Source organism: Oncorhynchus gorbuscha, linkage group LG16 (assembly GCF_021184085.1).
Source record: "Oncorhynchus gorbuscha isolate QuinsamMale2020 ecotype Even-year linkage group LG16, OgorEven_v1.0, whole genome shotgun sequence".
NCBI lineage: Eukaryota > Metazoa > Chordata > Actinopteri > Salmoniformes > Salmonidae > Oncorhynchus > Oncorhynchus gorbuscha.
This window is the reverse complement of record NC_060188.1, coordinates 77920532-78031969: the sequence shown is the minus strand read 5'-3', so window position 1 is coordinate 78031969 and position 111438 is coordinate 77920532. Positions and strand designations below refer to the sequence as shown.

The following is a 111438-nucleotide window of genomic DNA, read 5'->3' as shown; positions in this document are numbered from 1 at the left end:
GGGGGTGAGAAGGATTACTTTATCCTATCCTAGGTATTCCTTAAAGAGTTGGGGTTTCAGGTGTCTCCGGAAGGTGGTGATTGACTCCGCTGTCCTGGCGTCGTGAGGGAGTTTGTTCCACCATTGGGGGGCCAGAGCAGCGAACAGTTTTGACTGGGCTGAGCGGGAACTGTACTTCCTCAGTGGTAGGGAGGCGAGCAGGCCAGAGGTGGATGAACGCAGTGCCCTTGTTTGGGTGTAGGGCCTGATCAGAGCCTGGAGGTACTGAGGTGCCGTTCCCCTCACAGCTCTGAAGGCAAGCACCATGGTCTTGTAGCGGATGCGAGCTTCAACTGGAAGCCAGTGGAGAGAGCGGAGGAGCGGGGTGACGTGAGAGAACTTGGGAAGGTTGAACACCAGACGGGCTGCGGCGTTCTGGATGAGTTGTAGGGGTTTAATGGCACAGGCAGGGAGCCCAGCCAACAGCGAGTTGCAGTAATCCAGACGGGAGATGACAAGTGCCTGGATTAGGACCTGCGCCGCTTCCTGTATGAGGCAGGGTCGTACTCTGCGGATGTTGTAGAGCATGAACCTACAGGAACGGGCCACCGCCTTGATGTTAGTTGAGAACGACAGGGTGTTGTCCAGGATCACGCCAAGGTTCTTAGCGCTCTGGGAGGAGGACACAATGGAGTTGTCAACCGTGATGGCGAGATCATGGAACGGGCAGTCCTTCCCCGGGAGGAAGAGCAGCTCCGTCTTGCCGAGGTTCAGCTTGAGGTGGTGATCCGTCATCCACACTGATATGTCTGCCAGACATGCAGAGATGCGATTCGCCACCTGGTCATCAGAAGGGGGAAAGGAGAAGATTAATTGTGTGTCGTCTGCATAGCAATGATAGGAGAGACCATGTGAGGTTATGACAGAGCCAAGTGTCTTGGTGTATAGCGAGAATAGGAGAGGGTCTAGAACAGAGCCCTGGGGGACACCAGTGGTGAGAGCGCGTGGTGAGGAGACAGATTCTCGCCACGCCACCTGGTAGGAGCGACCTGTCAGGTAGGACGCAATCCAAGCGTGGGCCACGCCGGAGATGCCCAACTCGGAGAGGGTGGAGAGGAGGATCTGATGGTTCACAGTATCGAAGGCAGCCGATAGGTCTAGAAGGATGAGAGCAGAGGAGAGAGAGTTAGCTTTAGCAGTGCGGAGCGCCTCCGTGATACAGAGAAGAGCAGTCTCAGTTGAATTACTAGTCTTGAAACCTGACTGATTTGGATCAAGAAGGTCATTCTGAGAGAGATAGCGGGAGAGCTGGCCAAGGACGGCACGTTCAAGAGTTTTGGAGAGAAAAGAAAGAAGGGATACTGGTCTGTAGTTGTTGACATCGGAGGGATCGAGTGTAGGTTTTTTCAGAAGGGGTACAACTCTCGCTCTCTTGAAGACGGAAGGGACGTAGCCAGCGGTCAGGGATGAGTTGATGAGCGAGGTGAGAAGGTCTCCGGAAATGGTCTGGAGAAGAGAGGAGGGGATAGGGTCAAGCGGGCAGGTTGTTGGGCGGCCGGCCGTCACAAGACGCGAGATTTCATCTGGATAGAGAGGGGAGAAAGAGGTCAGAGCACAGGGTAGGGCAGTGTGAGCAGAACCAGCGGTGTCGTTTGACTTAGCAAACGAGGATCGGATGTCGTCGACCTTCTTTTCAAAATGGTTGACGAAGTCATCTGCAGAGAGGGAGGAGGGGGGGGAGGATTCAGGAGGGAGGAGAAGGTGGCAAAGAGCTTCCTAGGGTTAGAGGCAGATGCTTGGAATTTAGAGTGGTAGAAAGTGGCTTTAGCAGCAGAGACAGAAGAGGAAAATGTAGAGAGGAGGGAGTGAAAGGATGCCAGGTCCGCAGGGAGGCGAGTTTTCCTCCATTTCCGCTCGGCTGCCCGGAGCCCTGTTCTGTGAGCTCGCAATGAGTCGTCGAGCCACGGAGCAGGAGGGGAGGACCGAGCCGGCCTGGAGGATAGGGGGCATAGAGTCAAATGATGCAGAAAGGGAGGAGAGGAGGGTTGAGGAGGCAGAATCAGGAGATAGGTTGGAGAAGGTTTGAGCAGAGGGAAGAGATGATAGGATGGAAGAGGAGAGAGTAGCGGGGGAGAGAGAGCGAAGGTTGGGACGGCGCGATACCATCCTAGTAGGGGCAGTGTGGGAAGTGTTGGATGAGAGCGAGAGGGAAAAGGATACAAGGTAGTGGTCGGAGACTTGGAGGGGAGTTGCAATGAGGTTAGTGGAAGAACAGCATCTAGTAAAGATGAGGTCGAGCGTATTGCCTGCCTTGTGAGTAGGGGGGAAGGTGAGAGGGTGAGGTCAAAAGAGGAGAGGAGAGGAGTGGAAAGAAGGAGGCAGAGAGGAATGAGTCAAAGGTAGACGTGGGGAGGTTAAAGTCGCCCAGAACTGTGAGAGGTGAGCCGTCCTCAGGAAAGGAGCTTATCAAGGCATCAAGCTCATTGATGAACTCCCCAAGGGAACCTGGAGGGCGATAAATGATAAGGATGTTAAGCTTGAAAGGGTTGGTAACTGTGACAGCATGGCATTCAAAGGAGGCGATAGACAGATGGGTAAGGGGAGAAAGAGAGAATAACCACTTGGGAGAGATGAGGATCCCGGTGCCACCACCCCGCTGACCAGAAGCCCTCGGGGTGTGCGAGAACACGTGGGCGGACGAAGAGAGAGCAGTAGGAGTAGCAGTGTTGTCTGTGGTGATCCATGTTTCCGTCAGTGCCAAGAAGTCGAGGGACTGGAGGGAGGCATAGGCTGAGATGAACTCTGCCTTGTTGGCCGCAGATCGGCAGTTCCAGAGGCTACCGGAGACCTGGAACTCCACGTGGGTCGTGCGCGCTGGGACCACCAGATTAGGGTGGCCGCGGTCACGCGGTGTGGAGTGTTTGTAAGGTCTGTGCAGAGAGGAGAGAACAGGGATAGACAGACACATAGTTGACAGGCTACAGAAGAGGCTACACTAATGCAAAGGAGATTGGAATGACAAGTGGACTACACGTCTCGAATGTTCAGAAAGTTAAGCTTACGTAGCAAGAATCTTATTGACTAAAATGATTAAAATGATACAGTACTGCTGAAGTAGGCTAGCTGGCAGTGGCTGCGTTGTTGACTTTGTAGGCTAGCTGCCAGTGGCTGCGTTGTTGACACTACACTAATCAAGTTGTTCCATTGAGTGTAATAGTTTCTACAGTGCTGCTATTCGGGGGCTAGCTGGCTAGCTAGCAGTGTTGATTACGTTACGTTGCGTTAAAAGAACGACAATAGCTGGTTAGCTAACCTAGAAAATCGCTCTAGACTACACAATTATCTTTGATACAAAGACGGCTATGTAGCTAGCTATGTAGCTAGCTACGATCAAACAAATCAAACCGTTGTACTGTAATGAAATGAAATGAAAATGTGATACTACCTGTGGAGCAAAGCGGAATGCGACCGGGTGGTTGAGTGCGGAAGTTCTATTCGGTAGACGTTGGCTAGCTGTTGGCTAGCTAGCAGTGTGTCCTACGTTAAGGACGACAAATAGCTGGCTAGCTAACCTCGGTAAATTAAGATAATCACTCTAAGACTACACACTCTAAACTACACAATTATCTTGAATACGAAGACAGCAAAGACAACTATGTAGCTAGCTAACACTACACTAATCAAGTCGTTCAGTTGAGTGTAATAGTGTCTACAGTGCTGCTATTCGGTAAACGGTGGACGTTTGCTAGCTGGCTAGCTGCTGGGCAGATAGCAGTGTAGACTACGTTAGGACGACGAAAATACGATAATTACGCAATTATCTTTGATACAAAGACGGCTATGTAGCTAGCTAAGAAGAAATTGCTAAGATTAGACAAATCAAACCGTTGTACTATAATGAAATGTAATGAAAAAGTTATACTACCTGCGGAGCGAAGTGCGGATGCGATCACTCGCTCCAACCCGGAAGTAAACAAGGACTGCCAAAGCATTGTGTGTGACTGGCAAACTAATGACACTCTTCAGCTATTGGCAGCCCCACTTTCCATTTTAACAGTGCAAAGGTATTTAGGCCTGGACTTGATATTGTCTGGACTGGAACTTTGAAGAATAAACAATGAATGCAAGGCTCCCTTGCAGATTCAATAGCAATTGGTGGTGGTGGTGATGGGGGGCAGGGCCCCGTGAAAAGTGCCCCTCATTGAATTCTACAGGACTGGCTACAGGCATTTTACCTCTACTGTTATCGTGCAGGTCATGAAACGTAAATGAACACTTGAATTTGATACATGAAAGATATGTGTCAGCATTGTGCAGATTTTGACATCCCACAGAATGATTTGTGCATTTTTGGATCACTAAAAAACATATTCTCAATTGGAGTAAATTTCCATTCATTCATTTATCTGCCAGTTTGCTGCCAGTTTTACTTCTAAGTGGTTACGTGGCCTGATTTCAGGGGTATTATTCACTAATTATACTCTACTTCACAGGGGAATACATTTTCCTTGCAGTGAGGTCACCCACTACTGCACAAGTTACAGTTTTTTCAACTAACTATAATTGGCTTTCTTGTGTCAGTTACTCTGTGGATTTACTTTGAACTATAATAATAGTTCTCAATGAGCTGTTTTGCATCATATTAAAAGCAGGGGTTTTCAACATAGGGTGGTCACAGAGGTACTGCAGGGGGTCTGCAAAAATGTATTTTTTTAAAGTGTTTTTTTATGACTATAGCTAGCAACAACATAATACACACATTTTGAACTACATACCTACAGTAGAAAAGAGGATAATATCTTCATTCATAATATCAACTCCTAATATTGAGGAAAATTACACTCACTGGAGTATCTGACATAGACCCTGGCCATGACCCCACTGTCCGAGGGTTTCTCAGGGAGAGTTGGGATATGCAAAAAAACACATTCCAATTCACACATGCGTATTAATACATACGTTTCATGGTATACCCAAAACACTGCATGCATAGGCGCGGTAGATGAGCTGGAATCCTGGTGAGACTGAGACGAAGAGAAAATCAACCGGCATTCCTCTCCATTCCATTGGCAAATGTCCAGTCACTGAGAATCAGATGGATGAGCCTCGATCGAGAGTCTCCTACATGAGAGACTTGAAAAGCTGCAATATTGTATGCCTTCCAGAGACGTGGCTGGATGGCTCTCTGGGCTCAATTTTCGGCTGGCGTTAAGGCGGCGCTAGTATAAAATGCACGTTAATTTGCAATTTCGTTATGTAAAAACTGGCGCAGTGGCATTTTCCAGCCGTAACGCCAGGTTCGGCAATTTACCTGTTTTATATCTGCTCGCTTGCGCTCAGATGCGCGGGGTGGAAATATTTTAGGCGTGTCCTTAAAAATATGATCCAAAGTGCTAACTTCAGGCAGCGCTGATAGGGTCAAGACCAATCAAAAGCAGGTTTTAGCGGTAATGCAGTTGGTTATGGCATTAATTTCCACAGCGTAAAAGCAGCCTATCCAGCAGTGATGCACACTGCCCATATGCCCATGGAATAAGAATAGCCTCATGTGCTATTGGTGCCTGTATACTTTGTATTTAGAAGCATAAAAAACGAAACGTTTTTTTTCACATTTAATTGTATTTAATTAAAAACCAAGCATAGCCTCCCTTCCTCTCAATTAAGGCTTATTTTGTCTGCCCAATGCAATGGCGAAGTAGTCAAGACTGTCGATAAAGGGTTTGGCTCCTGAGGCCGCTTGAAAATAAATCTTAATCACCAAAGCTTTTTTAAAATTTAATGTTTGAGAGAAGTGACACAGAGCTGACATTACCTTTTTATCTATGCATTGTAGGCTGGCCCATATGATTTTTTTGCGGGTCCCGTTTTGGGCGTGCGTAAACCCTCTTCCATAATGTAGGCTACGTGTCCATGCCCATCATGAAACGAGAGATGAGAACCTATGTGAATAAGGTGAACCTCATATTTAGAAGTTATCTGTAACCTGTAAAAAGTGCTTGTTTTCCGTTCCATATGTTTAAAACCCAAGCCCTCCCTTAGGCCTAATATAGCGAAGGCTGGTTCAATAGCAATGCGCGTCTTTTTTATCCTGCTGTTTTCATGATATCATTTCATTTTACATATATTTAGTGTTGTTGTAGTTTTTATAAACTGATAGCTTTTTTTTCGTAAAATGTTATTACACGTTCTTGGTGTTACGGTGTCAACGTCTGTAGCACACTTGCAATGCAACTTCAGGCGATTATGCTCTTCTGATTATGTTCATAAAACATAGGCCTATTTGGGAGCTGTATAAAGGTGAGTTGGCCTTCTCTCTTTCTATTTATATTGAATCTTTGTCCAGATACTGTGACAAGTTTGGATGTGGTAAAAACCTCCATAGTCTGCATTGTTTTAATATTATATGCCCATGGGGAGAAATGATGGTGCCTGTAAGTGTGACATAGCCTATTTAAAATAAGTTGTTGTTTTGTTTTGTTTAGAATGTTATTAGAACTATTCATTCTCTTTTTTAGGCCTTATCAATAATGAATTTAATCTTGCTTATTGACAATGTTTGTGTGAGGATCGACGCTGGAGACGAGAAGCAGGTACAGGGAGAACATTTAATAAACAACGGACATGAAACAGAACAGGAACAGCATGTGGATAGGGGGAAAATAACTATATCAATGCTGACACGGGGAACAAACTGAGGAGCAGACAGATATAGAGGGGGTAATCAACAAGGTAATGGAGTCCAGGTGAGTCGAATATTACGCAGCTGCATGTAATGATGGTGACAGGTGTGCGTAATGAAGGGCAGCCTGGCGCCCTTGAGCGCCAGAGAGGGGGAGAGGAGCAGGTGTGACAGTTTGTCATGTCCATGCTCAGTCATAATGCAATTTACAGTAGGCCTAGCCCCTATATCAGTGTGAATGCTATTGAAGCCATGCAATTAGAACAATGTGGACTGCAAATTGGTTGAAGTTAACGTATTTCGCAAAAATAGGTCTACATTTTGTTATTTCATTTCTGTAAGCCATTAAACAAACTATAGTGGACTAATTTTGGAATTGGAGTTGATTCCAAGGTAATACATAAAAGACCGTAAGTACACAACTTGAAGCAGAAACCACTTATTTCGCCATTGAACACGTTCTGATTGGCCAGTGAGGGGCCAAGCCTCGACACCCACAACTTGTTTATTCATCAAAATCCAGCCCTTTCACGGCAACGCCAGCAAGTGTGCCGATAATTGTGATAGTGAAAATTGCAAAAATATTTCTCACACACCCCTGAACTTATGCGCCTCCTGGGCTTAGATTTACCATTGCATTAGGTTTGTTAAAATAGAGCCCTATGTATATAGAACTCAGTGGTTTCTCCATGCAGCGGCACAATCGAATGAAGGCGGCCTCAGGCAAGTTCAAAGGGAGAGGGGTCTGCCTCTTCATAAACAACTGGTGTGCTGCTTCTAGTGAAGGAGTTCTCATCTGTAATTATCATGGCTGTCTACATCCCTCCACAAGCCAACACCACTTTGCCACTCAACAAACAGTATAGGGCCATAAACAAACAATAAACCACTCACCAAGAAGAAGCGTTTATGATGGGCGGAGATTTTAATATGGGGAGACTTAAAACCATTCTACCTCACTTTTACCAACATGTCTCCAGCACCACTAGGGGTGCTAAAACTCTAGACCACTTTTTTTCTAACCACAGAAACGTATACATGGCCCTCCCTTGTCCTCCCTTCGGCAAATCTGACCACGAGTCTATTCACCTGCTTCCAGTATAAAAACAAAATCTCAAACAGGAAGTACCAGTGACACGCTCAATACGGAAATGGTCCGATGAAGCATACGCGAGGCTACAAGACGGTTTTGCTAGTACATACTGGGATATGTTCCAGGATTCCTCTGACAGCTTTGAGGAGTTTACCACATCAGTCACAGGCTTCATCAATAAGTGCATAGACAACGTCCCCCCCACAGTGACTATACGAACGTATGCAAATCAAAAAACACATTTACAGGCAATATCCTCACTGGGCTAAAGGCTAGCGCTACCGCTTACAAGAAACAGGACACGGACGCATACAAGAAAGCCTGCTACGACCTCCAATGAGACATCAAACATGCAAAAGGACAATATACCAGGAAAGTGGAATCCTATTACACCGGCTTCAATGCTCGTCCTATGTGGCAGGGCTTGCAAATGATAATGGATTACAAATGGAAACGGAAGTGTGAAATGCCCGGTGATGCAGAACTCCCAAATGAGCTAAATACCTTTTATGCTTGCTTTCGAGGAAAACAACACTTGCATGAAAGCCCCTGTTGTTCCGGATGACTGTGTGACCTTGCTCTGAATGGCCGATGTGAGTAAAACGTTTAAACAAGCAGCATACCACCCTGAATCCCACTGCTGGCTTGCTTCTGAAGCTAAGCAGGGTTGGTCCCTGGATGGGAGAACAGATGCTGCTGGAGGTGGTGTTGGAGGGTCAGTAGAAGGCATCCTTTCCTCTGGTCTAAATACCCCAGGGGAATGATTGGGGACGTTGCCCTGTGTAGGGTACCATGTTTTGGATGGGACGTTAAATGGGTGTCCTGACTCTCTGTGGTCACTAAAGATCCCATGGCACTTATCGTAAAAGTAGGGGTGTTAACCCCAGTGTTCTGGCTAAATTCCCTATCTGTCCCTCATACCGTCGCGGTCACCTAATCATCCCCAGCTTACAATTGGCTCATTCATCCTCTCCCCTGTAACTATTCCCAAGGTCGTTGCTGTAAATGAGAATGTGTTCTCAGTCAACTAACCTGGTTAAATAAACACATTTAAAATAAAAACACTCACTGGGCCAGATGGAATACCAGGGTGCGTTCTCAAATAATGTGCAGACCAGCTGGAAAGTGTCTTCACTGACATTTTTAATCTCTACTTGTCCCAGTCTGTAATCCCAATATGTTTCAAGTTAACCCCCATTGTCTCTGTTCTCCAAAGTAACCTGCCTAAATGACTATCGCCCTGTAGCACTCACACCTGTAATTATGAAATGCTTTGATAGGCTGGGCTCTCACACATACTGCACTACCCCCCCCCCCCCTATAGTTTTGGCAAGTCGGTTAGGACATCTACTGTGTGCATTACACAAGTAATTTTTTCCAACAATTGTTTACAGACAGATTATTTCACTTATAATTCACTGTATCACAATTCCAGTGGGTCAGAAGTTCACATACACTAAGTTGACTGTGCCTTTAAACAGCTTGGAAAATTCTAGAAAAAGATGTCATTGCTTTAGAAGCTTCTGATAGGCTAATTGACATTATTTGACTCAATTGGTGGTGTACCTGTGGATGTATTTCAAGGCCAACCTTCAAACTCAGTGCCTCTTTGCTTTACATCATGGGAAAATCAAAAGAAATCAGCCAAGACCTCAGAATTTTATTTTGTAGACCTCCACAAGTCTGGTTCATCCTTCGGAGCAATTTCCAAACGCCTGAAGGTACCACGTTCATCTGTACAAACAATAGTATGCAAGTATAAACACCATGGGACTACGCAGCCGTCATACCACTCAGGAAGGAGATGTGTTCTGTCTCCTAGAGATGAACATACTTTGGTGCGAAAAGTACAAAACAATCCCAGAACAGCAAAGGACCTTGTGAAGATGCTGGAGGAAACAGGTACAAAAGTATCTATATCCACAGTAAAAATGAGTCCTATATCGACATAACCTGAAAGGCCGCTCAGCAAGGAAGAAGCCACTGCTCCAAAACCGCCATAAAAATAGCCAGACTACGGTTTGCAACTGCACATGGGGACAAAGATTGTACTTTTGGAGAAATGTCCTCTGGTCTGATGAAACAAAAATAGAACTGTTTGACCATAATGACCATCGTTATGTTTGGAGGAAAAAGGGGGACGCTTGCAAGCCGAAGAACACCATCCCAACCGTGAAGCACGGGGGTGGCAGCATCGTGTTGTGGGGGTGCTTTGCTGCAGGAGGGACTGGTGTACTTCACAAAATGGATGGCATCGTGAGGAAGTAAAATGGTGTGGATATATTGAAGCATTCACCCAAATTCACCCAACTTATTTTGGGAAGCTTGTGGAAGGCTACCCAAAACATTTGACCCAAATTAAACAATTTAAAGGCAATGCTACCAAATAGTAATTGAGTGTATGTAAACTTCTGACCCACTGGGAATGTAATGAAAGAAATAAAAGCTGAAATAAATAATTATCTTGTCACGTTCTGACCTTTATTTCCTTTGTTTTGTCGTTATTTAGTATGGTCAGGGCGTGAGTTGGGGTGGGCAGTCTGTTTGTTTTTCTATGATTTTGGGATTTCTATGTTTCGGCCTAGTATGGTTCTCAATCAGAGGCAGGTGTCATTAGTTGTCTCTGATTGAGAATCATACTTAGGTAGCCTGGGTTTCACTGTTTGTTTGTGGGTGATTGTCTATGTTAGTTGCTTGTGTCAGCACCGTTCTCAGTATAGCTTCATGGTCGTTATTTAATTTATTGTTTTGTATTAGTTTGTATTCAGTGTTCAGTGCTGTCTTTTAATAAAAAATCATCATGAACACAAACCACGCTGCATTTTGGTCCGCTTCATACGACGATCGTGAAATCTCTCTACTATTAATCTGACATTTCACATTCTTAAAATAAAGTGATGATCCTAACTGACCTAAAACAGGGAAGTTTTACTAGGATTAAATGTCAATAATTGTGAAAAACTTACTTTAAATGTATTTGGCTAAGGTGTACGTAAACTTCCGACTTCAACTGTATTTACCTCAAATACCCCGTACCACTTAAGGTTTTCTGGGATACCAAAATTAAGATCTGAACCAAATCGGATATGTGAAATTCCCATCTGACACCCAAGGGTCCTGTAAATAAAATAAAAAATCAATACCGATCTGATTCGGTTCCGAGGTGGATCAGATCATGAACCAGATTGGACCCAAAATATAGAAGAGATGAGGGAGAATCTGGAATGGATCTGAAAGATTAAAAATGCAGCTTTATTGCTGTGTAAGCCATCAGAATTGTTTTGACTTGTCTGGCAGGCAGTGAACCTTTTCACATGCATTTTCTGTTGTAGGCCATTTTCAAATAATTGAGTTGTGGTCTACACTACAGCTTTGAATTTTCATAAATGACATGCCTAATTTAAAATGTCGGCACCATACGGGAAGGGGTGTGTCACGAAGATGGCACCTCTGCCAACAATGAGCTTTCTGTCTCCCGCTAATTCATTCATGCACATTCATTGTGTCAATTGTTTGCCCTTTGTTAATGTTAATGCTTATTTTGATTGCGCAAGCATAGAAGTACCTGGCCTGAGCGCAAATGTAGGTCTATAAAAGTTCACATTTGGGGATGTCTAATAGTATTTCTGATTGCTGACTCAAAGTTTTTTTTTCATCACCTCACACAGAAAGTCAACAGTGTTTCCATCCACTGCGAATAACACTAGTTATTCACTGTATTTGAAAAATCTTTCCAACACTTTCCTTCTTTTTAGGCCTAACTAACCACCATGCCTCAGTGTGAAATAGAAAAATGCTGATCCCATATCTCCAGTGGAAATGTTAGAAAATGGGCTACCTGAACCCTTCTCCCTTGTGCAAATACAGCTGTGTCAATTCCAAGCTCATTTGCGTGGAAAAGGGTGAGGACCCAGTTGAAATAATGTTGCAAGTTCGCTATAGCTAGACAGAGAGAGAGGCAGACAGGCGGAAGATATATTTTAATGCTATTGCCTGAACCAACTGCGATGCTTAGCAAATGTGATGCAGAAGATATTTATTTTCGTCAGGATATTTTATTCTTCAAATGTAATTTCGGATCTGGATGGTATTTCACACATTTTCAGACATATCCCAGGTCCATGGCTACAAAGCGTGATTCGACCCAGGATCTGAGGGTCAACTACAGAATTTTGGATCCAACCTGTTCAGATACTGAGTTGGATCTCGGGTAATCGGGTTCAGGTATATCAGTGAAGACATTTACACTGCGCATTGATCTGGTACTGGTATGCCCTGTAAATATTCGACGCATGTGACAAATAAAATGTGATTTGATTTGACAGAAACACAGAACCAAGCATAGTCTTGTTTAGACTGTGTTGGGAGCCATGTTCGTGTATGTACCCCATCAGCCTTTAACCCAAACCAGCAGCATACCACCTTGCATCCCACTGCTGGCTTACCTCTGAAGTTAAGCAGGGTTAGTTCTGGATGAGAGACCAGATACTGCTGGATGTGGTGTAGGAGGCACTCTTTCCTAAGGTGTAAAATATGTCATAGGGCAGTGATTGGGAACATTTCCCTGTGTAGGGTGCTGTCTTTAGGATGGGATGTTGAACGTGTGTCCTGACTCTCCGTGGTCACTAAAGATCCCATGGCACTTATTGTAAGAATAGGGCTGTTAACCCTGGTGTCCTGGCAGAATTCCAAATCTGGCCACCTAATCACCCCCAGCTTCCAATTGGCTCATTCATCCTCCCTCTGACCTGTAACTATTCCCTACGTTGTTGCTATAAATGAGAATGTGTTCTCAGTCAATTTACCTGGTTACATAAAAAACATGTGTATGGAGTTGTTAGATCCTCATTGAGTTTTCCTTGTGGACTGCCAGTGCGTGTCCCAGAGAAGGCCACTACCACAGTAACGACACATTCTGCTTGACCAACTTAGCTCTGTGTGTTTCATGAATTCTAGAGAGTTGTAAAGGTTATTTTACTATTGATCTCAATATTTGATAAAGATTTACTGGGCATTTGAAATGGTGCACTGTTGTCAAACATCAAACATATTTTTTGTGAAACACAGAATGATCTTTCAATTTTTCAAAGTATCTTGGAACTAATGCTGATCTTACAGCACCAGACACTGACAGTCAGATCCAGGGCTTCCTTCACCAGCAACATCACTGCTGCTGATGATGAAAGGTCCTGTTTGTCAGGACTGTGGGAGAGGTTACACTGAAGCAGAGGGTGACAGCCCTACCACCTTGGGTTGCGGTTACACTGAAGCAGAGAGAGAGAGAGTCCTACCACCTTGGGCTGAAGTTACACTGAAGCAGAGGGAAACAGCCCTACCACCTTGGGCTGTTACACTGAAGCAGCGGGAGAGAGTTCTACCACCTTGGGTAGTTACACTGAAGCAGAGTGAGAGAGTCCTACCACCTTGGGCTGTTACACTGAAGCAGAGGGAGAGAGTCCTACCACCTTGGGTAGTTACACTGAAGCAGAGGGAGAGAGTGCTACCACCTTGGGCTGAGGTTACACTGAAGCAGAGGGAGAGAGCCTTACCACATTGGGCTGGAGCAGAGCTCGCCTACGGGTCCACAGGCTTTATCTGAAGCACCCCAGTGAGGGATGAATAGCCCAGCAGAGAGGGGAAGAGGATGGAGGAGAGGATGGGGAGGAGGGAAGATGGGAAAGGAAATGATAAGTGGGAGGAGGAGAGCAGGGGAGAGCGAGAAGAGGAGTAGTGAGAGGTAAGTGGAGATGAAAGATGCGTTCTGAGTAAAATGCAGCAGTTTGCATGAGAAAGCAACCCTTTTGAGTTCTAGATAGCACCTTTTTTTCTTCTAAGAGTGTATAAGGAATAGCCTACTGTCCACTCTTACTCACTTCTGCTTTCTGAGCATCACTGAGGGCAGTCTCATTGGAATGAGTTAGGTACATAACATTCCCCAAATCATAGAGAGACTCTGTCAACTGAAACAGTGTAAAATTAATAGAAAAACAATAAATAGGAAGGGCTATCATCTCCCCTCACTGCCTCCTCCTCTCTTTCTCTCTGAGTTTTAAAGTCTCCTCCCTCTTCAGAGAATGGGAGTATGAGGGATTGCTTCAGTCGTCTTAAGAGAACATATACGCACATCTACCATTCTCTGTGTGCCCGTCTCTCTCACTCCATCTCTCCTCCCTTCTCTGCCTTCTTGACGGACTCACTGCTGCTCCCTGCCTGCCTGACCTGCCTGCCTGCCTGACCAGGCTGAGGATAACCCTGAGCATCGTCAGGAATAGGAGTTTGTCTAAAGAAGGAACATCTACACTGGTGAAGGTCAGTGTTCTGTTTTGCTTTTCCCTTTTTAGGTTTTCTTGAAGTTCCTAACAACTGAGAGTTGTTGGTGGTGTTGAGCAAGGGAATGGCCAGGTCTGTGTGGACCTTGTGTTGTTGTATCTGTATATCAGGGGTACATACTGTTGATGTGGCCACTCATGAAAGGTCTCATCCTTTGTTCTGATTTTCATGACATTTTACACTATCCATAGTAACATGTCCACATCATGTACATTAATTGAAATGCAAACAGAATCTTTGTATATAAATGTGCAGTTTGTTCAGAGTGTTGCCAACTGGCATTTTCAATCAAACAACTGATTGACAAATTGTGCCTTTCCAACATACATAGCTGTAAGGTGCTTTCTGTTAAGTTTCTTTAATGCATGACGGGGCATCTATTAAATGTATGAGGGCACAAACACATTTCCTCTAAGAGTAATGTTTTTTTTTAAGAAAGCACAAAAATATTGTTTTTGTTATTGCATTATTCTGGTGTGCATGAGTTTTTGTATTTATAATCCTCCAGGATAGACTAATGATTTGCCATGATGTATTATGGATGCAGATCTGCACCTGCAGGGTTCCATGCTTCCTGTGTTCAGGGTCTTCGATGCTTGTCATGGATGGATTCATAATGGAAAAAAATGCTGGCTTTTTTGTTACACTAAAATTACTTGCTCTCTTCTCAAGTTCTGTGATTCTTTTATCATATCAATTTATGTACATCTGGATAAGAGTGTCTGCTAAATGACTTAAATGTAATGTAATGTTATTTTGATTACACACCATATGATCAAGATTTGCGATAAGAAAAAGAAGCTATCCTTTTTTTCTCTTATCAACTGCATTGCAATATCAATGTGAACGTCTGCATGTGTCATTTCAACTGCATGTGTATTGCCATGTGCCATTTCATCTATCTCCAGTAGCTATCACCAAGGTAAGGTCCAGTCCGACCCATTGGTTCAGGTTCTCTGGGTGTTTAAGAGGTGTGTGAGACACCCCTAGTCCCGTCTGCAGTCATGACCAGTAATGAGGAAACTCTCCCGGCTTTGTATTTCCCCACTAGGATGCAGCGGATCCGGGAGGGCATCCACATAAGGACCATGAAGGCCAAAAGGAAAGTGGAGGACATCTCTAAAGAAGATGTCCAGGCATTCTTCAAGAAGCACGCCTTCGTGCTCTTTACTGTAGCTGCCGTCATTGTAGGTGAGTGAAACCCCCCCCCCCCGGAGGGGCCTGCATACACAATACACACAAACAGGCCTACATTCTCACGGGCACACACACACACTTTGAAACCCATGCTCCTCTATTGCAATCCAAAATCCAATAGGGAGACTCACCTACAAACCTCATTCTAGAGGTGATTGAGAGACGGAGCCTCTCATTGTCCTCTGTTCTACATGCAGTTTCATGTTCATGTTTCAAGCCCACTAATCAGCCCTTCTGATTCTCCAGGTATAATCCTAGGCTTTGCACTGCGTCCCTATAAAATGACCTACCGAGAGGTGAAGTACTTCTCTTTCCCCGGAGAGCTGCTGATGAGGATGCTTCAGATGCTGGTGCTTCCCCTGCTAGTATCCAGTCTAATCACAGGTACACCAATTCACTATACGGATGCCCTCCACCAGAGGCAAGTTTAGGATGTTTTGAGCATGCAGATGAGGGGTTGATTTAGTGGTGTATGAAAGACAGGTGTGGAGGCCCAAAGGAAAAAGGAGAATGCCAAAGGGGCTTGAGGCACAAGCACAGGTACTGTAACTTGTGCTTGATCCGTGTGAAATGTATTTTTCTCCAGATTCCCATTGGTCTCTAGGCTCTGGTATGGAGACAGTCACTTCATTGTACTCCTTTTCTATTAAAATGCGGTGTAGAGAATGAGGGAAGAGGGATGGAGGGAGTGGGGTTAGCTTCAGTAGAAAAGACACCCACTGCATGTGGGTCTGAGAGGGTAGCTTTGGGATGGGTACCCCCTTTGAACCTCTTCCTCCTGCTTCACTTCACAAGGATAAAAGCACACAATGTGCCACTCCGCCACTTTCTACACAGCTGTATTGTTTTGTGGCATTCCATGACACCCAGCACCAAAATACAGAAAGTGGTTTGGAGGGTGGTGGGATAAGAGGTTACGACCTAGAAAAAAGAGGCCACTGCCCAGGTACACAAGCAGACATGTAACTACACCATCTAGTATCTTCCTGAGTCCTCAACAAGGTTAGGATTCATATGACCTAGCTTGGTATGACGTATAGTATAAATGACATCACTATGCTAACGCTGAGTGATTTACTGTGACCTTGAAACTAGACCTACAGCAGCAAGCTCTAGTCATTTCTCAAAGTAAGATTGAACTGATCTGTATCTAATTTTCTTTTCAAACTAACCTCTTTTTAAACTAACCTAATTTGTGAATGTTCACACTGGCTTGAAAAAAGCAGTGAATGTTTACCAAGAATCCTTTCTCTGATCACATTTTAAACACTAAAAAACAGTAGAACTGTGGAGAGCGGCAGAAAAGGAGATGTGTGGGGTCAATTTTTGTTTCATCCTTCGTCTTTGTAGTAACCCCTGAAAAGAACCCACATAAGTCATTTCTTTAGTCCTGTGAAAGTGGTCACACAGGCTTGTTTGCAGTTTCCATGGCAATGTGGAGATGCAAAGTCGTTATGGGCGCATGGCAAGTGGACAAGTTTCTGAGGACTCAGAGAGAGGATGGAGGGAAAAGACAGAAAAAGAGAAAGGGAGAAACAGGGAGAGATAGTGAAATAAAGAGGCACAGAACAGAGAGAGACACAGAAAGGAGCGGAGGGGTGATTGTGGGAGAGGGAAGCGGGATGAAGGAGATTGAGAGTTGAACGAGGGTTAAATGGAGGGTGAGGAGGTTTAGTCTAATGGCAGTGCCCCTAACAGAATTAAAGCACAGACATCTCACTTACACAAAAAATGCTTACTCCATCAGCACACCAGAACGGCCCCTGACACCTTGGAGAATCCAAAGCAAACTTTATTGCAACGCTTTTTCAGGTAGAGGTCTTTCTCTATAATGGCTCTCTTACCCTTGGCCTTTTCGAAAGATTGAGAGATGTCAGTCGGGAGAAGCAAACCATAATCCTTATCTAATTTCAGATGGAGAACCTCAATACATTTGCTCGCCTGTATGTTTTGCTATTAACCTGATTTCTGTCAGATGACTGTCAGGCAGCCCATTAATCTGCACACCTGCCTCATTTACTGCCTTTTTAAATAAAAAACATAGCTGATATGGCTAACTTGCTTAAACAAATTTGGTTTCTAATGACAAATGAGATGTACAAACTATGGCATAAGGGGACGACAAGAGGATAAGACGCAATCCGTCATTTCGATTAAGACATTAACGAGCGAGCTAAGACGGACGTAGTCGATATAACTATTTGTTTAGCACTTTTGAAATGTACAGTGACAGAATTCAGAACGTGGGTCGTTCTTACAGTGTTCTCCCTGTACACCAAGTCAGAACCGTAGGATAAATAAAGGGGGCATATAAGCCGACAGTGAAAGCTCTTACAATATTCAATGATGGCATTTATCTAAAACAGGCTATATAGGCTACATGTGCACCACCATGTCAGAACAGTAGGCAAAATTAAATAGACCAAATTATTAGTAAAGTAAATAGACCAAATTATTAGGGTGAGGCACATGGGTTACTAACATCTTACTACACAACATACCCATAGTCTAATCAAATGGCTACCCAGACTATTTGCATTGTTCCTCCCCTCTTTTTCGCTGCTGCTATTCTGTGTTTATTATCTATGCATAGTCCCTTTAACTCTATCTATATGTACATATTACCTCCATTTCCACGACTAACCAGTGCCCCACACATGGACTCTGTGCCGGTACCCTTGTATATAGCCTCGCTATTGTTATTTTACTGCTGCCCTATAATTATTTGTTACTTTTATTTCTTCTTCTTAAAACTGCATTGTTGGTTAAGGGCTTGTAAGTAAGCATTTCACTGTTAGATCTACACATGTATTCGTTGTATGTGACAAATACATTTTGATTTGATTTTGAATTACTTTCTTAGCTACAGTAAACATATCTCCCTGGCATATTACATCATTTATGCAGCATCATACAATACATTTTTGGACTCACCTTGTTGTGCTGTGTTCACTTGAACAGGAAGGTGGTCCTTCGTGGGCAAATTTTGTCATAAAAGTCTGGCATTCTCTGGATTTATGGTGCTTTCAAAACAACTCAGAAAAAAATAAGGTTGAATCTTGATAACTTCATTAATCTTTAGGTCGTAGCTCTAGAAAGAGGCCAGATTTACAATTCCGAGTTGGATGACCGTTTAAAACATTTTTTCCCAGTCGGAGCTTGTTTATTCCCGACTGCCCAGTTGTCTTGAACTCACTGAAGTCACGTTTTCGCAGTTCCGAGATAAGTTGTTTTGAGCGCAGCACAAATCATGCTTCTGTCACATGGGATGACACTGGAGAGACGAAGCAGGTACGGGGAGTAAAACATTTAATGTAGAACGGACATGGAACGAGACTGGAACAGCGTCAGGAAACGAGTAACACAAACAAAAGACAATCAATGCAGAAGCGGAGAACAGAGCTGGGGAACTGACAAATATAGGGGAGGTAATAACAGGTGATGAGTGAGTCCAGGGGAGTCCAATATCGCTGATGTGCGTGATGAGGGAAGGCAGGTGTGTATAATGGATGGAAGGAGTGCGTGATGCAGGGCAGGAAAAGCGGTGAGCATACGTGACAGCTTCATTGGCAGCATGGCCAATGTTGAATGTTTATCATTTTAAACTTGGAAAAGAGCCCCTTAACCGCAGATTTGGGACCACACAGCCAGTCACTGATTCCTTCCAAACCACTCATTGGTGAATTTGCGATTTCCAACTTACATTTACATTACATTTAAGTCATTTAGCAGACGCTCTTATCCAGAGCGACTTACAAATTGGTGCATTCACCTTATGACATCCAGTGGAACAGCCACTTTACAATAGTGCATCTAAATCTTTTAAGGGGGGGTGAGAAGGATTACTTTATCCTATCCTAGGTATTCCTTAAAGAGGTGGGGTTTCAGGTGTCTCCGGAAGGTGGTGATTGACTCCGCTGTCCTGGCGTCGTGAGGGAGTTTGTTCCACCATTGGGGAGCCAGAGCAGCGAACAGTTTTGACTGGGCTGAGCGGGAACTGTACTTCCTCAGTGGTAGGGAGGCGAGCAGGCCAGAGGTGGATGAACGCAGTGCCCTTATTTGGGTGTAGGGCCTGATCAGAGCCTGGAGGTACTGAGGTGCCGTTCCCCTCACAGCTCCGTAGGCAAGCACCATGGTCTTGTAGCGGATGCGAGCTTCAACTGGAAGCCAGTGGAGAGAGCGGAGGAGCGGGGTGACGTGAGAGAACTTGGGAAGGTTGAACACTAGACGGGCTGCGGCGTTCTGGATGAGTTGTAGGGGTTTAATGGCACAGGCAGGGAGCCCAGCCAATAGCGAGTTGCAGTAATCCAGACGGGAGATGACAAGTGCCTGGATTAGGACCTGCGCCGCTTCCTGTGTGAGGCAGGGTCGTACTCTGCGGATGTTGTAGAGCATGAACCTACAGGAACGGGCCACCGCCTTGATGTTAGTTGAGAACGACAGGGTGTTGTCCAGGATCACGCCAAGGTTCTTAGCGCTCTGGGAGGAGGACACAATGGAGTTGTCAACCGTGATGGCGAGATCATGGAACGGGCAGTCCTTCCCCGGGAGGAAGAGCAGCTCCGTCTTGCCGAAGTTCAGCTTGAGGTGGTGATCCGTCATCCACACTGATATGTCTGCCAGACATGCAGAGATGCGATTCGCCACCTGTTGTGTAAACATTACACAACTTAAACATTACACAACTTGTTGTGTAATGTTTATGTCCAATGGACAATGAGCACCGATATGTTTTATCTATAATCTCTTCATTATTTCTCTTCATATGACAAGGATTAAAAAGGATTTGCCAGTAGATTGTTGACTTGATTCATAATGACTGGTAGCTACGATTTTGAAAGTATGATGTTGACATGAACAGTCCAATCAAAGCTACTGTACATTCAGTTGAAGTCAGAAGTTTACATCCACTTAGGTTAACTCGTTTTCCAACCAGTCCACAAATGTCTTGTTAACCAACTATAGTTTTTGCATGTTGGTTAAGACATCTACTTTGTGCACGACACAAGTCATTTTTCCAACAATTGTTTACAGACATATTATTTAACTTATAATTCACTGTATCACAATTCCAGTGGGTCAGATGTTTACATACACTAAGTTGACATTTGCCTTTAAACAGCTTGGAAAATTCCAGAAAATGATGTCATGGCTTTAGAAGTTTCGGATAGGCTAATTGACATCAGTGGAGGTGTACCTGTGGATGTATTTCAAGGCATACCTTCAAACTCAATCAGCCAAGACCTCAAAAATAATTGTAGACCACCACAAGTCTGGTTCATCCTTCGGAGCAATTTCCAAATGCCTGAAGGTACCATGTTCATCTGTACAAACAATAGTACGCAAGTAGAAACACCATGGGACCACCCCAGCCGTCATACCGCTCAGGAAGGAGACATGTTCTGTCTCCTAGAGATGAACGTACTTTGGTGCGAAAAGTGCAAATCAATCTCAGAACAACAGCAAAGGACCTTGTGAAGATGCTGGAGGAAACAGGTACAAAAGTATCTATATCCACAGTAAAAATGAGTCCTATATCGACATAACCTGAAAGGCCACTCAGCAAGGATAGCCAGACTACGGTTTGCAACTGCACATGGGGACAAAGATTGTACTTTTGGAGAAATGTCCTCTGGTCTGATGAAACAAAAATAGAACTGTTTGGCCATAATGACCATCATTATGTTTGGAGGAAAAAGGGGGACGCTTGCAAGCCGAAGAACACCATCCCAACCGTGAAGCACGGGGGTGGCAGCATCATGTTGTGGGGGTGCTTTGCTGCAGGAGGGACTGGTGCACTTCACAAAATAGATGGTATCACGAGGAGGTAAAATGATGTGGCTATATTGAAGCAACATCTCAAGACATCAGTCAGGAAGTTAAAGTTTGGTTGCAAATGGGTTTTTCAAATGACAATGACCCCAAGCATACTTTCAAATTTGTTGCAAAATGGCTTAAGGACAACAAAGTCAAGGTATTGGAGTGGCCATCACAAAGCCCTGACCTCGATCCTATAGAACATTGTGGGCAGAACTGAAAAAGCGTGTGCGAGCAAGGGGGCCTACAAACCTGGCTCAGTTACACCAGCTCTGTCAGGAGGAATGGGCCAAAATTAACCCAACTTATTGTGGGAAGCTTGTGAAAGCCTACCCGAAACATTTGACCCAAGTTAAACAATTTAGAGGCATTGCTACCAAATACGAATTGATTGTATGTAAACTTCTGACTCACTGGGAATGTGAAGAAAATAAATAAAAGCTCAAATAAAACACTCTCTACTATTATTATGACATTTCACATTCTTAACATAAAGTGGTGATCCTAACTGTCCTAAGACAGGGAATTTTAAAAACTGACATTAAATGTATTTGGCTAAGGTGTATGTAAACTTCTGACTGCAACTGTATAACGTGATTTGACGTAATTAATTATATCTGTGGCCAATGACCTTGAGCCTTCTTGGATGGGCACTTCTAATGTAACTCTATGGCAACACCCAAATGGCTAGAATTTTCGTGGTCTTCCCATAGACTTGGTGGTGATGGGTAGCCTAGTGGTTAGAGCATTGGACTAATAACCGGAAGGTTGCAAGTTCAAATCCCTGAGCTGACAAGGTACAAATCTGTCGTTCTGTAGTTAACCCACTGTTCCTAGGCTGTCATTGAAAATAAGAATTTGTTCTTAACGGACTTGCCTAATTAAATAAAGAAAAAAGAAAATGTAGTGTCCCCATGAGAGCAGAGCTCTGTATTTTCTGCTGGCTTGCCCCACCACCACAGAAAGCTGCCTTACTCAAGAAAATAAAAAAGAGACCATGTTTGTATGCATCTTTATTTTTTAAAACATGATTTTGAACTGATATCTATTAATGCCAAAACAACATGCAAAACAGGCAAGCCCCCCCCAAAAAGAAAATATATTTTATAATTTTTTTGCTAGAAATGTGGGGCTCAAAACAGAATGACAGGTCGCCACTGGTCTCTTGATGTTACAGCTGATAGCCCCAGTTCACTGAGTTCAACCTCATTTTCACCTATGATGAGATATCTGAGAACCCTGCTGTTCCAATACCAGCCAACAATTGCCTGTTATGGCATAGACACTTCTCAACAATTCTCAATCAATTCTCCTCAGTTCTCACAGTGTTCCTGTCTCTGCCTTAGGGCATTGGGTTTTTCTTGACCAGAGCAAGGACTCACCCTTCTGTCTCTCTGGCTCCAACACCATGCAACACATCAGCATAGCTTCAGGAGCTATACAGAATGCAGGCTAATATGGCTAGGCAATTGCTATTTCAAGTGTTTTCATGCCACTGCTATGAAGAAATGTTAGAAATGTTGCACAATGGGATAATACTGTTCTTCTAAACAACATCTCCCCTGTCTCTCCCAACCAGGCATGGCAGCACTGGACAGCAAGGCTTCAGGAAAGATGGGCATGCGAGCTGTGGTGTATTACATGACCACCACCATTATCGCTGTCATCATCGGCATCATCGTGGTGCTCATCATCCACCCTGGGAAAGGATCTAAGGATGAGTTCATGAAACAGTCGAAGATAGAGGACATCAGCCCTGCCGACGCCTTCCTGGATCTCATCAGGTAGCTAGCTGCATACTAGAGTAGGAGGAGGGTTTTAGTGGAGGAAATATGAACTGTTTTTGTGCCATTGTACCCCTGTGTTCATTCATTGTGATGATCATGCTCTTTCATTTCAGAAACATGTTTCCACCAAACATGGTCCAGGCCTGCACACAGCAGGTAAAGCATTTAATGACTTTATTACTACAAACGGATGCTACAAATTTAACTATGGTTCTACGAATTCCTTGAAGACCGTCAGTACGGTTTAAATTGTGGATGATATCCCTCGCACTCCCCATAGGTCGAGTAATAACAACAACAAAGTCACGTCGGTGATTTGACAGCATGGTAGGAGGTGCCCCCGCAGTTCATATAAAACCGTACATCAGACCACACACGGTCTCAGAAAATCTTCTTGCCCAAAGATTCAGTGTGACAGGAAAGTACTGACGGTCTTACAGATATTCGTAGAACCATAATTACAATCGTAACTTCTGTTCTACTTCATACCTTTCAGACGTCAGTACAGTTATAGTACTATTAACCTCTGATTAATGCGACAATGTCACTGGGAAAATGGCAGGTCCCATGGTGTGGCAGGATGAGACGTTGACCTTGTAAAATCTTAAGAACGTGCAGGGCGACGACCAGGTAGCAGCTGCACATATCTCATTCATGGGGACGCCTTTTAGGGGAGCACTGGATGTGGTGACACTTCTGGTAGAGTGACATATCACATGTTCTGGAAAAGGGAGCCCTACACCATTATAGGCCTGAGCGATGACATCCACAACCCAGTGTTAAAACCTCTGCTTGGACAACGCAAAGCCTTTTGACACAGGAACAGCTGGTCTGACTTCCTGTAGTGCTCCGAGGCTTGCATATAGAGTTTTGTGGCCTTTCCCTCTCTTGGTGGCCCTGAGTGGGTACTGGCGAACAATGCTATGAAACCACACACTATTGCAGAGACTTTGATCTTACTAGCCACAATTGATATGGTGAAAAAACGATGTGTGGGGAGACAGAGGCACAGAGACTCAAATTATCTGTGAAAACCAGGCCCTCAACTCTGGCTAGCTGCACTTCCCTCACCTTTACAGGCATGATGGTGCAGTTAATGCTGTGGTCAGATAGTGCATCTCGCAGGTGGCCAATGCCTAGGCAGGCGGGGAACAGGTCATGACCATCTTCCACTTGTAGTTCAAATCCAAATGAGGAGCAGCAATGCATGTCCAGCAATGGTGATGTGGTAGTCTCTCAGCTAAGAATGTGAATAAAAAAATAAAAAATATATATTTTCATGCAAATATACTAATTATTCAAATTAACTAATATAATAGTAACCGGAAGCTGTATAACAGAGCAGCTACCAGTAAAGGTAGAGGGCTACAATAATCTGGCAGGAGTTGTACAGCAACCTCAAAATAATTTATTGTGGGCCCAGACTCTGTCGCAGCCGGCCGCGACCGGGAAGTCCATGGGGCGACGAACAATTGACCTAGCGTTGTCTGGGTTCGGGAGGGTCCTTATCCTTATCTCATCGTGACTCCTGTGGAGGGCCGGGTGCAGTGTACGCTAACCAGGTCGCCAGGTGCACGTCGTTTCTTCCGACACATTGGTGCAGCTGGCCGAGCCCGTACGGGAGTTGTAGCGATGAGACAAGATAGTAACTACTAACAATTGGATACCACGAAATTGGGGAGAAAAAGGGGGTTAAAAATAAATAAAATAATTTATTGTGAGCCAACTGCAGGAGAGATACCATGTTTAAATGTAGGCTTAATTTATGAAAAACACTTGTTTGGTAAGCAGCTAGGTTGAGTGTTTAGCTAGCTGAGAACACACAGTGGCAGCTAGGTTGAGTTGGTTAGCTAGATAGCTTGTAGTGTCCTAGAGGAGGAGAGGGATGCCTGGGGGAGGCAGTTCGAATCTCACTTCATATAGCAGGCTAGGCTAACAATCTTCCTAGACTGCCTGCACGCTATGAGACGTGGTTATCTAGGGAAAGGGACTCGTTTTGAGATTTAAACAGTCGAAGGATGATTAGTGCCCCGTGGTCTCGATAACAAGCATGTCAGTGGAGGATATCTTGACAAGGTTAGCACACACACACACATACATACACACACTATCGTTCAAAAGTTTGGGGTCACTTAAAAATGTTATTGTTTTTGAAAGAAAAGCACATATTTTGTCAATTAAAATAACATTCAATTGTACAGAAATACAGTGTAGACATTGTTAATGTTGTAAATGACTATTGTAGCTGGAAACGGCAGATTTTTTAATGGAATATCTACATAGGCATACAGAGGCCCATTATCAGCAACCATCACTCCTGTGTTCCAATGACACGTTGTGTTAGCTAATCCAAGCTTATCATTTTAAAAGGCTAATTGATCATTAGAAAACCCTTTTGCAATTATGTTAGCACAGCTGAAAACTGTTGTTCTGATTAAAGAAGCGATAAAACTGGCCTTCTTTAGACTAGTTGAGTATGTGGAGCATCAGCATTTGTGGGTTCGATTACAGGCTCAAAATGGCCAGAAACAAAGAACTTTCTATTCTTGTTCTGAGAAATGAAAGCTATTCCATGCGAGAAATTGCCAAGAAAATGAAGATCTCGTACAACGTTGTGTACTACACCCTTCACAGAACTGCGCAAACTGGCACTAACCAAAATAGAAAGAGGAGTGGGAGACCCCGGTGCACAACTGAGCAAGAGGACAAGTACATTAGAGTGTCTAGTTTGAGAAACAGATGCCTCACAAGTCATCAACTGGCAGCTTCATTAAATAGTGCCCGCGAAACACCAGTCTCAACATCAACAATGAAGAGGCGACTCAAGGATGCTTATCTTCTAGGCAGAGTTCCTCTGTCCAGTGTCTGTGTTTTGCCCATCTTAATCTTTTCTTTTTATTGGCCAGTCTGAGATATTTATTTTTCCTTGCAACTCTGCCTAGAAGGCCAGCATCCTGGATTCACCTCTTCACTGTTGACGTTGAGACTGGTGTTTTGCAGGTATATTATAATATTGTCTTTGTATCTCAAAATCATTGTAATGTGATTAACCTTAAAAATCTAAATGAAAATTATTCTAATCTAAGAAATCAAATTGAACCAGAACGCCCTTAGATCATGGGAAAAGGCTGCAATTGACCGTTGCATTTGAATCATTCCCACAGTGAATGACTAGGCCCGCTACGCTATGAATCCACAAACTATTGCAGAGACTTTGATATTACCGGCCACAATTGATATGGTGAAAAAAGAATGTGTGGGGAGGCAGAGACACCGAGACTCAAATCAATAACTTTGTGAGATAACACTGTTAAACGAACAATTTTTGCTATTGTTAGCAATCAAGAGGAAACTAATTGAATGACTCAAAACTCCCCATCTTATGCTCTCCAAATGGAGAGATATACTGCAGCAGGTAACTTCGATTGTAAACTTTATCAAACCACATCCACTGTGAGCACGCCTGTTCGCAAAACTATGTGGAGGCATGACAATGTTCTATTTCATACTGAGGCTTGATGGTAATTTTTCACATTGAGAGAGGTACTGTTGTCATTCACAATGTATGTAAAAGAAACTGACTTTCTGTGTAATGAAAAGAATGTGACAGACATATTTGGGAAACTGAACGAATTGAACACAAACATGCAGGGGAAATACAAAAACATTCTATGGGTGGCCTCCCAAGTGGCGTAGCGGTCTGAGGCAGTGCTAAAGGCGTCACTACAGACCCGGGTTCGATCCTAGGCTGTGTCGCAGCTTGCCGCGACCAGAAGAACCATGAGGAGGCACATGATCGGCCCAGCATCATCCAGGTTAGGGAAGGGTTTGGCCGGCCGGGATGTCCTTGTCCCATTGCGCTCTAGTGACTCCTTGTGGGGGGCTGGGCATGCATGCTGACTTTACTCGCCATCTGTATGTTATTTCTTCCGACACATTGTTGTGGCTGGCTTCCGGGGTAAGCAAGCAGTGCGGGTTGTGTTTTGGAGGATGCATGGCTCTCGACCTTTGCCTCTCCTCAGTCTATACGTGAGTTGCAGTGATGGAACAAGACTAACTGGAATTGGAAAGTACTAAAAAAACAGAAACAGCTCATAAGTACTGAAACAACATTCTACCGATGAGTGACCGAATCAGTGGATTCAGAGGAAATCATTCTTATTGGAGAGTCTTCCAAAAGCCATGCCCCCTTTCCTGGCCTGTGCATGTTACTGACAGAAAACAGCATCTGTAAGTGTCCAACATGAGTTATGATTGCTCACCTCCAATGCTTGGAAGAGCACTTTAGGACCTACTTCCCAATCTGTTTGACTGTGACCCTGGCTCAGTTGACATACCGGTAAGTGAAATCGAACAGCTAATCGAGCGGTCATGTGACTGAATGCATTCACGGGTCACTACGGAGCAGTTTTTGTTCCTGACTCAGTCTCCCTCTAAGCATTTATGCCACATTCAAAACAACTGGGAACTTGTAAGTGGGAACTCGGAAATCTCCGACTTCAGTGCATTCAAGACAACTGGGAACTCTGAAAAAAAACAAGCGCAGACTGGGAAAAATCGTTTTCAAAAATCGTTTCTCGAGCTCCACCTTTCCGACCTGAAGATCACTGAAGCCATGATTTGAGCTCGTATTTTTCCAGAGTTCCCAGTTGTTTTGAAAGCACTATAAACCTCATGGTACCCTTCACCAGCTCATATCTGTGTGAAGCTGGATTCAGTGCTATCGTCTGCATTAAAACCAAATATAGATCCAGGTTGGATGTGACAGCAAATATGAGGTGCGCATTGTCGACCACACCCCCTGATTTTGAGAATCTCCGACGTGACATGCATCAAGCATCACCCATTGTATTAGTGGTGGTGAGATAAGAGACATTATGTCAAACTCATTTGGAATTGACTGTCACAGCCCCACATTAAAAGTATATGATGGTGAGTTGAGATGCCAATCAGAAATACTGTTAGAATGTTTTTCAATTCTGCCAAAGCCCCAAATAAAAAAGTAAACATTTGCTGTTAATTACATCATTTTTTTCACATGGTTGGGCTCGCAAGAATTTTCAGATATCAAAATGGAGTCGTGGTCCAAAGAAAGTTTGGGAACCCCTGCTTTACCAGGACCTGGGAAAATGTCATTTGAAAAATGGGAGCAGCGAAGCAGTCAACTTGAGCAATATGGCTAAAATAACTTTGCGAGAAGAAATAAGAGACAGTGCGTGGTCTGACGTATGGTTTGTTGTGAACCGTGGGCACGTCTTCTCAAGCTGTCACATCAACAGCGTGACTGTTTTAATTATTACCTGACCTGCGTGGAGCGCGAGGGATATAATCCATACTTTCAACTGTACTGACAGTCTGAAAGGTATAAAGTAAAACAGCTTTCCTCATTCAATAAGCAGATTAACCCCTAAGTAAAAGTTTGCCACGGAAAATGGTTCTGTTGAAATAATGATGGCAATGAAAAAGGATACGTTTTGCGAAATACTTTTTGTGAATGGACACATTATTGACACTTTCAGAAGAAGCTTTCTGGTTTTGGATTTTCTGAGTAGAGATAAATCATTACACAAGAGACATAAAATTAAAAAAACTGAGGGCGACTTTTATTTACACTGGAAGAAAAATTCCGACCACGCGGAACAAATGACAAAATCAGATTTTTTTATTTTTTAAACATAAAAAAATGGAACCTTTATTTAACTAGGCAAGTCAGTTAAGAACAAATTCTTATTTGCAATGACGGCCTATCCCGGCCAAACCCTAACCCGGGCGACGCTGGGCCAATTGTGCGCCGCCCTATGGGACTCCCAATCACGGCCGGTTGTGATACAGCCTGGACTTCTGCTGTAAATAAAAAATGATCACCAGCGGCAGATAAGAAAGAACCCACTTCCATTATTCATCTGAATGTTTTGGAGTTGTTGTGGTATGGTTGATGGACACAGTGGGGTCTGAACTGCAATGAAGCATTGGCAGTGTTGCAATAGTAGCATTGTGGGGGTTGTGGTGTACCGCAGTTTCGCAGGGCCCCGGGCAAGTCTGATCTAATTTCCTGTCATTCTAAACCTTTTTTCCATGGCTTTTGGTGGTGGGGGGGGCATGTCCATGGGGAGCTCAACACTTTGTGGTCTGGATCCTCTCCCCATACAGGGTCATCATAGATCCAGCTGAACCTTACAGAATACTGCTCCAGCCATACAGAGGCCCATTGTTTAATTCACAAGGCTGTGATGAGTGGAGCAGGTGCCGTTAGAGTTTTTGCTCTCTAGTCTATCGAAAGGGCACAAGTCTGACAACCTTCCCTAGACACTTTATCTATGTTCAGTAGATGCACATCAAAATCCAACTTGAAGACTGGAGCACAGGCCAAAATGAAGAGGCTGAGTTAATATTCAGAAACATTACTTAAAAAATACTATTTCAGTAACACTTTCACTAAAGGAAATGACATGCTATCATCACTTTAACAAGACAATGATAACCCATCACTCACGTAACCGGCTCTTTCCCTCCAGTTCAAAACCAAATACGGGAAGCGAATTGTCCATGTAACGGTGACGGTGAATGACTCGGTCTTCAACCTGACCAACCTGACTGAGCAGATTACCCGGGAGGAGGTGATCCCTATCCCAGGCACGGTGAACGGGGTCAACGCCCTGGGGCTGGTGGTCTTCTCCATGTGCTTTGGCCTCATCATCGGCAACATGAAGGAGCAGGGCCAGCCCCTCAGGGATTTCTTTGACAGCCTCAATGAGGCTATCATGAGACTGGTGGCAATTATCATGTGGTGAGTAGTTGGTGTGTGTATAGGTGTTTATAAGGATGGTGTGTGTGTGTGTGTGTGTGTGTGTGTGTGTGTGTGTGTGTGTGTGTGTGTGTGTGTGTGTGTGTGTGTGTGTGTGTGTGTGTGTGTGTGTGTGTGTGTGTGTGTGTGTGTGTGTGTGTGTGTGTGTGTGTGTGTGTTATGATGATGGTCCAATAATCATTCATTAGGTGTGTGTGTGTGTTTATGCAAACCCCCTGCATTGCATGTGGTTCATGATTAGATCAGGCACAGAGAAATCTACACATCTATGCTTTGAAATGCTAAGTCTACCTATAGAGTGCCTGTAGAGTTGGGAGTTACTATGTGTATCTCTCCCTCTCAATTCAATCATATGGCTTTATTTAGCCTCTTGCCTGAGGTATTGCTATGAATTATCTGGTAACTATAAACATGCATGATCTGATATAGGTCTTTAGGGTTACTGAGATAATTGCAGGACCACAATCTCATAATTGGCCAACATAGAACCATCTCGGGGCATGTAGCTTCCTGATGCTAAATGATTCCACAGATGAATTACAAGGCTTTGTAACCAAGACCAGTGACATGTTCACTCAAATAAATCCAAAATATTCCCAGTCAGATATTTGACAGATTTAAACCAAGTTTTGTTTATGAATAAAGGTAATTTCATAGCCCGCGCTCTGCACTCTCAGAATGCACTGATGATTTCTCAAATGTCTGTCCGTGAGAGACTAAACATTTGACTTTTTCAGGCCTATAGTATTACACAGAAAAAGAAGTCCCTTTTAACTATGTGACCATACCCTTCCCAAGCATAACCTCTTCTCCGTCCTCTGCTCTACAGGTATGCACCAATCGGCATCATGTTCCTCATATCGGGGAAGATCGTGGAGATGGATGACATCACTGAGATGGGTGGTCAGCTGGCCATGTACACCATCACGGTGATCATAGGCCTGTCCATCCACGCTTTCATCATCCTCCCCGGCCTGTACTTCGCCATCACACGGCTGAACCCCTTCATCTTCATCATGGGGCTGGTGGAGGCCCTCATCACAGCCCTGGGAACCTCCTCCAGGTTGGTCCCCTTACATTAATCTCCTCCCTGTCCTGCTCGGACTACGCCACACTGTAGCCTCGCCTGACTTGGCCCTGACTCATGTCAAATCAAAACCTATTATAGTAGGGCCAGGATTGTTCTTGATCAGATTGTGCCTATAAGACATCACCATCCTCGTTAGTAGTGTTACTAAAGTTTACCCCTGGAGAATATGATGAATAGATCTAATACAAAAAATCTAAAACAAAAACCACTCAAACACCATCTGTTTCTCTCTCCGTCTCTATCTCAGCTCAGCAACCCTTCCCATCACCTTCAAGTGTCTGGAGGTAAACAACAAGGTGGATAAGCGCATCACGCGGTTTGTGTTGCCGGTCGGCGCAACCATTAACATGGATGGAACAGCACTTTACGAGGCTCTGGCAGCTATCTTCATAGCTCAAGTTAACAACATGGACATGAACTTAGGTCAGATCATTACAATCAGGTAAGAATTAGTATCTAAGGTTAATAAGCTAAAGTTTATGTTTACAGAATCAAAATATGTTGATATGATTACAATTACATTACATGATTTATCAAGATAAGAGTTTAAAATATATCATTTTGTGCTATAAAACAGCATCACAGCCACTGCAGCAAGTATTGGAGCTGCTGGGATACCACAGGCTGGACTGGTCACCATGGTGATTGTGTTGACCTCTGTTGGACTTCCCACTGATGACATCACCCTCATCATTGCAGTTGATTGGTTCCTGTGAGTAATTTTTCCCATTTTCAGATTGAGACATGAGAATGGATAAATTATATTTGAATAATGATAAATCTATTATGGTGCAAATATACGCACACTACTTATTGTGTGTAGTATACAAATTGTATAATGACTGGTACTGAAATGCAAACCATTTATCTTTCATTTTAAAGGTCGAACATCCTTTTTTTATCAACTACAACCCTAGTGACACACTTGTACTATCCCTCGGGTCTTGCTCCACTTTTTGGAATTGCATTTTTTTTTTTTAACATAGAAACATAATTAGGTTGCCCAAATTAATGATTTCAATTAGAATTCCCTTCCCATAAATTACACAGCTAATTGGGTAGTGAGAAAAAATCCCATTCTCCATAAACTAGGAGGGATGGAATGTGCAGACAGAGTCAAAGCCTCATTTAATGAAAACATGGATGTTTCTCACAGTGATTAGAATATGAGATAGCCTATAGGGAGTGTTCTGACTACTCTTTAACAGGATATATTGGAATTGTCTCTGCTGATAATGTTGTGGACTATTTCCCCTCTGCATTCGTTTGACTATGAGTAATCTAAAGACGTTAGTTTACCTTTAATCAAAAGCAGGAAATAGGTAAATGTTTTGACCTGTTCAATATAACATGAGCCAACGTCCCAGCGGACATAGGCTAGGGTTTTCTTTTAAAAAACTGTATGTCCCGCCACCCCTCTCCTCCCACTGTATATGACTCCTTCACCCTGGTTAAGCTTTTTCTTCTTACGTTATTCCTGGATTGTAGTGATCGGCTGCGTACCACAACCAACGTCTTGGGTGACTCCATTGGGGCTGGCATTGTGGAATTCCTATCTCGACAGGAGCTGCAGGCCAAGGATGTGGAGATGGGGAACATTGTGCTAGAGGAGAGGAAGAAACCATACCAGCTCATCTCTCAGGAAAACGACCACGAAAATGCCAAACGTCCGAAAACTGAAAGCAAGATGTAGATCAACGCTCAATAGTGCACACAAGCACACGCAAGCACACACACGGAATGTTTTGGTTCATTTTTGTTTTCAATCTGTCATATTTGTCCAGTTATTTTCACTCTACCATATTTCCTTTCCTTTGTTATTTTGTTATTCATAAAGTAACTTTTCTATTTACTATCCAACTTTTTAAAATATGTTTCTTTCTCTGAAGTTGCCCAATCAAATTACTTACATCCGCCGCCTCTCTACGAGATAGATAGGCCACCTGTTTTATGGTTTGTCTGGGTATTTTTGTGTTGAGTTAAGTCATGGCCTAGAATATGTATATGGTATAATGGTATAAGTAATGAGGAAAGTGATATGGGGTGTTGATGTCCAAAAGGAATTTTGTAAAATTATGAAAGGACAACCTATGTTTGAATGACTTCATCCTCCAAAAAAAGCAAAAGAGAACACATTTGTATATAACTACCTTAATTTTGGTGGACCCCAGGAAGAGAAGCTGCTGCCTTGGCAGCAGCTAATGGGGATCCATAATAAATACAATTACATTTTATTTGCTACAACTAATGAAATTAGGCCCTATGAGCTGTTTCTGGTGAAAAACAACCAACATCCTATCATAAGCAGTAATTTAAATAACAATCCCCAAGTGGTGTGTATTGTTTTGTTTGTTTTTGATTTGATTAACTTTTTTCATGCTGTCAATATTCCTGTTGCATATGACAACTCCAATTGTATTTTTACTTTATTTTGATTGATCAAATTCTTGAAGGTGGTGCTGTGATGCTGACAATATGGTTAAAACGAGATGTATCCAACAATCGTCATCACTATATATGTATCCAACAATTGTCATCACTATATATTCCCTATTTTGTAGCCGGCCCTAAGACAAACGAGTCTTTGAAATATCCTTCACTATTTAGTACATCATTATTTTATCATAGCAGGTGTTTAATATTTTTAAGGCTTTGTAGAGTGATTGTATGTCGATATATGTGTAAATTAACTATATAATATGGATAGTTGTTTACTTGAATATGTCTTCTTTAATCTCAATTCAGAAAGATATTTGTTTTCAGGGCCGAAATGCCACTCCATTGCCTTGGTTAGTGAAATCAAGGAACATAGTTTGTGATAATTACAGTATGTGTGAACTAACTCAAACGGATTTAGAAAATATGTTATTTTCTTTCTTTTTTTCTTTAGGTTTTGAGATATGATGGTTTCCTTTCTGTAAAGGCAACATTTGTGGTGAAAAGGAACTAAATGGACTGGTAGATTTGTCTTTGGTGAATAACATTTTGAATAAAATGTAAAAAGGAAGCAATGTTTGATTTTGGTGAGTAATAAACTGTTACATAACATGTGTTATAGCAATTATAATAAAGTAAGTATTACCCTACACAGCACACAATGAAAAGTAATACATGTGCAATAGGACAACATGTGATAAAGGTAACCCAATTTAACAAATGTCTCAAAATGTGCCTTAAAGCCACACTGTTGTCTTATATGAGAACACACCATAACAATTAAGTAATATGCCTAGGTCTTTATTTTATTATCTAGTTATGATAAGATAATAAAGACAGTTGTACTATTCATCTCATTATAGTATGAGCTACGAGTCACATTCTTCTAAATCAAGGGGCATATTTAATTAGTTGAAATTACTGGAAACGTATAGACTGTGGCTTTAAAAGGTAAATGTAATATCTTATGTATAGTAATGTAATGGTTTCAGACACTGAATAATCTACAATCGTGTAGTTATGTGCGAAGATCTTTGATGGATGTTAGGAAAAAAGTTGATTATTTATCTAAATGCGACATCCTAGTTAAATATTACGTTTGGAAGAGAAAGAAGCTACAGTAGTCCCCTCTATTCTCACAATCAAGCTGTTCCGGGAACAGCAGGTTGCAATTAAATCGTTGGTGGACATTTGCTGCCATCTTGTGGTAAGACTTGAGCAGCACTATATGTGAGCTGATATAGATACAGTATCTACCGAAATGTGGGCTTTATCAACAGTATTTTATTAAAATGTTGACCCAACTCTGGTTGATACTCTAGCTGATAACCACCTGCAGAAACTAAAATCAGGTAAAACCATCCATACTTACATGAAACATCCATATTTACCATGCGCCGTTGCCGTTTTATTTTTCACTCTTCTTTCGCTGACGGACTCTATACTTGCAACTCACTCTGGGAGAGTGATGTCATGTGACTTGACGATCCTGGCGCGCGAAATATAATTAAAATATTTCTGTTTTTTAGCATCTTGTGGGACGTTGTCGTGAGGAAAACAAAACAAATATTGATTGGCAAGCTACATAGGTATCTGCTTGCAAATATATATATATATATATATATTATTTTTTTTTTTGGGGGGGGGGTAAATTACTTGCTCTCAAATGGTATTTACAATGTCCATTTGTTAGATGGTGTTAAAAAGAAAAGCCCGTTCTCTGCTTGATAGCTTAGCTTGTTAACGTTAGCGCTCAGCGGTTACCACACGGTAACGAACTTTACAAACTGAGGGGAAATTTAGTTTGCTAGCTACCTCAGCTTGCCAGCTCGCGAATTACTTGTATACACAGGAGCATCCCATGTTGATGGGATGACAAGAAACAGGAAGAAACACAAAAAAGGTAAGACAGAAAAATAGTGTTTTTTTCTACTGTTTGTAGATTTTCTGAACTCAGACCTGTTCAGTCAATGACGTCAGTTCGCGCACTTTCAAGTCCTTCCACAAGAGGGAGCTGTCGTAATGTTGTTTGGGCTACATTTATGCCCTAGCACAATTATTTATATATACACTAGATGACAGTTGGAGCGCTGTGTTGACGACACCGTGCCTCCATCTTGGCACTTCCCACCGTTGTAAAAAAATATTTGGAAGCTATAAAAAGGCATTTATACTGAACAAAAATATAAACACAACATGCAACAATTTCAACGATTTTACTAAGTTACAGTTAATATAAGGAATTCAGTCAATTGAAATATATTCATTTGCCACTAATCTATGGATTTCACATGACTGGGCAGTGGCGCAGTCATGGGTGGACCTGGAAGGGCATAGGCCCGCCCACTTGGGAGCCAGGCCCACCTACTGGGGAGCCAGGCCCAGCCAATCAGAATGAGTTTTTCCCCACAAAAGGGCTTTATTACAGGCAGAAATACTCCTTAGTTCATTAGCTGTCCAGGTGACTGGCCTCAGATGATCCCGCAGGTGAAGAAGCCAGGTGTGGGGGTCCTGGGCTGGCGTGGTTACACAAGGTCTGTGGTTGTGAGGCCGGTTGGACGTACTGCCTAATTCTCTAAAACAATATTGGAAGTGATTTATGATAGAGAAACTAACATTCTATTCTCTTGCAACAGCTCTGGTGGACATTCCTGCAGTCAGCATGCCAATTGCATGCTCCCTAAAAACTTGAGACATCTGTGGCATTGTGTTGTGTAATAAAACTGCACATTTTAGAGTTGCCTTTTATTGTCCCCAGCACAAGGGTTACCTGTGTAATGATCATGCTGTTTAATCCGCTTCTTCATGTCACACCTGTTAAGTGGATAGATTATATTGGCAAAGGAGAAATGCTCACTAACAGAGATGTTAAACAAATTTGTGTACAAAATTGGAGAGAAATAAGCTTTTTGTGTGTATGGTACATTTCTGGAATCTTTTATGAAACAAGGGATCAACGTTTTACATGTTGCGTTAATTTTTTTGTTCAGTATATTAATATCTAAATTTGTTTTTGCACATTTATTACATTACAGATACCTTAATGCATACTTTTCAATTATATTATGTGAGCAAAACATAAACATTTAAAATGACAAAATATAACTTTTTCCTTAACTTAGAATTCCTAAAAGTATAATTTTTAGAGATTACTAATGCCACTGTCCCCTCTACAACAAATACTTGAAAACATGCAATTTTGTCCTTTTAACATTTAATTGAAATACTGTAAAATTCCATTAATTCCTATGGAGGACTACTCCTACTGGGAGTGCAAATATGGCCGACTAGTGACTTCAAAGCCTCTCAATGGCCAATAGATAGCATCAGAATTCCAGAGTTTATATACATATTACTCCTTTTCTATTAGTGTTATGCTGATGACATCTTTGATTAACTCAGGTATTGTTGATTCTTTATCATAGGCAGAATGCAGTGTTAGGTCTGACTTAAACTAACATTACCTGTCAATCAAAAGTAAAGTGTGAAAGCATGTGTTTGTGGGTGCATGCAACAGGAGATGACACCAACATATCTGGAATTATTTGCTATCATGGTGGTCATCATATCTTTATTTCTAAGAACCTCCATAAAGTAACTGTTTTGTAAAGTGTGTGTGTGTGTGTGTGTGTGTGTGTGTGTGTGTGTGTGTGTGTGTGTGTGTGTGTGAGAGAGTGCCTGTTGATGATTGTTTATTTAATTGTCTCAAAACACTGATAGGTTTCATGCCAGTCCAAATTCCAAATGTTCTTGTACAGTAAATAATAGAATACACAACTACTATGCATGTACAGTCATGTGAAAAAGTAAGTACACCCCCTAGAAAGTTTATTTTTATTTTTTTAATTTGGACAAATGGATATGTTATCTTCACTTCAACACTATTGACAGATAAAGGTAACCTAATTTAACAAATTAACTGAAAGATGATACTTTTCAATCATTTATTAATCAAAAATCAACAGAAATGCAATTCCATAGTGTGGAAAAAATAAATACACCCCAAGCTTCAATAGATGGTGTTGCCCACTTTGCCATTTCTTTTAACTGTCTATCAGTCTCTTATATCGAGATTGTTTTCCCACTCCTCTTTACAGTACTGTGTCGACTGTGTCAAGTTCGAGGGATTTCTTGCATGCACTGCCAGCTTCAAGTCCCCCCACAACATTTGGACAGGATTGAGATCTTGGCTTTGACTCAGCCATTCTATAACCCTCCATTGCTTATTGTTTGAGCCATTCTGTTGTATCTTAGCTTGTGTGTTTTGGATCATTGTCCCGTTGCAAGATCCATGTTTAGTTCAGCTTTAGCTTTTTGACAGATGGCCTCACATTCTCCTCAAGAATTCTGATACAATATGGAATTCATGGCTGACTAAATGATGGTAAGTTGGCCAGGCCCTCAGACAGCCCCAAACCATAATGCCACCATGCTTTATGGTACTTCTGTTCAAAGGCAGTGTTTTGTATTTGCCAAAGATGGCGTCTGGCATTGCAGCCGAACAACTCCACCTTTGACTCATCTGTCCAGAGCACATTGTTCCAGTAGTTTTGGTCCTGTCTTGATATTATTTTTCTTCCTTCCTGACTGCCCATGTAGGCCAACTTTGTGCAGTCTCTTTCTGACAGTTGACTCATGTACTTCGATATTGATTGTGGCACGAAAGGCCTGTAGATCCCTTGATGTTACCTTAGGGTTCTTAGAGACTTCTCTGAGCATCTTTCAGTCAGCTCTTGGGCTGAATTTGGTAGAATGACCTGTCCTAGGTAGATTGCCAGTGGTCTGGAATTTTCTTCATTTGTAGATGATCTGTTGGACAGTGGGATAAGAGCGTCTGCTAAATGACTTAAATGTAAATGTAAATGTACTTTGAATTGCTTGGAAATGGATTTGTAACCTCTCACGGGCATCAACAATCTTTCTTCTGAGGGCCTCTGAGGTCTTTTGATCTTTGCATGATATGTTATCACACACCCATATGGTTATGACCAAACCAGACCAAGTTTGTAATCTTTATGGAATGCTGGACCCTCCCAAGGTTCTCTCCAATGATTTCATAATAATTTTCACCTGTTTTGATGCACCTGCTCCTGGTTTTAGCCATTTTAGGTGATAGTAAAAGGTAGGGGTGTACACTTTTTTCTGCATAAGGAAATAGCATTTTTGTTTATTTTAATTGCATAACATTTTCAAAGTATTTTTTTTTGTGGTTTGTTAAATTGGGTTACCTTTATCAATGAATGTGGTTGGAACTTTGCTAAAATATCCGTGTCCAAATATGTAAAAAATAAAATAAATAATTATATATATATATATAAATAAATAATACTTTCCAAAGAGTGTACTTACTTTTTCACAAGACTATATTGGAAACGATGTATGTATTGGAATGATCATTATGCTAACGTTACTTCTCTTATTTTATTAACTAGCAACAACTACTTACATTGGTTTTACTCGTTGCATACTCACAAGTGACCTCGACCTCTCCAAAAGATTTACTGTAGTTGTGTGGATGTTATTAGTGTACAGTAGAAATCCTAGCAAAGGGTAGCAATGCAGAAAGCGGCGGAAGTAACTGTTACTGGCTATGGTTGCTGCTGCTAGTTGGTTTGGCGCCGGTGGAGGGAGTTATTCCTGCAGCAGTTCTTCCGGTCGGCATTTTGTTCTGCGAGAGAAGGGGGATAGTCTGAGTGGATCCCTTTTATCACCGCGTCAATAGCGTTCCTGTTTTTCATATTGGATTGTTTTCCGAAACCAGTCGGAATTTGCACTCACTTTCTGCTGGGGTAGGGAAACCGGTGCAAGTACCGGTTATGGGAACGTTTGCCCCCTTTAAGCATAGATGTTTGCAGTGAGAAGGAAGACGAACGAACCCTCCCGACCCGGATTATTGTTGTTATATTATTACTGGTACTCGGAGGAGCTGTTAGAGCGATAGAACGGAGAGGGAGCTAGAGACACGGTTCGAACCACTTTGCAACCATTTCTTTTTATCAACACATCCAGAGGTAAATATGATTGTATAAAATAGATTTAGGAGCACCATCACGAAACAATTCCGATCGGCTACACGGGTGTTGTTAATATTCAGTGAACCAGGTTAGATGCTATGGAATGCACCGATAGGTCATTTCTCCCTTTATTTTGCTTATTGCCTTGTATCCGCTCATAGGCGTCGGGTCGGGGTTACGCTTCCTCAGGCAAGTCCGAGGTTCAGTTAGCAAGCTAATAGGCCGACGTAGGCCATTGAGACGGTGAAAATAAAATCCTTATCTGCACGAACAATAATGATGACAAACCAAAAGGGATGGCCTTACCGTGGCTAAGGAAAGACTGTGTGGGCGAGTCAAAGCAAGCATGGTTTCGGTTGCAGTCTCGGTAGTTAGCTAACGTTAGCTAGCCACAGCTAACTTTTGTTAGCTATCTAGCGAGGTTTGGAATATTACAGCTAGCTAGGTGCGTAACCCAACGAGGTAGTTGTTGGCTATTTAGACAAAACTAACAAATGCAACTACACGATTTTATCATTAGTTTAATGTTTGCTGACGTTTATGGTGGAGCCAGATGTGCTGAGAAATAGGCGTTTAGCTAGTTATCTAGTGACTAATGCTACACACTAGCTAGTGCTAGGAGATTTTTGCAAAGATGGCAACTAAACTGGTTGAAACGTTTGCCTAACAAGACGGGCAAGCTTCCTTTTCAGTTTAGAGGCTACCAAATTGTACACATTCAGCATAATTTACATTCACTTATACAATTATAGATGCAGCTTTATTTACCAAGTTATCTAGTTACAATTTATCAAATCGAATCATCACATACACCACAGATATTTAACATGTCTTGTCTCGTTGATAACATGTTAAATATACCTATAGCCATTCCCTCTGCACTGGATTGGTTACTTCAAACAAAGTTGATGAATTTGTTTCCATGGAAATTAGCAACATATCAATGTAGATATTAATCTAACTTAATAAAGAATATACATATAGGTACATTGCTTGCAAAACGATCTTCAGGAAAAAGGATGTGCAACACTGGGTTCTTGTAAACACTAAGTTTGATGATGATAGATAAGAAAGTTGCTGAAATACGTTGGACCCTAATTGGTTTTGGGCTGTGCAATTAGTAACCTACTGGCTACTGTATCCGATTAATGTTACTGTGTTGCCAGAGAGGGAGAGAGACAGATGTGCTGCTATGTTGTCAACCCGAGCAGCAGGGTGTAAAATCAAGAGTCTGTCCGTAATCATGAATCCTGCTTTCCGTCAAACGGTTCTCAACCATCTGGGTGATCAAAGGAATGTCATATTGATCATGGCATCCAGGTATAGCTAGATGAGCTAACTATAACTATGTACCTAGCTGATGTTACTCTAGGAGTGAGTCTCAGTTGCTAACAATGGTTAGCCTCCTGGCTAGCAAATTATGCTTAGAAGGCCCTCCATGGATCAATCCCAATACCCCCCCTTAGCCCTCCCCCTCATTTGAGTGTCCCTTGTTAGGGGAGTGTCCCTCAAATAGAGCAACTAGTGGTAGGGAGAGATAAATAACCCTATGACATGAGACATCACTCACCAACAGCAGAAGCCACCGAAGGATAGCCTACCACGCAGTTCATTGACGAGAAGCTTTGTGTTTTTCACAATGCCTGTACTGGCGGCAGTAATAGCTTAATTTATATTTCTCATGCAGCAAATACGTACTTAACATATGAGAACTGCAAAACAACAATGTGCCCGCAATGTACCCATGCTCTGGCTGTAGTTCAATGTTGAATAGTACTGAAGCAGCAGGATTTAGGATTAAGGACACTTTATTGGTCACACAAGGTCCAACCAAAATGTTACTTGTGCTTTTAACACAACCCCTCTGAAAGGCACACATGCATACATATACTGTTTTTTTTTGTAGTGGTGCGGGGGGCTGCCACACTGGGTGCTTGTTCCTTGCTCAAGGGCACAACAGCAGACAATGGTATCTTGGATTTGATACCAGCTCACTTCCCACCAATTCTTCCAGTTAGACCCGGGATTCGAACTGGCAACCCTCCAATTGCTGGCACACCTCTCTAACCTTTAGGCTACCTAACGCTCCTTTCCATAATAGCAGGTTGACATATAACGGTCAAATTTCCTTCACACTGTCATTTTCTGCAATTTCTTGGCAATTAATGTTGAGTTAATTAGCTACGTTACTTCGGCTGCAATTGCATGACAAATAACTTCAATCTAACGTTACTACTACAATAAAGAAAATGACACGTCAGATTTTTTTTTAATGAACAGCAAGGCAAGCTTACAAAATGGTTTATTAAATTTGCAGTAAAGTTCAATGCTTATCCACTGATTTTCACAAGATTACAGGTTGGTTTACTCAGTCCCTAAAGCATTAATCAACACGAATTACAATTCATACAAATGGCAAATGCCCATGTTAGTTGGTCAGATATCTTTTGAAATGGAAATGTACCTTTATTTTTTTACTTAACACTTAACAAGTAAGCATTTCACTCTAGTAACTAATCCATCAGAACTAACTAACCTGCTCCGGGGCATGCTAACTCCACTTACCCTGAATGAAATGACTGAGGCATGAGTTGAGGACCAATGAAATCAGATCCCTCTTGTGTCATCATCCTGTTAATTTGAGGAGGTAAACTGATTAAATATTTAAATAATCAAGCGTTTTTGTGTGTGCAAAAATTGTAATGTTAAAATATATCACAAGACAAATTTTGGAATGACAATGCATTTTAAACTTCACTCACAGTAACACTTTTGTATGACGTAATATACTTATTTTATCGATAGGAGTGGGGAAAAAGGTGGTTGTGCATTGATAAGCACACCAAAGTTGGAATTAATGATAAGTAATAAAATAAAGACGGCACTTCTAAAAGCCTATTTCACACCATAGCCTGCTGAATTTTCAAGATAACCTTTCTTTCATTTTGATTTCGGAACAAATTAAAATGTGACACGGACTCACCTTTGATGTTTCACCATTGTCTCAATGAAGAGTTCGGCGTTTGACAAGCCATGTGCCACATGCACGCACAGTTACAGGCATATATCCACCATCGTAGTACGGTTGAAGCCTGAGCTGGAATGTGAAGCTAACTGAAGCTGGTTAGCTTTGGAAACCCCTGAGTAGATCTAGCTTACCTTGTACGATACTCCTCTGGTATGACATCAACCCATACTTTGGTTTAGTTTACCTGGCCACTGTTTCAAGTGCTACCTTTAGCATTTATGTCTCAAATCAAATGCAATTCTATATTAAAATGTTCACTCTTCATGTCCAAATCATCTTAAAGTATCTAAAAATTGATTGTGGAATGCAATGAATTGCAAAAATGCTAAGCTAGGTACCATTGACTTGAATTGGATTTGTGCCACAAATGCAAAAAAAAGTTAGCGTTTAAAACACTGGCCAAGTAAACAACCAACCCATGTGGGGGGGTTATATCACCTAATAGCAAGAACTGCACCATTTAGTGATCAGATACTCGTTGTTGCAGTGGGGGGTCCGTGGATGACTTTTGACCACATCTTTGGATTCTTCATGTCTTGCTCATTGTTTAAAAAAGTTTGGTAATGCTTCCGGAATGCTTATCTGTTTCAAACAGAAACAATTTCAGAACAATCTGAGATGGTGGGTGTCATTGCATGCTGAAATGAAATGGAACGACCCAGCAACTCTCCAGGGTTGGGTCAGAGTTCAATGGAGTTTTGGGAATCGCTCAATAGAAAGCCTGCATCTCGATTCGCTTGGAGGACCAAATAGTGGGCTGAAAGGGCGCTACACCTCGCTGAAAGTTGAATTGGAATACCACTACGACACGCAGGATCATGCTAACGGGGGTATTGAGATTGAGCCACTATCTCATGTTAGGCATGAAAGAAATACCAAATAGTTCTGTAGCTAGTGCTAGTTGGCTAATAAAGGTTGCGTGCACATGTTAGCTAAATTAACAACCTCATTATTAACCATGTTTATTGAGTAGCGTATGCAAATGATGGCAACGTTCACCCGTCTGTTACGCTGCCACGTATTTACAGGGAAGAGGACTAGTTTCACTTGCCTTTGCTAGTTAAATAGCCAGTGTAGCTACTTTTTCAATGTTATTTAATTCAGCTAGTACATTAGCTTCTTCTTCCATAACTAAGCTAAATGGCCCATTATCTGTGGACAATGTCATAGCTATCCCATATGACTGAATTAGTTTACCGTGTTGGATTGTCATTGACCAACACATTTTAGCCTACACATACAAGCTGCAGGTCTGCTATATTCATGGAAAATGTACTTGTATTAACATATCTATCAAAGTACAATGGTAATGTCTGAATGTTACTGCTTGAATGATGGTTATTGACCGGAAAGAAACACCTTAAAGTAATAGTATAGCTATAGTAGCTACCTGCAAATGCAGTTAGGGAGCAATTCAAAGAAAGTGTTTTCAAGAAGACCCTGCTGCTCCAAAGGAATTGCCTTCTTTCAACCAGATAATCCTTTGTGCTGCTTGCTCGCCCACCCTCTTACCCAACCAGCACAGCCCCAGAGTGACCATAAGCATTTGGGTCCAGAAAGGGGTGGCAGTTTTCATTTAAGCACACATGGGTGCACACCTCTTTCTAGGATTGTCAAGGAACTACCCCAGTAACCACTGATGACGGAGCTGTACCATGTCACGTTATCTAGGCCTATTCCTGTGTGTTGCCGATCCTTGTCTCTACTGTCAATCTCGTGTTGATCATGCTATAGTGGGATAATTACACCTCTGGTTGTCTTCTCCTCTGAAAGTGGCTTCAAGGAAAATAGTAGTGAATGATAATGATGAAGGTTTGGAAAAATTATTTAAATGCACTGCAGTTCAATCCTGATGAAAAAAACATACATCTGCATGTATTTTGAATGGGTTGCTTTGATGACACCCCTGAAACTTTTCAGGGCAAGCACCACCAGTAAGTACTATGCACATGCATGTCTGCAAAAGTGTTGTACTAATAGTGTGTTTGCTCTGCCATTCATCGACCACTTTCCCCATGTGTACAACAAGTAGCCTTTTTTACTCAGTTTCTTTACTCTGTGAAATTCCCTCAGCCCTGGCAGAATTATAGTGTCTAAGTAATGTAAACCCATTTGTTCATCTCTGTCTATTGATGATTCTTGCTCCTCTTGATTCTGTTTTTGCCAAGGCTTTGGTTTAAAGGAATAGTTCTGGATTTTGGCAATGAAGTCCATGATCTACTTTCTCTGAGTCCGACAAACTCATGGATACCATTTATATGTGTCTGTGTCCAGAATAAAGGAAGTTAAGAGGTAGTTTAGTGTGCCAATGCTAACTATCCCTTTAACATGCTCTAGCACCTCTGAGGACAGTGTTGCATATTGAGGAGCGTTGTGTGATATTGTGAATAGGGCATTGCCGGTGGCTGTTCTAATGAAGTCCTCTCTGTTCTGCAGCGGTCGGGAGATGTGAGGAACAGTTGGAGGGCGACGACATTGAGCAACCTGTGCATCGACACGACCCCCACACCCCTATCTTCAGCATGAATGGGGATATGCCTCATGTTCCCATCACTACTCTTGCTGGGATCGCTAGCCTTACTGACTGTAAGTATTACACTGCCACTTAACTGATATACAGTGCATTCGGAAAGTTAACTGATTTCCTTATATGAACTCAGTAAAATCTTGGAAATTGTTGCATGTTGTGTTTATTTTTGTTCAGTATATTATGAAAGGTACAGTGCATTCGGAAAGTATTCAGACTTTCAGTATTCCACATTTGGCTACGTTACATCCTTCTGAAATGGATTACATGTGCCCCCCCCCCCATCAATCTACACACAATACCCCATAATGACAAAGCAAAAACAGGTCTTCAGAAATCTTTGCAAATGTATAGATAATAAACTTAAATATCACATTTACATAAGTATTCAGACCATTTACTCAGTACTTTGTTGAAGCACCTTTGGTAGTGTTTACAGCCTTGAGTCTTTTTGGGTATGACGTTACATGCTTAGCACACCTGTATTTGGGGAGTTTCTCCCATTCTTCTTTGCAGATCCTCTCAAGCTCTGTCAAGTTGGATGGGGAGCGTCGCTGCACAGCTATTTTCAGGTCACTCCAGAGATGTTTGATTGGGTTCAAGTCTGGGCTCTGGCTGGGCCACTCAAGGACATTCAGAGACTTGTCCCGAAACCACTCCTGCGTTGTCTTGGCTGTGTGCTTAAGGTTGTTTTCCTGTTGTAAAGTGAACCTTTGTCCCAGTCTGAGGTCGGGAGCACTCTGGAGCAGGTTTTCATCAAGGATCTCTCTGTACATTTCTCCGTTCATCTTTCCCTCGACCTTGACTAGTCTCCCAGTCCTTGCCGCTGAAAAACTTCCCCACAGCATGATGCTGCCACCACCATACTTCACTGTAGGGATGGTGCCAGGATTCCTCCAGAAATGACGATTGGCATTTAGGACAATGTTTTTCATGGCCTGAGAGTCCTTGAGGCGCCTTTTGGCAAACTCCAAGCGGGGTGTCATGTGCCTTTTACTGAGGAGTGACTTCCGTCCTGCCACTCTACCATAACGCCCTGATTGGTGGAGTGCTGCAAAGATGGTGGTCCTTCTGGAAGGTTCTCCCATCTCCACAGAGGAACCCTGGAGCTCTGTCAGAGTTACCATCAGGTTCTTGATCACCTCCCTGACCAAGGCCCTTCTCCCCCGATTGCTCAGTTTGGCTGGGTGGCCAGCTCTAGGAAGAGTCTTGGTGGTTCCAAACTTTTTCCATTTCAGAATGATGGAGGCCACTGTATTCTTGGGGATCTTCAATGCTGCAGACATTTCTTGGTACCCTTTCTCAGATCTGTGCCTCGACACAATCCTGTCTCGGAGCTCTACGGACAATTCCTTCAACCTCATGGCTTGGTTTTTTCAATGACATGCACTGTCAACTGTGGGACCTTATAGACTGGTGTGTGCCTTTCCAAATGATGTCCAATCAATTGAATTGGAAACATCTCTCAGATGATCAATGGAACCAGGATTTACCTGAGCTCAATTTCGAGTCTCATATTTGCAAACATTGCTAAACCTGTTTTCGCTTTGTCTTTATGGGTTATTTTGTGTAGATTGATGAGGGGAAAAATATTTAATCAATTTTAGAATAAGGCAGCAACGTAATAACATTTGGAAAAGGGGAATGAACGGGTCTGAATATTTTCCAAATCAATGCAGCTAAATTTTTAACAAAGGCTCTACTTACGGGTACCTCGAAAGCAAGTGAAAAGATGTTAGCAGGGCCAGGCTATTTTTTCAGGACTGCGTCTACTGACATTTAGACCAGCTGCAAGCTTTGATGGTACATTGGTAAAGTACATTGGCTGTGGTATCAGACTATACCACGGGCATGACAAAATAGTTATTTTTACTGCTCTAATTATGTTCGTATCTAGTTTATAATAGCAATAAGGCTCCTCTGGGGTTTGTGACATATGGGCAATATACCATGGCTACGGGCTGTGTCCAGACTCTCAGCTTGCGTCATGCCTAAGAACAGCTCTTAGCTGTGGTATATTGGACATATACCACATCTCAGGCCTTATTGTATAGCATGGCTTACACTACTTCAAAGGTAAAAAACTAAGACATATTTATCTACAACCTTGAGGCTAAACATAGTCAGGTTTCAGGGGAGATCTATTGACAGCATGGGAGTCAATTCTACCATTCTAGGAATATTTATAATGTTGTCAGAATTACACGGACAATGGTGAATAGCTGGGAATCCCAGTTTTTCAACAGTCATATTTTTCTTCTCTACCAATAGATAAGCATTTGAGAGGAGGTTTTACAAATGTATTTATCAATGGTTAATTAACGCATCCATTCATCAATTCACAAAGTTTTTTTCAGGACATCTGACATGACAATGACATTAATAGATGCTAAACGGTAGGCTGTCATTGTAAATAAGAATTTTTCTTAACTGACTTGCCTAGTTAAATAAAGAATAATGGTTAAATAGGCCTACCAAGAAAACTAGTCAGGCTACATGATATGTTTTGCGTTGACTACCTATTGTAGTTAGACAGACTATCATTATTTTATAGGCTAGGCTACCTGTTTCTACAGTGTCTCTCTTTCTCCTAGGCCTGGGCACGAACACAGATTCACAACTTTTCTGGGGTTTTCATGATCGTGCGAACTCGAAAAATAAGCTAGAACTGGGAAAATAACTCCTTACTGTCACAGAATATCAATATATGGACTCACGGCTTTGCTTTTTGTGATCTTTTTTTTTTTTTTTACTTGTCTATTCAAACAATTTAAAATTATATTTTTTGTCTGACTTTTTTAAATTGTATTTTTTACTTGTCCAGCTCTGTATAGTTTGCAAAGTTATAGTATATACAAAGCTGTTTTTCAAATGTATACAATCCTCTAAAAAAAGTCAGGACCATTTTGCTTGCTTTATGGTCAGTGCTGCCAGCCGCAAAGTTCATTTCTTGGTATTTAAATAATTAATTTACCAAGTTGGCAAGATTGAATTTAGCTTGTTTTTATTGCACTCTTGTTTCCTGTTGTAATAAAACATGAATGTTCTCTACTTGAATATTGCTGTCTTGATATTTAGGACACACTATTATTGATGGTACTTTTCAATAGCCTTTGCTTTAGAGTGAAATGGGTAGTGTAATGTAATGTATAGTGCCGATAGATAGTATCCACCTGTGCACATTTTGTTGCCTTAGTGCTTGGACTTTCAATGCAATAAATTACACCGTGGCTAAGTGTCAGAGTCTGGATGGCAATTTCTCTTGACTACAATTCCAGGCAAATGTTCTGTGCTAGTTATCCAATCGCTTAGGAAGCTTGAATACAAATATGATCTCTGACAAAGAGCCATGAGGCTGACACATTGGCACAAAATAAACAAGTGACTTTGCAAGTACTGCGTGTGAGAACATCTTTTCTTTTAATTATTCTTTGATGGTTCCTATCCACCTGCTAAGCAATCCCAAGAAGTGCATTTCAGTTTTACAGGGGTTGCATTAGAGTTCAGAAATCTGCATTTTCAAAAGGCTGACCGCCCTAAAAAAATATATATAAAATGCCCATTTGTGAATTCTCATCCGTGTGAAGTGCAACTGAATCACAAAAATAGTATTATGCCGAGCAGAAATTATAATAAGCATTTTAGATCTGCGTTTACAAAAGGCAGCAATATATTTCTTAGGTGTTTTTATTTTAAAAAACATGCATGGAAAAACGTAGAATTCTGCATTAACGCAACCCCTGCTTGTAGGTTATTGTTCTGCCAAAAGGTGCATTTCTCTTCATGTTTTAGGTCTTTAGCAGACGGAAGCAGGATTTCCTCATGCAGTGATGTGTAGTGTTGGATTTACCCCTAACCTAATGCTTTAACCTAAACAATATCGGGGAGTAGCTGGGATGTTGATCCATCCATGCACTATTTTTCCCATCTCAGGTGTTTTATTAGTCACCCAGAGAGCTATCAGTCTAAAGTGCATATCAGAGTCCATAATTCGCCACATTCAAATCAATAGGAGCTGCGTACGTGGAGCGGCATTGGTTGGGAATTTTAGGGGGGTGCGCGACGGGGGCTGTACACGGATGGTGGTCTCTAAGCTGCGTAGCTATATCACAATGTGGGGCTGTACCATCTCAGCTCCGGCCTCTGAATTATGCGTAACCGGTCTGCTCTTCCTCTTTGCAGTGTTAAACCAGCTGCCCCTGCCATCCCCTCTCCCCGCCACCACCACTAAGAGTCTGCTGTTCAATGGGAGGATTGCGGAGGAGGTCAACTGTCTGCTGGCCTGCCGGGATGAGAACCTGGTGTCCCAGCTGGCTCATAGCCTCAACCAGGTTTCCACAGAGCACATGTGAGTACCCTCATCACCGCACACCTTTCAATGCTAGGGGTCACAACCGCTGATAAGAGTGTGAGCTGTAGTCTCTTATTATGAGCCACAGTTGCATTAGTTGATTCCCCCCCTCCCATTGCAGAGAGCTGAAGGACAACCTGGGCAGTGATGACCCGGAGGGAGACGTGCCTGTGCTGCTGCAGACAGTGCTGTCTAGGAACCCCAACATCTTCAGGGAGAAAAGTAAGTTAGCCCAATACTGGGTTCAGGATGGTAAGGAGAGAGTGCCTCTGACTCTGCATTGGAGCACAGTGTATGGCCTAACACAGCGCTGACTGTGTCTCTGCCTCTTAGGGCCTTGATTTGTTGTCCTCAGTAACATTTTCTGGGTCTAACGTGTTTTGTGAGTCAAAACTGCTTCTTGAGGCGTTGCAAGGCAAGCTTTGCTGTCTTTATCATTTTTAGAGTTGGCGCCGTACTTGTAGCTTGAAGAGAGTTTGTAGTGGATTTAGTTGGCATCTTGATTGCCTTGAGTATACCTGATAGACATTTAATTGCTTTGTGAAATATAGCACTGTTGGACAGTAGGGTTGGACGATGTCAACCTTTAACCTATCGTGATTATGTACTCATAAAGCATTGTGATATACGGTGGTATGGCCCCTTATTGGCCAACCAAAATATATAAAATATAAAAGAAACATCTGCTAAAACCACCATTGGGCTAATAGCACGAAATCGGATGGTACTATTTAGGGCTGGGAATTGCCAGGGACCTCACTATACGATTTTGTCATGATACTTAGGTGCCGATATGTATTGCAATTGTCACGATTCTAAACTCAGCAAAAAAAGAAACATCCCTTTTTCAGGACCCTGTCTTTCAAAGATGATTCGTAAAAATCAAATAACTTCATAGATCTTCATTGTAAAGGGTTTAAACACTGTTTCCCATGCTTGTTCAATGAACCATAAACAATTAATGAACATGCACCTGTGGAACGGTTGTTAAAGACACTAACAGTTTACAGACAGTAGGCAATTAAGGTCACAGTTATGAAAGCTTAGGACACTAAAGAGGCCTTTCTACTGACTCTGAAAAACACCAAAAGCCCAGGGTCCCTGCTCATCTGCAAGGAGGCATGAGGACTGCAGATGTGGTCAGGGCAAGAAATTGCAATGTCCGTACAGTGAGACGCCTAAGACAGCGCTACAGGGAGGCAGGAAGACAGCTGATCATCCTCGCAGTGGCAGACCACATGTAACAACACCTGCACAGGATCGGTACATCCGAACAGCACCTGCGGGACAGGTACAGGATGGCAACAACAACTACCCGAGTTACACTAGGAACGCACAATCCATCCATCAGTGCTCAGACTGTCCGCAATAGGCTGAGAGGGGCTGGAAGGGGGCTTGTAGCCTTACCAGACATCACCGACAACAACGTCACCTATGGACACAAACCCACCGTTGCTGGACCAGACAGGACTGGCAAAAAGTTCTCTCACTGATGAGTCACGGTTTTGTCTCACCGGGAGTGGTGGTCGGATTCACGTTTATCGGCGACGGAATGAGCGCTACACCGAGGCCTGTACTCTGGAGTGGGATTGATTTGGAGGTGGAGGGTCCATCATGGTCTGGGACGGTGTGTCAAAACATCATCACTGCTGTGCGTTACAGGGAAGACACCCTCTTCCCTCATGTGGTATTCTTCCAGCAGGCTCAACCTGACATGACCCTCCAGCATGAAAATGCCACCAGCTATACTGCTCATTCTGTGAGTGATTCCCTGCAAGACAGGAATGTCATGGCTAGCGAAGAGCCTGGATCTCAATCCCATTGAGCACATATGGGACCTGTTGGATTGGAGGGTGGGGGCTAGGGCCATTCCCTCCAGAAATGTCTGGGAACTTGCAGGTGCCTTGGTGGAAGAGTGGGGTAACATCTCACAGCAAGGACAGGCAAATCTGGTGCAGTCCACAAAGAGGAGATGCACTGCAGTGTTTAATGCAGCTGGTGGCCACACCAGATACTGACTTACTTTTGATTTTGACCCCCCGCCCTTTGTTCAGGGACACCTTAAATGTAAATGTAATTATTCAATTTATGTTCGTCACATGTCTGTGGAACTTGTTGAATTTATGTCTCAGTTGTTGAATCTTATGTTCATACAAATATTTACACATGTTAAATTTGCTGAAAATAAACACAGTTGACAGTGAGAGGACGTTTATTTTTTTGCTGAGTTTATATGTATTGCGTTTTTTTAGTAATTTGATGTTCCAAACATTGCTAACGATATGTCTGCTGCAGAGAGATGAGAGAGCATAAGAAAATTCGTTTTGATCAATCATTGAATTGAAAGTCCTGAAAACATGTTGGCTCACTATTTAGAAAGAAGATGGAGAACAATCTATAGGATGAAAAATACTGGAGTTTCAGTGCAGGTACAGCCAACTAGCACTAGCTAATGTTAAAGTAAAACATATATATAGTTTTTCCCCCCTTCAGTATCAATATTTTTTTTACCTCTATCACTACAACAACTGGAAGAATCATGATGAAAGATAATGTTGTTGAAAGCCTAGGCAGAGCCACATGATGGAGCAAAGTAACAGTCAACAAACAGTACAGTAGTGAGTTAGGTTTTATATCTACCGTCTTCAGATCTAGATAATGGCTTCATTTGCCTCATCCTCCTGTCTTAAGGGTGTGTAGCATAAATGTAATCAAATTTAACATATGGATTTGCATTAGTATATGAATTAAAAGTCCCAATGCAAAGTTACCTCACTTTTAATTTCTCGAGTTATGACATAAAACTATTCCGAAGACATGTCGGAAAATGTTTTCCCGAGGTCTGGTGTAATATGGAGGACCCGACAAGCCACCCTATTCCCTATAACGTAAACTCCAACAGCAATAACTTCAAATGAAACCAATTTTCAGCCAAGTTACCATCAAATACTTGAATTGATTGTAACAAATCAATTTGTAATAATAATAATAATAAATGCCATTTAGCAGACGCTTTTATCCAAAGCGACTTACAGTCATGTGTGCATACATTCTACGTATGGGTTGTCCCGGGAATTGAACCCACTACCCTGGCGTTACAAGCGCCATGCTCTACCAACTGAGCTACAGAAGGACTACAAGTTTGCTAGCCAACTAACGTTAGCCCTACTAGCCTGAGTCAGCCAGTTGCTATCAACACCTAGTTTACAGCTACATTCAAGTCAGCTAATGTTTTGTAAAAACATCTAACCAGTTATCAAAGATTATTATCTGGCTAAGATAAGTGCATATAGCTAACTAGCTATTAGCCTATCCAGCCACCAAGCCTGCTAACAACTGTAGACCAGATAGAACAACTAACATAACACAAACCAAACGGCAGATCAAAAGCAAAGAGAGAGCAGAGACTTAGAGATTGATGTATGGAGCCGAATCGAAGGTAAAACCTTTAAAATAGTGCAGGCTGAGTTGGCTACGAAAGCGAGGGGAGGCTGGCGCTTCACCGGGCCGAGGGAGAGTCAGTGAGGGAAATCATATAGCTATAATGAGAAAAATCCCAAGTAGATTTTTCAGTCATCTAGTGCGCTAGCACTAAGCCAATTTGGAAAATGTTACAAAACTTGCATAGCCTACTTCAGAGAACATGTCGAAGTTGACAAAACAAAAAGAACAGACAAGGTACTACATACACAATTCGAGCCAGCAGCTATGATTTTCTTTCGTCTTGAGCCCAACCTGTTAGCCTGCCGTGCTAACAGGTTCCCACTAAATAACACAGCCACAAAGTCTGTGAAACGCATGAAGATGCTAACGTTGGCCAACTTGAGCTAGTTATCGAGCTAGCATATGAACTAACATATGACGTTGAGAAATAGCACTTTGTGGGTAGTTCAGAAGATATCCGGAAATAAGTTAAGAAATATCTAATAACCCCAAAACATAACTATGTAGTTATATCAAATCCAATCAAATTGTATTTCTTACATGCTCTGATTACAACATGTGTAGATCTTACCGTGAAATGCTTTCTTACAAGCCCTTAACCAACAATGCAGTTCAAGTAATAGAGTTAAGAAAATATTTACGAAATAAACTTTTATTGGTTACATACACATATCTCTTCACGACTTTCTTGGTGTGTTTGGACCATGATAGTTTGTTGGTGATGTGGCCACCAAGGAACTTGAAAATCTCGACCCGCTCCACTATAGCGCCGACAATGTTAGTGGGGGCCTGTTCGGCCCTCCTTTTCCTGTAGTCCACGATCAGCTCCTTTGTCTTTCTCACATTAAGGTAATCACATTGTGACCACGTCTTTGACCACACTGTGTGCTATTGTTTGTTCTACTTCTCATAAAGTTGTGATTGAAAATACCTTAGGCCTATGGATTTGTCATTGTTCTTTTTGAAAGTGGCAACTTTAGGACAACAGTAGAGTTTTGGGGAAATAGGCTAATGTTCATAACTTTCATTTGTCCTAAAGCTTTTATGATAGGCCTAGTCGGAGGCTGCTGAGGAGAGGACGGTTCATAATAATGGCCGGAACGGAGTACAATGGAATGGCATCAAACACATGGATACCACCGATTCTGCTCCAGATATTACCACAAGCCCGTCCTCCCCAATTAAGGTGCCACCAATCTCCTGTGGTAGGCGGATAGGTTATCAGCCGAAGTTTTTAAACAGCTAGACACAAGATAGTTCAGTGTCGGAAAAAAATTAATGAATAGCCTAGCTTTACGCTATAGGCAAAGGCCCATGCATCCAACATTAGAGAGATAAACAATATTTTCTGATTGAACATTTTGTGCTGCTTTGTTGGAATTCTCTGAATAAACAGATGGAAAAGGGGTCTTACAAAACATCTACCAGAAAAGGTATTAAAAGGTATCACAAAGGCATCAAAACACAATGATGTTGATATAAAGACCCCTGACAACTAATATCAACACATATTTAGTTTTGGAGAAATTGTTTACCATCTGTAAGTTTAATGCTGCAATATGTAACTTTTTGGGCGACCTGACCAAATTCATACATCTTTAAGGTATTTTCTCTCCCTGATGAGGATATAGGACAATGAAGTAACAAGTAATGGTAGACCTATCAATTACTGATATCAATTTTGTTGATGAATTATTAAGTGATTGGTAACGGACTTCCGAGTTTCAATCTGTATAGGAATTACTGCCACTGAATTGGCTACTATGGGAAATCACAATAGTCACTAATCACAGTTGGGTGTTCTCCCTTCCGCTGGCATACTGTTATGTTCAGCTCAAAACTGTTTTCTTTCTTTCTGTTGTCTGGTGGTCAAACCAAGTGTGTTAAAACAGTCTGAGTCTGGACAACCCCTCCCCCGCTCTCTCTATGCCTCTCACGCTCAAGTTAATGTCACCTCTCCCAGCTCTTACTGACACCTACCCATGAGCCCCTCTCTTTCCATTTACTCTAACCAGCATCCTCACCCACTGAACATTGACCGACACCGGACGTCCATAGACTTTGAAAAGTAGTTTAAATTTGGTCAGTCCACCCTGGTCTTGGTGTTACAGTCCACAGACGGACAGGACTGGACCAAATCTGAACCTATCATAGACTTATGTTTCACATTTTTGGATAGCACAGTGAATAGTAGAACACAGTACTGTACCGTGTGTGGAGTACAATACAATACAGTAGAGTATAGTATATTGTACTGAACTATACTCTACTGCAGTGGTTCTCAACTTGTTTTACCTCACAAAAATGATCGGAAAATACAATCTGTAAAACAATTTTTAATGCTATATTGATAGTAAATGTAGCAATTAAATGACAAGGGAACATTCCCACCTCTTTCATTGTCAATAATAACATTTTGCCCATATTCTTGATGAAGAATGTTAGTAAGCTCACTGGTTTGAGACCACAAAATTAGCTCTGCTAATAGCTCAATATTGAAAATACTGTGATTTAAGTTTTTTAATGATTTGAAAGTCTAAATTCATTATCATTTATACACACTTTCTACCTTAATTTGTTTAAGTTCAGACTGGATAATTTATTAATTGTATAAAAAAAATGAATATATGTGTGTGTATATTTATATATTTCTTTACTCGGACACCCTCGTTCCATTCAAGGACTCAGTTGCGAACCACCGGTTGAGAATCACTGCTCTACTGTGCTCTGATGTCCAAACTTGTGGAACATGAGTAGTTGCATAATTATGCATTTCTGTTTAGTGTTTAGACCCATGATGTACTGTTATTCCGTTACTGGGTGTAAATCCACTTCACTTACTATATTTTTTAACTCAAGGTGTCATGTCATAGCTGACCCCATTCTTTCTGCAGACATCTTTGAATCTTAATTCGGAGTAGGGCTGGGCGGTATACAGTATTTGATCATATACTGGTATTTATGCACGGACCGGTTTGAGTTTTTACTTTACCTTCTATAACGCTATTTGGCTGTTTGGTTTGTTAAATGTGATACGCCGTGTGTAACTTTCCACGTAGATCTAGTCCCGCCCGCTGTCACTCAAGGATTGCATTTGTTGTTGCTTGACCACGAGACACTTTCGTTCAGTCTTCATGGTCAATGCAGCACATGCAACAATGTTGATGACAACAATGTTGTTTCCACTTTGATCTGAACATAAATCCACAAGCGTTCTATAATCACAATATTAGTTTGTGTTTCTCACATCTGCAAACAGCTAGTTTGTATTTTCTTAGCAAGTTAAACCAAATCGTGTTAGCCACTAATGCTAATCGCCAGTTAGCTGGCTCAAAGTACTGAGTCAGAGCAAACGTAGCTAGCGAATACAGCCTTTGATACCAGTACTGGTGGAGGCTTAAATCAGCATGTTGTTTGTACAACAGTATCTTCTAAATCAAAGAGGAAAGGCAAAGCATGAATATGTTGGCTATATGAATAAATATTTAATGTAGCCAAAGATTATAGGGTCCCCTAGGAAACACTGAACATCACTTTGGTTCCTACCTGGTCACAATAACCTGTCCATGGCATTTTAATTCGTTGTCATGTCAAACAACACTGTATTCAAAGTGCACACTATATTTATATTTTAACTATAGAATTATAATAAACATTTTATTTCCATGATTCCAAAGTTCACTCCAGTGTTTTGATCTAAATCGCAATATTTGGTTAAAATAAGACCTAGTATTTTTGCCCATATCATGGCAGTGTGGAAATGATCTCAAATGAGTGCAGGAAATGCAGAAATTTATGGAAATGCAGGAAATTGTTTTAGGTTGAAGTTGAATTGAACAGTATAAAACAATCCGAATGGAGAAAGACCCATTTGAAATCATTTAGAATATATGTATTGCCACCCTAGTGTCACGTACTACTCATAAAGCAAATGTAGAACTTTTATTAATCAAAAGCATAAAATACCGTCAACAGTTTGAAAAATACCATATTTTGGACATATCGCCCTGCCCTAATTCGGAGCAGATATTTAAATAGTTTTGGGGGAATGTGTTTTTTTCTGTTACCAAAGTTTGCATCTGCACAGTTCTTCCACTAAATTTGTTTTTGTAAATGTGTCTGTGGAAATTGTTTAAAGTAGTCCTTGTACATAGAGTTGTATGGTTTGTTGAACTTTGAAATCAATCTTTTTTTGTTTGGCATACTTTTAAAAGTGGACAAAAACGGAGTCAAATCGTAATTCCGTTATCATGGAATTGACCATAAACTTTTGCCCTCCTATCTGACATTCAGCTTTGGTGCTCTCCGCTCTGTCTACAATCTACATTGTTCTCTTGCATTATGTTAATAGTCTACCTACCACATATTTATTGAAATAGGCTATGGCAAATTGAAATAGGCCATATGGTATGTCGTCTGGCTCTGCGATGCCCTAACGTGCTAGCTTTACTGCACGGTATCAGTCAAGATCAAATAGGCTAAACTGTCATCTACATTTACATTTAAGTCATTTAGCAGACGCTCTTATCCAGAGCGACTTACAAATTGGTGCATTCACCTTATGACATCCAGTGGGACAGTCACTTAACAATAGTGCATCTAAAACTTAGGGGGGGGGTGGGGTGAGAGGGATTACTTATCCTATCCTAGGTATTCCTTAAAGAGGTGGGGTTTCAGGTGTCTCCGGAAGGTGGTGATTGACTCCGCTGTCCTGGCGTCGTGAGGGAGTTTGTTCCACCATTGGGGGGCCAGGGCAGCGAACAGTTTTGACTGGGCTGAGCGGGAGCTGTACTTCCTCAGTGGTAGGGAGGCGAGCAGGCCAGAGGTGGATGAACGCAGTGCCCTTGTTTGGGTGTAGGGCCTGATCAGAGCCTGGAGGTACTGAGGTGCCGTTCCCCTCACAGCTCCGTAGGCAAGCACCATGGTCTTGTAGCGGATGCGAGCTTCAACTGGAAGCCAGTGGAGAGAACGGAGGAGCGGGGTGACGTGAGAGAACTTGGGAAGGTTGAACACCAGACGGGCTGCGGCGTTCTGGATGAGTTGAAGGGGTTTAATGGCACAGGCAGGGAGCCCAGCCAACAGCGAGTTGAAGTAATCCAGACGGGAGATGACAAGTGCCTGGATTAGGACCTGCGCCGCTTCCTGTGTGAGGCAGGGTCGTACTCTGCAGATGTTGTAGAGCATGAACCTACAGGAACGGGCCACCGCCTTGATGTTAGTAGAGAACGACAGGGTGTTGTCCAGGATCACGCCAAGGTTCTTGGCGCACTGGGAGGAGGACACAATGGAGTTGTCAACCGTGATGGCGAGATCATGGAACGGGCAGTCCTTCCCCGGGAGGAAGAGCAGCTCCGTCTTGCCGAGGTTCAGCTTGAGGTGGTGATCCGTCATCCACACTGATATGTCTGCCAGACATGCAGAGATGCGATTCGCCACCTGGTCATCAGAAGGGGGAAAGGAGAAGATTAATTGTGTGTCGTCTGCATAGCAATGATAAGAGAGACCATGTGAGGTTATGACAGAGCCAAGTGACTTGGTGTATAGCGAGAATAGGAGAGGGCCAAGAACAGAGCCCTGGGGGACACCAGTGGTGAGAGCGCGTGGTGAGGAGACAGATTCTCGCCACGCCACCTGGTAGGAGCGACCTGTCAGGTAGGACGCAATCCAAGCGTGGGCCGCGCCGGAGATGCCCAACTCGGAGAGGGTGGAGAGGAGGATCTGATGGTTCACAGTATCGAAGGCAGCCGATAGATCTAGAAGGATGAGAGCAGAGGAGAGAGAGTTAGCTTTAGCAGTGCGGAGCGCCTCCGTGATACAGAGGAGAGCAGTCTCAGTTGAATGACTAGTCTTGAAACCTGACTGATTTGGATCAAGAAGGTCATTCAGAGAGAGATAGCGGGAGAGCTGGCCAAGGACGGCACGTTCAAGAGTTTTGGAGAGAAAAGAAAGAAGGGATACTGGTCTGTAATTGTTGACATCGGAGGGATCGAGTGTAGGTTTTTTCAGAAGGGGTGCAACTCTCGCTCTCTTGAAGACGGAAGGGACGTAGCCAACGGTCAGGGATGAGTTGATGAGCGAGGTGAGGTAAGGGAGAAGGTCTCCGGAAATGGTCTGGAGAAGAGAGGAGGGGATAGGGTCAAGCGGGCAGGTTGTTGGGCGGCCGGCCGTCACAAGACGCGAGATTTCATCTGGAGAGAGAGGGAGAAAGAGGTCAGAGCACAGGGTAGGGCAGTGTGAGCAGAACCAGCGGTGTCGTTTGACTTAGCAAACGAGGATCGGATGTCGTCGACCTTCTTTTCAAAATGGTTGACGAAGTCATCTGCAGAGAGGGAGGAGGGGGGAGGGGGCGGAGGATTCAGGAGGGAGGAGAAGGTGGCAAAGAGCTTCCTAGGGTTAGAGGCAGATGCTTGGAATTTAGCGTGGTAGAAAGTGGCTTTAGCAGCAGAGACAGAGGAGGAAAATGTAGAGAGGAGGGAGTGAAAGGATGCCAGGTCCGCAGGGAGGCGAGTTTTCCTCCATTTCCGCTCGGCTGCCCGGAGCCCTGTTCTGTGAGCTCGCAATGAGTCATCGAGCCACGGAGCGGGAGGGGAGGACCGAGCCGGCCTGGAGGATAGGGGACATAGAGAGTCAAGGGATGCAGAGAGGGAGGAGAGGAGGGTTGAGGAGGCAGAATCAGGAGATAGGTGGGAGAAGGTTTGAGCGGAGGGAAGAGATGATAGGATGGAAGAGGAGAGAGTAGCGGGGGAGAGAGAGCGAAGGTTGGGACGGCGCGATACCATCCGAGTAGGGGCAGTGTGGGAGGTGTTGGATGAGAGCGAGAGGGAAAAGGATACAAGGCAGTGGTCGGAGACTTGGAGGGGAGTTGCAATGAGGTTAGTGGAAGAACAGCATCTAGTAAAGATGAGGTTGAGCGTATTGCCTGCCTTGTGAGTAGGGGGAAGGTGAGAGGGTGAGGTCAAAAGAGGAGAGGAGTGGAAAGAAGGAGGCAGAGAGGAAAGAGTCAAAGGTAGACGTGGGGAGGTTAAAGTCGCCCAGAACTGTGAGAGGTGAGCCGTCCTCAGGAAAGGAGCTTATCAAGGCATCAAGCTCATTGATGAACTCTCCGAGGGAACCTGGAGGGCGATAAATGATAAGGATGTTAAGCTTGAAAGGGCTAGTAACTGTGACAGCATGGAATTCAAAGGAGGCGATAGACAGATGGGTAAGGGGAGAAAGAGAGAATGACCACTTGGGAGAGATGAGGATCCCGGTGCCACCACCCCGCTGACCAGACGCTCTCGGGGTGTGCGAGAACACGTGGGCGGACGAAGAGAGAGCAGTAGGAGTAGCAGTGTTGTCTGTGGTGATCCATGTTTCCGTCAGTGCCAAGAAGTCGAGGGACTGGAGGGAGGCATAGGCTGAGATGAACTCTGCCTTGTTGACCGCAGATTGGCAGTTCCAGAGGCTACCGGAGACCTGGAACTCCACGTGGGTCGTGCGCGCTGGGACCACCAGAGTAGGGTGGCCGCGGCCACGCGGTGAGGAGCGTTTGTATGGTCTGTGCAGAGAGGAGAGAACAGGGATAAACAGACACATAGTTGACAGGCTACAGAAGAGGGTACGCTAATGCAAAGGAGATTGGAATGACAAGTGGACTACACGTCTCGAATGTTCAGAAAGTTAAGCTACGTAGCAAGAATCTTATTGACTAAAATGATTAAAATGATACAGTACTGCTGAAGTAGGCCAGCTGGCAGTGGGTGCGTTGTTGACACTACACTAATCAAGTCGTTCCGTTGAGTGTAATAGTTTCTGCAGTGTTGCTATTCGGGGCTAGCAGGCTAGCTAGCAGTGTTGTTTACGTTACGTTGCGTTAAAAGAACGACAATAGATGGCTAGCGAACCTAGAAAATCGCTCTAGACTACACAATTATCTTTGATACAAAGACGGCTATGTAGCTAGCTAAGTAGCTAGCTACGATCAAACAAATCAAACCGTTGTACTGTAATGAAATGAAGTGAAAATGTGATACAACCTGTGAATGCGACCGGGTAGTTGAGTTCTATACAGAAGACGTTGGCTAGCGTTGGCTAGCTAGCAGAGTCACCTACGTTAAGGACGACAAATAGCTGGCTAGCTAACCTCGGTAAATTAAGATAATCACTCTAAGACTACACACTCTAAACCTAAACAACACAATTATCTTGGATACGATGATACGAAGACAGCAAAGACAGCTATGTAGCTAGCTAACACTAAACTAATCAAGTCGTTCAGTTGAGTGTAATAGTTTTCCCAGTGCAGCTAATCAGGGAACGTTAGCTAGCTGGCTAGTGAAGACTACGTTAGGACGGCGAAATACGATAATTACGCAATTATCTTTGATACAAAGACGGCTATGTAGCTAGCTGAGAGGAAATTGCTAGGATAAGACAAATCAAACCGTTGTGATATAATGAAATATAATGAAAAAGTTATACTACCCGTTGGAGCGACGTGCAGATGCGACCACTCGCTCCAACACAATGTCGTCACCATCGACAATGACTGTCAAGCATCGTTGATTTACGATTCTGTTGTAATATTGCCCAACCCTATTGGACAGTGCAATAAGTGATTTCAGACAGCGATACAAGTGGTCCTGAGAGCTGGAGAGAATCTGGTGACAAACTGGTGTCTTGTTGCTGGTGCTGTGGGAGAATAGTGTTGTCTGCACTGGTTGCTGGTGGTGGGGGGAATTGTGTATGCACAGACTGTTGAGGCTGGTGCTAGCAGTGTTTTCCATAAGCGCTGGCTGTCGATAAGACTCATTGTCAGCCAGCCACTTTTTCCACTTCAGAAAATAACAAGGCAACAGTAAACATGTTGTGCCACACAAATTATGAAGCCCGTCCCCCTTGGGCCATTTAGTGGAATTTTTTAAATGCAGGATCTTTTTGGCAAGACTCATCGTTTACCCAAGTGTTGGCAAAATCGAGCCGGTGTTGTCTGAGATATTGTGTGGGTTAGCTACACTCATCCCTGAGTATGTGTGCCAAATGTAATCACCCTGAATGAACCTTTCTGGGATATGTGGGACTGTAGCGTCCCACCTCGCCAACAGCCAGTGATATTGCAGGGCGCCAAATTCAAAACAACAGAAATCTCATAATTAAAATTCCTCAAACATACAAGTATTTTACACAATTTTAAAGATAAACTTGTTGTAAATCCAGCCACAGTGTCTGATTTCAAAAAGGCTTTACGACGAAAGCACACCAAACGATTATGTTAGGTCAGAACCTAGTCACAGGAAAACACAGCCATTTTTCCAGCCAAAGAGAGGAGTCACAAAAAGCAGAAATAGAGATCAAAATTAATCACTAACCTTTGATGATCTTCATCAGATGACACTCATAGGACTTCATGTTACACAATACATGTATGTTTTGTTCGATAAAGCTCATATTTATATCCAAAGATCTCAGTTTACATCGGCGCGTTACATTCAATAATGTTTTGCTTCCAAAACATCCGGTGATTTTGCAGAGAGCCACATCAATTTACAGAAATACTCACCATAAATGTTGATGAAACAAGTGTTATGCATGGAACTTAAAAAATTGCTTTACCGAAAAAGCACACCATGCAATAATCTGAGTACAGCGCTCAGACAACAAAACAAGCCATACAGATATCCGCCATGTTGTGGCGTCAACAGAAGTAAGAAATAGCATTATAAATATTCACTTACCTTTGATGATCTTCATCAGAATGCACTCCCAGGAATCCCAGTTCCACAATAAATGTTTGATTTGTTCGATAAAGTCCATAATTTATGTCCAAATACCTCCTTTTTGTTCGCGCGTTTAGTACACAATCCAAACTCACGAGGCGCGGGCAAGTCCAGGCAAAAGTTCAGACGAAAAGTCATATTACAGTTCGTAGAAACATGTCAAACGAAGTATAGAATCAATCTTTAGGATGTTTTTATCATAAATCTTCAATAATGTTTCAACCGGAGAATTCCTTTGTCTGTAGAAATGCAATGGAACACAGGTCGCTCTCATGAGAGAGTGCGTGATCAGCTCATGGCACTCTGCCAGACTCCTGACTCAAATCAGCTCTCATTCCCCCCCTCCTTCACAGTAGAAGCCTCAAATGCAACATGACCCCATAGACACTGTATATTCGATAGGCAATGACTTGAAAACTACAAACCTCAGATTTCTCACTTCCTGGTTGGATTTTTTCTCAGGTTTTTGCCTGCCATATGAGTTATGTTAAACTCACAGAAATCATTCAAACAGTTTTAGAAACGTCAGAGTGTTTTCTATCCAAATATACTAATAATATGCATATATTAGCAACTGGGCCTGAGTAGCAGGCAGTTTACTCTGGGCACCTTATTCATCCAAGCTACTCAATACTGCCCCCCAGTCCCAAAGAAGTTAAACAGATCAAGAGATATAAACATGTACCATTATATCGCCACCGTGTGGACGATATGATTGTTCTGGCATATGTTGGGTCTTGACAGTATTTGCAACTTGTGTACCAATGGTCGGTTACAATAGACATGTCCTTGACTGATTTATGTGCTAGACCACGTGAATGTTTATTGGTCAATAGCAGCCATATTGTTTTAGAAAATATTGCGTTGACAGAGTGCGAGACCTTTGGCCATAGATGCCACATAAGTTTCGTGCAGATCGGTCATTCAGTGCCAGAAGTGTAGCTTTTTAAGTGTTTTTCATAAAATTCAAAATGATGGGTCCCAGATGCAAATTTGTTCCTTGTGAGGACCTATGGTGCATTCGGAAAGTATTCAGACCCCTTGACCCTTTCCACACTTTTTTACGTTACAGCCTTATTCTAAAATGGATTACAAACATTTTTCCATCATCAATCTACGCACAATACCCCATAATGGCAAATCAAAAGCACGTTTTTAGAATTTTTAGCAAATGTATTAATTAAAAAAACAACGGAAATATCACATTTACATAATTATTCAGACCCTTTACTCAGTACTTTGTTGAAGCACATTTGGCAGTGATTAAACCCTTGAGTCTTATTGGGTATGACGCTATAAGCTTGGCACACCTGTATTTGGGGAGTTTCTCCCATTCTTCTCTGCAGATCCTCTCAAGCTCTGTCAGGTTGGATGGGGAGCATCGCTGCACAGCTATTTTCAGGTCTCTCCAAGATGTTCGATTGGGTTCAAGTCTTGGCTCTGGCTGGACCACTCAAGGACATTCAGAGACTTGTCCCAAAGCCACTCCCGTGTTGTCTTGGCTGTGTGCTTAGGGTTGTTTTCCTGTTGGAAGGTGAACCTTCGCCCCATTTTGAGGTCTTGAGCACTCTGGAGCAGGTTTTCATCAAGGATCTCTCTATGCTTTGCTCCATTAATCTTTCCTCCAAACCAGTGTTTCCTCTGGAAAATGTGTTAGGTGTGTGGTGTAAGTTGGCTCAAAACTAAATATGTGTAAGTACTGAAAGCCTTGGTTCTAGTGACTTAATAAAAAATAAACCCTCTGAAATATAATTTCCATTCCCATAAATTAGCTCAATAACGTATTGGTAAAATTATTATAGTATACAGGATGCAATTTAAGGTTGAGTGCTGCAGCTATATAAAGAAACATATCAGATACCTTCTTTCTGAAATAAGAAAGTTTATCTTGACAAAATTAACAGAGGAACATTTGACTGAGCATGCGTTTATTTGATTTGAGTTAGAGCCAACTAATTCATGTTTATCACAAAAGGAGGGCGGTGGAAATATCTCCAGGTTCTGACAAAAACCTAGTTCTGACATAGGTTACAGCCTTTGTCAGAGCACTTTATTCTTCTGGGCTTTTGGGAAAAGATTTCCAACTTCCTCCAGTAATTGAGCTCCTTGATGGGGGAGTTTTTTTAAAAACCTGAAATAACAGAAATAATAAGAGAAGGGGGGGGGGTGACAAAGAGGATCTACTTTCACATTTAAATATAATTGTTTCCTCATGGCTTGTTTTTTTCTCTGACATGCACTGTCAACTGTGGGACCTTATATAGACAGGTGTGTGCCTTCCCAAACCACGTTCAATCAATTGAATTTACCACAGTTGGACTCCAAGTTCAAGGATGATCAATGGAACCAGGATGCATTTGAGCTCAAGTTTGAGTCTCATTGCTAAGAGTCTGAATACTTATGGAAATACGCTATTTCATTTTTTTTTATTTTTTCATTTATACTTTTACATTATGGGGTATTGTGTGTAGATTTATGATAATTTCTAAATCCATTTTAGAATAAAAATGTGGAAAGTGAAAGGGGTCTGAATACTTTCTGAATGCATTGTATGTACCGAATTTCATGGCTTTAGGTCAAACGGGGTGAGTGGCGTGACCTTTCAAAGTTTGCATTTTGTTATAGTGTTATAGCGCCATATCTGGCCAATCGCTGTAATTTAGTAAATGCTAGATCTCTATGGCAAGACTCAACATTCACCCAAGTTTCACTAAAATCGGGCCAGTGCTATCAGAGATTTCACAGAGTCTTGCCCAGCTACTGAACGGACAAGTGTTTATTTATTTATTTTTATTTCACCTTCATTTAAGCAGGTCGGCCAGTTGAGAACCAGTTTTCACTTACAACTGCGACCTGGCCACGATAAAGCAAAGCAGTGCGACAAAAAACAACACAGAAGGATAAGCAAACGTACAGTCAATAACACAATAGAAAAATATATGTACAGTGTGTGCAAATGTAGTAAGATTTAAGATTAGGGAGGTAAAAGACCATAGAGGCGAAGTAATTACAATTTAGCATGAACATTGGAGTGATAGATGTGCAGATGATGATGTGCAAGTAGAGATACTGGGGTGCGAAGAACAACAAAGAAATAAATAACAATATAGGGATGAGGTAGTTGGCTGTGCTATTTACAAATGGGCTATGTACAGGTATGGTGATCGGTAGGCTGCTCTGCCAGCTGATGCTTAAAGTTGGTGAGGGAGATATAAGTCTCCAACTTCAGTGATTTTTACAATTCGTTCCAGTCATTGGCAGCAGAGAACTGGAAGGAAAGGCGGCCAAAGGGGGTGTTGGCTTTGGGGATGACCAGTGAAATATGCAGTTGAAGTCTGAAGTTTACATACACCTTAGCCAAATACATTTAAACTCAGCTTCACAATTCCTCACATGTAATCCTAGTTAAAGTTCCCTGTCTTAGGTCAGGTAGGATAACAGCTTTATTTTAAGAATGTGAAATGTCAGAATGATAGACAGAGTGATTTATTTCAGCTTTTATTTCTTTACTTACATTCCCAGTGGGTCAGAAGTTTACAAACACTCAATTAGCATTTGGTAGCATTGTCTTTAAATTGTTTAACTTGGGTCAAGTGTTTTGGGTAGCCTTACACAATCTTCCCACAATAAGTTGGGTGAATTTTGTCACATTCCTCCTGACAGAGCTGGTGTAAAGGAGTCAGGTTTGTAGGCCTCCTTGCTCGCACACGCTTTTTCAGTTCTGCCCACAATTTTTCGATGGGATTGAGGTCAGGGCTTTGTGATGGTCACTCCAATACCTTGACTTTGTTGTCCGTAAGCCATTTTTCCACAACTTTGGAAGTATGCTTGGGGTCATTGTCCATTTGGAAGACACATTTGCGACCAAGCTTTAACTTCCTGACTGATGTCTTGTGATGTTGCTTCAATATATCTACATCATTTTCCTCCTCATGACGCCATCTATTTTCTGAAGTGCACCAGTCCCTCCTGCAGCAAAGCACCCCCACAACATGATGCTGCCACTCCCGTGCTTCACGGTTCAGATGGTGTTCTTCAGCTTGCAAGCCTCCCCCTTTTTCCTCCAAACATAACGATGGTCATTATGGCCAAACAGTTCTATATTTTGTTTCATCAGACCAGAGGACATTTCTCCAAAAAGTATGATCTTTGTCTCCATGTGCAGTTTGCAAACCGTAGTCTGGCTTTTTTATGGTGGTTTTGGAGCAGTGGCTTCTTCCTTGTTGAGAGGCCTTTCAGGTTCTGTCGATATAGGACTCGTTCTACTGTGGATATAGATATAGAGACTTTTGTACTGGTTTCCTCCAGCATCTTCACATGGTCCTTTGCTGTTGTTCTGCGATTGATTTGCACTTTTCGCACCAAAGAACGTTCATCTCTAGGAGACTGAACGCGTCTCCTTCCTGAGCGGTATAATGGCTGCGTGGTCCCATGGTGTTTATACTTGCGTACTATGGTTTGTACAGATGAACATGGTACCTTCAGGCATTTGGAAATTCCTCCCAAGGATGAACCAGACTTGTGGAGGTCAACAAATCTTGGCTGATTTTTTTTTGATTTTCCCATGATTTCAAGCAAAGAGGCACTGAGTTTGAAGGTAGGCCTTGAAATACATCCACAGGTACACCTCCAATTGACTAAAAGTATGTCAATTAGCCTATCAGAAGCTTCTAAAGTCATGACATCATTTTCTGGAATTTTCCTATTTGTGTAAAGGCACAGTCAACTTAGTGTATGTAAACTTCTGACCACTGCAATTGTGATACAGTGAATTATAAGTGAAATAATCTGTCTCTAAACAATTGTTGGAAAAATTACTTGTGTCATGCACAAAGTAGATGTCCTAACCGACTTGCCAAAACTATAGTTTGTTAACAACAAATTTGTGGAGTGGTTGAAAAATGAGTTTTATTGACTCCAACCAAAGTGTATGTAAACTTCCTACTTCAACCGTACCTGCTGGAGCTTGTGCTAAGGGTGGGTGTTGCCATGATGACCATTTAAGTCGTACATTTAAGTCGTTTAGCAGACGCTCTTATCCAGAGCGACTTACAAATTGGTGCATTCACCTTATGACATCCAGTAGAACAGTCACTTTACAATAGTGCATCTAAATCTTAAAGGGGGGGGGTGAGAAGGATTACTTATCCTATCCTAGGTATTCCTTAAAGAGGTGGGGTTTCAGGTGTCTCCGGAAAGTGGAGATTGACTCCGCAGTCCTGGCGTCGTGAGGGAGTTTGTTCCACCATTGGGGGGCCAGAGCAGCGAACAGTTTTGACTGGGCTGAGCGGGAACTGTACTTCCACAGTGGTAGGGAGGCGAGCAGGCCAGAGGTGGATGAACGCAGTGCCCTTGTTTGGGTGTAGGGCCTGATCAGAGCCTGGAGGTACTGAGGTGCCGTTCCCCTCACAGCTCCGTAGGCAAGCACCATGGTCTTGTAGCGGATGCGAGCTTCAACTGGAAGCCAGTGGAGAGAGCGGAGGAGCGGGGTAACGTGAGAGAACTTGGGAAGGTTGAACACCAGACGGGCTGCGGCGTTCTGGATGAGTTGTAGGGGTTTAATGGCACAGGCAGGGAGCCCAGCCAACAGCGAGTTGCAGTAATCCAGATGGGAGATGACAAGTGCCTGGATTAGGATCTGCGCCGCTTCCTGTGTGAGGCAGGGTCGTACTCTGCGGATGTTGTAGAGCATGAACCTACAGGAACGGGCCACCGCCTTGATGTTAGTTGAGAACGACAGGGTGTTGTCCAGGATCACGCCAAGGTTCTTAGCGCTCTGGGAGGAGGACACAATGGAGTTGTCAACCGTGATGGCGAGATCATGGAACGGGCAGTCCTTCCCCGGGAGGAAGAGCAGCTCCGTCTTGCCGAAGTTCAGCTTGAGGTGGTGATCCGTCATCCACACGGATATGTCTGCCAGACATGCAGAGATGCGATTCGCCACCTGGTCATCAGAAGGGGGAAAGGAGAAGATTAATTGTGTGTCGTCTGCATAGCAATGATAGGAGAGACCATGTGAGGTTATGACAGAGCCAAGTGACTTGGTGTATAGCGAGAATAGGAGAGGGCCTAGAACAGAGCCCTGGGGGACACCAGTGGTGAGAGCGCGTGGTGAGGAGACAGATTCTCGGTTATAGGTTATAATAGTGTTTAGGACCTTGAGCGTGGCTGAGGTGCACCCGTGACCAGCTCGGAAACTAGATTGGATATAGGTCTACAACAGTTTGGGTCTAGAGTGTCTCCCCCTTTGAAGAGGTGGATGACCGCGGCAGCTTTCTAATCTTTAGGGATCTCAGACGATACAAAGAGAGGTTGAACAGGCTAGTATTAGGGGTTGCAACAATTTTGGCAGATAATTTTAGACCGTGTCCAGATTGTCCAGCCCAGCTGATTTGTAGGGATTCAGGTTTTGCAGCTCTTTCAGAACATCAGCTATCTGGATTTGGGTGAAGGAGAAGTGGGGGGAAGGGGCTTGGGCGTGTTGCTGCGGGGAGTGCAGAGCTGTTGGTAGGGGTTAGAGGTCGACCAATTAATTAGGACGGATTTCAAGTTTTCATAACAATCGGTAATCGGCATTTTTGGATGCCGATTATGGCTAATTACATTGCAATCCATGAGGAGACTGCTTGGCAGGCTTGACCACCTGTTACCCGAGTGCAGCAAGGAGCCAAGGTAAGGTGCTTGATAGCATTACACTTATAAAAAACAATCCATCTTAACATAATCACTAGTTTACTACACATGGTTGATGGTATTACTAGTTTAACTAGCTTGTCCTGCATTGCATATCCGCTACAAGACCATGGTGCTTGCCTACGGAGCTGTGAGGGGAACGGCACCTCAGTACCTCCAGGCTCTGATCAGGCCCTACACCCAAACAAGGGCACTGCGTTCATCCACCTCTGGCCTGCTCGCCTCCCTACCACTGAGGAAGTACAGCTCCCGCTCAGCCCAGTCAAAACTGTTCGCTGCCCTGGCCCCCAATGGTGGAACAAACACCCTCACGACGCCAGGACAGCGGAGTCAATCACCACCTTCCGGAGACACCTGAAACCCCACCTCTTTAAGGAATACCTAGGATAGGATAAGTAATCCCTCTCACCCCCCCCCTTAAGTTTTAGATGCACTATTGTAAAGTGACTGTTCCACTGGATGTCATAGGGTGAATGCACCAATTTGTAAGTCGCTCTGGATAAGAGCGTCTGCTAAATGACTTAAATGTAATGTAAATGCATATAATCAATGCGGGGCCTTTTAATTTATCATCGAATCACAGCCTACTTCGCCAAACGGGTGATGCATTAACAAAAGCGCATTCTTGTCAGGGGAAATGCAGCAGTTTTGGCCATCTGGCTCGTTGCTAACTGTGTGACGACCATTTCTTCCTAACAAAGACCGTAATTAATTTGCCAGAATTGTACATAATTATGACATAACATTGAAGGTTATATGAAATACAAATGGTATAGAGAGAAATAGTCCTATAATTCCTATAGTAACTACAACCTAAAACTTCTTAACTGGGAATATTGAAGAATCATGTTAAAAGCAACCATCAGCTTTCATATGTTCTCATGTTCTGAGCAAGGAACTTAAACATTAGTTTTTTTTACATGGCAATTATTGCGCTTTTACTTTCTTCTCCAACTGCATTTTTTAAACCAAAGTGAACATGTTTCATTATTTGAGACTAAATGTATTTTATTTATCAGTTATATTAAGTTAAAATAAAAGTGTTCATTCAGTATTGTTGTAATTGTCATTATTACAAATATGTATATAAAAATCGACTGATTAATTGGTATCGTCTTTTTTTGTCCTCCAATAATCGGTATCGGCGTTGAAAAATCATAATCGGTCGACCTCTAGTAGGGATAGCCAGGTGGAAAGCATTGGCTAGCCATAGAAAAATGCTTATTGAAATGATCAATTATTGTGGATTTATCGGGGGTGACAGTGTTTCCTAGCCACAGTGCAGTGGGCAGCTGGGAGGAGGAGCTCTTATTCTCCATGGACTTTACGGTGTCCCAAAACCTTTTAGAATTGATGCTCCAGGATGCTATTTCTTTTCTGTTTGAAAAAGCCATCCTTAGCTTTCCTAACTGACTGTGTATATTGGCTGCCGACTTCCCTGAAAAGTTGCACATCGCGGGGGCTATTCAATGCTAATGTAGTACACCACAGGATGTTTTTGTGCTGGTCAAGGGCAGTCAAGTCTGGAGTGAACCAAGGGCTATATCTGTTCTTAGATCTACATTTTTTGAATGGGGCATGCTTATTTAAGATGGTGAGGAAAGCACTTTTAAAGAACAACCAGGCATCCTTTACTGACGGGATGAGGTCAGTATCCTTCCAGGATAGGTGTAGTGTTTGTAACGCAAGATGGAGGAGACCCTGTCTCACGTCAGATCACATTTTTTGTGGGAGATTGCGAAATATGACATTTTCATTCAAGACAGGATAAATATGTTGTTTCAGGTGATAATAACACAGAGTGGACTAGATTTTATTTTTGCCACAATACATTAAGTCGAAAGAGTAGACTACTAGTTTTTCTGACTAGATTACTTATCTACAGCCTTCCCTCAAAGTCCCTCCCACAGTGATTGATTGTCAGATCTGAAACCCTATCGACTCTGTGACTCACAAACATCCTGCTCAGCCCCTGACAATCCCACCAACAGTGATTGATTGACAGGCCAAAGTGTTAAAGGGATAATTCACCCAAATTATCCAGCTTGGAATTCCCTGGATGGCTACTTTTTCGATTTGGATGGCTACTCCATGTACTTATGGAAAAACACTGTGCCGGTAGGGATCTACTCTGTACTGTACTGTGCTGAGATTGGGATACAGAGCCAGACTGAATCCTCTGAAGGTGTTAAAGCTTCTTGGCAGCTTCTTGGTTTGTCATCCACAGTCATGCATATTAGTTTTATAACCTCTGTTCTTGAGCTTCTGTTGCATTCATCATCATCGGGATCATTTAAATAGCTTATCACTGTCTCTCTCATGATCTGTTTTTTTTAACGGTTATTTTTATGTACAGTGCCTTGCGAAAGTATTCGGCCCTCTTGAACTTTGCGACCTTTTGCCACATTTCAGGCTTCAAACATAAAGATATAAAACTGTATTTTTTTGTGAAGAATCAACAACAAGTGGGACACAATCATGAAGTGGAACGACATTTATTGGATATTTAAAACTTTTTTAACAAATCAAAAACGGAAAAATTGGGCGTGCAAAATTATTCAGATAAACCACTCAGATAATTGAGTGAGGATCAGAAAGGATCGCATGCAGTGTCGCTGCTGGAATAACCTGTTAGTCGGGATGTAATGTATTTAGACACAGTTGGAGGCAGAAGTTTACATTCACTTAGGTTGGAGTCATTAAAACAAGTTTTTTTTTTACCATTCCATACATTTCGTATTAACCTCTTGCGACGAGCAATCCGGGATCGTAATCATAGCCTCAAACGAATTAGCATAACGCAGCGGACATAAATACCCCTAGAAACTTTTCCTATTCATGAAAATCGCAAATGAAATTAATTAAATATATTCAAACACAAGCTTAGCCTTTTGTTAACAACACTGTCATCTCAGATTTTCAAAATATGCGTTACAGCCAACGCTAGACAAGCATTTGTGTAAGTTTATAATGGCATAATGCTATGCTAGGCTCTGCTGGCAGCAGGCAACATTTTCACGAAAATAAGAAAGGCAACCAAATTAAATAATTTACCTTTGAAGAACTTCAGATGCTTTCACTCAGGAGACTCCCAGTTAGATAGAAAATGTTCCTTTTTTTCCAAAAATATTGTTTTTGTAGGCGAAATAGCTCCCGTTTGTTCATCATGCTTGGCTGAGAAATCGACCGGAAAATGCTACCTCTACAACGCCGAAATGTTTTCAAAATTTGCTCCATAATATCGACAGAAACACGGCAAACGTTGTTTAGTATCCATCCTCAAGGTGTTGTTAACATATATATCCGTCGAGGCAATTGGTTTCTCATAAGAAGCGATTGGAAAAATGGCTACCTCAGTATTTTACGCAAGATTTTCTGCGGGAGACACCATGTGACCACTTGCTATATATGGTCCCTTACGGCTATTCTTCAATGGAAATGTGTAAAAAGACGTCACAATGCTGTAGACACCTTGGGGAATACGTGGAAAACGTAAGCTCATTCGTAGCTCATTCAAAGCCATATAAGGAATCATTGGCATGAGGCAGTTTCAAAAAATGCGGCACTTCCTGGTTGGATTTTTATCTGGGTTTCGCCTGTAACATCAGTTCTGTTGCACTCACAGACAATATCTTTGCAGTTTTGGAAACGTCAGAGTGTTGTCTATCCAAAGCTGTCAATTATATGCATAGTCGAGCATCTTTTCGTGACAAAATATCTTGTTTAAAACAGGAACATTTTCATCCAAAATGTTTAATAGCGCCCCCTAATGCTTAACTGGTTTTAACAAACTATAGTTTTGGCAAGTGGGTTAGGACATTTACTTTGTGCATGACACAAGCAATTTTTCCAACAATTGTTTACAGACAGATTATTTCACTTATAATTCACTGTATCACAATTCCAGTGGGTCAGAAGTTTACACACACTAAGTTGGCTGTGCCTTTAAACAACTTGGAAAATTCCACAAAACGATGTTATGGCTTTAGAAGCTTCTGATAGGCTAATTGACATAATTTGAGTCAGTTGGAGGTGTACCTGTGCATGTATTTCAAGGTCTACCTTCAAACTCAGTGCCTCTTTGCTTGACATCATGGGAAAATCAAAATAAATCAGCCAAGACCTCAGAGAAGGTACCATGTTCATCTGTACAACCAATAGTATGCAAGTATAAACACCCTTGGACCACACAGCCATCATACCACTCCGGAAGGAGACGCATTCTGTTTTCTAGAGATGAACACAATTTCGTGCAAAAAGTGCAAATCAATCCCAGAACATCAGCAAAGGAACTTGTGAAGATGCTGGAGGAAACCGGTACAAAAGTCTCTATATCCATAGTAAAACGAGTCCTGTATCGACAGAACCTGAAAGGCCTCTCAGCAAGGAAGAAGCCGCTGCTCCAAAACCACCATTAAAAAAGCCAGACTACAGTTTGCAACTGCACATGGGGACAAAGATCATACTTTTTGGAGAAATGTCCTCTGGTCTGATGAAACAAAAATAGAACAGTTTGGCCATAATGACCATCGTTATGTTTGGAGGAAAGGGGGAGGCTTGTAGGCCGAAGAACACCATCCCAACCGTGAAGCACGGGGGTGGCAGCATCATGTTGTGGGGTTGCTTTGCTGCAGGAGGGACTGGTGCACTTCACAAAATAGATGGCGTCATGAGGAGGAAAATGATGTAGATATATTGAAGCAACATCACAAGACATCAGTCAGGAAGTTAAAGCTTGGTCGCAAATGTGTCTTTCAAATGGACAATGACCCCAAGCATACTTCCAAAGTTGTGGCAAAATGGCTTAAGGACAACAAAGTCAAGGTATTGGAGTGGCCATCACAAAGCCCTGACCTTAATCATATAGAAAAAATGTATGGGCAGAACTGAAAAAGCGTGTGCGAGCAAGGTAGCCTAGAAACCTGACTCAGTTACACCAGCTCTGTCAGGAGGAATGGTCCAAAATTCACCCAACTTATTGTGGAAGGCTACCCGAAACACTTGACCCAAGTTAAACAATTTAAAGACAATGCTATCAAATACTAATTGAGTGTATGTAAACTTCTGACCCACTGGGAATGTGATGAAAGAAATCAAATCTGAAAGAAATAATTCTCTCTACTACTATTCTGACATTTCACATTCTTAAAATAAAGTGGTGATCCTAACTGACCTAAGACAGGGAATTTGTACTGGGATTAAATGTCAGGAATTGTGAAAAACTTGAGTTTAAATGTATTTGGCTAAGGTATATGTAAACTTCCGACTTCAACTGTACCTATCAAATCGTCTTGAAAAGGAAATATGTACATCCCTACCTAATAGTTTTGAGTGAGGTCTTCTATCTCCCACTCATATAAATAGGACACCCCTCTGTCTTGTTCTTGAGGTTTCCTCAGTGCAATTCCATGCTAGCGGAGTGACGCTGATAGTCAGATTTTTCGCTTTAAAATGTATGTCAAACAAAAACCAATGATGCAAAGTTAAACTATACTACTCTAAGCACAAGGGCTGGGGTTGGGCGATATGGCCAAAATATATCACAATATTTGTCAAATTCTAAGGTATTTTATGTTTAAAAAATATATATATATAAATTATAAATATGCTTCATGAGTAGTACATGACCATAGGGAGGATTATTAAAAATATATATTAAGTGGTTTTCATTTTTTTCAATGTTTTTTTTCTTTATCAGAATAACAATTCTTCTCTATAACTAGGTTTCCATCCAATTTGCCATAGATTTCTATGTGAATATTCTAAAATCTGCATAAAACAATATGCACATTTTCTGCGCATGATGACGTAGTGCACATAAAAAATTACGTGAGGTTAAATTCACATGTGCCGAATGGAAAAATACAAGTTAAAAGGGTTTCCATTGGATTTTCAACTCGACTAATGGTTTTGTCACAAACTGTTGCATTATATAGCAAACATGCTCACTCTGGTCTTGGCACATGCACTCTAGCCAACTTGGCACAAGTTGGGCTACCTGCATTATGAGATTATTATGGATAAGAGCAATAACTTTTGTATTTGTCAAACGGCAGCCGATCATCATCGTGTCACCAGAATAAGATATTTATTGGAAGGGAGCATCAAGCTCATGTGCACTTTCACCACCCTGTGAAGTTCATCAAAACTTATTCCATCTGTAGCCTAATAAACTGCGTGATTTACCGAGTTGTAGTGGAAGGACCAAGTTTACTTCGATATTATGGTTATTATATGAATATTTTCTGCAGAAAGGCGTTTCCACCATTTTTTTTCGCATTATTAATTTTACAGACACGAAAAAAAACCACCATGTCGAACAAAGTAATTGTCTGTCGGCATTTATAAAATTGTATCGGCATATCCTGTTTCCATCAGCCCAGTCATGACTTTTTTCATGTGTCAGGTAATTCATCCACATGAAGTGGTTGGATGGAAACCTGGTTTATGACCATTTATTTTCAATGCATTTAATGGCAGTTCTTACTTTCGCCACAAGTAGCACTGTGCAGATTTCAGGGTTCTTTTAGCACCCACATTGCCTCACAGGCAAGTTTCACAGCAAAAAATATGTGCACTATTTTGGCTCCTGCACTGCCCCACAAACATGATTCATGGCAAAAAAAGTACCTAATATGCGCTCCAGAAGCTCTTGCTGGGAAGTTAACAGTTCTCCGCTGTTAGCAGTCTCTTACTGGCGGAAAGAACGGATGATTGCCATCAGTGTTCGAGTTTCATCACTCAATTATTACATTTAGCAAACCAAACGTTGAAATACCGTTATGTAAGGTAAAATAAAAATCCAAACCGGTCCGTGCATCAAATATAGTTTACCACCCGGCCCCAACAAGAACTACTTTTAACAATTTCCACAAACATTTACTCGAACAGTGCAAATGCAAAGTTTGGTAACATAATGACAGTTTATGCTGGACTCCCATGGAGTGTTTAATTTTGCAATAATTGTTTTTTATTTGACATACATTTTGTGTGAAGAATCTGTGTCTGTGTCCCTCTGTTACCGTGGAATTGCCCCTCAGTATTGGTGCTGTGCACTGGTCTTCTCTACTCCTCTTTAACCACATCTCTTATTTTCATCTGATAGATATAATGCAGCAGCCAATGATGCCGCAGTACAAGATGTCCCAGAATTCCATGCATGGGAGTCCGGCGTCGACAAACTACCAGCAAACCACTATCTCACACAGCCCTTCTAGGTATGACAATAAATTGCTTGTTCAATTTTCTGTAATCTTACAGTGAGTCCTCTGCTAGTTTATTCAATACTTCTCTCAGATTCCCTTGGAATTGACATGTTCTTCTCATCCTCTTTCTCTACAGTCGCTTTGCCCCTCCACAGATGGGGTCGGATGCCAGGTTCACGCCCCAGCAGAACAGCCCTGTGCCCAGCCCCTATGCCCCCCAAAGCCCTGCTGCTTACATGCAGCAGTACCCTCACCCACCTAGCTACTCTCAGCACCAACAGATCCAGCAAGGTGGGGCTGCACTTCTGCTTTTGTTTCGGAGCATAATGCATGATGGGGAACCTACCAACTAACTATTATGCATGTCATTATGTTGATTGTTTGCTGAAGACCCTGTAGTGCTCCATGCATTATAAACCAACACAGTTTACCCTGGTGTGTTGTGTTGGTGTTCTGTGGGCGATGAGCTTCATTCTTCCCCTCTCCTTTCACTTGCACCCTCATATTCAGGAAGCCCCCAGAGGCCTGTGCAGCCCTGCCTTGAGGTGCAAACCCAGCCGCAGGCCTCCCCCCACCAGAACCCCTCCACCCCAACCTTAGGTATGGGAAAACCCTGGGGACATCATATCAAACATCCACAGTCGGGCCCCATCACCTCCAAGCTGTGACCCATCGGCTTGTGTCTCTGTGACGCATTATTTGCATCACAAAATATCCGTGCTCTGTCTATCCAATTGCAAACTGTATTTATAACAATAGAGGATGGAGTGTTGGTTAGCAATGTACACTTGCTCGCTGCAAGATTCCTGTAGATAGGCATAATTTTTCAGGTCTCCATTCTTTGGTGTTGTTATATTTCTTGTTTATCTGCATTCATTCTACCTGTTGAATAAGATGATTAACAGTGTTTAGTATGGGTTTTGCGTAGCTGCAAGGTAATTGAATGAAGGTTGATTGATTGTATCTGGGATTTATTTTGGTGTTTGTTCAGTTGCCAGCCCCATGGTTCCTGGCGGCATGCGGAACATCCACGACAACAAGGTCTCCGGGCAAATTTCAAGCAACTCAGCCAATCACAATGCCAGACATGGCTCCAACGAAGACTACATGAACATAGTCCACAGATTAGGGAATGAGGTAAACATGAGAAATGATTCATACCAAGATGAAACTACTGAGCAAAGATACCATTTTTACATTAAATACAATTTCTTCTCTTGGATCCTCATTGTTGGTACACTGCCTGAATGATTTTGTTGTGTGGAGTTGTATCCACCCTTGCTGCTTTAGCTATATACAGTACCAGTCAAAAGTTTGGACTTATATACTTCTTCAAGGGTTTTTCTTTATTTGTACTATTTTCGACATTGTAGAATAATAGTGAAGACATCAAAACTATGAAATAACACATATGGCATCATGTTGTAGCCAAAAAAGTGTGAAACAAATCAAAATATATTTTATATTTGAGATTCTTCAAAGTAGCCACCCTTTGCCTTGATGACAGCTTTGCAAACTCTTGGCATTCTCTCAACCAGCTTCATGAGGAATGCTTTTCCAGTAGTCTTGAAGGAGTTCTCACATATGCTGAGCACTTGTTGGCTGCTTTTCCTTCACTCTGTGGTCCAACCCAAACCATCTCCATCGGGTTGAGGCCGGGTGATTGTGGAGGCCAGGTCATCTGATGCAGCACTCCATCACGCTCCTTCTTGGTCAAATAGCCCTTAAACAGCCATGCTTCACAGTGGGAACCACCCATGTGGAGACCATCCGTTCACCTACTCTGCGTATCACGAAGACACGGCGGTTAGAACCAAAAATCTTGAATTTGGACTCATCAGACCAAAGGACAGATTTCCACCGGTCTCATGTCCATTGCTCGTGTTTCTTGGCCCAAGCAAGTCTCTTATTATTGGTGTCCTTTAGTAGCGTTTTTTTTTCTTTCAGCAATTCGACCATGAAGGCCTGATTCACGCAGTCTCCTCTGAACAGTTGATGTTGATGTGTCTGTTACTTGAAATCTGTGAAGCATTTCACAATCTGAGGTGCAGTTAACTAATGAACTTGTCCTCTGCAGCAGAGGTAACTCTGGGTCTTCCATTCCTGTGGCGGTCCTCATGCGAGACAGTTTCATCATAGCGCCGGATGGTTTTTGCGACGGCACTTGAAGAAACTTTCAAAGTTCTTGAAATGTTCTGCATTGACTGATCTTCATGTCTTAAAGTAATGATGTACTGTCATTTCTCTATGCTTATTTGAGCTGTTCTTTCCATAATATGGACTTTGATCTTTTACCAAATAGGGCTATATTCTGTATACCACCCCTACCTTGTCACAACGCAACTGATTGGCTCAAACGCATTAAGAAGGAAAGAAATTCCACAAATTAACAAGGCACACCTGTCTATTGAAATGCATTCCAGGTGACTACCTCATGAAGCTGGTTGAGATAATGCCAGGAATGTGCAAAGCTGTCAAGGCGAAGGGTGGCTACTAAAGAATTTCAAATATAAAATATATAACACTTTTTTGGTTACTACTTGATTCCACATGTGTTATTTCATAGTTTTGATGTTTTCACCATTATTCTACGGTGTTGAATATATTCAAAATAAAGAAAAACTCTTGAATGAGTAGGTGTGTCCAAACATTTGACTGGTAATAAATATCTGATTCATATTTTTCCAAGGAGAGTGATCCTTCCATGAGAAATGCCTCCTTCCCACTCCGTTCGCCCCAGTCTGTTTGTTCCCCTGCTGACAGCGAAGGGAACCCAAAAGGTATACCAACCGAGACCGCTAATATGCATCATCATACTGTGGTCTGGAAATCATGAGTCAATCTACATATTCTATGTCAAGTGTTCATGCCTGAATCGATCAGTGTTCATATTTGTAAAAAATCACACACAATTTATTTGTATTTATTGTTTTGGTTTCAGCAGGATTACGACCTAGCCTCATCCTTCACTCCCCAAACCCTTACGCTTCCCCCCGTGACAGCGCTCCCGACCTCCTCCTGGACTCTCCTGACTGCAAGAAGAAGCAGAAGAAGCTAACTAAAGAGGAGAAGGAGCAGTTGGATAAAGCTGCTATGTACGATATTGTCAGCTCTCCCTCTAAAGACTCTACCAAGCTGACCCTCAAACTGTCCCGGGTGAAGTCCACTGAGATGGACACGTCCGGAGAGCTCCTACCTGGGGCAGAGGACCAGGACACTGACCTGGCCTACAACAGCCTGCAGTTCTCCCGGACGCAGCAGGACCTTGCCCACAGGTTAGCCCCGGGCCAGGGGGAGCAGTCAGGCTACCAGCAGGTCCCTGTGCTCCAGAACACTAAGCAGGCTGGAGGGGTGATCAGTGGAGCTGTTTACGACGATGCTGAGATGGACGCGCTCGCTGAGATCGAGAGGATAGAACGGGAGACGCTCATAGAAAGGGAGCGTTGCTCCAAAGAGGTTCAGGATAAAGGTGAGTTTACATTCAATGTTGCACTTAAAAATCTATCCTAAAAAATATTTTTTAGTGTGCTGAGAAATAGGAGAAATAACTTGCTGATAAAAATAAGTAATATGTCAGGATATTTTCTGAGCAATGGTTTCCTCACTGCAGACAAGCCACTGAAGAAGCGGAAGCAGGACTCGTATCCCCAAGAGCCTGGAGCTGGTGGTACAGCGGGGGTAACCCAACCTGGCGTGGGAGGGGGCAATGCTGGCAGCAAGCTGGCACCCCAGGAGGCTAGTGCTGCCAGTAATGGTGCGAGCCGGCCTGCCCTAATGGTCAGCATCGACCTGCAGCAAGCAGGTAGAGCTGACGGGCAGCCAGATGTAAACATAGGCACCCACACCCCTGCCCTGAGGAGCTGGCCTGAGGAACGCCTGTGTCCTGGGGACGGCCCCGACTCCACTGGAGTCCTGCGGCTAAACTCCAAGACAGAAGGAGACACACTACAGACTGCAGACGTCCGGCCAGAGGTCATCAAGCAGCGTGCCGACACCCCCAAGAAGCTGGGGCCCGACGTCCGACCGGAGACCCCCAAACACAAGCACGAAAACAGACGAGACTCGTCCAAACATCGACACGATGGCAAACCTGACAATAGCAAGGCCCGCCCTGACGCTAGGATGCCTGACAAGCCACGACAACGGCACGAGGGTCGCTCAGACTCTGGTCACAGGGAGGACAGGTCCCGGGACAGTGACCCATCCCGCATCCGCAGGCCAGAGACCCCCAGCAAGTCTAGCAGAGGGGAACATGACTCCAAACATGGACGGGACAGAGACAGGGAGCGGGGGGATAAGGACAGGGAGAGGAAACACAGGACAGAGGCAGGGGATCCACGGGACCGACGATCTCCAGAGCAGCGCTCCAGGCCAGAGAGCCCGCGAGTTAAGCAGGAAGGGCGAGGGGGGGTGGACCACAGTGGGCGCCAGAGGACTGACCGGCCAGGCCCCAACCTCAAATCCCCCAATAAAGAGGAGAGGAGGAGCGGGGAGGAGAGGAGGAGTGGGGACGGCAGCAGGAACCGACAGGACTCTAAGCAACAACCTGCTGAAAACAAGCAGGAGTTCCCTGCTTACCTGCTGGGGGGCGTAAAGTCTGGAGGCTTTAAGAACTTTGTGATTCCCAAAGTGAAGCGGGATAAGGATGGGCATGTGTTGGCAGCTGAGATGAGGAAGCCTGGTCTGGGTTCAGTAGTGGAGGGCTGGAAGGAGCCCCGGGTCAAGCTGGAGCGACTGGGGCTGGTAGAGAAGATGAAGACAGCAGCCAAACCGGTTGTGGTGCTGCAGAAACTCAGCATCGATGAGGTGCAGAAAATCATCAGGGAGAGGAAAGATAGAAGCGCACGCAGCTCCAAGTCCTCCAAGAGCAGACCCTCTCATTGGATCTCTGAGAAAGGTAAGAGGAGACATCCTGATGTCTGCATGACAGACTGGGTCAGCTTGTTGTTTGGGTGAACTTAAGGTTTAGCTATGGTAACCTGTGTTGACATATGTTTTTGACTTATTGATTTGAGAACTTTGAGAGTTCTAATTACTTTGCACATTGATCCACTAGCAGCACAGAATAACGTTCTGTATTTTACTCTCCTTGAAAGGATTCCGATTTATTGCGGGGTTTATTTGAAATGGTTATGAGGCCTTGCTAATGATCCTGAATAGAAGACACTATCTGTTTTAGTTGTGGCACAAATGTGTCATTGTTAGTGTGATTAGCCCTTTCGTACAAGGGCTAATAGATGACTGGGTGACCTCGCTCTGTGAGGTCTTGATGAATCAGTGTTGAAAGAACTGCCTCTTCATCTGATTGCTGAGATAGAGTCCACCATGCCACTGTGTGAGAGGGTGAAGATGAACAAACGCAAGCGCAGCACCATCAAGGAGAAGCCCAAGTACGCCGAGGTCAACTCCGATGATGACGATGACGACGACGACTCTGTGACGGAGTGTAAGTACCAAACATATAGCTTTTTTTTTGCACAGTCATATCCAAAACGGTGTTCATTCCAATCACAGTAGTTGGGGGCGGGCTAATGGTTGATAACAAACCCCTGGTGTTTATGATCAAAGCTTCATCCTTTAACTTGTTGCTCCTTCTCTTTCTTCCTGCAGCTACGCGGAAGCGTCACAAGAAGGAGCGGGAAAAGACATGGGAGCCTGATGAGAGGAGAGGCTCAGGGCGCAGGGGGTCCGGCAGCCGCCACCGTGAACGCAGCCCAGAGGATTCATACGATGAGTCCCCACCGCCCAGCATGAGTGACCGTAAGTCTGGCACTGTCTTTGACTGACCATCCATCATGAGCATCGATGGTTATCTTTTCCTCTCTCTCTCTCTCTCTCTCTCTCTCTCTCTCTCTCTCTCTCTCTCTCTCTCTCTCTCTCTCTCTCTCTCTCTCTCTCTCTCTCTCTCTCTCTCTCTCTCTCTCTCTCTCTCTCTCTCTCTCTCTCTCTCTCTCTCTCATATATACATATATACAGTGCATTCGGAAAGTATTCAGACCCCTTGACTTTTTCAACATTTTGTTATGTTACAGCCTTATTCTGAAATTGATTAAGTAGTTTTTCCCCCGCTTCAATCTAGACTCAATACCCAATAATGACAAAGCAAAAAAAGGTTTAGACATTCTTGCAAATTTATATAATATATATTTTTTAAAACTGAAATTCACATTTCTGTAAGTAATCAGACCCTTTACTCAGTACTTTGTTGAAACACCTTTGGCAGAGATTACAGCTTCGAGTTTGGCACACTTGTATTTTGGGAGTTTTTCCGATTCTTCTCTGCAGATCCTCTCGCTTTGTCAGGTTGGCTGTGTGCTTAGGGCCGATGTCCCATTGGAAGGGGAACCTTCGCCCCCAGTCTGATGTCCTGAGCGCTCTGGAGCAGGTTCATCAAGGATCCTTCTGTACTTTGCTCCGTTCGTCTTTCCCTCAATCCTGACTGGTCTCTCTGACCCTGCCGCTGAGAAACATCCCCATAGCTGGAATGCTGCCACCACCATGTTTCACCGTAGGAATGGTGCCAGGTTTTCTCCAGACGTGATGCTTGGCATTCAGGCCAAAGAGTTCAATGTTAGTTTCATCAGACCAGAGAATCTTGTTTCTCATGGTCTGATGAGAGTCCTTTAGGTGCCTTTTGGCAAACTCCAAGCTGGCTGTGCCTTTTACTGAGGAGTGGCTTCTATATTGCCACTACCATAAAGGCCTGATTGGTGGAGTGCTGCAGAGATGGTTGTCCTTCTGGAAGATCTTCCACTTCCACAGAGGGAAGTCTTGAGCTCTGTCAGAGTGATCATCGGGTTCTTGGTCCCCTCCCTGACCAAGGCCCTTCTCCCCCGATTGCTCAGTTTGGCCTGGCGACCAGCTCTAATAAGAGTCTTGATGGTTCCAAACTTCTTCCATTTAAGAATGACGGAGGCCACTGTGTTCTTGGGGACCTTCAATGCTGCAGAAATGTTTTGGTCCCTTTCCCCAGATTTGTGCCTTGACACAATCCTGTCTTGGCGCTCTACAGACAATTCATTGGTTCTTGCTCTGACATGCACTGTCAACTGTGGGATCTTATATAGGCTGGTGTGTGCTTTTTTCAAATCATGTCCAATCAATTGAATTTATCGCAGGTGGACTCCAATCAAGTTTTAAAAACAATGAAAACATGATGCACCTGAGTTCAATTTCGAGTTTCATAGCAAAGGATCTGAATACTTATGTAAATAATGTATTTCTGTTTTTTGATTAAAAATACATTTTCCCCAAAAATATCAAAATAATAGCTTTGTCGTTATGGGGTATTGTGTGTAGATTGGTGAGGAAAATATTTTATTTAATCCATTTTAGAATAAGGCTGTAATGTCGCAATACATACATACAGTGCCTTAAATTAAGAAAGTATTCAAATGTATTTGTGTTACAGCCTGAATTTAAAATGGATTGAATTGAGATTGTGTGTCACTGGCCTATACATAATACCCCATCATGTCAAAGTAGGATTCTGTTTTAAGAATATTTTACAAATTCATAAAAATTGGAAAGCTGAAATGTCTTGAGTCAATTATGTATTCAACCCCTTTGTTATTGATGGAATGCCTAAATAAGTTCAGGAGTAAAAATGTTGCTTAACACATCACAATAAGTTGCTTAGGATATAATGGTGTTTAACATGATTTGAATGGCTACCTCATCTCTGTACCCCACACATATATATACAATTATCTGTAAGGTCCCTGTACAGAATAAAAAATATTCCAAAACATGCATCCTGTTTGAAAGAAGGCACAAAAGTAAAGCTGCAAAATGTGGAAAAGAAATTACATTTATGTCCTGAAAACAAAGCGTTATGTTTGTGGCAAATCCAACACAGCTTCACTGAGTATCACTCTTCATATTGTCTAGCATGGTGGTGGCTGCATTATGTTATGGATATGCTTGTCATCACCAAGGACTAGGGAGTTTTTATTTTTGTGATAAAAAGAAACGACATAGAGCACAGGCAAAATCCTAGGAAAACCTGGTTAGGTCAGCTTTCCAACAGACACTGGGAGACAAATGTAACTTTCAGCAGGACAATAACCTAAAACACAAGGCCAAATATCCAATGGTTACTTAGCACGACAACATTGAATGTTCCTGAGTGGCCTAATTACTGTTTTGACTTCAATTGGTTTGAAAATCTATGACAATACTTGAAAATAGCTGTCTAGCAATTATCAACAACCAACTTGACAGAGCTGGAAGAATTTTGAAAATAATAATGTGCTAATCTTGTACAATCCAGGTGTGCAACGCTCTTAGACACTTACCCAGAAAGACTCACTGCTGTAATCACTGCCAAAGGTGCTTCTAACATGCATTGACTCAGGTGTGTGAATACCTACAGTGCCTTGCGAAAGTATTAGGCCCCCTTGAACTTTGCAACCTTTTGCCACATTTCAGGCTTCAAACATAAAGATATAAAACTGTATTTTTTTGTGAAGAATCAACAATAAGTGGGACACAATCATGAAGTGGAACGACATTTATTGGATATTTCAAACTTTTTTAACAAATCAAAAACTGAAAAATTGGGCGTGCAAAATTATTCAGCCCCCTTAAGTTAATACTTTGTAGCGCCACCTTTTGCTGCGCTTGGGGTATGTCTCTATCAGTTTTGCACATCGAGAGACTGAATTTTTTTCCCCATTCCTCCTTGCAAAACAGCTCGAGCTCAGTGAGGTTTTTATTTTTTTATTTTTTTAACCTTTATTTAACCAGGCAAGTCAGTTAAGAACATATTCTTATTTTCAATGACGGCCTGGGAACAGTGGGTAGAACGACAGATTTGTACCTTGTCAGCTCGGGGGTTTGAACTCACAACCTTCCGGTTACTAGTCCAACGCTCTAACCACTAGGCTACGCTGCCGCCCCGGAGAGCATTTGTGAACAGCAGTTTTCAGTTCTTTCCAGAGATTCTCGATTGGATTCAGGTCTGGACTTTGACTTGGCCATTCTAACACCTGGATATGTTTATTTTTGAACCATTCCATTGTAGATTTTGCTTTATGTTTTGGATCATTGTCTTGTTGGAAGACAAATCTCCGTCCCAGTCTCAGGTCTTTTGCAGACTCCATCAGGTTTTCTTCCAGAATGGTCCTGTATTTGGCTCCATCCATCTTCCCATCAATTTTAACCATCTTCCCTGTCCCTGCTGAAGAAAAGCAGGCCCAAACCATGATGCTGCCACCACCATGTTTGACAGTGGGGATGGTGTGTTCAGGGTGATGAGCTGTGTTGCTTTTACGCCAAACATAACATTTTGCATTGTTGCCAAAAAGTTCAATTTTGGTTTCATCTGACCAGAGCACCTTCTTCCACATGTTTGGTGTGTCTCCCAGGTGGCTTGTGGCAAACTTTAAACGACACTTTTTATGGATATCTTTAAGAAATGGCTTTCTTCTTGCCACTCTTCCATAAAGGCCAGATTTATGCAATATACGACTGATTGTTGTCCTATGGACAGAGTGTCCCACCTCAGCTGTAGATCTCTGCAGTTCATCCAGAGTGATCATGGGCCTCTTGGCTGCATCTCTGATCAGTCTTCTCCTTGTATGAGCTGAAAGTTTAGAGGGACGGCCAGGTCTTGGTAGATTTGCAGTGGTCTGATACTCCTTCCATTTCAATATTATCGCTTGCACAGTGCTCCTTGGGATGTTTAAAGCTTGGGAAATCTTTTTGTATCCAAATCCGGCTTTAAACTTCTTCACAACAGTATCTCAGACCTGCCTGGTGTGTTCCTTGTTCTTCATGATGCTCTCTGAGCTTTTAACGGACCTCTGAGACTATCACAGTGCAGGTGCATTTATACGGAGACTTGATTACACACAGGTGGATTGTATTTATCATCATTAGTCATTTAGGACAACATTGGATCATTCAGAGATCCTCACTGAACTTCTGGAGAGAGTTTGCTGCACTGAAAGTAAAGGTGCTGAATAATTTTGCACGCCCAATTTTTCAGTTTTTGATTTGTTAAAAAAGTTTGAAATATCCAATAAATGTCGTTCCACTTCATGATTGTGTCCCACTTGTTGATTCTTCACAAAAAATACAGTTTTATATATTTATGTTTGAAGCCTGAAATGTGGCAAAAGGTCGCAAAGTTCAAGTGGGCCGAATACTTTCGCATGGCACTGTATGTAAATGAGATATTTCTGTATTTCATTTTTTCTCTACATTTGCAAAAAGGTATTTGGTTAGAAAACAATTATATTTAATCCGTTTTGAATTCAGGCTGTAACACAGCAAAATTTGGAATAACTCAAAGGGTATGAATACTTTCGGAAAGCACTAAATGGAACATACACCAGCATGGTATACCTGTGCATTAGATACAGGGTAAAATGCTGAGGATGAGTAGTAGTAATATTTCACTAGATAAGTGTTGCTGTCCAATGTCATTGTCCTAACATGTATCAATCCTGTCTAGTTGCCAGAAAGATGAAGAAGAAGGAGAAACAGAAGAAAAGAAAGGCATACGAGCCCAAGCTGACAGCAGAAGGTAATTTCACTCTAAATTCAGTAATGTCTTTGTTTTATGTCTTTGGTCTCATAAGCGCAGGTTATTCACTTTCTCTGTGTTGTTTACTCAACAGAACTGATGGACTCCTCCACGTTCAAGAGGTTCTCAGCCAGTGTGGACAACATTCTGGAGAGCTTGGAGGACATTGACTTCAATGCCATGGGTATGCATTATTCATTATCTACTTTACATATTTATTTATTTGAAGTTTTCTTCAGAGATTTGAATGACATTTTTTACCAAGAATGGGAAAGATAACATTGTGATTGTTGGATTTCTTTTCAAATGTAATTTGATATCAGCCATAGTAATGCTCAGTTATAAATGACGGTGACAGAACTGCCAACTGTAACTCCACAACTCTCGTCAACAGATGACGATGAGATCCCACAGGAGCTTCTGCTGGGGAAACACCAGCTGAGTGAACTGGCCAGTGAATCTGCTAAGATCAAGGCCATGGGCATCACCTTCAGGGTAAGAAAGGAGAACATTTGATGCAGGTTGATGTCAATCTTTTTGGCATTCTGTTATATTTTTCTCATCTGTCTTCATAGCTTTCATCTGGTAAGTTGGTGAAGGTCCTGAACATCCTGGAGAAAAACATTCAGGACGGGTCCAAACTCTCCACACTGATGAACCATGTAAGTTGTCCCCACATATGGTTTCTCAGACCCAGATTTAGTCTTCTGGCCTAAGATGCATGTTCCATAGAGAGGTTCCACTTGTCTGACTGTCTTCTCTCTCTCTCCAACAGGACGCAGACGCAGAAGACGAGGAGCGACTGTGGCGTGACCTCATCATGGAGCGCGTGACAAAGTCAGCTGACGCCTGTCTGACTGCCCTCAACATCATGACGTCGGCCCGCATGCCCAAGGCGGTGTACATCGAGGACGTGATTGAGAGGGTGCTGCAGTACACCAAGTTTCACCTGCAAAACACCCTCTACCCTCAGTATGACCCTGTCTACAGAGTGGACCCTCACGGAGGTCAGCACCCTAACCCCACCTTACTATCAAAAGCATTTGGAACAAACCCATATAACATAATGTGGTGAGAACTGGCTACATAAATGTCCAGTCACAGTCTTCATACACTCTGTTGAACTTTGAGTTTGACGGTGGTTTGTTCAAGACCAGAGCACCCAGAACATTTGAAAGACAGTTCATGTGAAGTATATACACGGTGCGTACATACAAGACAGTGTGGTCCACTCGGAACTACCTGGGCCTGTGTTATGCCTATCCCTGCCATGACTGACTGAGGAAAGGGTCTCTGCTCTGCATTTTTTAGGAACCTTTATTCATTGTCTCTCTTCTCCCCTCTCTCACCCAGGTGGCTTGCTGAGCTCCAGGGCTAAGAGAGCTAAAAGCTCCACACACAAGCAGAGGGTGATCATCATGCTCTACAACAAGGTGTGTGACATCGTCAGCAACATCTCTGAGCTCCTGGAGATACAGCTGTTGACTGACACCACCATCCTGCAGGTGAGACTCTGCTCCTAGTGCTTTCCCTGGGGGTCATGATTTCTGACCTCTGCTTGCTTACCTTATAACTCATCTCTCTCTCCTTCCCTCAGGTCTCCTCCATGGGAATCACACCATTCTTTGTGGAGAGTGTCAGTGAGCTACAGCTGTGTGCCATCAAACTAGTGACTGCGGTAAGAATCCAAACCAGTGTTTCCACAGAGTTCTGCCATTGTTCTATAATATATTCCCTTTTATTGTGCTTCCATTACATACATCCCCTGTATAGCAGTGCCAGGGTTGCTCTTGATGTGGTGCCTCAAACCTGGGTTCCCATGGAGTTCTGGATTTGTTCTAGAATACACTATATTCCCTTTCATTGTGTACAGTCGTGGCCAAAAGTTTTGAGAATGACACAAATATTAATATTCACCAAGTCTGCTGCCTCAGTTTGTATGATGGCAATTTGCATATACTCCAGAATGTTATGAAGAGTGATCAGATGAATTGCAATTAATTGCAAAGTCCCTCTTTGCCATGCAAATGAACTGAATCCCCAAAAAAACATTTCCACTGCATTTCAGCCCTGCCACAAAAAGACGAGCTGACATCATGTCAGTGATTCTCTCGTTAACACAGGTGTGAGTGTTGACGAGGACAAGTCTGGAGATTACTCTGTCATGCTAATTGAGTTTGAATAACAGACTGGAAGCTTCAAAAGGAGGGTGGTGCTTGCAATCATTGTTCTTCCTCTGTCAATCATGGTTATCTGCAAGGAAACACGTGCCGTCATTATTGCTTTGCATAAAAGGGCTTCACAGGCAAGGATATTGCTGCCCATAAGATTGCACCTAAATCAACCATTTATCGGATCATCAAGAACTTCAAGGAGAGCGGTTCAATTGTTGTGAAGAAGGCTTCAGAGCGCCCAAGAAAGTCCAGCAAGCACCAGGACCATCTCCTAAAGTTGATTCAGCTGCGGGATCAGGGCACCACCAGTGCAGAGCTTGCTCAGGAATGGCAGCAGGCAGGTGTGAGTGCATCTGCACTCACAGTGAGGTGAAGACTTTTGGAGGATGGCCTGGTGTCAAGAAAGGCAGCAAAGAAGCCACTTCCCAGGAAAAACATCAGGGACAGACTGATATTCTGCAAAAGGTACAGTGATTGGACTGCTGAGGAATGGGGTAAAGTCATTTTCTCTGATGAATTCCCTTTCCGATTGTTTGGGGCATCCGGAAAAAAGCTTGCCCGGAGAAGACAAGGTGAGCTCTAGCATCAGTCCTGTGTCATGCCAACAGTAAAGCATCCTGAGACCATTCATGTGTGGGGTTGCTTCTCAGCCAAGGGAGTGGGCTCACTCAGAATTTTGCCTAAGAACACAGCCATGAATAAAGAATGGCACCAACACATCCATCGAGAGCAACTTCTCCCAACCATCCTGGAACAGTTTGGTGACGAACAATGCCTTTTTAAGCATGACTGAGCACCTTGCCATAAGGCAAAGTGATAGCGAAGTGGCTCGAGGAACAAAACCTCTATATTTTGGGTCCATGGCCAGGAAACTCCCCAGACCTTAATCCCATTGAGAACTTGTGGTCAATCCTCAAGAGGCGGGTGGACAAACAAAACCCCACAAATTCTGACAAACTCCAAGCATTGATTATGCAAGAATGGGCTGCCATCAGTCAGGATGTGGCCCAGAAGTTAATTGACAGCATGCCAGGGCAGATTTCAAAGGTCTTGGAAAAGAAGGGTCAACACTGCAAATATTGACTCTTTGCACCAACTTCATGTAATTGTCAATAAAAGCCTTTGACACTTGCTTGTAATTATACTTGTAATGATTGTAATTACACTTCAGTATTCCATAGTAACATCTGACAAAAATATCTGAAGACACTGAAGCAGCAAACTTTGTGGAAATTAATATTTGTGTCATTCTCAAAACTTTTGGCCATGACTGTATGTATTATGTATTGCAATGTCAGGGTAACTCTAATGATGAGCCTTTCCTCCGGCACCCCCTCAGGTGTTCTCTCGCTATGAAAAACACAGGCAGCTCATCCTGGAAGAGATCTTCACCTCTCTGGCCAGACTACCCACCAGCAAACGCAGCCTCAGGAACTTCAGGTAACTGCACCGACAGAGAACATGTGCCATGAGAGACCACATAAATCAGGAGTTCTAAAGGAGAATTTCAGAAATGCTAACACTGAACCCAAACCGGCTGCGCGCGTGTGCCATCGTGCGCTATTGTGCATAAATTTATTTTGCCCCCCCACACCAAATGCGATCACGACACGCAGGTTAAAATATCAACAAATGACATTAATTTGGGGACAGGTCGAAAATCATTAATGTATGGCAATTTAGGTAGTTAGCTTGCACTTGCTAGCTAACGTTAATTTGTCCTATTTAGCTAGCTTGCTGTTGCTAGCTAATTTGTCCTGGGATATAAACATTGAAATGTTATTTTACCTGAAATGCACAAGGACCTCTACTCGGACAATTAATCCACACAAAAAACGGCCAACCGAATCGTTTCTAGTCATCTCTCCTCCTTCCAGGCCTTTTCATCGTTTAACTTATATGGTGATTTGCATCTAAACTTTCATTGTATTACCACAACTACCGGCAAAACAGTTTGTCTTTCAGTCACCCACGTGGGTATAACCAATGAGGAGATGGCACGTGGGTATCTGCTTCTATAAACCAATGAGGAGATGGGAGAGGCAGGACTTTCAGCGCGATCTGCGTCAGAAATAGGAATGAGTTCTATTTTAGCCGTTGGTGTCGCAGACGCTCGTTGGCGCGCACGAGCAGTGTGGGTGCAATAATTGAATAACATGGATTTCTACATTTAATTTGTGACGCTCGCGCACGCGACGTGTCCGTTCTGGTCAGTATGTTATAATGTTATGAAACCATTTTCTTGTTCTTTTCAGAATGTTTATCTAGTTTCAGGTTTTAATGTCACCTACCCAAAAAGAGTGAAATGCCTTTCTTGCTATCTCTAAACCGAACAATGCCGTAATCAATATCGATGTAGCACTAAAAATAACATAAGGTAGAACAAGAACGCGCTATATCTCACCCATCTACACACAATACCCCATAATGACAATGTGAAATAAAAAATAATTGGTGGAAATGTATTGAAAATGAAATACAGAAATATCTCATTTATGTAAGTATTCACACCCCTAAGACAGTACTTTGTAGAAGCACCTTTGGCAGCAATTACTTCTGAGTTTTTCCGGGTACATCTCTAATAGCTTTCCACACCTGGATTGTGCAACATTTGCCCATTATTCTTTTCAAAATCTTCAAGCTCTGTCAAATTGGTTGTTAATCATTGCTAGACAGTCATGTTCAGGTCTTGGCATAGATGTTAATGTAGATTTAAGTCAAAACTGTAACTCGGCCACTCTGGAACATTCACAGTCTTCTTGGTAAGCGACTTCTGTGTCGATTTAGCCTCGTGTTTTAGGTTATTTTCCTGCTGAAAGGTGACTTCATCTCCCAGTGTCTTGTGGAAAGCTGTTCTTAGCTCCATTCTATTTCTTTTTGCCCTGGAAAAACTCCCCACTACTTAACCTCTCTGGTACAAGTGGGATGCTAGCGTCCCACCTCGACAACAGCCAGTGAAATTGCAGGGCACCAAATTCAAAACAACAGAAATCCCATCATTAAAATTCCTCAAACATACAAGTATTATACAACGTTTTAACCACTTAAGCTTAGGGCTTACTTTTTCGAACATTCTGTTAAAAATCGTGCAACATTTCAGCGCCCTGCTACTCATGCCAGGAATATAGTATATGCATATGATTAGTATGTGTGGATAGAAAACACTCAGACGTTTATAAAACTGGTTAAATCACGGCTGTGACTATAACAGAACGTGCGTTTCATCGAAAAGTGCAGGAAAATCTGATCACTGAAAATGGAAAAATATATCCATGCGCGACTTGAACCCATTGATAAAGGTGAACCACATTTAATGGGGCTGAGGTTGCAATACCTACAGCTTCCACACGATGTCTAGAGTCTTGTCATTTGCCTACTATTTGTTTCTTGGTCAAACAGACGCAAGGCAGCGTAGTTCTTCCGGTCTCCGACCGGATATTTTGGTTGAGATTTACCCGGACATTATTTCCAGACGGACAGCTATAGAATATACATCGCCTCGTGATCAATTTAATCGCTTATTAACGTTTACTAATAGCTAAAGTTGCATTACAAAAGTATTTCGAAGTGTTTTGTGAAAGTTTATCGTCGACTTTTTTAATTTAAAAAAAATGACGTTACGTTATAAAACGCTATTTTTTTTTTCATTTATCACACAGTCTTCATAGATCGACATCTAGGCTATATATGGACCGATTTAATCGAGAAAAAAAAAGACCTAATAGTGATTATGGGACATCTAGGAGTGCCAACAAAGAAGATGGTCAAAGGTAATGAATGTTTTATATTTTATTTGTGCGGTTTGTGTAGCGACGACTATGCTAATTATTTTGTTTACGTCCCCTGCGGGTCTTTTGGGGTGTTACATGCTATCAGATAATAGCTTCTCATGCTTTCGTCGAAAAGCATTTTAAAAATCTGACTTGTTGCCTGGATTCACAACGAGTGTAGCTTTAATTCAATACCCTGCATGTGTATTTTAATGAACGTTTGAGTTTTAACTAATACTATTAGCATTTAGCGTAGTGCATTTGCATTTCCAGATGTCTAGATGGGACGCCTGCGTGTCAGGTAGGAGCTAGAGGTTTTAAAGATAAACTTCTTGTAAATCCAACCACAGTGTCTGATTTCAAAAAGACATTACTGCGAAAGCACACCATGCGATTATGTTAGGTCAACACCTAGTCACAGAAAACCATACAGCCATTTTCCAGCCAAGGAGAGGGCTCACAAGTAAGAAATAGCGATTCAATTCATCACTAACCTTTGATGATCTTCATCAGATGGCACTCATAGGACTTCATGTTACACAATACATGTATGTTTTGTTCGATAAAGTTCATATTTATATCCAAAAATCCCAGTTTACATTGGCGAGTTATGTTCAGAAATGCATTGTTTCAAACAAACATCCCGTGAAAGTGCAGAGAGCCACATCAAATTACAGAAATATTCATAATAAACATTGATAAACGATACAAGTGTTAAACATACGAATAAAGATAAACTTCTCCTTAATGCAAGGCTTTACAGCGAAAGCACACTTTGCGATTATGTTAGGTCAGCACCTAGCCACAGAAACCCAAACAGCCATTTTCCAGCCAAGGAGAGAGTCACAAAAGTCAGAAATAGCATTAAAATTAATCACTTACCTTTGATGATCTTCATCTGGTGGCACTCCCAGGTCTCCATGTTAGAAAATAAATGTTTGTTTTGTTCGATAATGTCCCTCTTTATGACCAGAAACCTACTTTTTGTTTGCATGTTTTGTCCAGTAATCTGAATGCTCAAGGCGCGTGCACTAAGCCCAGACGAAAAGTCCAATAAAAGTTAGTAGAAACATGCCAAATGATGTTTAAAATCAATTGTTCGGTTGTTTTTGTCATAAATAATCAATAATATTTCAACCGGACAAAAGCTTCATCAATAGAAAAAGAGAAACAAGAAAGGCGCGTTCCCGATCAGACGCATGGCTGATGTCTGGAAATTTCCACTGGCCACAGATTGAAAGTGCTGTATCTCCCTCATTTTCAGAGTAAAAGCCTGAAACAATGCCTAAAGACTGGCCACATGCTGAAGAAGCCATGGAGCTCGTGAACTGGGTCCTAAAGTCTTTGTATGGTGGATAGGCTTTCAATGGAAAAACAGCCTTTCAGAATAATAGTACTTCCTGGTTGGATTTTCCTTGGGTTTTCACCTGCCATATCAGACAGTTCATATCAGATATTATTTTAACGGTTTTGGAAACTTTAGAGTGTTTTCTATCCAAATCAACTAATTATATGCATATCCTATCTTCTGGGCCTGAGTAGCAGGCAGTTTAATTTGGGCACGCTTTTCATCCAAAATATGAATGCTGCCCCCTACCCTAGTGAAGTTAATGATTACATACCCATAATATGATGCAGCCACCACTATGCCACCATGTGGACTACAGGAAAAGGAAGGCCGAACACGCCCCCATTCACATCGACGGTGCTGTAGTGGAGTGGTCGAGAGATTCAAGTTCCTCGGCGTCAACATCACCAACAAACTATCATGGTCCGAACACACCAAGAAAGTCGTGAAGAGGGCACGACAACTCCTTTTCCCCCTCAGTAGACTGAAAAGATTTGGCATGGGTCCCCAGATCCTCAAAAAGTTCTACAGCTGCACCATCAAGAGCATCCTGACCAGTTGCATCACCGCCTGGTATGGCAACTGCTCGGCCTCCAATCGTAAGTCGCAGCAGAGGGTAGTGCGTACGGCCCAGTACATCAATGGGGCCAAGCTTCCTGCCATCCAGGACCTATATACTAGGCAGTGTCAGAGGAAGGCCCAAGGGATTGTCAAAGACTCCACTCAACCATAGTCATAGACTGTTCTCTCTGCAACCGCATGGCAAGCAGTACCGGAGCGCCAAATCTAGGTCCAAAAGTATCCTTAACAGCTTCTACCCCCAAACCATAAGACTGCTGAACAATTAATCAAATGGCCACCGGGACTATTTGAATTGATTACCCCCTACCTACATGTACAAATTACCTCGACTAACCTGTACCCCCGCACATTGACTCGATACTGGTACCCCCTGCATATAGCCTCATTATTGTTATTTTATAGTGTTACTTTTTAAAATGTCATTAAATGTTTTACTTTAGTTTATTTAGTAAATGTTTTCTTAACTCTCTTCTTAAACCGCATTGTTAGTTAAGGGCTTGTAAGTAAGCATTTCACTGTTGTATTCGGCACATGTGACAAATACATTTGATTTGACTAAGCACTCACCCCTGTGGGGCCCCCGTGTTGAGGAACAGCGTGGCTTCCCTCACCACCTGGGGTCGGCCCATCAGGAAGTCCAGGATCCAGCTGCATAGGGAGGTGTTCAGTCCCAGGGTCCTAAGCTTGGTGACGAGCAGAGAGGAGACAATGGTGTTGAACACTTAGCTGAATAGCATTCTCACACAGGTATTCCTCTTATCTAGGTGGGGGTGCAGTGTGGAGTGCAATTGAGGTTGTCTGTATGTGTATTTGTCTATATTGTGCGTCCCTAGGCTGAACAGCAGTGATAAGGATGGGGAGCCCATGTACATCCAGATGGTCACAGCTCTGGTGCTTCAGCTTATCCAATGTGTGGTGCACCTCCCGAACAACAGGGACAGTCATGACGAGTATGATAAGAAGGTAGGTTAGGGATGGCCATGCCGACTGGCCTAGGAATAATCTTATGGACATCTTCACCAAATACTTTTATTCACAATTGCTTGCTCTTTTCCCAGGTGGACCAAGATGTCCTGATCACGAACTCTTATGAGACGGCAATGCGAGCAGCTCAGAACTTCCTGTCCGTCTTCCTAAAGAAGTAAGATGATCTCTCTTAACAACCTTTCATTATTTCCACAATCAAACTAGATTAGAACTGTTAATAGAAAATGGTCTAAGATGTCTCTTTATGATACTGTTAGCTCTTTGACCAAGCCTCTGTGTTCCTCTGTCTGTGTTTCAGGTGTGGCAGTAAGCAGGGAGAGGAGGACTATCGCCCACTGTTTGAAAACTTTGTCCAGGACCTGCTGTCTACGGTGAACAAACCAGAGTGGCCAGCTGCTGAGCTTCTCCTCAGTCTGCTGGGTCGTCTACTGGTGAGTCCATCCATCATAGCTAAACCGTTTAGTTATTGGTCAGCAGTAGAGCTGTTGATACAAGCACATGGGACTCCTCTGGTGAGTGGGGTTATTTGCTGTTGTGGAAGGAAAAGCATCCTGAATGACACTCTTCTCCCTATCCTCTGTTCCAGGTGCATCAGTTTAGCAATAAGCAGACAGAGATGGCTCTGAGGGTGGCATCGCTAGACTACCTGGGCACCGTCGCTGCCCGCCTGCGCAAAGACGGCGTCACCAGCAAGATGGACCAGCGCTCCATCGACCGCATCCTCAGAGAGGTAGCTAGGCGTTCAGTCTGACCATAACAATCCTCAAAGTCAACTGTCATTGAAGATATACACAGCAAAATGCTAACACAATGTTGTTGCTGTTTCGTTATCAACCTAGACTCAAGGCAATGATGAGACCCAGCAGCTGCAGAAGGCCCTGTTGGACTACATGGATGAGAACGCAGAGACGGATCCATCTCTAGTTGTTAGTGTATTTTTTGAACATACTGTAGTTATAGCTACACTATATTCAGTGGTGTAAAGTACTTAGCCAAGGAAAAATACTTGAAAGTACTACTTAAGTAGTTTTTGGGGGGTATCTGTAATTTACTATTTATATTTTTGACTACTTTTAACTCACTTTTTTCTATAAGAAAATAATGTACTTTTTTACTCTGACACCCCAAAGTACAGAAAAAGGGTCCATTCACACACTTATCAAGAGATCCCTGGTCAACCCTACTGCCTCTGATCTGGCGGACTCACTAAACACGCATGCTTTGTTTGTAAATTATGTCCGAGTGTTTTATCATGCCCCTGGCTATCCGTAAACTAAAATAAATGTAAAAAAATTGTGCTGTCTTGTTTGATTAATATTAGGATTTTGAAATTATTTATACTTTTACTTTTGATATCTAAGTATATTTTAGCAATTACGTTTACTTTTGATAAGTATATTTTAAACCAAAAACTTTCAGACTTTTAATCAAGTAGTATTTTACTGGGTGACTAACTTTTACTTGCGTTGTTTTCTATTAAGGTATCTTTACTGTTACTCAAGTATGACAATTGGGTACTTTTTCCACCATTGCCGTTATTCACATATCAGGTTTGAGATGTAACTGTTGATTTCTGCTTCTGCCTTCAGTTTGCCAGGAAGTTCTACATTGCCCAGTGGTTTAGGGACACTTTGACAGAGATGGAGAAGGCCATGAAGTCTCAGAACCAGCGAGGGGACGAGGACTCTTCTGAAGGCCAGCACCACGCCAAGGACATCGAGACCACCGGAGAGATCATGCAGAGAGCCGAGGCACGCAAGAAGTACCTCCGCAACATTATCAAGACCGCGCCCTCGCAGTTCAGCACACTGAGGTAGGACTCAACCCTCACTGTCCCACTGTCAGTGCTTCAACCTCAGTGTTTGCCTGTGTCTCTTTTTTTCAAATGTGTTCTTCTCTTCCTCTCTTCGCCCACAGGATGAACTCTGACACTGTGGACTATGATGACTCTTGCCTGATTGTCAGATATTTGGCCTCTATGAGGCCATTCGCTCAGAGCTTCGATATTTATTTAACACAGGTAAGAGTATGCGAGAGTGATTTGATTAAGTTCCTTCATGTGTGTTGTGAACCAGAGTGTGGTTAATTTGGTGCTCTGTGTGTATGGTTTGTAAATAATCCCTCTCTCGCTCCTCTTCAACAGATTCTGAGAGTGCTGGGGGAGAGTGCCATAGCTGTCAGAACTAAAGCCATGAAGTGTTTGTCTGAGGTGGTGGCTGTAGACCCCAGTATTCTGGCCAGGGTGAGTCTGCTCTACCCGACAATAAACCTGATGCACCTAAATATGCTCAGCCTTTTTGTCTGTGCATAAGTGTTTCCTCAGTCCTCATCATCTCCTTCTCTCATCAGTTGGACATGCAGCGCGGGGTCCATGGTCGACTAATGGACAACTCCACCAGTGTACGCGAGGCTGCTGTGGAGCTGCTGGGGCGTTTTGTGCTGAGCAGACCCCAGCTCACAGAGCAGTACTACGACATGCTGATCGAGAGGATACTGGTAACGAACACACACCATAACAACACCTCAACAAGCAGGCTAACGCACATCTTTATACACAGAGACCGAGTCACAGTGGGACATTCACCCTAAACACAGCTGTGAAGTGCAACTCTTTGATTAATACTCAAACAAGCTGTCAGATAGGATAACATGGCGCAGAACCCTTTCTGTGGGCTGTAGGAGGATGAGAAGGCATCCGCTCACACAGAGCAGTGAGAAATGGAACTGGGCCGATGACTCTTGCCACCTCTAGCTGAGGGTTCATTCCAAGTGTAAAAGTTCATTTAAGGTAATATCCTTTTCTCCACACTGCCACCTATGGCTCTGCTGGAGAACTGCAGGCTTCTCAAAGTAAATGAAGTGCCGATGAGAACCTATCATTTCTGCTCTACTCAACAAGAGTTACTCCGATTTTATCATTTTTTAAATATGAAATATATTTCATGTTTAACTTATTTTGGATAATATATATTTTGATCGCTTGTAATATAATTTAGAAAATACAGGGATAAGTAACCCTGGAGTGACATTGTGTAAATATGGTGGAAGTTGCCTTAGCATCAGCATCTGGGTCCTGTGTGGCTCAGTTGGTAATGCATGGAGCTGACAACGCCACGGTTGTGGTTTTGATTCCCATGGGGGATCAGTATGAAAAAGTACATCAAATGTGTATGCACTCACAACTGTAAGTCGCCATGGATAAGATCTGCTAAATTACTAAAATGTAAATGTATTAATTCTGCCCCTCTTTTTCCAGGATACGGGTATCAGTGTGAGGAAGAGGGTGATTAAGATCCTTAGAGACATCTGTCTGGAGCAACCTACCTTCAACAAGATCACTGAGATGTGTGTCAAGATGATCCGCAGGGTCAACGACGAGGAGGGCATCAAGGTGTGTATCTGTCTGCATCTGTAAATGCCTGTGTTTCATGTGTGAATGGATACGTCGCAGGGCTTCCAAAAGTTACCTGTCTTTGTTTGCATATTTCAAAATGTTGCACCGCTTTCTTCTTCAGAAACTTGTGAACGAGACCTTCCAGAAACTCTGGTTCACCCCTACACCCAATCACGATAAAGACGCCATGACCCGCAAGATCCTCAACATCACAGATGTGGTGAGTTCCAGGGCTCAAAGCTGAGCACAGAACTACCAAACAGACAAATAACTTTCCAATGTACATATCGGTCTGTGTTACTGTATTTTAGGCGTGACTGTTCAACATGTCTTGACCTGATGACATCCATATTTCCTAGGTGTCTGCATGCAAAGATACAGGCTATGACTGGTTTGAGCAGCTGCTTCAAAATGTGAGTATTTTGAATTGTGTCTGTGTATTACATGGTAATAGTTGGCCTGGAGTTTTGTTCATAACTTTTTTTTATCATTGGCTCAGGTTTATTGATTATCACATGTAGGCCTATTTATGGTTATGGAGAGTATCAAGCACAGGAAGTAATGCTGTTTACTTCAGGTCATCCTTGAAACGTCTGTACTGTGACTTATTTATCAGTTTTCTCTAATGAGAGCTGTTGCAAAGGAGTTCAAGACAGACTTGTGATGGTTGTGTGCCTCATCTCACAACCTCCCCCTACTTTATCCCTGTTTAGCTGCTGAAGACAGAGGAAGATGCCGCCTATAAGCCAGCCAGAAAGGCCTGTGTTCAGCTGGTGGACAATCTAGTGGAACACATCCTAAAATATGAAGAGTCTCTCACTGGTATGGAGCTCACTCACAGCTATCATTGGTGTACTCACGGTTTTGATTTCAAATGGCCATTTATACTGACACATGAATGTACTGTTGATTATGATATGATGAACTCTCATGGACTGTGAGAAAGTCCAGTTGAGTCTGAAGGGAAGGATCTGTGTTTGTGTTTCAGACATTGAGAACAAGGGGGTGAATTCCAACCGTCTGGTGTCCTGCATCACCACCCTCTTTCTGTTCAGTAAAATCCGATCCCAGCTGATGGTCAAACATGCAATGACCATCCAGCCTTATCTCACCACCAAGTGCAACGTAAGGACACTTTCTCTCCTCAATTTGTAGAAATTTACTGTAGTTATTGTGAAGTTTTTTTTCTTCTGAAATAAGTAATTGGATATTGTGCCAGGTGTAAAAGTTCAAGGCAAAAACCGTCCACTTGATTTTACAGAGAGCTCTAGGGCCATCTAGTGGTTGATCGTTGTAGGTACAAGTTTTATACAACAACATGACCAATGGGGTCAAGCTTCGATTCACAACATAAAAATCTCTCTAGCTGTATCAATTTATTTTCTTTCTTTAACCTTTATTTAACTAGGCAAGTCAGTTAAGAACAAATTATTATTTTACAATGACGGCCTACGCCGGCCAAACCCTATCAATATGGATTTCTCTTGTGTTTCCAGACCCAGAGTGACTTCATGGTGATCTGTAATGTGGCCAAGATCCTTGAGCTGGTGATCCCTCTGATGGAGCACCCCTCTGAGACCTTCCTCACCACCATAGAGGAAGACCTGATGAAGCTCATCATCAAATACGGCATGACGGTATGTCTCTTGTAAAAGCTACAGCTTGTACCCAGTTTCAATACTAAAATAACTGTAAAGGAACAAATAAAAGGTGTTAAAATGCTGTTTTTAGTTATTCAGTAATCTTGTTTCTCAGGTTGTACAACACTGTGTGAGCTGTCTTGGAGCTGTGGTGAACAGGGTCACTCGCAACTACAAGTTTGTGTGGGCTTGTTTCAACCGTTACTATGGTGCCCTGACCAAGCTGAAGACCCAGCACTCTGAGGACTCCAACAACCCTGTTCTGGCTGCTAACAAACCGGCCTTGCTGCGCTCGCTGTTCACTGTGGGGGCACTCTGTCGCCACTTTGACTTTGACGAGGAGGAATTCAAGGGCCCCACAAAGGTCGGTCCAGGAAGACTCATTTTTGTGAACATTGTAATGACCAACTGTTCTTTTTTTTAAAGAACATTTGTGTGTTGTAGGTTGTGATAAAGGAAAAAGTGATGGAGCTTTTGCTGTACTTCACTAAGCATGAAGATGAGGAAGTTCAGACCAAGGCCATCATTGGTCTAGGTAAAGCTCACCTCACCCTACCACAGACCATGTGTTGCTCTAACAATGACCCTTCTGTATTGGTATTGCAGCACCTTTCAAATTTCTGTCATTCATCACCAATGGCTTATTTCCCTGGTCCCTCGGTGTTGATATCCCTCTTTCTCCCTATCCCATTTTCTCCATTCTCCAGGCTTCCAGTTCATCCAGTACCCAGGGCTGATGTTCATGCAGGATGTGATGAGTCTGTACAATGGCATCCTGTCGGACAGGAAGAGCTCTGTCAACCTAAAGATCCAGGTGCTGAAGAACCTGCAAACATACCTGCAGGAGGAAGACTCGCGCATGCAGGAGGCCGACCAACAGTGTGAGTCTCACCTCTGTCCATTCAATATAATGTAGATGTTATTTACTCCAAAGTGACTTACAAAATGAAGTGCAAACATTTTTGTATTTGTGGCCCTAGCTCATTCATTCATATCAATACAGGTAGAAAAGAAGTCCACACAAGCACAGAAATATCTTCAAGTTGATAGAATGGAGCTAAGGATATTGGATGTGTTAGTTAGGGCATGCCGCCGTAATGTTGTTGCCTAGTGGCTAGTTTCCTAAATGGCTCTTGTCTTTGTACGTCTGCAGGGAAGAAGCTGTCGAAGCAGGAGGACCTGAAGGAGATGGGTGATATCTCATCAGGTATGAGCAGCTCCATCATGCAGCTGTACCTGAAGCAGGTGCTGGAGGCCTTCTTCCACACACAGTCCACCGTACGACATTTTGCCCTCAACGTCATTGCCCTGACACTCAACCAGGGCCTCATCCATCCTGTACAGGTATGCTTCCACCTGACAGTATACACCACTGGGCTACTCTTCTCAAACAAGGCATGCACATCACTCTGGTCAGTTAAATAATTAGAAAAGGCTCTGTCCTAGGGTGGTGTAGCGGTCTAGGCCGCTGCCTCTGGTGCACATCACCAGGCGGTAAATTAATTAATAGACCAATAAGAAAGAGTTCCAAACCTCTCTGCCAATAACAGTTAGTTTTAACTGTCTACTCAGACCACTCCCAGACAGTCCTAGCTAAATTATTGCTTGAAAAATGACTCTTTGCCAAGAAGCTATTTTTGTTTCTTTTTGACCATTTGAATTGAAAACCATGACAGGACGGTACTAAATTGTTACCCCAGAAATGATTTAATAAACAGTTGCATTGGACCTTTAATAGGTGTAACTGGACAATGCTGTGCACAGGGTTTTTACTTAATTTAGGACTGGAATAAATAAGTGTTATTATGGGTGAAGTACCAGTATACAACCACGTGCTTCCACAGCTTTGTAATCCCTGTTGACCCAACCTCCTGTTTTGTTTCAGTGTGTGCCCTACCTGATTGCCATGGGAACGGACCCAGAGCCCACCATGAGGAATAAGGCAGACCAGCAGCTAGTGGAGATTGATAAGAAATACAGCGGCTTCATCCATGTGAGTGTTTCTGTCTGTAGACTGGTCTCAGGGTAGGAAGAGTAGACTGGCCTCTCAACAGGCTGGTAATGTGATCATCTATTGTACAGTATGTTATCAATGTATAGAACGTGTTTGGTTGTGTGTGTGTGACCAGATGAAGGCCGTGGCGGGGATGAAGATGTCTTACCAGGTGCAGCAGGCTATCTGGTCAGCTAAGGGTACGGTGATCCGGGGTTACCGGCAGGACGAGACCACCTCCGCCCTCTGCGCCCACCTCTTCTCCATGGTCCGATCCAACCGGCAGCACCGACGAGCCTTCCTCATCTCACTGCTCAACTTGTTTGATGACAGCTCGGTGAGTTCCTCCTTCCCCCTAGACACACACTAAGAATAATCAGTATTATAGCAGTAAACATTCATATACAATCCTTATTTTTATAGACAAAATTAACAGTTTTGTGAAGTAATGTTTGGTATTGTGACTTTCCCCCTGCAGAAGATTGAGGTCAACATGCTCCTGTACATGGCAGACAACCTAGCCTGTTTCCCCTACCAGATCCAGGAGGAGCCTCTCTTCATCATGCACCACATTGACATCACCCTGTCTGTGTCCGGCAGCAACCTGCTGCAGTCCTTCAAGGAGGTAGGTGATACACACGTCACTATGTAGTGTTTGTCAGCAGCCTTGCCATAAGTACTTCAAAGATCACACGTAGCCACAAGTGCACAGGCTTGTGAAAACACTAACTTTTATAGACTTTTACAAGCTGTCGTGGGTTTTATATCCTATAACAATCCCTAACAATAGCCTTTGTTTGGTTGTGAATGACTCACTCCTCTGTCCTCTCTGCAGTCCCTTCTCAAAGAGCCAAGGCAGCGGGAGAAGAAGTCGAAAGAGAGGAAGTACCAGTCAGAGGAGGAGAACTCATCATCATCGTCGTCATCAGAGGAGGAACATCACCGTCACAGTATTAGTTCCAACAGTAGTGACGAGGACAACGAGGTGGTCCACAGGCCCAAGAAGCCCAAACACCGGGCCCAAGCCCCTGTGGAGTCAGACTCTGACTCTGACCTGGAAATGGAGGACTTGGACAAGGTGATGCAGCGTCTGCCTGACAACCCGATCCCCTTGTTGGACTTTGCCAACGCCTCACAGGGAATACTACTACTATTGGTTCTAAAGCAGCATCTCAAGAACCTCTACGGCTTCTCGGACAGGTACGTCAATGCCAGGAGGAACACAACCACATAACATCTCACCTTACCGCCTCACTGGACATGAAAGACAGAGCTAGGACATGAAAGACAGAGCTAGGAAGATCACAATATACTGATATGTCTTGTCTTTTTATGTTGCCATGACAATTTCTCAGTTAAAGTTGCACTATGCAGAAAACGCTCCGCCATTTCCTGGTTGCTAAAACTCTAATGAACTCATCAAAAAAAGAAACGTCAACTGTGTTTATTTTTTCGCAAACTTAACATGTGTAAATATTTGTATGAACATACGTTTCAACAACTGAGACATAAACTGAACAAGTTCCACAGACATGTGACTAACAGAAATGGAATAATGTGTCCCTGAACAAAAGGGGGGTCAAAATCAAAAGTAACAGTCAGTATCTGGTGTAGCCACCAGCTGCATTAAGTACTGCAGTACATCTCCTATTCATGGACTGCACCAGATTTGTCAGTTCTTGCTGTGAAATGTTACCCCACTCTTCCACCAAGGCACCTGCAAGTTCTCTGACATTTCTGGGAGGAATGGCCCTAGCCCTCACCCTCCGATCCAACAGGTCCCAGATGTGCTCAATGGGATTGAGATCCGGGCTCTTCGCTGGCCATGGCAGAACACTGACATTCCCGTCTTGCAGGAAATCACGCACAGAACGAGCAGTATGGCTGGTGGCATTGTCATGCTGGAGCCTGCAGGAAGGGTATCACATGAGGGAGGAGGATGTCTTCCCTGTAACGCACAGCCTTGAGATTGCCTGCAATGACAACAAGCTCAGTCCAATGATGCTGTGACACACTGCGCCAGACCATGACGGACCCTCCACTTCCAAATTGATTTTGCTCCAGAGTACAGGCCTCGGTGTAACGCTCATTCCCTTGACGATAAACGCAAATCCGACCATCACCCCTGGTGTGACAAAACTGACTCATCAGTGAAGAGCACTTTTTTCCAGTCCTGTCTGGTCCTGCGACGGTGGGTTTGTGTCCATAGGCAACATTGTTGCCGGTGATGTCTGGTGAGGACCTGCCTTACAACAGGCCTACAAGCCTACAGTCCAGCCTCTCTCAGCCTATTGCGGACAGTCTGAGCACTGATGGAGGGATTGTGCAACTCGGGCAGTTGTTGCCATCCAGTACCTGTCCCACAGGTGTGATGTTCGGATGTACCTATTCTGTGCAGGTGTTGTTACACGTGGTCTGCCACTGCGAGGACCATCAGCTGTCAGCGCTGTCTCACAGTACGGATATTGCAATTTCTTGCCCTGGCCACATCTGCAATCCTCATGCCCCTTTTACAGCATGCCTAAGGCACGTTCACTCAGATAAGCAGGGACCCTGGGCATCTTTCTTTTGGTGTTTTTCAGAGTCAGTAGAAAGGCCTCTTTTGTGTCCTAAGTTTTCATAACTGTGACCTTAATTGCATACCGTCTGTAAGCTGTTAGTGTCTTAACGACTGTTCCACAGGTGCATGTTCATTAATTGTTTATGGTTCATTGAACAAGCATGGCAAACCGTGTTTAAACACTTTACAATGAGGATATGTGAAGTTATTTAGATTTTTATGAATTATCTTTGAAAGTCAGTGTCCTGAAAAAGGGACGTTTCTTTTAGTTTGCCAAATTTCAGTTTGTGACAAATAAGCTAGTATAGTGTAGAGAATCATTGTACCATCTAAACCGCTGTGAAATAACTTTTCCATAACCAAAAATATTGTTGTTTCATCTGTTTGAAGCTAATGTACAATAACAAAAGTAAAAGACGCAAAAACAAAATTTGAGAACGGGAAGCATAGAGCAGGTCTACAGCCTCTTTACTTGCTTTCAATTAGAATGATCGATCTATAACTGACATTTCTATGTGAATTTGGTCAGGTCGCCCAAAAGGTTACATATTGCCACTTTAATGAGGAATTAACCTAAATCCAACTTCTCCCTCTGCCTACTGAAGTAAAATCCAAAAGTACTCTCCGACGGAATCGGCCAAGGTATACGAGAAGGCGGTGAACAGGAAGGGTCACGTGCACTTCAGCCCTCACCAGACACTGGACTTCTTGACCTCTGACCTGGCCAACGTAGAACTCACCTACGACATCAAGAGGAGGATCGTCAAACAGTACCTAGATGTAAGAGCTCACTCTGACCACATTTCCTTTTTTTTAAGTCTTGAGTCGTTTAGTTTAGGGTCCTGTAATGGAGTTAAGGAAAATATGGATTGGAATTCCAATTTACTTCCTGAATTTACTGAATTTAAACAGAATTGAACCAGATTGAGTTCCTTTTTGTACTTTGTAAACGGTGTGCAGTAAATTAAACTAGCCATGTCTGAGCACAGCAGACTGGTTAACATTCTAGTCTCTCTCAGTTCAAGTTACTGATGGAGCATTTGGACCCTGATGAAGAGGATGAGGAAGGTGAGGCGTCAGCCAGTGCTAACGCCAGAAACAAAGCCATCACTTCATTGCTGGGAGGGCCCAGCCACCAGGACCACAAGAACCACCACCAGGACCACAAGAACCACCACCAGGCTCCTATAGAGACGGACGACGACGAGAGCGACGGAGATGAGAAAACCCCAGTGGTGAGCCCTAAGCAGCCTGTTATTGCACTGTCATACAGCTGTTATTGTCCCTGTTAAGGATTTATTAGAAGACTGATAACTGCCATGTTGGCTTCTTAAACCTATGTGCTCTCTCCAGTTCGTTGGATGTTGTAGTAAATGAATGCTATGTGAGGTGTAACACTGCTGTTTCTCTCCCCAGTCATCACGGCGGTCGAGGAAGCACGGCGACTCTGCAGAGGCATCAGGTCACATGAATGAGACGTTGGCCGCCAGGGACGTCATCGCCCTCTGCTGCCCCAAGTACAAGGACCGGCCGCAGATCGCCCGCATCATCCAGAAGACCAACACGGGCTACAGAGTGCAATGGATGGCTGGCTCCTACTCTGGAGTCTGGGGCGAGGCTAAGAAACGGGACGGACGCAAAACGGTGCCTTGGGTGGACACTATCAAGGAGTCTGACATTATTTACAAGAAAATCGCCTTGACGAGTGCACACAAGCTGACGAACAGAGTGGTGCAGACTTTACGGTCACTGTACTCAGCGAAGGAGGGAACTTCCTAATCGACTATACGGTTATTCTCAGACAAACTCTTTGCAGCCAAACTCTACTATGAGGATACAACGTTTTTCTAATACAGAAAAGACAAATATACTACAGACAGACATGCAAAACATAAATGTAAGCACGAGATAGCAGAGAGAGAGAGGAGAGCAGGTATTGTGAACTTTTGGTCTGTGATGAACATTTTAATCTGGATCCAGGATATGTTTAAGTTAAACAGAAAAAACACAAGAAGGAAATGTTTGGATAACATTGCGTGGAAGCTCCTTCGCTGTTGTACAGCAACTCGGTTGTTTGATTTTCCCACTGTATCAAAGTTTAACACACAAAAAAAAACAATGTTTATCTCTGACAAATTCTGTTTAAAAAAAAAAATAAACAAAGTGAATGTTGGAAATTAGTCTGTTAATGTTCTAAATAAAGTGTTCTTGGAGTTTAACCTAGCACCGGTTGGATTTCTTTAGCTTAGCTCAGTTTCCAGGGAAGCTACTTTTAAAACCTTTACCTTTTCTTTTATGTTTTATTCCCTTTATTTGTTTACCCATGCTGTACAATGGAGTCTCTTGGATATAATTTATTCTGTTGAAAGCGAAGCGTGCAGTATCTGTGGCCTACATGCAGGGGAGTTTTTTGTAAATGTAGAATTTGATGTATTAGGTCAAAGGTCACCCAAGAGAGAAAAGGGATCCCCCAGCACTTCTGGCGGAGCAAATATTGCAATAAATATTTTTTACTTCTCTTTGTTACTTGTCTCGTTTGCAATTGACTTTATTTTATTTTTTCATGGGGATGGTGCGCCACCATGCAGTATCTCTTGTCAACTTGTAATTTGTTTGTAATTTTTGTTTTATTTTTAGATGTTGGTAAAGGTGACAGTATTTTGAATCCCTAGTAGTAGAATTGCAATATGGTCAATTTTGTCTTAGGTTGAATGTGGTGGTGTAGTAGTGCACCATGTTTGATTACCTAGGTGTCTGCAACTCAGAAAAATTGTAAATGCATGACTCATCAACTCTGTTTCAGAGAGGGCCTTGCAAAATGCAGGGATGAACACCTTTTGTATCTTGTTTCTGTATGCCACTGACAGTTTCTGTCATGAACTGGGTTGAGTAAGGTAAAACCATGTATTGTATGAACCTGATGAAGGATCCACACAGGAAAAAATATTCAGAAAAATTTAAATATATGGCTCTAGACCCACTGTTCCGTAAATAAAAGGTTTATGCTGCATCTGACAGATGCTAAAGGCCAATGTGGCTAGCTGCCCATTTGGTTTCAGGCTTAAACAAGATCCTGGGACTAACTCAGTACCAGGAAAGGAGAGGCGTTCTAACATTTGGCATATGAGCTGCACCAGAGATACACTATATAATGATGAGATCCGCCTTAACAATGGCATTCTTTGGGACGGCAGGCGAGGCGGTCTGCTTATTGCTTTATTCCCACTTGGACAGATTTTGACGGGAGTGGACCCTCTTGCCACAGAACAATGAGCCAGATGTTTCACCGGATGTATAAATATGAAGCATCTGGTTGGCATTTCCACTCACCACCAAATCAAATGAGAGGAAGCACAGTGGAAGAAGTTGAGTGAGATGGATTTTTGTCGACATTCTGTTATTTTCTCATCAATGAAACATTTGATCTTAATATAATTTTCTGTTCACAAAATTACAGAGTGGACTACGTTTTACCAAAGTTTCCAAAAAATCGCGGTTTATAATGCGGGCATGGGTGAATTGCGTTATTGAACACGTACACGTCACATAGTAGGCGTTCCCTAACGGAAATATTTAAATATATGCTAGAATGCGCCAATAGGAAGGATATCGCCAGTTTGTACTTGGCTCTGCCAACTTCCTTGCTTGTTCTGCCCACTATGATTAATTTGCTCCAATTGGAAACGACAGGCTGTGGTCTATCTTGCATTCGTTAAAAATCTTTGCTCTCGCTTCGCCTCTTTCACTCTAGCTGCACACTATTTACCATGTCCAAAAGTATAGCTAAGACTCTGTCGCCACTTAGTGGACATAAATTGACATTACAGTGTCAGTTTTGCGACTGAAAAATAAAATACAATTCGGAGTCGTGTTCGTTTGCGGAAAGAAAGATTAGGACGATTTTTAAAACATCGGTTAAAGAGCGTGGTGGAAATTCGCCTCTAACGGGTAGACAGCTCGCCAGTTTGTAGTAATAGAAAGTTACCTTTGCTTCGTTCAGCCATTTCTGGAGGGGAGGGGGGGATTAATGGGGAAAGAACACTGAGGTATAGGGAAATAATAGGGTTTTGGGATAAACGCCGAAAATAAGGTCTGACAGGCTCGGCTTAACACAGGTTTAGGATAATTCATACGTTTTGTTCTTTGAGATAACAATAGCCAATTAACATTAACTGTATGAAATTTTGTATATATATATACAAATATATATATGTAAAAGTATAACTTTAAACCGTCCCCTTCACATCCGTTACATATACAAATATATATACAAATATATATATTTAAATGTAACCTCCGTAAGGCTATTAAACAAGCTAAGCGTCAGTACAGAGACAAAGTGGAATCTCAATTCAATGGCTCAGACACAAGAGGCATGTGGCAGGGTCTACAGTCAATCACGGACTACAAGATGAAATCCAGCCCAGTCACGGACCAGGATGTCTTGCTCCCAGGCAGATTAAATAACTTTTTTGCCCGCTTTGAGGACAATACAGTGCCACTGACACGGCCTGCAACGGAAACATGCGGTCTCTCCTTCACTGCAGCTGAGGTGAGTAAAACGTGTTAACCCTCGCAAGGCTGCAGGCCCAGACGGCATCCCCAGCCGCGCCCTCAGAGCATGCGCAGACCAGCTGGCCGGTGTGTTTACGGACATATTCAATCAATCCCTATACCAGTCTGCTGTTCCCACATGCTTCAAGAGGGCCACCATTGTTCCTGTTCCCAAGAAAGCTAAGGTAACTGAGCTAAACGACTACCGCCCCGTAGCACTCACTTCCGTCATCATGAAGTGCTTTGAGAGACTAGTCAAGGACCATATCACCTCCACCCTACCTGACACCCTAGACCCACTCCAATTTGCTTACCGCCCAAATAGGTCCACAGACGATGCAATCTCAACCACACTGCACACTGCCCTAACCCACCTGGACAAGAGGAATACCTATGTGAGAATGCTGTTCATCGACTACAGCTCGGCATTCAACACCATAGTACCCTCCAAGCTCGTCATCAAGCTCGAGACCCTGGGTCTCGACCCCGCCCTGTGCAACTGGGTACTGGACTTCCTGACGGGCCGCCCCCAGGTGGTGAGGGTAGGCAACAACATCTCCTCCCCGCTGATCCTCAACACGGGGGCCCCACAAGGGTGCGTTCTGAGCCCTCTCCTGTACTCCCTGTTCACCCACGACTGCGTGGCCACGCACGCCTCCAACTCAATCATCAAGTTTGCGGACGACACAACAGTGGTAGGCTTGATTACCAACAACGACGAGACGGCCTACAGGGAGGAGGTGAGGGCCCTCGGAGTGTGGTGTCAGGAAAATAACCTCACACTCAATGTCAACAAAACTAAGGAGATGATTGTGGACTTCAGGAAACAGCAGAGGGAACACCCCCCTATCCACATCGATGGAACAGTAGTGGAGAGGGTAGCTAGTTTTAAGTTCCTCGGCATACACATCACAGACAAACTGAATTGGTCCACTCACACTGACAGCGTCGTGAAGAAGGCGCAGCAGCGCCTATTCAACCTCAGGAGGCTGAAGAAATTCGGCTTGTCACCAAAAGCACTCACAAACTTCTACAGATGCACAATCGAGAGCATCCTGGCGGGCTGTATCACCGCCTGGTACGGCAACTGCTCCGCCCTCAACCGTAAGGCTCTCCAGAGGGTAGTGAGGACTGCACAACGCATCACCGGGGGCAAACTACCTGCCCTCCAGGACACCTACACCACCCGTTGTTACAGGAAGGCCATAAAGATCATCAAGGACATCAACCACCCGAACCACTGCCTGTTCACCCCGCTATCATCCAGAAGGCGAGGTCAGTACAGGTGCATCAAAGCTGGGACCGAGAGACTGAAAAACAGCTTCTATCTCAAGGCCATCAGACTGTTAAACAGCCACCACTAACACTGAGTGGCTGCTGCCAACACACTGTCATTGACACTGACCCAACTCCAGCCATTTTAATAATGGGAATTGATGGGAAATGATGTAAATAGCCACTTTAAACAATGCTACCTTATATAATGTTACTTACCCTACATTATTCATCTCATATGCATATGTATATACTGTACTCTACATCATCGACTGCATCCTTATGTAACACATGTATCACTAGCCACTTTAACTATGCCACTTTGTTTACTTTGTCTACACACTCATCTCATATGTATATACTGTACTCGATACCATCTACTGTATGCTGCTCTGTACCA

General features: G+C 42.9%; 2 protein-coding genes and 1 long non-coding RNA gene across 7 annotated transcripts; 2 read left to right on the top strand and 1 right to left on the bottom strand.

The window, feature by feature from the left end:
- The first annotated feature begins 13844 nt into the window (after window positions 1-13844).
- On the top strand, window positions 13845-33825 carry LOC124000860 (excitatory amino acid transporter 1-like). Its single transcript, XM_046307533.1, has 10 exons — window positions 13845-14060; window positions 15133-15272; window positions 15525-15662; window positions 22675-22879; window positions 22996-23038; window positions 29398-29669; window positions 30517-30750; window positions 31025-31219; window positions 31355-31489; window positions 32266-33825. The coding sequence occupies exons 2-10, from the start codon at window positions 15134-15136 to the stop codon at window positions 32468-32470; spliced, it is 1566 nt and encodes a 521-aa protein (XP_046163489.1). The 5' UTR covers window positions 13845-14060; window position 15133; the 3' UTR covers window positions 32471-33825.
- Window positions 29846-34664, bottom strand: LOC124000861. The gene is made up of 3 exons (XR_006832676.1): window positions 34586-34664; window positions 32248-32380; window positions 29846-31487 (listed from the first exon to the last, which is right to left on the bottom strand). It is a non-coding gene; the product is annotated as an uncharacterized LOC124000861 (long non-coding RNA).
- Window positions 34665-34886: 222 nt separating this feature from the next.
- On the top strand, window positions 34887-107735 carry LOC123999110 (nipped-B-like protein B). Of its 5 annotated transcripts, none has more exons than XM_046304524.1 (47): window positions 34887-35116; window positions 44692-44841; window positions 48965-49130; window positions 49255-49355; window positions 76131-76242; window positions 76367-76521; window positions 76741-76830; window positions 77222-77367; window positions 78920-79010; window positions 79175-79699; window positions 79841-81127; window positions 81548-81676; window positions 81841-81990; window positions 86690-86761; window positions 86856-86945; window positions 87156-87256; window positions 87337-87423; window positions 87537-87768; window positions 88115-88266; window positions 88359-88439; window positions 90275-90375; window positions 95469-95598; window positions 95694-95776; window positions 95921-96053; window positions 96209-96352; window positions 96462-96548; window positions 97212-97435; window positions 97540-97642; window positions 97766-97864; window positions 97972-98118; window positions 98879-99013; window positions 99138-99236; window positions 99376-99429; window positions 99730-99838; window positions 100005-100141; window positions 100513-100653; window positions 100772-101020; window positions 101101-101191; window positions 101364-101537; window positions 101810-102000; window positions 102542-102649; window positions 102786-102986; window positions 103128-103274; window positions 103485-103849; window positions 105815-105989; window positions 106229-106444; window positions 106626-107735. In XM_046304524.1, exons 1-47 carry the CDS (start codon window positions 35086-35088, stop codon window positions 106986-106988), a joined length of 8154 nt encoding a protein of 2717 aa, XP_046160480.1. In that variant the 5' UTR covers window positions 34887-35085; the 3' UTR covers window positions 106989-107735. The 5 variants fall into 5 exon arrangements, with proteins under 5 accessions (XP_046160480.1, XP_046160479.1, XP_046160482.1 ...); XM_046304523.1 differs by having other exon boundaries at window positions 79172-79699; XM_046304527.1 differs by lacking the exon at window positions 34887-35116 and adding an exon at window positions 38862-39224 and having other exon boundaries at window positions 79172-79699.
- Window positions 107736-111438: the final 3703 nt, after the last annotated feature.

Bases quoted from the DNA above. Each gene is read 5' to 3' on its own strand.
- LOC124000860 (XM_046307533.1), top strand. From the start codon at position 15,134: ATGCAGCGGATCCGGGAGGGCATCCACATAAGGACCATGAAGGCCAAA. The intron at 22,880-22,995 runs GTAGCTAGCTGC...CTTTCATTTCAG, and splicing joins GCCTTCCTGGATCTCATCAG to AAACATGTTTCCACCAAACA. The intron at 31,490-32,265 runs GTGAGTAATTTT...CCTGGATTGTAG, and splicing joins ATTGCAGTTGATTGGTTCCT to TGATCGGCTGCGTACCACAA.
- LOC123999110 (XM_046304523.1), top strand. From the start codon at position 35,086: ATGACAAGAAACAGGAAGAAACACAAAAAAG. The intron at 86,946-87,155 runs GTATGCATTATT...TCTCGTCAACAG, and splicing joins CATTGACTTCAATGCCATGG to ATGACGATGAGATCCCACAG. The intron at 99,839-100,004 runs GTATGGAGCTCA...TTTGTGTTTCAG, and splicing joins ATATGAAGAGTCTCTCACTG to ACATTGAGAACAAGGGGGTG.